This window comes from Triturus cristatus, chromosome 2_2 (genome assembly GCF_964204655.1).
Source record: "Triturus cristatus chromosome 2_2, aTriCri1.1, whole genome shotgun sequence".
NCBI lineage: Eukaryota > Metazoa > Chordata > Amphibia > Caudata > Salamandridae > Triturus > Triturus cristatus.
Window position 1 is genome coordinate 995,633,453 of NC_140582.1, and position 144,179 is coordinate 995,777,631.

The following is a 144,179-nucleotide window of genomic DNA, read 5'->3' on the forward strand; positions in this document are numbered from 1 at the left end:
ATATAAATCAGGCCCCAAAAACGAAATTATCTATTTTTGCAAAAGTAAATAAATTTACAGCATTTTCCTTAGATGCATTGTATTAGATGTTCACAGGCAAACTTTTCAGCTGCAGTATATTTGATAGAAATGTTCATTCAGCCAGCACCTTCCCAGTTGAACACGGGTGGAATTTTGCAGAACCGTCCTTTTAAATGAAAGTGGCGCAAAAATGTGACGCGTTTCAAGTTGGGCTTATGCACTTAGGCGTGTGAGTTAATGTGTCCAAAATGATAGGCAAGGGATGCAGCTTGTTTTTTATACATGGATTTATCACAAAAACGAATAATTGGGATTTAAAAAAAAAAAGAAAATTATTAATCATGGAAAAATTATTTTAAAAAAATAAGTGCTTTTCAAAATCGTTTTTTGATATTTATAAAGCTTAATACTCATACTATGACCTCCTAGCATTAAAATTTGATTTAAGTTGTGTTGCATCACTAAAATGACAAGCATTCGCGTGTACAATTTTCCCTTGGCACAGGCGCAAACAAGCTCATTTCTATAAAGTATAAGTTATTATTTCCAATGCCTGACTCATGGGTTATGTAATAAACATTCTGGTAATGCATATTATGCAAAAAAATTGTAGGATATTCATTTTTTAATGCCAAGAAAATGAAAGTCGAATTTGGGTAGAAAACACTGTTTGAACTGCATTTTCTTCCATTCAGAGTACTTTTTAAAGTGTCTCAGACTTCAGTAAATGCATACGTTTAGGTTTGATATATATTTACAGGTGGTGCCTTCTTATGATTCAATGAGTCAATGTGCCAGTACAAAGGCTTGTTTTAATATCAGGGTTGAAGGTTCTAACTTTAGCTGTGTCTGTCACGATACTACTGAACACGCTATGAAAAACAGGACCTTTTTAAAACTTGGAGAAATTAAATAAAATATGGTATCGCAACCCGCAACTATTTGATGTTAATAAAAAACGGCCTTAATGGAGTTAGCACCCACATAGAGAAAGAGAAATGGAGAATTTTTTTTGGATGAAGGAAAAAGAGGATGTTTGTGAGCAGGTACGTGATGAAGTCAGTAATGATAGAGGGGTGGAGAAATGTAGAATTACGGTTATAGGAACTAGGTAATAAGTAGGAAGGAGAAGAACAATTGGGAAAATAGAATGCCGTGGAGGGAAGAGAGATGATGAAGGGGAGTAATAAAGACATGAAGAGTAGCGTGAGGAAGGTTGTATTGACGAAGGGAATAAAAAGGAATGTGGTATAAAGGCAAGTGACTAAATGATGAAGAAAATATCAAAACTCATTGCAAATGCAATTCGCAGTGCCAGTGGACTGGGGCAGAAAGTGGTCCCAATTGCTGGAGTTCAGCCTAACTTTAGCTGGGCCTACTGAGACGTTCATTCATTTAAGGTTGTTGAAATGTGTACCATTACATAGGATTGTAACAAGGATTTATTCTAAAAAGGGGTATGTGTGTTATTAAGTTTCGTGAATTATTCACAGTAAATGTAGTTTAATAATCTGGGAATAGAGATAATTTTTTTTGACGCCTAAAAAGGAGAAATTATTTTTCAAAATAGAGTGAATTATTGCAAGTTAGGAGGAATTAGGAAGGCCTTCTGGCTTTGACAACTTCAGAGTGGCAGAAGCTGGGGGTTGGAGAGCTGCAGAGGCTGGCTCAAGTTACGCTGTTGAGATGCTATCTTTAGTTCAATGGAGTAGGCTGCCACGTTGACATTTATGCCCTTTTAAATTAGGGCCTTGCCTCTGTGGAATGCAGAATGACCTTGCTACACGGGCCTCTGAAGGTGGGGTTTCTGGTTTCTCCATAAGAACATCAATAAAACTAAAGAACTTAATTCCAAAGGGAAAATATAGCAAAGGGGTTTCTTTGGAAGCCCAAACATCATGTTAAATGCTTTGCAGAACTGATACATTTGCGTCTCGCTCTAAAAAAAAAAAGAAAAAAAAAAGAATGATGCCTGCTATTAGCTCTTATTTAACAGAAAACGGAGTGTTGCATTAAGTCTTAGACAGACAAAAAGATTCAAATTTTTTTTTTTTAAGGCTACATGTTCTTGCTAGTCCTGTATGTTAGAAGAGAGACAGTATATTTGACAGCAGATTTCCATTGCCTGGTGATCTACTGTCAAAAAGGAGGGTAAGGATTTTAAACCTGACAAATTAAACAGGCCCGTATATTGGGTTTTGGGCTGCAGGTTTACAGTGCATAAAAGTACATGACATGGTGTTGTGTGTCACCGCTTATTTACATATGCTATTGTTTTGTCTATGCTTTTTGTGCTTGATATACAGCAAGTATATCTGATGGCTTGACGTTTTGTGCGTTTTTATTATTTTTTGCATGTTTTCGTTGTTTTTGTTGCTGCTTTTTGATACTATTACAAGTTTACCTGTGTTGTGAGGGGATGGTCATGACGATGCCCATCGCTACGCAACAGTTGGTTGAACTTGTCCTGGTTACTAAATTCCACAGCTAATGATATTTCATGCTGTGAACATGAGAGACAACACTTCACCAGTGCATGTCTAAATTGGCTATAATGGTATTACAGAAAACTAAAAGAGATCTACAGGATCAAAGTGTGTCACCTGCAGTTAGTCATGTTACTGCCCCTTTCCTTTAAAGGAACAGGCAGCCCTACGTTTATGTATCCTTGATTGGACCTAAGGATGAAATTATAGATCTGTGACTCAAGGTGGCCTAATTTCTATATTACATTAGTTAATGGTGTCCTGTCTCCTAAGTAGCATATGGCCTTTGCTTCTTAAAAGAAAACTAGGTTTTCATTTTTCCCTGCAGAAGGAACTGGAACATTACCTAAGATTACCGTATATGGTGTAGTCACCAGCGGTAGAGTTAAAATGTATGTAACTTTGGCCTTTTGTGTACCACCCGTACTCTTGGTGTAGTGTCACATGCCTGACTATCACCCAAGTAAATTCTTGTCCTTCCTATAGATTTTTATTTTTAATTGCTTTTGTTGTTTCTCCCCTGACCGATGTCGCATCATGCTTAGTTATTGGGGATTTTAGTTGTGTCCCAGTTCCAATTCCCTTTTCTGTATTCCTTTCACCAGTCAGCCCATTTATTATTGTAGGTGTATTGTTCAGGTACACACTTCCAGACTGCAGTGATGCACCAGGAACCTCCATATTATGTATAATCCCCTCTTGTATGACCAGACTGTTTTTTAAGAATTGTCCCTAGGCCTGCTTCAATGTTTTCCAGCCTGACTGTCAAGTATATTATATTATAGTAAGACAAGTTTTCCATCCCGATAGGAGATAACTTACGTTTACCTTTTTTGAACATGACGAATTTTCAATGTCTATTTTTTAATGTGGTTTTTACCCTTTTTGTTCCTGCTGCTTTAATTTTCGGTGGGATCAGAAGTTTCTAATCATGCAAATATCAGGACCCTCTAGTTCTTGTCTTTTGTTTTTATATCTGACTATTAGCCTGTGTATTGCCTAGTGCACCTGATGTGAAAGGTTTCTACATACCTATGATAATCTGTACCATGTGATTTCTCTATTGAGATGTCCTAGATAAGGAATTTAGAAACACTTATATGTAATCATTGAAAAAAAAAAAAAAAAATGTGTTTGCCCTATTAGACAATGCCACCATATGTGAAGACATCCATTTAGATAGAATTCTCGTGTAGTTATCTTCCCTTAGATGATGGAGGCTCTCACACGGAAACCCAATTGAAAAGCTTAGAGGCACTGTTTTGCCTACTGCCTTTTTATTTGCATTGCTTCCTGAGAAAGACAGTGTATTCTAGACGAAAATTGTCCCATGGTGTGTGGCCACTCCTTTGAAAATCACAGGCCGCCTGTTTACAGTCCCCTTGTTATACAACGAACTGTTTAAAGCATCACACTTGCTTCATCAGAAGGCGTTCAACATCAGAAAAGAAGGAGGAGCTGGTTTTGCCACAGAACCAGAATTCCAGTGCAAAAGAGCGCCAGTCATGTGCTGGTAACCTCTGACAGTGTGCAGTCCCTTGAGCCCCTTGGCCTGAGTTTTTGGCCACACACCCCCCGTCTTTTCCTTTGCTTCAATGGAAGTGCAGTGCACCGGCGGATCCAAGATTGACAGAAGGCACTACATTCCAGTGCCTATTGAAGAGCAGCCTGAGCGTCCTCTGACACTGAATGACGAGTGTTGGAGTCTGAGAATGGTCCCGAATCTGCACGAGATGACCTGTGCCCTTGATCAATGGAGAGCACACTACCTGTAGTGCCTGCCGCAAAGGAAAAATACTGGCGCACTGCCTTGAGACATTGAGACTTTTTTCGAGTGAGCTGTGGGTGTTTGCCAGGAGGGCACTCCAACTAAGCAGTACTTTTCTCATGAAAGGCTTGAATGAAGAGGCCCAGGCAAAAGAAAACAACAGAAGAAGATTTGATGGACAATAGAAGCCTGCCAGAGAGGCTTTTTGAACGGACTCTGGGCATAGGTGGTTTCACAAGAGGTTTCCGTGTGATTGTATAGACTAGGTGTTAGAAGACTGTTTGTTTTGCTGGCATTGTCTAGTATAAGCAGAATAAAATCCATTTTCTGTGGAAGAGTACCCCCTTTTCACCTCAGAGCATTGATGAGGGTCACCACTGTTTCACCTGAACATACAAAATGTATAGGAGCCCTAAAATGTTACTAAATAATTTTAGGATTTGCTTTTTGCTCAGGGTTGTAGACAATTATTATTTCATTTGTAATAGTGGTCGCTACTTTCTCCCGTTGTCTATATATTCTTAATAACGTGTTTTCTAGTGTTTTTTTAAACATGACGTTGTCATTTATGGGTGGGATTGATTTTCTCTACTCAATTGACTTCTGCACCCTCTTCCCAACCTATGTCTTTCCCTACCACTGTTTCTTTGCACTCTTTTCACCCTTTTCCTGAACATGAGCAGGTTAAAAGATCAGAATTCGTAAGCAATTCTTTTGTACAGCTTCTGCATCGACACTAGTTAGTAGTAAACATCACTAATTGTTGGGGGTGTGATCTTATGCCACCTGGATAGAGGTATTCCTTATTTAGTCTTGCCATATGTGGCCTTTGTGCTACTACATGTGTAAGGAGACGTGTCCCGTGAGAGTCGCTAAGTAATAGGATGATGCTACAGCAACATCTCCATGACTTCATGTCTGTAGACCTGGACTCGGATTGATGAGAGTATAGTTATTGCCTATGTAAGGGCAAAAGGAGGGTCTGTCGTACTTTAACCCCTTCGATGCTGCGCAGATTCCGCCGCTGTGCTGACGGAATCTTGCGCGGGCGTGGTCATGACGGAATGGTTCCGTCATGAGCACAGCTCAACCGTGGGTCATGACGGAACCATTCCGTCATGAGCACCGAAGGGGTTAAAATTTGGGACCGGGTAGGAGGCAGGGCCCTACCCCTGTCTATCCTGGTATTAGCGAACCGCGAATGGTCAATGCGGTATGTACAAGTGCTTTGTGTAACGTTTTAGCTATGAATGCACTATGTATACGCTATTATACATTGACCCCGTGGGTTCCATTTTGTAGCGGTGGCCATCTTATGGTTGCCCTCACATAGGCTATATAGCATGAAGCGAAAACGGGCCTTTTAGAGCACATGTGCCTTTCTTTGACTTTTCTGTGACCTGGGCAGCTTGGCTCCGCCACCCCAGGTCAAACTGGTCTCACGAGTTCCCCGTCCTCTGGCCACCTGTGATTAGCATCAGGGCTTGACACACCATAAAGTCTTTTCATCCTACACAAGCCTCCGGCTAATCTCTTTCACACCTGACTGTTCCTGCTTTATGGCTTGTTTCCCAAAACAGGAGATGCTCATGTTTATTGGGGCCTATCGATATCTGATGTGGGATCTGAGCCTTGCTGGGTAAATAATTACGGGCTGGCTTAACTGGAATGTGGGATGGTCATCATGACTTTGCCTTTTCGTTTGCAATGTATACATGTGAATGACCAACTGCAAGAGAAGGGCGGTGTTGCCCAGAGCGTAACATTCTCCATAAAAGAGGAGACTGGTTTCTGTTCTGCAGACTGCCTCATCCAGTTGCTAAGGCTTCTGTGCGACGTAGTCTCACTCATTTGAGTTTAATAAAGATATCTTTTCATATTTCAGCTTCTGTTGCCAAGTTCTTTGTTATATTATCAAGATATGCAGAATTCTATAATACCACATCAGGAAGTACTCGAAGTCATAGGGTGCTACCCCTAGCACCTCTGGGGTCTCAAAAATTGGAGTACTTCACACCTACGAAGTCTCCACTGGCTCCAAGTGGAGAAAAGAGTCACTTTCAAAATCCTCACTCACGCCTACAAATGACTACACAACAACGGATCCAAATACCTTAACGACAAAATCAACTTCCACATACCCAAAAGAAACCTCTGATCTTCCAATCTCACACTGGCCGAAACCCCGCGCATCCATAGAGCCAGAGCCGGCGGAAACTCCTTCTCTCACATTGCAGTCAAGACCTGGAACAAGCTACCGGGAGACATCAGATGCGCCCCCTCCCTGAACACCTTCAGGAAGACCCTCAAGACCTGGCTTTTCAGCTAAAGAGATCTGCGGACCGCCCCCACAGTGCCTTGATATCCTCACGGGTGAGTAGCGCGCTTACAATTCCCTGATTGATTGATTGATTCTTTCTACTGTACCTTTCCAACATATTTTACTATCCAATAAGAAATATGCTTTCAAAAAAAAGTTCAATGCACCCTACTTTGAATGTACAATGTTCTTAAACACCCAATCAAGTCTCTACTTTTTAAAAAACAGCATCATGTCCACCATTTTAGATACCTCTCATTCAACCAACTGAGTACCTCAGCTACAAACATCTTTTCATTACTTCCAGACATCTCTTCAAAATGCTTATGGTGTTGATTGTTGGGCACAACTATGTTTTCTGGTGCAAAAGGTATGCTGAACGCAGAGGTATTGACAAAGACCTAGCTTTGCAAAATGTGGACATTAAATGGATTGCACAGAGAGGATTAAAGTGGCACCAATTGATGTCTTTGTTTATAACCTCTTTGCATCTCCAACACCCTGATCTCATTATTGTGCACTGTGGTTGCAATGACCTAGGCACATTGACTGGGGTAGGTCTGGAAATGCTAATGAAGGACACCTTTGCACAACTGATGTTGCTTTTACCTCAAACTGTCTTTGTCTACTCTAACATATGCCAAAGACAAAAATGGAAGAGGTCAAATCAATTCTGTCTCCACTGACTCCCCCAGATTGAGAATGCTAAAAAAAATGTCAATAAAGCTGTTTCTGCTTATCTTCGAGACCATAGAATGGGCTCCATATATAACAACAATCTACATTTTCATGTGGAGGCCATCTACAGGAGGGAAGGAGTACACTTTACAGATGACGGAAACAGAGTCTTTCTCAACAGTCTAATCCTCTGCATCCACACTTACATGTAGCTACAAGAAACTCAAAATTAATCACAAGAGCCACCCTATAACACATCAGTGAATCTTACATTTTAAAACATACATATTCTTTTTTGTACAACTTTGCTTGGAGTCGTGAATCCATCGCGTTCACACAGGGTGCCGCGCTGGACGCGATGGAATCGCGACTCCATGTACGCAAAATTAAAAAAAAATGCCCTCTATTCTATATTGTTTATTTCTGCCTCAGGGACCCCATCCCCCGAGGCATACCCTTGGGTACCGTGGGGGGAGGCCCAATGCCCCCACGGTCCCAGCCGGCTCCTCGCCTCCTGCGGGAGCCGGCATTGCTTTTGGGCAAGGAGAGCTGCTAACAAGCAGCTCCCCCTGCCCAAAACCAATACTGCTTTGCTTCTTGGGAGCGAGAGCAGTGTTTGCAAAGACAGGGCGGGAGCCACGCGCCTCTTCTTTTCATTTTACTAAAGATGGTGCAGTCCTGACGCGGCCAGACTGCCGCGTTTAACATTTTTATCACCAATTGCCCTGAAGCTTCCAGGACGCACTCGGCTGCAGATCAACCATTAAGAACCAATTAAAAGCGTGCAAAGTAAATTGAATAAAAGAGCAAATCCGACTTCACTTCCAAGCAGCAGCCTATGAGTAAGGGGCGGAAGGCCCTGAAACGCATCAGGCAAGACACCAACACTTACCTTGATGTTGAGACGAGTGATATCCTTGAAAGCCGGATGGTTGATCTGCAGCCGAGTGCGTCCTGGAAGCTTCAGGACAATTGGTGATATAAATGTATATATATATATATATATATTCACTGAAAAAATCATAGGTTTCCAGGACGTTATAGTTAGCTGGACATTTCACTCTAACAAAACCATAGAAATTCCACTGTTATAGTTAGTTCAGCTAACTATAACTTGTGCCCCCGCAATGCACTGCTGATGACATCACATATTACATCATTCATGACATGGTCAGTGACATCACTGATTACATCACTGATGACATCTCAAATGACATCACTGATGACATCATTGATGACATCATCCAGTGAGTGGGTGTATAAGTGTTTGAATGGATGATTTAGTAAGTGCATCACTGTCTGTATAAGTGAGTAATTAAACGTGTCTTAGTGAATGAATGAGTTAGTCACTAAACTATGTAAATGTCTGTATCAGTCTGTCAGTTGGTGTGTAAGCAGTTGCATGGGTTGGTGAGTAGCTAAATGAGTGTCCATATGGGTTATTGATTGGTTGTCTGAGTATCTGTTTGGGTGCCAGAGTGTCTATGTGGGTGGGTGGGGGGTGTGTGACTCTGTGCATGGATATATAAGTGGGTGATTCAGTGGGTGTATGGGTTGAAGAGTACATCTGTGAAGAGCGGTATGGATGGGTGAGTGTGTGTATCGTTGTGTTTGTGAGTGAATGATGTCTCAGTGTTACATGTGTTACTTGTGTGAGTAACTACATATCTAAAAGCAGTATATGTGAGTGACGGAGTATATAAATGAACTATATGTGAGAGTGAGTGATTGTGAGAGTGGCTGTATGGATGAGTGTATGGTTGTATCAGTGATTGTATAAGAGAGTAAGTATGTGTTTGTGTCTGTAACTGAGCTTGTTTTTGAATAACTGTATAGGTGTGTGAATGGAAGTGTGATTGATCTCTTGCATGACTGACTAGGTGTGTGTGTAATGCTAGTGATGAGTGGTGGTGTGTAAGTGTCTGTATAGGTGTATGAGTACATGTGATAGTGCTGTATTAATGAGTAACTGCATGTATGAGTGACTGTATGGTTGAATGAGTGGATGTGTGTGAAGACCTAGGAATCAGTGAGTGGGTATGTAGTAACTGGTATTGGTGTGTCTATGGTTTTGGAAAAGGTAGTCTATATTGAAGAGTAGGTAAATGAAAGGTTATATTAGGGTGTGAGGAGGTGCTTCAGATTATCACGTGAATGATGTCATCAGTGATGTCATTTGAGATGTCATCAGTGATGTCATCAGTGATGTCACTGACCATGTCATGAATGATGTAATATGTGACGTCATCAGCAGTGCATTGCGGGGGCACGAGTTATAGTTAGCTGAACTAACGATAACGGTGGAATTTCTATGGTTTTGTAAGAGTGAAATGTCCAGCTACCTATAGCGTCCCTGAAACCTATGGTTTTTTTCAGTGAATCTCTAAGGTTTTTTAAATGCTAATTTCTAACTATAACGTACCTGAAACCTATGGTTTTTTCAGTGAATTTCAATGGTTTTTTAAAGGCTAATTTCTAACTATGACATCCCTATCAAGTCCCCTTGAATCCTGAAGGTCTCTGGTGGCAAAGTAGCCCACCAGGTACATTGAGTAAGTGCCACAGAGCTGCGTTTCAGAGAGGTGTTCAGAGGCCACGCCCCTTTTCACACCACACTGCAAACGTGGCTTTTGGCACACTGCTGCTCAGAGGATGAAGTCCACTTGTGTCTTGAGGTCCTCAGGACACAAGCAGACCTCATCGCCCCACCAGCAGTGCACCAGAAGCCGCGTTTGCAGAGTGATATAAAAGGGGCGTGGCCTTGGAGCACCTCTCTGCAACGCACCCCTGTGGCATTTACAAGAGGTACCTGGTGGACTAGTTGATCCCCAGGGACCCTCAGGATTGAAGGGGAATTAATCCTTCAACTTAAAATGCACCACAGGGCGCGTTTGCACTGTGGAGCAGGGAGGGGCCTGATGTGACAAGTGTGCAAACACGCCCTGTGGTGCATTTTAAGTTGGTTGATTAAGTTTCCTTGAATCCTGAGGATCCCTGAGGGCCAACTAGCCCACCAGCTACCTCCAGTAAGCACCACAGAGCTGCGCTGCAGAGTGGTGTAAAAAGGGGCCGTGGTCTTGGACCACCACTCTGCAACGCAGCTCCCTGGCACTTACTGGTGGTACCTGGTGGGCTAGATGGCCCCCATGGACCCTCAGTATTGAAGGGGACTTAATCCTCCAACTTAAAGCGCGCCACAGTGCGCGTTTGCACACTTGTCAAATCAGGCCACGCCCCCTCCCAGCACCACTGTGCAAACACACCCCCTGGTGTGTTGTAAATTGGGGGATTAAATCCCCTTGAGTCCTGTGGGTCCCTGGGGTCCAACTAGCCCACCAGGTACCTCCAGTAAGAGCCACAGAGCTGCGTTGCAGAGAGGTGTAAAAAGGGGCGTGGCCTCGGACCACCTCTCTGCAAGGCAGCCCTGCGGTGCATACTGGAGGTACCTGGTGGGCTAGTTGGCCCCAAGGGACCCCCAGTATTGAAGGGGAATTAATTCCCCAACTTAAAACGTGCCACTTGTCACGTTTGCAGAGTGTTGCTGGGAGGGGGCGGGGCCTCCAGCAGGATGCCGGTCTTTTTTTATTTCTTTTTTTTAGAAGCGAGGCTGTATGGCTCCCCTTCTTTTTGCTTTTTTTGGGCCCCCTTTTTTAAAAAGGGGTCAGGCCCTGGGGGATGGGGTATCCCCCAGGGCCTGACCTCTTTTTAAAAAAATGTAAAAAATCTGAACGGGAAGAGGGCCACGTGGGCCCACTCCAATGGGCAATTCCAGCCCCGGGGACCCCATCCCCCGGAGCATGGACACATTTTTTTTATGGAGGGGGGATGTGTGGCCCCTCCTCCTGGGGCCTCTATTGGCCCCTAAGACCCCATCCTCCGGGGCCAGCCTTTATTTTTTAAATATTTTTTTTTGGAGGGGTGTCACGTGGCCCCCGTCCCCCCGGGTCCCTTATGGCCCTAGGGATCCCATCCCCTGGGGCCTGGCCATCTTTTTTTATTTATTTTTCAGAGGGGGGCCGCATGGCTCCCCTCCTCAGGCCAATTAAGGCCCCGGGGACCCCATCCCCCGGGCCGACCTGCCTTTCATTTTGTTTTTGTTAGGAGAGGGGTCCGCGTGGCCCCCCTCCCAGGCCACTTCTGTCCCCGGAGACCCCATCTCTGGGACTGGCCCTATCTGTTGGGGACCGTTGGGGGACCCCAAATCCCCCACGGTCCCGCCGGCTCCCCGCCTCCTGCGGGAGCCTGCATTGCTTTTCCACAAGGGGAGCTGCTAGCATGCAGCTCCCCTTGTGGAAAAGCAATCTGGTTTGGATTTTGTAAGCGAGAGCAGGAAACCTGCTCTCGCTTACAAAATCCAAACCAATGTTTGCTATGACAGTGCGGGAACCACACAGCTCCCGTCCTGCCATAGCAAACAGCAGTGTCCTGGGATGGACACCCCGGGACACTGTTGGAGCCGGCCCTGGGGGTGGCAGTCACAAGGGCTATGGAGGGCTCCAGGAGGGGGGCCGCGCAGCCCCTTCCCAACTAGTGACGATCCCCGGGGCGTGAGGGGTTTGAGCCATCCCACACAGTTTTCTTAGTTTTTAAAAATTGAAGCCCTGGGGGGTGGTGGTCCCCGGGTCAGCGGGGGGCCGTGTGCAAACCACGATTAATTAATAAAAGCCCCAGAGGTGGCGGTCCCCGGGGCTTGGGGGGGCCTTGGTGGACCCCACACATTAAAAAGGTAGCCCTGGGGGAGGCGGTCCCCGGGGCTGCGGGAGGGCCGAGTACCCTCCTACACATAATTTTAAGCAAGCCCCAGGGCTGCGGGGGCCCCCGCGGGCCCCCACATATATTTCTTAGCAATGCCCCGAGACCTGGCCCATCCGGGGGCCTCTATTAAATGAAGCGCGGGAGCCCACGCTTCATTTTATTTTGTTAATTTAGGCACAATTCGCAACCCCAGCACGAATTTTGCTGAAATTTAGGAAAAAATGCTTTTTTTGGCCCTGGGGGTCCTTGTGGGACCCCCGGAGCAGGCCTAGAATGTCAGGGTGTTTCTACCCTGCCCCCTTTTCTTGTTTTTAAACTTTTTTTCACTGTTTTAGAACCGAGTCACAAGATGACTGGCAACACTTCCTGGTTTGGAGTGTTGACAGCCAATTAGAATAAAGCTCGTGGTCAGGAGAGTTCGCGAATCCACCGCGGCCATAGATATCAAAACTTTTATTTTTTTATTTTCTCAGCAACTACTGAATGGATTTACACCATTTAAAAAAAGGTCACTTTCTGACTCAAGCACTACCTTTTTGCCAAATGTGGGGTAATTCTGTTCAGCAGTTCGGGCTGTAGCCTTGCCTAAAGTTTCCTAAGGGACATTGATTTTTGACTCCTATTATTTGAATTTCTCAGCAACTACTGAACGGAATTACACCATTTAAAAAAAAGGTTACTTTCTAAGCCAAGCACTACCTTTTTGCCAAATTTGGGGTAATTCTGTTCAGCAGTTCGGGCTTTAGCCTTTCTCAAAATTTTCTATGGAAATTCACATGGGGAAAATGCGTTATGGGACCCCCTTTTTTCTCAGCCCCCGCTCGACGAATGACCCCCAATCTTTAAGGATAAGAGCTGACCTGGATAGACTTTTGCTTGGGAGAATTTCGCGAAGATTCCTCAAATGATGCCAAAGTTATTAGCAAATCAAAAAACGCTTTTCCTATTGAAACTAGGTTCTAACTATATATATATATATATATACGCTCATTTGCCATGTCCCCAAACTTTGAGCTGCACTCGAAAAACGACCAAGGTGGCAAGTCTTTTGATCATAGGTATAAGCAGGCTGAAGTCGACAGTTCACGATGAAACTGCTACAGACGCAGTAAGCCTGACGCGTTGCAACGGTAAGTCCTTCTTCTTCAGTGGCGATCGCATTTGTAGATACGTGCTCCGGTCACCATCCTGAACGCCATTTATACGACCCCAAATGTGCCGGTTCAATACCCGATGCATTCTGGATACTGCAGTCCCGGTATTACTACCACTGATGGTGCACTAATTTCTGTCCATTATTTTTCAAGCCGTCAGATGGGCCACCGTCAATACAGTCTGCTTTAAATCCCAGGTCAGAGTTCCCGATGAACGGCTCAGCAAGATTGCTGCCGTACGGCCCCCTCTCTTAACGGGGTGGTGCTGCTCGACGGCCGGACTGCCGCCAGAAATGTATGCTTATTTGCCATGTCCCCAAACTTTGAGCTGCACTCTAAAAATTACCAAGGTGGCAACTCTTTTGCTCATGGGTATTAGCAGGCTGAAGTCGACAGTTCACGATCAAACAGCTACAGACGCGGTAAGCCTGCCGCGTTTCAAAGGTAAGTTCTTCTTCTTCAGAGGCGATCGCATTTGTAGATACGTGCTCCGGTCTCCGTCCTGAATGCCATTTATACGCCCCCAAATGGGCCGGTTCAATGCCCAATGCATTCTGGATACTGGAGTCCCGGTATTACTACTGCTGATAGTGTACTAATTTCTGTCCATTATTTTTCAAGCCCTCAGATGGGCCATCATCAACACAGTCTGCTTTAAATCCCAGGTCAGAATTCCCGATATACGGCTCAGCAAGATTGCTGCCGTAGGGCCCCCTCTCTTAACGGGGTGGTGCTGTTCAACGGCCAGACTGCCGCCAGAAATGTACGCTCATTTGCCATGTCCCCAAACTTTGAGCTGCACTCGAAAAACGACCAAGGTGGCAAGTCTTTTGATCATGGGTATAAGCAGGCTGAAGTCGACTCCAGTATCCAGAATGCATGGGGCATATAAATGGCGTTCAGGGTATAGACTGGAGCACGTATCTACAAATGCGATCACCTCTGAAGAAGAAGGACTTACCTTTGAAACGCGTCAGGCTTACCGCGTCTGTAGCTGTTTGATCGTGAACTGTCGACTTCAGCCTGCTTATACCCATGATCAAAATACTTGCCACCTTGGTCGTTTTTCGAGTTCAGCTCAAAATTTGGGGACATGGCAAATGAGCGTACATATATATATAGATTCACTGAAAAAACCATAGGTTTCAGGGGTGTTATAGTTAGCTGGACTTTTCACTTGTACAAAACCATTGAAATTCCCCCGTTATAGTTAGTTCAGCTAACTATAACTCGCGCGCCCGCAATGCACTGCTGATGACGTCACATATTACATCACTCATGACATGGTCAGTGACATCACTCATGATATCACTGATGACATCTCAAATGACATCACTGATGACATCACTGATGACATCATCCAGTGAATGTGTGTTATTCTGAAAATTAAATATGTTTTATATATGTATATCTCAAGGTCGATGGAAGAATAAATGGGTATATAAGTGTCTAAATGGATGATTTGTTTTTGAAAAATTGATTGTGTAACTGACTGATTAAGTGTATCATAGTGAATACATGGCTTAGTGAGTAATGTTTAAATATGTAAATATCTGTATCAGTCTCTCACTTTGTGTATAAGTGGCTGCATGGGTTGGTGAGTAGCTACATGGGTGTCTATATAGGTTATTAGTTGGTTTTTTGAGTATCAGTCTGAGTGTCTGCATGGTTCGGTGGGGGTATTACGTAGTGCATAGGTGCATGAATGAGTGACTCACTGTTTGTATGTGTTGAACACAGTATGTGTGCAGGACTGTATGGGTGGATGAGTGTGTGTATGGGTGTGTTAGTGAGTGAATGACTGTCTCAATAGTGTCTTTATGAGTAACTACATATGTTTTAAACTAGTATATGTGACTATTGGTGTATATATGTGAGTATATGTGAGAGTGAGAGATTGAAAGAGTTCCTGTATGAATAAGTATGTGTTTCTATAAGTGATTGTTTAAAAGACTAAGTATGTGTAAGTTTCCGTAGAAGTAAGTGTGGTGGTGTGTGTATAACTGTATATGCAAGTAAATGTATGTTTGATTCTTTATTAGCATGAGTGACTATGTGTGTGAGTAACTATGGATGAGTGGCATTGTGTAACAGGATGTATAGGTGTATGAGTACATATGATGAGTGAGTACATGTATGAGTGACTGTATTGGACTGTTGGTGAATGAGTGGATGTGTATGTGGATCTTAGAATTACTGAAGAGGTTGTTGTAACTGGTATTGGTATGTCCATTGTTTTGAAAATTTTAGTCTCTATTTTTGAATGTGTGTATCAAAGGTTATATTAGGGTGAGAGGAGGTCTGCCACTCTATCACAAGGATGATGTCATCAGTGATGTCATCAGTGATGTCATTTGAGATGTCATCAGTGATGTCATGAGTGATGTCACTGACCATGTCATGAGTGATGTAATATGTGACGTCATCAGCAGTGCATTGCGGGCGCGCGAGTTATAGTTAGCTGAACTAACTATAACGGGGCAATTTCAATGGTTTTGTACAAGTGAAAAGTCCAGCTAACTATAACACCCCTGAAACCTATGGTTTTTTCAGTGAATTTCTGAGGTTTTTTAAATGCTAATTCCTAACTATAACGTGCCTGAAACCTATGGTTTTTTCTGTTAATTTCAAAGGTTTTTTAAATGCTAATTTCTAACTATGCCTACAGAGATAGGACATGTGAAGAAAGAAGAAACAATGCACAGAAAGAAACAAAAGAAGTGCAGAAAGAAGCAACAGAAGTCCTCAAATACGAAGATAAGTGCAGGAAGAAGGATAACGTGCAGAAAGAACAAAAAGAAGAGCAGAAAGAAGCCTTGTTGCAAAATCATCCTGTACCCTCAACTTTTTCAGACGGATACTGGTGGTAACTGAGTCTGACTAACCAGTCCTAGAGCCAGTGCTATGTTAAAAGACACTTAGAATACAGTGAAAACACCTACATACACTAGGGAACATTATGCGTTGGGGTCCCCCTGTGATTAGCCTTACCTCCTCTATAAGCCCCTAGTATATAATAGGGCATGGGGATTAAAACTACCTCTTAAAACAGGCCACAGGGCGTTTTTGCACACGTTAACTCAGGCCCCGTCCCCTCCTTTCACCATTGTGTAAACACGCCCTGTGTCTGTTTTTAGTTGGGAGATTAAGTTCATTTGAGTCCTGAGGGTCCCTAGGGTCCAACTAGCCCACTAGGTACCTCCAGTAAGTGCCACAGAGCTGCGTTGCAGAGAGGTGTAAAAAGTGGCACGGCCTGGACCACCTCTCTGCAATGCAGCTCAGTGGCGCTTACTGGAAGCACTTGGTGGGCTAGTTAGCCCCCAGGGGCCCTCAGTATTGAAGGGAAATTATATCCCCAATTTAAAACGTGCCATGGTGCGTGTTTGCACACGTCACCTCAGGCCCCGTCCCCTCCCTTCACCACTGTGTAAACGCGCCCTGTGGCTGTTCTAAGTTGAGAGATTAAGTCCCCTTGAATCCTAAGGGTCCCTAGGGTCACACTAGACCACTAGGTACCTCCAGTAAGCGCCACAGAGCTGCGTTGCAGAGAGGTGTAAAAAGGGGCTTGGCCTCAGAACACCTGTCTGCAGCGCAGCTCCCTGGCGCATACTGGAGATGCCTGTTGGGGGCGCGTTTGCAGAGTGCTGCATGGAGGGGGCATGGCCTCCGGCACGATGCCAGTCTTTTATTTATTTTATTTTTTTAAGAAGGGGGGCTGTGTGGTTCCCCTTCTTATTCTAATTTATTGGCCCTGATGACCCCATCCCCCAGGGCCTGTCTCCTAATTATATTTTTTTGACCCCAATCCCCAGGGCCGGCCACTGTTTTTTATTATTTTTAAAAAATATATATTTATAGACACACCTAGGACATGCTGGACAAACCGTACGTACCTATCACCATGACGATTTGCGTGATATTCATTAAAAGGCGACTATGCATGCAATTAATCCACGTGGAATGTATTTACACCACTAGTGAAGCTCTGACATGTCTGATGCTCTACCGTGCCTAATCCCGGTAGACACCCTTGTCGTTTATTTATACAAACATGGGTAGCTATTGACGGGCACATTTAATACACATGCACACCAAGCCATTCAAAGGGGATTCGACAAAAATTCGACCAAAACTATGCAAGAAACCCCCCTCACAGTTAATAAAACACACATCCACTGCCGGATGTGTAATACTTTTTATTTTACTCTCTGGAAAGGGGACGAACATCACTTGCGAGTCACAGCGTGCTCCTGACAGAGCCCAATGCTGTGTTACACCCACCATTGCCTGCCGAGTGCCACACACCTCTGTATTGTATTCCACTAGCTAGTGCATATGCTATGACACTCTCTAGCCCATGTGCACTGTAACACCACCCCGTGAAAATGTCATGCCACACTTGTCTTCGCACGGGTTATATTGCCCCATCTAACGTGCCTTCCTCGATGCCTATGTTATAACGCACAGTGCTATGCCATACATATTACAATTTGGGATCCATATCTTTGTCACAGTGCATATGCAACGTTACACTCCCCAGCACATATTTTATATTACAACTTTAGAGACTAGTTAGGTTACACAACACTGCCCTGTGCATATTACACTCCAAGGCGCATATCGCATAGCACACGCTAGTGCCTGTGCTATCTCGCGCTCTCCAATGAATCTGTCATTGCGCACAATGTATTGCATATTATATTTCACGCCTGGTTCATCTTATATCACACTTTTTGGTGCATAGTTTATACCATACACTATATCTAGTTTTCATTTTCAATCGTGCTCTCAGGACTATGTTCTATATAACACTGTGTTCACCTACCCTTTTCACGGGCATTACATTTTGCGATAGGGGGTGGAGGGTCAGGGGGTGTTTTTGCCAAGTGAGCCCGGAGTCACAGTCACTAACGTCTTCTTCTTCCTGAATAAAAGTGAGATTATGCTGCATACTTGTTCATATTTTAAGTAGTTTGCACAGACAAAATGTTTTAAAAACAATAAAGTTTCTAATACCCGCCTTCTATGAACAGTTAGCTTGCTGCCCCATCCCCCTCCTCCCTATCCTCTGTTGTGTAAATCCATGGACTAGCCTCCTCCCTCCTGCCATGCATGATCTGATGTGCTGCCACTGCCCTCAATTTAGTATGATGTACCAGTCCACTCCTCCTGCCCTCCATTGCCCAATTCTATGCCCCATCATTGACCTCCTGCTTAAACTCTGTGCTTAGCTTGCTGCCCCTATTCTCCTTCCCCCTGCCCTCCGATGTCTTTGTGCATGCCCCTGCTCCATCCTTTTTGCCCACCATGTCCCATGGACCTGCCACTCCTATCTACTCTGAGTGTTCTGTTGAGCTGCCACTCCCCTCCCACCTGCCTAGCATTGTCAGATGACTGTAACCTGTCCCTGCCACCTCCACCCTGCCTGTCCACATGCCATGCCTCTATCCTCTTCCTCCTGTCCTACATGGTCCATTGTACTGCCACACCCTTCTGCCCTCCCTGGTCTGTTGTGCTGCAACTGCTCCTCCTGCCTGCCCCGTGTGGTCTGTTGTGAGGCCCCTTCCCCTGAACTTTCTTGTCTGTGCACAGGTCCTGACCCTCCCTTCTATCCTCCATCGTCCTTTGTGCATGCCCCTGCACCCTCCTTCTTGCCCATCATAGCCATTGTGCTGCCACTAACCCTCCCACTTGCCATGCATGGTCTTCTGTGCTGCCATGGCCCCTCCCACCTTCCCTGTGTGGTCAGTTAGCTGCCCCTGACCCCCTCCCACCTTCCCTCCATGGTCTGTGTGTATGCCATCACAGTCTCACTGTTGCTCTTCATGTTGTGTCTTGCTTCTAGTGCCCATCCTGCCTGACCTCCATGGCCATCTTGCTGCTCCTGCCCTGCCCCCTTGCCCCCAGCCCTCTGTTTACATGTGCAGACCCCTACTCCCTCCCTCCTGGCTTGTCTGTTCCATTGTAATGCCCCTGATCCGTCCCTCCTGCCCTTTATGGTCTGTTATGCTGCAGCCTTCTCTCCTGTCTGTCCATTATGGTCAGCTAGCTACCATTGCCTCTTGCCCCTCTGTTCTCTGTTGTCCATGTGCATGGTCCTGTCCCCTCCCTCTTGCTTTCTATGGATTGTTGTGCTGCACTCCCGTCCTGCATGCCCTGTGTGGTGTATTGTGCTTCTGCAAACCCTGATGCCTGCCCTGCAGGGTCAGTTTGGTGCACCTCTCCATGTCTCTCCTGTCCTCTGTTATCCAAGTCCATGTCCCTATCCCATTTCCTTCCATGACCCAATGTACCATACTTGCGAACATTTTGAACTTGGTGAAGTGATGGTCGGTACGCTTCGTAGTAAGTCACTAGCTCTTTATTAAGAACAATAATGTGAAACAGGTGAGCGCCAGGATACACCTCCACATCCTCAGCCAGACTAACAGCAACTCCCCGAACCCGAATGTCACAGAGACCATGACATTCCATACACGCACACACACTCACCTTAGGAACACTCTAAACCACGAGACACACGACACTAAAGTAGGACACAACACATCCCCCCCCCTTAACACAACAACAAACAACTAACAAACCAAAACACAAACACAATAAAAAAAAACAACATATATTCCCAAACACAGAAAGAACACCAAACACAAACAACAGTACTACACGATATACTCCTTAAGCCAACTAGGCAAAATCTTTTTCCTTTTTCCTACCCCCATGCCACCATCACCAGAAACAACATCCCCCTGTAAAGGTAATGTGACACATTCCTGTGAAGGTACCATGCTTGGCTGACACGACATAGACCCTTCCCCCTCTGTAACAGAAGAAGTGTCCTTGGCACCCCCCAGACATAATTCACCCTCCTGAACCACCTCATGTTCCCATACATCTTCCACACCTAACTGTGACCGTAGGTTACTATTCTCAAAATAATCCTCCACCCATTCGAAATCTTCCCTCAGATCCTCCACAGGGTTACCACCATCCTGACCACCAACCACAGCTATGTCTTTCAGATTCCACACCTTCCCATCACTTAACCTAACCGAATTCCTCAAAACCTCCATAACTTGCTGAGGTGACTCAAATTTACTCTCTCCTTTAACAACTTTGAATGGTTTCCTGACCCGTACCCAATCGCCAACCTCAATATCCACTTCCTTGGCACCATGGACCCTATCATAATAAACTTTAGTTTTTGCATGTACTTCTTCCAATTTACCTCGTACCTCACTAGGAGACCAATGATGTACTCCACTTTGTACTAACCACTTTGGATTATACTTACTCCTTGGCATTCTACCCCTCATCATAACAAAAGGAGGCAACCCAGTTTGAATTTGAGAAGTAATTCTGTATGACCACACCGCTTTTTGCACTTGTATCCTCCAATCCAGATTTTTGTTCATTGACGCTTGGATGACCCCTTTAATCACCCTATTAAAACGTTCCACCGTACCATTCCCACTTGGATTATACAGCGCCGAGGTTTTATGTTTAATCCCACACCTTTTAAAGTACTCTTTAGCCATATTAGAAAGAAATTGCACCCCGTTGTCCGTAAGAATGCAACCTGGTAAGCCTTCCATCACAAAGATATTATCCAAAAACCTTAAAACGGACTGAGTATCTGCCTTCTCTACTATTTCTACAACTGGCCATTTGGTAAACAAATCTATAGCTACCAACCCATACTCTTTTAACTCACCAACCGGTCCAAAAATGTCCACCGCAATAGTATCCCATGGCAAACTCGGAATTAAACCTTCACTCATGGTGGGTCTTAAAGTTTTCAAAGACTTGTCCGCCGAGCAACAAACCGAACAAGTCCTCACAAAACTTTCAATCTCCTTGTCAATTCCTGGCCACCAGAACATCCCCTTCACAATCAACTTCGTTCTGACAATTCCAAAATGCCCCTCATGGCATAATTGTAAAATCCTTCCACGCAATGTCTTTGGAGGAATTATTCTATCACCTCTTAATAACAGATCTCTATCTAGAACCAATTCCATCCGTACCTCCCAATAAGATTGCAAACCCCCTGAAATACTCGCCTTCCTCGGCCACCCTTTAGAAACGTACTCCACAACTCTCTCCAACACCTCGTCCTTAGACTGTTCCTCTAGCCATTCACCTTTACTGATAGCAGCTGCACCAGAATCATGTACTAAAGCTATACTACAGTTCCCCCAAGGGTCATCCACACACTCCTCCAACGGAGTGGGCAATCTTGATAGGCAATCCGCCACAACATTATCTTTGCCCGGAACATGCACCATCCTATAAATGAACTCCTTCATCCTCATTGAAATTCTGGCCAATCTAGCCGAAGCAACTGCTGTACCCTCACTAGATAAAATACGAACCAAAGGTCGGTGATCCGTACGAATCACCACAGGTTTCCCCCACACAAAGGCACGAAAATGTTCAAGTGCCCATGCACACGCCAATGCCTCTCTTTCTATGATCGGATATTTACTTTCTGCAGGTGACAATGCTCTAGAAGCAAATAAGATAATCTCCTCTCTTCCGTCCTTCCCTTTTTGTGACAACACAGCGCCAAGCCCTTTATCGCTAGCGTCCGTAGTCAAGAAACAATCTAAATTCGGATCAAAACTAGCAAGAGCATTCACTGCTTGAAGATCCACCTTGACTTCCCTAAATTCTCTTTCACACTCCTTATTCCAATCAAATTTTGCATTTTTCTTTAAAAGTAAACGAATATTGTACACTTTTGATGCAAAATTCTTTATGAATTTCGCACAATATTCAGCCATACCCAAAAATGACCTTATCTCTTCCTTAGACACAGGAGCTGGTGACCTAATGATGTTTTCGACCAATGTTGGCTTAGGTCTTACCCCTTCCTCACTTATAATGTGCCCCAGATACGAGACACTCCTCTGACCAAATTTACATTTAGTTAGCTCAACAGTTAACCCCACTGACTGTAAAGTTTCCAAAACTTGAACCAATTTTTTATCATGCTCCAGTTTGTCTTTCCCTGCTACCAAAATGTCGTCTTGAAAAAAACGAACTCCATCCACATCACCAAACAATCTGTGCATTAGTCTCTGAAAAACTGCTGCAGCAGATGCCAGCCCAAAAGGCATTCGTGTGAATTGAAAGCACCCAAACGGCGTAATAAAAGCTGTGAGGTTCCTTGAATCTGCTTCCAACACAACCTGATGGTAAGCCGCAGACAGGTCAATGGTAGAAAACCACGTAGCCCCTCTCAAAGATGAAACCATCTCATTGATTTTGGGTAGAGGAAACTTTTCTATGACAATGTTATTGTTTAAGTGGCGCAAGTCTATGCAAAGCCGGATTTTTCCGTTAGGCTTGCGGGCCACGACAACCGGAGAAATCCACGCTGATGTCTCCACTTCTTCAATAACTCCTTTGCTTAACAAATTCTGTATTTCACTCTTTACCTCATCCCTAATCAATATCGGAATGGGTCTTGCTTTGTGAACTTTAGGTTGTGCATCCTTTCTTAGTATTATTTTGTGCTCAAACCCTCTGAGCTCCCCTAGCACTTTCCCGAACACCCTAGGAAATTTCCTGCTCAACATTTCACTCATCTTACTGCACTCATCCATTATCAACACTTTTTCCACACTATTAGGATCAAGAATTACATGCAGATCCTTTTGATCGAACCATCCCAACACTGACGGTCCCCTCTTAGCTATGTACAATTTCCCTCTTGTGGATCTCCCTTTAAATAGGAATGTCAACCATCTGAAACCTAACATGTCAATTTTTTCACCAGTGTAGCTCACAGGATTTACATCTGATTTGTTTAAATGATTCCCAATTTTTCCTACAAATTTTTCTTTCCAAATTTCTTCATTTATAATTGTGTATGGTGATCCTGAATCCGCATACACCATCACTTTAACTCCACCCAAGGATAGCTCACAAATAGGTTTCCCCTCCATAGAATTATCCTCTATGTTCAACATGAAGCTTCCCCTCACGCTCTTCACACATTCTTCCTCGTCTTCACCATCTTCCTCCTCATCATTCCATATGTACTTTACATTGCTGCGCCTACGACACATTTTGCTAAAATGGCCTAACAACCCACAAATACCACACTTTTTCTTCAAAGCCGGGCACATTTTGCTAAAAGCTAAATGTTCTTTGCTGTCGCAACGATAGCATCTTCTCTCCTCAGTCTTAAAATCTCTCGCCTGGCTCCTCATGGGTTGACTTGTCCATCGCCCTTGCGTACGTTGCAAATTCGGTTTAGCTTTACTTTGAATTTTAAATACTCCCTCTGTCGCCTTTTCCGGATCCTTCTCTGCTGCCTTAACCACTGTCGCACATCTCCCAGACATTTCTGACTTCCTCATTATGGCCAGTACATCTTCCAGTGGTGCATCACCATTCACCCATAAGCGATCTTGTAGAGGCGAATTGTTATTATGCATGACCAAATGATCTCTAATTAAGTCATCATGTAGATCACCAAACTTGCAATCTATCGCCAATTTCTTCACATCATCTAACCAGTCATCAACAGCCTCATTTTTGGCTTGCTTCCTCTGGAAAAATCTGTGCCTAATTACACCTATGCATACCTTCGGGGCAAAATACTTGTCCATATCTTTTATTGCGTTTTCAAAAGTATTCAAATTTGCATCTGACACTTTGGACATTCTTGAATAAGTTTTCAGCCCCATGGGTCCTAAGGAATGTAAAAGTATTCTTTTTTTCTGCTCTGGTTTCATTTTCCCCGCTTCATCCACAGCCGAGATATAGTTAATAAAATATTCTTTCCACTCTAACCACTTGATACATGGTTCTGCTCCTGTTGCCCAAAAAGTGTGTGGGTTACTTATTGAATAATTCTGATGTGCCATCTCTATATTTGTGGAATTCCCTTCGTTATCCCCTTCATCCATTTTCAATCTTTCTTCTTTTTTTTTTTTTTTCCTTTATAACAGCAACTTAAATTCTAGTGCTAAATTCTTTTTCTGGGGTATTCTCCCGGCAATCTCACCTGTTTCCGCAGCGCTCCGCAACTTCAAACACCTTGTGGTTGCTTTTATTCGCCGTACGAACGTGTTGCTAGGTAACCACGCTGAAATTGATTAAACCAAAATGGCCGCTACGTTGGGTCACGCAACGTGACCTTGCGTGGCTGCGTAGAAGTATTCCTAAACACTGCGCATGCTCCTGACGTGTCCCGATGTTCCTCTTACGTCAGGAGTGCTTCGCGCGTACAGTTCCGGAATCTCCCAGCGATTTGTATCTCGCCAACAGCGCGGACCCTCCAACCGTCCGAGACTCTTCTGGACAGACAAGTGAGACCCAAATTCCTTTTCCTGCTTTTTTTTTTCTTGTTTCCGTCCACCGTCGTCCGTCCCAATGGCAAATACTTGAGAAGAAAGCTCAGAATAACAAAAAAAAATATCGATTTCTTCCGATTTTTTTTTTTTTTTTTAAATCCTTCGCACGCCGCTGCTCCAATCCCAATCGTCGCCAATTGAAGTGATGGTCGGTACGCTTCGTAGTAAGTCACTAGCTCTTTATTAAGAACAATAATGTGAAACAGGTGAGCGCCAGGATACACCTCCACATCCTCAGCCAGACTAACAGCAACTCCCCGAACCCGAATGTCACAGAGACCATGACATTCCATACACGCACACACACTCACCTTAGGAACACTCTAAACCACGAGACACACGACACTAAAGTAGGACACAACACTTGGTAAGAGGGAGATTTTGAAAAAAAACTGGGGTATTGATTTTCCCCTTTGAGTTACATTGAAAAAGAGGATATTGTAGACAGGAGACAGATCAAATAAAGCCCATTTGAGCTTAAAAACATTGGACGTTTCCTGGCTGAATCGGGTCTGTTGGCATGTATGGTTGTACTACCATTGCCTCTTCCTTCTGCCCACAATGGTCTATTACATTGCCACAGCCTTGAAGGAGGGTAGATTTTGTATCACAGGGGGCCCCTGGCCCGTTCTGTCCACACCTGAAGTATGAGACCCTTGTCCTTGCCCTGCCAGCCGCATTTGTAGGCCGTATTAAATTGACCAGCGGGTCCTGTGTTGCTATATAATTATCCTGAGACATCCTTACCACTCAGCCAGCATAAAACCCCTGTGTAGGCCCTTCTGTTCAATATGTAGGCCTCTTTGTTAAATTGACCATAGCTCTGCAATTTTAGTGTATAGCAGTCTGAAGGCAGGTCTGCGAGGCCTTCTGCTCCAAACTAGTAGCCCCCACCCTACCCGAGTGCTCCGTGCTCGGTATCAAAGTTCAACATCCCCCTGAAGCTGTCGACATACAGTAGGCTGCATCCTGGACTGGTACTTGCTTCCTGGGCAGGTTTCCCGCTTTTAAGGAAGTGGCAACCGCAGAGCGTCAAGTTAGGAGAACTGAGGAGATTTTATACATGAATATATTGAATTCCTGTACAATACCCATTATTTTCTGCTTGCTCTATGGAACTTACGATAAGCGATTGGCCTGAGAGACTGACCTTTTCACCCAGTCCATTGTCAGCATTAAGTGGGTAAATGACGAAATGTCTGGTAAAATCTGCAGACGAAGCTTTTGGGTAGCATACGTAGGTAGATGTAGCGTGCAAAGGAGCCCACAAAATGATATAAAAAGGGAGCACCCACAGATATCGACGGACAACCTCGCCGTCTGTATGTAGGTTAACAGGCTGTGCAGGTTTTCCCCAAGAACTGGGAGCTCTTGTCTTCCTTTGCTTAAAATGTCTTGCTCGGCTTTGCTTGAAGTATCTTATTCTATTTTACCTATATGAAATGTCATGTTATGTTTAACCATTGTTCTCTTTACTTTTGCATTTAAAAGATGTTGTATTGTAATTGCAGGAATGCTTGCTCTAAGAGTAAATGTGAGTGTCCCTAGGTAACATTTTCCTTGGTGTAACTTGTTTCTCATGATGCATTTATAGATGTGTTTTCTCTCTCTCTCTGTCAGTCCATTAATTGAGATACAGAGAATATCATGACAGCTGTATGATTATCTGGATTCTGTATTTTGTACTTTAGGTCTCTATTCTGCGGTTTCTTTGAAGTTGCATCTTCTCATTAAACTGCCATTGTATTCTGCCTCCAATTCCATGTCTCATATGTCTGTTTTCTTCATTTTTGGAGCAAGCGTTCCTAGGCACCCCGGCTCAAATTAAGGTGCCCCTTTTGTCCCTGACTCACTCTCCTGCTCAGTTCTGTGGTGGCTCCCGGGGCTCTGGGGACCGCCCCTAGCTTCCTTGACCCGTAATAGATCTTCCCTCCAACAGCCTCTCTTGCAAGTCCTGTATTGTTGGTTTGTTGCCCCTGCCCCCCTTTCCACTGCCCTCCATAGTCTGTTGTGCCTCCATGGCCCTTCCTGCCTGCTCAGTGTGGTTAAATTGTTGCCTTTGCACCCTCCTACCTGCCTTCAATTTTCAGAGTCCGTGCCCCTGGCCTCTGCCTCTCAACAGTATCCTAATGAACAACTAGATTGCTAACATTCTATATTTATTACAAAAGTGTGGAGCGCCTGACATCATCTTGATGTAATCAAAACTGTAATACCTAGAGCATTCCTTTAGAAATTACATATATGAGAGGGTCTTATTGGCATCAAAATTATGGTTAGTGCTCTAAAAGACTAAAATAAGGACATATTTTCTGAGTTTTCAAATAGCGACAAAGCACTTTTAAATTATTTGTTATCTTTATGTTTTTTTATCTAGTTGACAACTTGATTAAATGTTGCACTTAGGGGAGAGGATGTGGTGTTACTTCCAGAACTGCAGACTTTGCAACTGTGGAACCAGGTTGAAGTTTCTGCTTCAGCTCGACATTCTGTGATTCTGGTCAAATCACTTAGTCTCCCCATGTCTACAACCAAAATGAATTTGTTCTTGTGTGATGTAACCAATGCTCATGTAAAGCACTCCAATACCTGACAAGTCTGCACTATATAACACTGCAAAAACACAAAATAATAAGTGTTTTGCACACTTCTGTCATTGGGCTATATTTGGGCTATATCTGGGTGATTTTGGGCTACATTTGGGCTCTTTTGTCTCCGGTGGCCATCTTGGGAGATTTATTTGTTATGAAGTTTCCTAATTTCCTCATGTACTGCAGTCTCCTCAGTCGGAAATGCTTTCAGTTTTTTACTTTGATTCCATCATGAAGGTATTCAGATATGTCACACATTTGCCATGAATTCTGAATGTTAGCACTCTAGTTGCTCATTAGATCACTGTAGTAAAACTACTGCTCACCATGGAAGTCTGCTCCTGGTATTAAAAGTGCATGTTTCAGTCTGCATGTCAGAATTTTTTAATGAAATAGAAGAGGATTTGAGAAGTCACTCAAAATGTGCCCTCATTTTCTTTCTTCAGCATTAATCATAATTTCTATGGCAAAATGAACCCCCTCATTGTGTTCCTTTTTAAATTAAATGTTTTAAGTGTTACCAGTTTATTCCAATCAAGATGGCTTCAGGTGTGCCATACTTTTGTCATAATGAAGACAGTAAGTGCTCTAGTTGTTTTTAAGAACATTCTTGGACATTCTGTCATTGGGCTATACTTGGGCTACATCTGGGTGATATTTGGGCTACATTTGGGCTCTTTTGTCTCTGGTGGCCATCTTGGGAGACTTATTTGTTATGAAGTTTCCTAATTTGCTCATTTACTACAGTCTCCTCAGTAGGAAATACTTTCAGTTTTTTACTTTGATTCCATCAAGAAGGCATTCAAATGTGTCACACATTTGCCATAAAATCAGAATGTTAGCACTCTTTTTGCTCATTAGATCACTGTAGTAAAGCTACTGCTCACCAGGGAAAACTGCTGCTGGTATTGAAAGTGCATGTTTCAGTCTGCATGCCAGGATTTGAGAAGTCACTCAAAATGTGCCCTAATTTTTCTTTATGCAGCACTAATCATACTTTTTATGGAAAAATGAACCACCTCATTTTGTTCCTTTTTAAATTAAATGTTTTAAGAGTTACCACTTTAATCCAAGCAAGATGGCTTCAGGTGTGCCATACATTTATCATAAGTAGGACGGTTAGCGCTCTAGTAGTTCTTTGGAACACTCTGGAAAGCTGCAGTAGAACACAAAGGAATCAACTGACAGTCTCTGCCCTTGTTGGATGTACATGTTTTACTGAGAATGCCAGACTTCATTCTCACATGACTGAGAAAGATAATGTGAATTTACAGAAAATAAGCTCTCAGTTTAGCTTATAGATCACCTTCAAAACCTCTGTGGTAAAAGCATGAGAAAATATTTTTCTCTCAATCATGATATCCCAGCAGAAGGCTTTTTCACATGGTGAAATCACCTTAGAACATACCACAATTCCTAAAATGAGTATGGTACCATCAACAAATGATTTATAATGTAACTAAAGTCTTAAAATCTTCTATTAACTGCAATGCTTTTTAATGAGGTGCTATCATGTATATTGGTCCCAAGATGGCTGCCAACACTTCTTGGATGAAGTGCTGACAGCCAATCAGATCTCAGGATGAGATGTGTGGTTAGGCTCCGCCCACATATATATATTGATTTAAATGCTATTTTCTCAGGAACTACTGAACAGATTTACACCAGACCTACAAAAGGCACTTCCTTGACCTGAGGACTACCTCTCTGCCAAATTTCAAGTAACTCTGTTCAGCCGTTCGGGCTGTAGCTGTGTCTAAAGGTCCTATGGAAAAATGCATGGGAAAAACGCGTTTTGGGACCCCCCTTTTTTCTCAGCCCCCGCTTGACGAATCCCCCCGAGACTTTCAGGGTAGGAGCGGAGCGTAGCGCCCCACCTATTTTGAAAATTTCGCGAGGATTCATCGACCGGCGCCAAAGTTATTCCAAATAGAATGTTGCGGATTTCCTATGGAAACAGGGTCCTAACTATAACTATCTACTGGCGACCGCCAGTAGATAATATATATATATATATACATATATATATTGCACACACACATATATAGTGGTAAATGTACCAGTAGGTAGTTATAGTTAGGATCTACTTTCCATAGGATAAGCATTTTTTGACTTGCCTATATCTTTGACACTGATTGACGAATCTTCACAAACTTTTCACAAAAAAGTTTGCTGCTGATTCTAGCTGTGCATGGAAAGCATTGGGATGATCCGTCAAGTGGGGATCAAGTAAAAAGGGGCAGTCAAAAAAAGGGTGTTTCCCACGTTTACTCCCATATGGATTTTAAATGCGACTACAGCCCGAACTGCTGGACAGAATTACACTAAATGTGGCAGAACACCAGCTTTTAGTCCAGGAAGTGTGCTCAGTGTTATTTGGTATAAATTCATACAGTAGTTTTAGAGCTATTAAAAGAAAACAAAATTTGAAATTCTAGGGACGCAACCCCTCTGTGAATCCTCACGTTTTTGTGCAGAGATCTGATTGGCTGCCAATACTTCCATCAGGAAGTGTTGACAACCATTTTGGGACTTGGAATCAGGCGAGTCCTAAGAAAAAAGTAAAAAATAAAGAAAAGGGGGCATGATAGGAATACCGTGGCCCCCTAGCCCTGGGGTTCTCCAGGGGCAAAAAGAATTTGAAAAACAATTGCTGTGAATACCACGATGGTTTAGCAAATTTGCAGCAAAAAATGTAAAAACAAAGCAAATGCAGTGTCCAGTGCTTACTTTCACTTTAGCCCCTTGGTGGGCCAGGTCTCAGGGGCATGAGGGTTACCCCCAACTAGGCCTTTTTTTAGCCTGAGGGACCACCACCTCTTTGCAGAGGTGCAGAGTTGCAGCTTATCTCCGCACCCCATGGCAGGCACCTCAAGGTGCCTGCCGCAGAGTGCAGGGATCAACAGGGGGGCAGGCCACCATTCAGTGGCCTTGCACCCATGGGGCCCTGCTGGGGGGCCCCAAAGACAGATTCCCAATGCCTTTCAGTGTCGGAAAGGCCGGCACAGAAAGGCTGTGGGAATCTGCCATTATAATTCCTCGGCCGCAAAGAGCCGGTTGAGGGATTACTCCGAGCCTGTCGGAAGCCATTTGAAAATCCGATTCGGATTCCCTTCCAACCGACTCCATCAAAATGGGTCGTTTGGAAAGGAATCCAACCAGCCAACTACAATTCGGTCGGTGCCATTTCAGCCCCATTTGTGATCAGGCCCTAAGAGTGACACTTTTTTTGCTACCAAAATCATACAATGAAGTTTATGGAAGCGGACAAAAATCAGAAATTACACCCATTTTAACAATGAGAAACTCAAATTCTGCAGCAGGTGCTTTTAAATCTATTATTTCCTAAATAATCATCACCCCCCATCCCAACCGCAGTGCCAGATGCTGCTGAATCACAAGTAACAAAGAGATCTCTATGACAAAGCAGCAACCCACTGACCTAACCACATAAAATGCAGCTCCGTAATATGCTGGTAGGCTTTATGTGCAGCAGGCATATTAACCCTCTATGTTACTTTATAGTGAGAGTCAAAACTGCCAGTATACAAAACTCTGACCTTTCTACAGTAGTAACATTAATCACCAGCCTTATATTTGATGGTCCTTGGGAAATAAAAGGGGAGAGTAGATTGTGCCATATTGAGCGGGCGATTTTACTCAACTGGTTCCCATGGAGGATTAAGTATAATGTTTTTTTATCTGTTTTTCTATTAGCTTTTTGTCTTCATGTTGATAAAACAAGTATAGCAATGTGTCGATAGGTTGTGTTTACAGCACATAGCATGTCTCATAATGCACTTTAGATTTGTAGCCATGCTGGGAACTCTTGAGTTAGTCTTAACTTAACAAAATGAAACTAGTCTGTATTTGATCTTTTTAATTTTGTTTTAGATCAGGAATAATTTACTATAGTTGTGTCTCATTATGTAGGTTTTTATTGGTCATTCCACAAGTTTTTTTTAAATTAAAGAGAGTTAATCGTCTCGTCTTGAGAAAGATGGAGATATAATTTACCCATCGAAACGCGTCGAAGCCCAATCGAGTACACAATCCGTTAACACAGGCGTGGTTTATGAGTACTAACTACAAAATACCAGGTTCCACGCCTCAGGCATTGTTATATGATGGATGTGTAAACTTTAAAGACATATTTTGTTTTTCTGTGTCAGTTTTACTCTCTTTTTATTGTGTTTGCTCTATGTAACAGGACTGTACAAAACATTGTTGTCTTTATACACTGTGAGGGATTACGTCAATTAATTGTTTGTTCTATTTCACTTGTGATTTTTTATGATTAATAAATCAATTTGTAATTTTTATAAATTTGCTCTTATTGTTCATTTCCCGGTTACATATGGTTCAATCTTCCTCAGTGTGGGTGAGTGAGTTAGATAGGTGTGATACCAGGCTTGTATGTAGCGTGCAGACTGAATGATGTGTGAATAATATAATTCCATCCAAAGGACCTTGCTTTTTATTCCCTGGGTAAATAAACCCTGCTGCTTCATACTACTACTGTCGCTGTAGCTGAACTGTAATCAGAGTCATACTCTCTGGCTGCAGGCAGCTTCTATTATAACGGGCACCCTGAGGTTTTTTTTATGACTGTTATCAGTTTCCATTTGCACCGGCACTTCAACTCTCTCAAATGAGGCAGGAGGTATCCATGCGCATGGTCCTTACCTTCCAATTGTCAACGGACCACCTATTAAACCCTTTTACAGTTGCCTTCCTTTTTGCTCCAAAGCTCTTCTAAAGTGAAAGCACGGACACAGCTATTAGACAGGTAGCAGAAGGGATTGACAGACCAAGTTACGATACTACTGGAGGGCTGGCTATAATTCCCCATAAGCTCTGCTATTAGCTAGAGAGAACTAAAATTGTTGACCCGGTGAAACATAACTGATTCACTCCTCTGCTGTGTCAGAAGTGATAGCTCCATCTCCACGGAACTGATTGATGAACTTTAGGTAGTTTTGTACTTTCAGCTGTGCACATTGAATCTGTACAAGTTACAATTTTTATCACTGTGCTCAAGCTCACTGACACAGCACATGGAGAGATGCAGCACAGGTGGGTTTATTGGTATCTCAATGCTCTTTTTGGGTAAAAAATTATGTGCATGCTCCAAACGACTACTTTTTCTTCATATAACAATTGCTTCATTGCGTTGAGCAGTGCCTTAGCCCAGCTTTAAAAAACAACAGACCAAACCATCACCCTGCTTTAAGTCACAGTGCTGAAATACACACAACGTCACTGGAGACATTTCCTCTTGGTCCATTACACAGATGTAGTATCGAATATGCACTAGACATTTATGAAACGAGTAAGCACTTACTAATTAACCAATAGAAAATACTCCAGTTGGGTAGATATTTTGGGCAAAACAGTGGAGTCTTGTTGGATAAAGAGCAGGGGGTTCTGTTTGGGCCCAGTCACTAACACAGCTACTGACACACCCACACAGACACTGAGATAGTCACTCACACACTGATACAGCTACTCACTCACCCAGTCACAGACTCATACAGCCACTGAGACACCCACTCACAAACCCTCAACACTACTCACACACCCACTCATATACCCACAAAGACACTCACACACCCACTCAGAGACCCATTCAGCCACTCACACACTCAGCACCTGACCCATACAACTACCCATACACCCACTCACAGACCCATACAGCCACTCACAAACCTACTCACATACCCATATAGACACTCTCACACCCGAAAAAAAAACATTCACACACCTACAACCACTCAAACACCCACTCACTGACCTATGCAGTCTCTTACACACCCTCTCCCAAAGGTTACAGTTAGCAATTTATTTTATTAAAAGCCTTCCAAATAAACTAAAAAAGCAAAGGTTAAAGGGACGTCATAGTTAGGAAATAAAAACATTTTCAAATGTAGAAATAAACTGAAAAAAACAAAGGCTACACAGACTTTATAGTTAGGAAATAGAGTGAAACAAACTTTAGTAATTTACTGTAACAAACAAAGGTTACTGGGACTTTATAGTTATGCTCAGATTTCACTCAAATATAATCAGTGAAATTCAGCAGTTATAGTTACCTGAGTTAACTGTACATTATGCCCCTGCAATGCCCTGCTTATGACCTCACATATTACATCACTCATGACGTGGCCATTACATCACTCATGACATCTCAAATTACATCACTGATGACATTATCCATAGCACAACTCACACATCCACTCATATGCCCAAATAACCACTCATATACCCATTCACATACCTATATAACCACTTACACACCTACTCACTCACCATAGAGCCACTCACATACCCACTCATTCATCCATATAGCCACTCACACAGCCACTCACTTATTCATACATTTACTCACATCACCACTCACTCATACATGCAGTCACTCACACAGCCACTCACCCACCCATCCAGCGACTCACATAGCCACTCACTCACCAATACAGCCTCTCAACAGTCACTCACTCATTCACACACCCATACAACTACTTACATAGCCATTCACATATCCATACAAGCATTCACATACCCACTCCCCCAGCCACACAGCTACTTATTCAGCCATACAGTTACTCACACATCAAATTATTCATCCAAATAGGCACTCACAGACCCACTCTCGCACCCATTCAGCCACTCAAATGGATACAAACAGTCAAACATCCATTCACATAATATATATTAGAAGTAGCTCATTAGTAGTACACAAATTATACTAATTTATCTTTTCTAGTGCCTTAGTATATATGTTGAACACTCATAAACATGTACAAAACACTCACAATCACTGGTTGATGTCATCAGTGATGTCATTTGAGATGTCATGAGGGTATTTCATCAAAATATCAAGTTTGAAATGGCGACTTACACTAATAGCGAGTTTTAAATATTGTGACACAGAAATATCGACAGCAAAAATGTCATGGTGAAGACTATCGACTGTAAAGTAAGAAATATCTATTTTAAAAATATAGAAGTCATTATTATCGTTTGCAGAAATATAGAGGTTTAAATTTTTTTGGTATATATGCGTTCCAATTTTTAGAAGTTATTCATTTTATTTTAATTAAGTTTTGCGTTTTTTAGTTCCATAGCGAATTGAGAGTTTATAGGGGAATAGGGTGGGAAATAATTTAATTATAATAAATTAATGAATATATTTATTTATTAATATTTTTTATTGATATTTTATAATGTTCATTTTACATTTTTTGGGGATTAAATTTAGGTGCAGGATGTGGGGTTTATAGGGGTAAAGGGTGGGAAGCAATTTTGCTTTAATTAATTAATAATTAGGTGTCAATTAATAATAATTAATTAATTGACAATTAATTATGGCGGCTGTGTAATTAATTTTAGTTGTTGGTTGTGGGGTTTATGGGGTAAAGGGTGGGAAGTAATTTATTTTTAATTATTTATTGATTAGTTGATATTAATATCAATTAAGTAATTGCAAATTTATAAGCATAATTGTTAAAAAAAATGGTGGGTTTGTTTCGGGTTTATAGGGGTAAAGGCTGGGAGCAAATATATTTTACTTACTTCATAATTAGTTGTTAAATGCTCCACTGTCCAACACTTTCCCTACTGTTGCACTCACTGAAGTGGGAAATATAAGTTTAAAGATTTTTAAATAGTTTAATGTCTTAATTTATAATAGAATTATTTTTTCAATGGATTTTATGTTATTGGTATAAATATATATATATATATATATATATATACATATATATATATATATTCACTGAAAAAACCATAGGTTTCACACAATTAATAGTTAGCTGGACATTTTACTGATAAAAAACCAATGAAATTCCCCCGTTATAGTTACTGTAGGCAACTATAACTCACGCGACCGCAATCCTCTGCTGATGCTAATACTGTATTTAGACACTTATTTGCCCATGTCTTCTTCCATTAAATTTTAGCTATACATATATTACAAATATTTTTTTTTCATAAAGACACATATGTCATCAGCAGAGGATTACGGTCGCGTGAGTTATAGTTGCCTACAGTAACTATAACGGGGGAATTTCATTGGTTTTTTATCAGTAAAATGTCCAGCTAACTATAACATGTGTGAAACCTATGGTTTTTTCAGTGAATTTGTACGGTTTTTTAAATGCTAAGTTACTTTACGCCATTTGTGGCGTGCGCGCCCACTTAACGCAGTTCGTTCCATGCGCGCACGGTGCGCTTCGCGCACCGAGCGCGCACAGTGAGCACGCGGTGCGCTTCGCGCACCGCGTGCCCACATAACGCTAGATGGGCCATGAGCGCACGATGCGCTTCGCGCACCGTGCGCACATGGAGGACATATGATGAGCATCGTTGTGACAGGTTAAATATATGTTTTGATTACAGTTTAATAAGCCATGCACAAAAGGTTCCCTGCGGGCACCTTTTGCACACGGGGTGGGGAGAATGTGGATATATATTTTTTTTTTTTTATAATTTCTGACCGTACGCGTACGGTAAGCGTAATCGGCGAAATTTTCGAAAAAATTAAAATTGCGTTTTTTCACTTGGGGGGTCGTTGGGGACTCCCTCGACATGGCAAGGTGCTTGGGAGCTGTGTAAACAGCCCCCTTACGTGTTTTTGCACTTGGTTGATCAAACCCCCTGTCAGAGTGCGAGAGAGAAAATGGCGGCCGTCGCTTCCTGGTTTCGACCGATTCGAATGTTTACTAAGATCTAAGGGCCAATCAGAATCGCGCTCGCGCACGCCACCGTACGCGTACGGTAAGCGCACCGTAAGCGCACCGTAAGCTGGCTCAGATATATATATTGATTTAAAGGCTATTTTCTCAGAATCTACTGAACAGATTTACACCAAACCTACAAAAGGCACTTCCTTGACCTGAGGACTACCTCTCTGCCAAATTTCAAGTAATTCTGTTCAGCCGTTCGGGCTGTAGCTGTGTCTAAGGGTCCTATGGGAAAAACGCGTTTTGGGACCCCCCTTTTATCTCAGCCCCCGCTTGACAAATCCCCCCAAGACTTTCAGGGTAGGAGCGGAGCGTAGCGCCCCACCTATTTTGAAAATTTTTCGAGGATTCGTCAACCGGCGCCAAAGTTATTCAAAATAGAATGTTGCGGATTTCCTATGGAAACGTGGTCCTAACTATAACTACCTACTGGCGACCGCCAGTAGGTAATATATATATATATATATATATATATATATATATATATATATATATATATATATATATATACATATATATATCTATATATATATATATATATATATATATTATCTACTGGTGGTCGCCAGTAGATAGTTATAGTTAGGACCTATTTTCCATAGGAGATCCGCAACATTCTATTCCCAATAAGTCTGGCGCCGGTTGATGAATCCTCGCGAAATTTTCCAAACTTTTGGCCAGCTCCGCTCCGCTCCTACCCTGAAAGTTTTGCGGTGATCCGTCAAGCGGGGGCCGAGAAAAAAGGGGGGTCCCGAAACGCGTTTTCCCCATGCAATTTCCCGTAGGATCTGTTGTCGCAGCTACAGCCCGAACCTCTGAACGGAATGACACCAAATTTGGCAAAGAGGTAGTCCTCAGTTCGGACTCGTGCCTTTTGCATATATGGTGTGAATCTGTTCAGTAGTCCCTGAGAAAATTAGGGTAAAATAGTTAGTGATATCTATGGCAGCGGAGGATCCGCGGACCGTACCCGCACCGTGAGCGCACCCTCCCCGAACCGAGCGCGCACCCTCCCGATCACGCACTGAATGCTAATTGGCATTCGAAACCAGGAACTGTTGGCGGCCATTTTCTGCCTCGGTAGAAGCGAGGTTGAAGAAGCAAGGGGAAAAAGTGTGTAAAACATATAAAGGGGGCAGAGTGGAAATACGTTGACCCTCTAGAGGTGCTTAGGGGTCCCAGAAGGACCCTCTGGGGCCCCCTTTTTAAAAGAAAGAAAAACGGCGAAATGCGCGCACGGTGCGCGCATTCCTATCACGTTGGATGCACGGATCCTCTTGCGGTAGGTTCGTGGATCCAAGGGAAAAAAAAATGACATTGTTGGGAGATTAACCTTAAGTGTTTTGTTCTTGAGTGGCTCTAAAAAGAGCCGTTGTGTTCATTGAGAGTTTTTGGTACTTATAAGTAAGTACCTATACAGAGTCTAAAGTTGTTGAGGAAGACTCTGTTTCCTTCATCAGTAAAGTGTACTCCATCTCTCCTATACATCTCTTGCATATGAAAGCGCAGATTGTTATTGTAAATGGACCCCATTCTATAGTCTCGGAGAAAATCAGAAACAGATTTATTCACATGTTTCCTAGCTTTCTCAATCTGTGGACAAAAATGATTGGACCAGTTCCATTTCTGCCTTTGGCATATGTTAGAGTACACAAAGGCAGTTTTAGGTAAAAGTGAAATCAGTTCTGCAAAGGTGTCCTTCATAAGCATTTCCAGACCTACCCCAGTCAAAGTGCCTAGGTCATTGCCACCACAGTGCACTATTATGAGGTCAGGGTGTTGGATTTGCATGAAGGATTTCACCAATGGCATCAATTGGTGCCACTTTAACCCTCTCTGTCCAATCCATTTAATGTCTACATTTGGCAAACCTAGGTTTTTGTGAATGCCTTTGTTTTCTGCATACCTTTGGCTCCAGAAAATGTAGCTGTGTCCCACAATCCACACTGTAAGCATCTTGTAAGGAGGTCTGGATGCAATCAGATGGTCTCTCTAAATGAAATGGCAGTTTGGAAAGTAAGATGTTTCTAAAATGGTGGCTAAGGTGCAATTTTGAAAAAAGACAAGAAATCATTGGTTGTTTGACAACCTTCTACACTGAAAGGTAGGGTGCATATTTCTGTTTTTTAAACGCATGATTCTTATTGGTTAACAAAAACTGATTGTAAGGAACATTATATATGATAAGCTGATATGTTGAGAAGTCAAGCACACTTGCTGTTTTGATTAGCAACATTGTGTGTGCTGAACTTGTGACCTGTGTCCTCAGTACAGTGTTCTATGACCTGTTTCTATGGTAACGGGCAGAAGGCAGATTGGGGGAAGGGTTGAAGTTTATGTCATTTGGAAAGGGTTGAAATGTTTAACCAATAGAAATGTGTGTTTGCTTTTGAATTTATGTGGGAAGGAATGTGATTTGATGTTTACATGTATATGTGTCGAAAAAGGGAGGGAAACTTTGCCATTCTTTGGTTCTGCTGAGAGGTGCCCAGTGCAGAGATTCTGTATAAGAAAATCTGGTGTGTGAGTGATATCTGGTGTGTGATTGATATACTTCTTAATCTACAAAACATCTTGAAAGGTGAGTTATTTAATTGTGAGGGGATGTATGTAGACTATTTTGATTTTAATCAGACTAATGTATTTCTTCTGCTAAAGTGTAGGGAGTACTTTTTTTCTCTACAATCTTATTGACAGTGTATGTGCATGTAGAAACCATTCTGTGATAAGCATTTTGTGTGTTTCATGTGTTTGCAGACAGATAACTGTGCTGTTTTTATATTTTGGTAGAATTAGAAACCAGACATTGTTTATGAATTTGTGAAAGGAGTTATGTTATGTTTCCATACTAAAATTTAGTACTTCTTCTAGATGAAGAAATGTGTTTTGGTATAGTGCAAGGGATAGAGTTGTTTGTCTAGAATCACACAGAGAGCCTGTGTGCATTTGGGAACCACTGTGAGTGAAGCATTTAGTAATATCTTGTATTTGCTGACAGATAACTCTTTTAAAACCTGTGATGTTGTCAAGGTTTAGTAACATTAGAAGCCAGTCTTTGCTTATGCGTTGATTAAATGAGTCAGGCATTGACACTAAAGTGCAGTTGTGAAATATGTAGATTGTGTGCAGTTCCCCTACCTCTTCCACTGTAGTGAATGAGTTTTGGTAAACTCCTAGGGATAGTGGTGCTTGTCTAGAATCTCACTGTGAGTCTGTGTACATTTGGGAACCACTGTGAGAGAAGCGTTCGGTAATATCGTGTATTTGCTGACAAATAACTGTTTTAAAACATGTCATGTTGTGAAGTTTTAGTAGCATTAGAAGCCAGTCTCTGCTTATGCGTTGATTAAATGAGTCAGGCATTGACACTAAAGTGCAGTTGTGAAATATGTAGATTGTGTGCAGTTCCCTTACCTCTTCTACTGTAGTGAATGAGTTTTGGTAAACTCCTAGGGATAGTGGTGCTTGTCTAGAATCACACTGTGAGTCTGTGTACATTTGGGAACCACTGTGAGAGAAGCATTTGGTAATATCGTGTATTTGCTGACAGATAACTGTTTTAAAACATGTCATGTTGTGAAGTTTTAGTAGCATTAGAAGACAGTTATGGCTTATGCTTTCATTCAATGAGTTAGGTACTGACAGTAAAGTGTAGTCGTGAAATATGTAGATTGTGTGCAGTTCCTTTACCATTTCCAGAGTAGTGAATGAGTATTGGTAAACTCCTAGGGCTAGTGGTGCTTGTCTAGAATCCCACTGTGAGTCTGTGTTCATTTGGGAACCACTGTGACAGAAGTGTTTGGTAACATCGTGTATTTGCTGACAGATAACTGTTTTAAAACCTGTCATGTTGTCAAGTTTTAGTAGCATTAGATGCCAGTCTTTGCTTATGCGTTGATTAAATGAGTCAGGCATTGACACTAAAGTGCAGTCGTGAAACATGTAGATTGTGTGCAGTTCCCTTACCTCTTCCACTGTAGTGAATGAGTTTTGGTAAACTCCTAGGGATAGTGGTGCTTGTCTAGAATCACACTGTGAGTCTGTGTACATTTGGGAACCACTGTGAGAGAAGTGTTTGGTAACATGGTGTATTTGCTGACAGATAACTGTTTTAAAACCTGTCATGTTGTCAAGTTTTAGTAGCATTAGAAGACAGTTATGGCTTATGGCTTCATTAAATGAGTTAGGTATTGACAGTAAAGTGTAGTCGTGAAATATGTAGATTGTGTGCAGTTCCTTTACCACTTCCACTGTAGTAAATGAGTTTTGGTATGTTCCTAGGGATAGTGGTGCTTGTCTAGAATCACACTGTGAGTCTGTGTGCATTTGGGAACCACTGTGAGAGAAGTGTTTGGTAACATCGTGTATTTGCTGACAGATAACTGTTTTAAAACCTGTCATGTTGTCAAGTTTTAGTAGCATTAGAAGCCAGTCTTTGCTTATGCGTTGATTAAATGAGTCAGGCATTGACACTAAAGTGCAGTCGTGAAATATGTAGATTGTGTGCAGTTCCCTTACCTCTTCCACTGTAGTGAATGAGTTTTGGTAAACTCCTAGGGATAGCAGTGCTTGTCTAGAATCACACTGTGAGTCTGTGTGCATTTGGGAACCACTGTGAGAGAAGCGTTTGGTACGTCGTGTATTTGCTGACAGATAACTGTTTTAAAACCTGTCATGTTGTCAAGTTTTAGTAGCATTAGAAGCCAGTCTTTGCTTATGCGTTGATTAAATGACTCAGGCATTGACACTAAAGTGCAGTCGTGAAATATGCAGATTGTGTGCAGTTCCCTTACCTCTTCCACTGTAGTGAATGAGTTTTGGTACACTCCTAGGGATAGTGGTGCTTGTCTAGAATCACACTGTGAGTCTGTGTGCATTTGGGAACCACTGTGAGAGAAGCGTTTGGTAACATCGTGTATTTGCTGACAGATAACTGTTTTAAAACCTGTCATGTTGTCAAGTTTTAGTAGCATTAGAAGGAAGTTATGGCTTATGCTTTCATTAAATGAGTTAGGTATTGACAGTAAAGTGAAGTCGTGAAATATGAAGATTGTGTGCAGTTCCCTTACCACTTCCAGTGTAGTGAATGAGTTTGGGTAAACTCCTAGGGATAGTGGTGCTTGTCTAGAATCACACTGTGAGTCTGTGTACATTTGGGAACCACTGTGAGAGAAGCGTTTGGTAACATCGTGTATTTGCTGACAAATAACTGTTTTAAAACATGTCATGTTGTCAAGTTTTAGTAGCATTAGAAGACAGTTATGGCTTATGCTTTCATTAAATGAGTCAGGCATTGACACTAAAGTGCAGTCGTGAAATATGTAGATTGTGTGCAGTTCCCTTACCTCTTCCACTGTAGTGAATGTGTTTTGGTAAACTTCTAGGGATAGTGGTGCTTGTCTAGAGTCACACTGTGAGTCTGTGTGCATTTGGGAACCACTGTGAGAGAAGCGTTTGGTAACATTGTGTATTTGCTGACAGATAACTGTTTTAAAACCTGTCATGTTGTCAAGTTTTAGTAGCATTAGAAGACAGTTATGGCTTATGCTTTCATTAAATGAGTTAGGTATTGACACTAAAGTGCAGTTGTGAAATATGTAGATTGTGTGCAGTTCCCTTACCTCTTCCACTGTAGTGAATGAGTTTTGGTAAACTCCTAGGGATAGTGGTGCTTGTCTAGAATCACACTGTGAGTCTGTGTACATTTGGGAACCACTGTGAGAGAAGCATTTGGTAATATTGTGTATTTGCTGACAGATAACTGTTTTAAAACATGTCATGTTGTGAAGTTTTAGTAGCATTAGAAGCCAGTCTTTGCTTATACGTTGATTAAATGAGTCAGGCATTGACACTAAAGTGCAGTCGTGAAATATGTAGATTGTGTGCAGTTCCCTTACCTCTTCCACTGTAGTGAATGTGTTTTGGTAAACTTCTAGGGATAGTGGTGCTTGTCTAGAGTCACACTGTGAGTCTGTGTGCATTTGGGAACCACTGTGAGAGAAGCGTTTGGTAACATCGTGTATTTGCTGACAGATAACTGTTTTAAAACCTGTCATGTTGTCAAGTTTTAGTAGCATTAGAAGACAGTTATGGCTTATGCTTTCATTAAATGAGTTAGGTATTGACAGTAAAGTGAAGTCGTGAAATATGAAGATTGTGTGCAGTTCCCTTACCACTTCCAGTGTAGTGAATGAGTTTTGGTAAACTCCTAGGGATAGCAGTGCTTGTCTAGAATCACACTGTGAGTCTGTGTACATTTGGGAACCACTGTGAGAGAAGCGTTTGGTAACATCGTGTATTTGCTGACAAATAACTGTTTTAAAACATGTCATGTTGTGAAGTTTTAGTAGCATTAGAAGACAGTTATGGCTTATGCTTTCATTAAATGAGTCAGGCATTGACACTAAAGTGCAGTCGTGAAATATGTAGATTGTGTGCAGTTCCCTTACCTCTTCCACTGTAGTAAATGAGTTTTGGTAAACTCCTAGGGATAGTGGTGCTTGTCTAGAATCACACTGTGAGTCTGTGTGCATTTGGGAACCACTGTGAGAGAAGCATTTGGTAACATCGTGTATTTGCTGACAGATAACTGTTTTAAAACCTGTCATGTTGTCAAGTTTTAGTAGCATTAGAAGACAGTTATGGCTTATGCTTTCATTAAATGAGTTAGGTATTGACACTAAAGTGCAGTTGTGAAATATGTAGATTGTGTGCAGTTCCCTTACCTCTTCCACTGTAGTGAATGAGTTTTGGTAAACTCCTAGGGATAGTGGTGCTTGTCTAGAATCACACTGTGAGTCTGTGTACATTTGGGAACCACTGTGAGAGAAGCGTTTGGTAATATCGTGTATTTGCTGACAGATAACTGTTTTAAAACATGTCATGTTGTGAAGTTTTAGTAGCATTAGAAGCCAGTCTTTGCTTATGCGTTGATTAAATAAGTCAGGCATTGACACTAAAGTGCAGTTGTGAAATATGTAGATTGTGTGCAGTTCCCTTAACTCTTCCACTGTAGTGAATGCGTTTTGGTAAACTCCTAGGGATAGTGGTGCTTGTCTAGAGTCACACTGTGAGTCTGTGTGCATTTGGGAACCACTGTGAGAGAAGCGTTTGGTAACATCGTGTATTTGCTGACAGATAACTGTTTTAAAACCTGTCATGTTGTCAAGTTTTAGTAGCATCAGAAGACAGTTATGGCTTATGGTTTCATTAAATGAGTTAGGTATTGACAGTAAAGAGTAGTCGTGAAATATGTAGATTGTGTGCAGTTCCTTTACCACTTCCACTGTAGTGAATGAGTTTTGGTATGTTCCTGGGGATAGTGGTGCTTGTCTAGAATCACACTGTGAGTCTGTGTGCATTTGGGAACCACTGTGAGAGAAGCGTTTGGTAACAGTGTGTATTTGCTGACACATAACTGTTTTAAAACCTGTCATGTTGTCAAGTTTTAGTAGCATTAGAAGCCAGTCTTTGCTTATGCATTGATTAAATGAGTCAGGCATTGACACTAAAGTGCAGTCATGAAATATGTAGATTGTGTGCAGTTCCCTTACCTCTTCCACTGTAGTGAATGAGTTTTGGTAAACTCCTAGGGATAGTGGTGCTTGTCTAGAATCACACTGTGAGTCTGTGTGCATTTGGGAACAACTGTGAGAAAAGCGTTTGGTAACATTGTGTATTTGCTGACAGATAACTGTTTTAAAACCTGTCATGTTGTCAAGTTTTAGTAGCATTAGAAGACAGTTATGGCTTATGTTTTCATTAAATGAGTTAGGTATTGACAGTAAAGTCTAGTCGTGAAATATGTAGATTTTGTGCAGTTCCTTTACCACTTCCACTGTAGTGAATGAGTTTTGGTATGTTCCTAGGGATAGTGGTGCTTGTCTAGAATCACACTGTGACTCTGTGTGCATTTGGGAACCACTGTGAGAGAAGCGTTTGGTAACATCGTGTATTTGCTGACAGATAACTGTTTTAAAACCTGTCATGTTGTCAAGTTTTAGTAGCATTAGAAGCCAGTCTTTGCTTATGCGTTGATTAAATGAGTCAGGCATTGACACTAAAGTGCAGTCGTGAAATATGTAGATTGTGTGCAGTTCCCTTACCTCTTCCACTGTAGTGAATGAGTTTTGGTAAACTCCTAGGGATAGTGGTGCTTGTCTAGAATCACACTGTGACTCTGTGTGCATTTGGGAACCACTGTGAGAGAAGCGTTTGGTAACATCGTGTATTTGCTGACAGATAACTGTTTTAAAACCTGTCATGTTGTCAAGTTTTAGTAGCATTAGAAGCCAGTCTTTGCTTATGCGTTGATTAAATGAGTCAGGCATTGACACTAAAGTGCAGTCGTGAAACATGTAGATTGTGTGCAGTTCCCTTACCTCTTCCACTGTAGTGAATGAGTTTTGGTAAACTCCTAGGGATAGCAGTGCTTGTCTAGAATCACACTGTGAGTCTGTGTGCATTTGGGAACCACTGTGAGAGAAGCGTTTGGTACGTTGTGTATTTGCTGACATATAACTGTTTTAAAACCTGTCATGTTGTCAAGGTTTAGTAGCATTAGAAGCCAGTCTTTGCTTATGCGTTGATTAAATGACTCAGGCATTGACACTAAAGTGCAGTCGTGAAATATGCAGATTGTGTGCAGTTCCCTTACCTCTTCCACTGTAGTGAATGAGTTTTGGTACACTCCTAGGGATAGTGGTGCTTGTCTAGAATCACACTGTGAGTCTGTGTGCATTTGGGAACCACTGTGAGAGAAGCGTTTGGTAACATCGTGTATTTGCTGACAGATAACTGTTTTAAAACCTGTCATGTTGTCAAGTTTTAGTAGCATTAGAAGACAGTTATGGCTTATGCTTTCATTAAATGAGTTAGGTATTGACAGTAAAGTGTAGTCGTGAAAAATGAAGATTGTGTGCAGTTCCCTTACCACGTCCAGTGTAGTGAATGAGTTTTGGTAAACTCCTAGGGATAGTGGTGCTTGTCTAGAATCACACTATGAGTCTGTGTACATTTGGGAACCACTGTGAGAGAAGCGTTTGGTAACATCGTGTATTTGCTGACAAATAACTGTTTTAAAACATTTCATGTTGTCAAATTTTAGTAGCATTAGAAGACAGTTATGGCTTATGCTTTCATTAAATGAGTCAGGCATTGACACTAAAGTGCAGTCGTGAAATATGTAGATTGTGTGCAGTTCCCTTACCTCTTCCACTGTAGTGAATGTGTTTTGGTAAACTCCTAGGGATAGTGGTGCTTGTCTAGAGTCACACTGTGAGTCTGTGTGTATTTGGGAACCACTGTGAGAGAAGCGTTTGGTAACATCGTGTATTTGCTGACAGATAACTGTTTTAAAACCTGTCATGTTGTCAAGTTTTAGTAGCATTAGAAGACAGTTATGGCTTATGCTTTCATTAAATGAGTTAGGTATTGACACTAAAGTGCAGTTGTGAAATATGTAGATTGTGTGCAGTTCCCTTACCTCTTCCACTGTAGTGAATGAGTTTTGGTAAACTCCTAGGGATAGTGGTGCTTGTCCAGAATCACACTGTGAGTCTGTGTACATTTGGGAACCACTGTGAGAGAAGCGTTTGGTAATATCGTGTATTTGCTGACAGATAACTGTTTTAAAACATGTCATGTTGTGAAGTTTTAGTAGCATTAGAAGCCAGTCTTTGCTTATGCGTTGATTAAATGAGTCAGGCATTGACACTAAAGTGCAGTTGTGAAATATGTAGATTGTGTGCAGTTCCCTTAACTCTTCCACTGTAGTGAATGAGTTTTGGTAAACTCCTAGGGATAGTGGTGCTTGTCTAGAATCACACTGTGAGTCTGTGTGCATTTGGGAACCACTGTGAGAGAAGCGTTTGGTAACATCGTGTATTTGCTGACAGATAACTGTTTTAAAACCTGTCATGTTGTCAAGTTTTAGTAGCATTAGAAGACAGTTATGGCTTATGCTTTCATTAAATGAGTTAGGTATTGACAGTAAAGTGTAGTCGTGAAATATGTAGATTTTGTGCAGTTCCTTTACCACTTCCACTGTAGTGAATGAGTTTTGGTATGTTCCTAGGGATAGTGGTGCTTGTCTAGAATCACACTGTGAGTCTGTGTACATTTGGGAACCACTGTGAGAGAAGTGTTTGGTAATATCGTGTATTTGCTGACAGATAACTGTTTTAAAACATGTCATGTTGTGAAGTTTTAGTAGCATTAGAAGCCAGTCTTTGCTTATGCGTTGAATAAATGAGTCAGGCATTGACACTAAAGTGCAGTTGTGAAATATGTAGATTGTGTGCAGTTCCCTTAACTCTTCCACTGTAGTGAATGAGTTTTGGTAAACTCCTAGGGATAGTGGTGCTTGTCTAGAATCACACTATGAGTCTGTGTACATTTGGGAACCACTGTGAGAGAAGCGTTTGGTAACATCGTGTATTTGCTGACAGATAACTGTTTTAAAACCTGTCATGTTGTCAAGTTTTAGTAGCATTAGAAGACAGTTATGGCTTAAGCTTTCATTAAATGAGTTAGGTATTGACAGTAAAGTGTAGTCGTGAAATATGTAGATTTTGTGCAGTTCCTTTACCACTTCCACTGTAGTGAATGAGTTTTGGTATGTTCCTAGGGATAGTGGTGCTTGTCTAGAATCACACTGTGAGTCTGTGTACATTTGGGAACCACTGTGAGAGAAGCGTTTGGTAATATCGTGTATTTGCTGACAGATAACTGTTTTAAAACATGTCATGTTGTGAAGTTTTAGTAGCATTAGAAGCCAGTCTTTGCTTATGCGTTGAATAAATGAGTCAGGCATTGACACTAAAGTGCAGTTGTGAAATATGTAGATTGTGTGCAGTTCCCTTAACTCTTCCACTGTAGTGAATGAGTTTTGGTAAACTCCTAGGGATAGTGGTGCTTGTCTAGAATCACACTGTGAGTCTGTGTACATTTGGGAACCACTGTGAGAGAAGCGTTTGGTAATATCGTGTATTTGCTGACAGATAACTGTTTTAAAACATGTCATGTTGTGAAGTTTTAGTAGCATTAGAAGACAGTTATGGCTTATGCTTTCATTAAATGAGTTAGGTGTTGACAGTAAAGTGTAGTCGTGAAATATGTAGATTGTGTGCAGTTCCTTTACCACTTCCAGAGTAGTGAATGAGTATTGGTAAACTCCTAGGGATAGTGGTGCTTGTCGAGAATCACACTGTGACTCTGTGTGCATTTGGGAACCACTGTGAGAGAAGTGTTTGGTAACATCGTGTATTTGCTGACAGATAACTGTTTTAAAACCTGTCATGTTGTCAAGTTTTAGTAGCATTAGAAGCCAGTCTTTGCTTATGCGTTGATTTAATGAGTCAGGCATTGACACTAAAGTGCAGTCGTGAAACATGTAGATTGTGTGCCGTTCCCTTACCTCTTCCACTGTAGTGAATGAGTTTTGGTAAACTCCTAGGGATAGCGGTGCTTGTCTAGAATCACACTGTGAGTCTGTGTACATTTGGGAACCACTGTGAGAGAAGCGTTTGGTAACATTGTGTATTTGCTGACAAATAACTGTTTTAAAACATGTCATGTTGTGAAGTTTTAGTAGCATTAGAAGGCAGTTATGGCTTATGCTTTCATTAAATGAGTCAGGCATTGACACTAAAGTGCAGTCGTGAAATATGTAGATTGTGTGCAGTTCCCTTACCTCTTCCACTGTAGTGAGTGCATTTTGGTAAACTCCTAGGGATAGTGGTGCTTGTCTAGAGTCACACTGTGAGTCTGTGTGCATTTGGGAACCACTGTGAGAGAAGCGTTTGGTAACATCGTGTATTTGCTGACAGATAACTGTTTTAAAACCTGTCATGTTGTCACGTTTTAGTAGCATTAGAAGACAGTTATGGCTTATGCTTTCATTAAATGAGTTAGGTATTGACAGTAAAGTGTAGTCGTGAAATATGTAGATTGTGTGCAGTTCCCTTACCACTTCCAGTGTAGTGAATGAGTTTTGGTAAACTCCTAGGGATAGTGGTGCTTGTCTAGAATCACACTGTGAGTCTGTGTGCATTTGGGAACCACTGTGAGAGAAGCGTTTGGTAACATGGTGTTTTTGCTGACAGATAACTGTTCTAGCCCCTTGAGTGCCCTGCCCTTTCCACGCCCTTTGCCGGGCGTTTCATTAGCGGGCGGGGCTCATGACGAGATAGTCTCGTCATGGGCACAGCGCAACCGCGGCCCATGACGAGACCATCTCGTCATGGGCACTCAAGAGGCTAAAACTTGTCATGTTGTCAAGTTTTAGTAGCATCAGAAGACAGTTATGGCTTATGGTTTCATTAAATGAGTTAGGTATTGACACTAAAGTGTAGTCGTGAAATATGTAGATTGTGTGCAGTTCCTGTACCACTTCCACTGTAGTGAATGAGTTTTGGTATGTTCCTAGGGATAGTGGTGCTTGTCTAGAATCACACTGTGAGTCTGTGTGCATTTGGGAACAACTGTGAGAAAAGCGTTTGGTAACATTGTGTATTTGCTGACAGATAACTGTTTTAAAACCTGTCATGTTGTCAAGTTTTAGTAGCATTAGAAGACAGTTATGGCTTATGTTTTCATTAAATGAGTTAGGTATTGACAGTAAAGTGTAGTCGTGAAATATGTAGATTTTGTGCAGTTCCTTTACCACTTCCACTGTAGTGAATGAGTTTTGGTATGTTCCTAGGGATAGTGCTGCTTGTCTAGAATCAAACTGTGAGTCTGTGTGCATTTGGGAACCACTGTGAGAGAAGCGTTTGGTAACATCGTGTATTTGCTGACAGATAACTGTTTTAAAACCTGTCATGTTGTCAAGTTTTAGTAGCATTAGAAGCCAGTCTTTGCTTATGCGTTGATTAAATGAGTCAGGCATTGACACTAAAGTGCAGTCGTGAAATATGTAGATTGTGTGCAGTTCCCTTACCTCTTCCACTGTAGTGAATGAGTTTTGGTAAACTCCTAGGGATAGTGGTGCTTGTCTAGAATCACACTGTGAGTCTGTGTGCATTTGGGAACCACTGTGAGAGAAGCGTTTGGTAACATCGTGTATTTGCTGACAGATAACTGTTTTAAAACCTGTCATGTTGTCAAGTTTTAGTAGCATTAGAAGCCAGTCTTTGCTTATGCGTTGATTAAATGAGTCAGGCATTGACACTAAAGTGCAGTCGTGAAACATGTAGATTGTGTGCAGTTCCCTTACCTCTTCCACTGTAGTGAATGAGTTTTGGTAAACTCATAGGGATAGCAGTGCTTGTCTAGAATCACACTGTGAGTCTGTGTGCATTTGGGAACCACTGTGAGAGAAGCGTTTGGTACGTTGTGTATTTGCTGACATATAACTGTTTTAAAACCTGTCATGTTGTCAAGGTTTAGTAGCATTAGAAGCCAGTCTTTGCTTATGCGTTGATTAAATGACTCAGGCATTGACACTAAAGTGCAGTCGTGAAATATGCAGATTGTGTGCAGTTCCCTTACCTCTTCCACTGTAGTGAATGAGTTTTGGTACACTCCTAGGGATAGTGGTGCTTGTCTAGAATCACACTGTGAGTCTGTGTGCATTTGGGAACCACTGTGAGAGAAGCGTTTGGTAACATCGTGTATTTGCTGACAGATAACTGTTTTAAAACCTGTCATGTTGTCAAGTTTTAGTAGCATTAGAAGACAGTTATGGCTTATGCTTTCATTAAATGAGTTAGGTATTGACAGTAAAGTGTAGTCGTGAAAAATGAAGATTGTGTGCAGTTCCCTTACCACGTCCAGTGTAGTGAATGAGTTTTGGTAAACTCCTAGGGATAGTGGTGCTTGTCTAGAATCACACTATGAGTCTGTGTACATTTGGGAACCACTGTGAGAGAAGCGTTTGGTAACATCGTGTATTTGCTGACAAATAACTGTTTTAAAACATTTCATGTTGTCAAATTTTAGTAGCATTAGAAGACAGTTATGGCTTATGCTTTCATTAAATGAGTCAGGCATTGACACTAAAGTGCAGTCGTGAAATATGTAGATTGTGTGCAGTTCCCTTACCTCTTCCACTGTAGTGAATGTGTTTTGGTAAACTCCTAGGGATAGTGGTGCTTGTCTAGAGTCACACTGTGAGTCTGTGTGTATTTGGGAACCACTGTGAGAGAAGCGTTTGGTAACATCGTGTATTTGCTGACAGATAACTGTTTTAAAACCTGTCATGTTGTCAAGTTTTAGTAGCATTAGAAGACAGTTATGGCTTATGCTTTCATTAAATGAGTTAGGTATTGACACTAAAGTGCAGTTGTGAAATATGTAGATTGTGTGCAGTTCCCTTACCTCTTCCACTGTAGTGAATGAGTTTTGGTAAACTCCTAGGGATAGTGGTGCTTGTCCAGAATCACACTGTGAGTCTGTGTACATTTGGGAACCACTGTGAGAGAAGCGTTTGGTAATATCGTGTATTTGCTGACAGATAACTGTTTTAAAACATGTCATGTTGTGAAGTTTTAGTAGCATTAGAAGCCAGTCTTTGCTTATGCGTTGATTAAATGAGTCAGGCATTGACACTAAAGTGCAGTTGTGAAATATGTAGATTGTGTGCAGTTCCCTTAACTCTTCCACTGTAGTGAATGAGTTTTGGTAAACTCCTAGGGATAGTGGTGCTTGTCTAGAATCACACTGTGAGTCTGTGTGCATTTGGGAACCACTGTGAGAGAAGCGTTTGGTAACATTGTGTATTTGCTGACAGATAACTGTTTTAAAACCTGTCATGTTGTCAAGTTTTAGTAGCATTAGAAGACAGTTATGGCTTATGCTTTCATTAAATGAGTTAGGTATTGACAGTAAAGTGTAGTCGTGAAATATGTAGATTTTGTGCAGTTCCTTTACCACTTCCACTGTAGTGAATGAGTTTTGGTATGTTCCTAGGGATAGTGGTGCTTGTCTAGAATCACACTGTGAGTCTGTGTACATTTGGGAACCACTGTGAGAGAAGTGTTTGGTAATATCGTGTATTTGCTGACAGATAACTGTTTTAAAACATGTCATGTTGTGAAGTTTTAGTAGCATTAGAAGCCAGTCTTTGCTTATGCGTTGAATAAATGAGTCAGGCATTGACACTAAAGTGCAGTTGTGAAATATGTAGATTGTGTGCAGTTCCCTTAACTCTTCCACTGTAGTGAATGAGTTTTGGTAAACTCCTAGGGATAGTGGTGCTTGTCTATAATCACACTGTGAGTCTGTGTACATTTGGGAACCACTGTGAGAGAAGCGTTTGGTAACATCGTGTATTTGCTGACAGATAACTGTTTTAAAACCTGTCATGTTGTCAAGTTTTAGTAGCATTAGAAGACAGTTATGGCTTATGCTTTCATTAAATGAGTTAGGTATTGACAGTAAAGTGTAGTCGTGAAATATGTAGATTTTGTGCAGTTCCTTTACCACTTCCACTGTAGTGAATGAGTTTTGGTATGTTCCTAGGGATAGTGGTGCTTGTCTAGAATCACACTGTGAGTCTGTGTACATTTGGGAACCACTGTGAGAGAAGCGTTTGGTAATATCGTGTATTTGCTGACAGATAACTGTTTTAAAACATGTCATGTTGTGAAGTTTTAGTAGCATTAGAAGCCAGTCTTTGCTTATGCGTTGAATAAATGAGTCAGGCATTGACACTAAAGTGCAGTTGTGAAATATGTAGATTGTGTGCAGTTCCCTTAACTCTTCCACTGTAGTGAATGAGTTTTGGTAAACTCCTAGGGATAGTGGTGCTTGTCTAGAATCACACTGTGAGTCTGTGTACATTTGGGAACCACTGTGAGAGAAGCGTTTGGTAATATCGTGTATTTGCTGACAGATAACTGTTTTAAAACATGTCATGTTGTGAAGTTTTAGTAGCATTAGAAGACAGTTATGGCTTATGCTTTCATTAAATGAGTTAGGTGTTGACAGTAAAGTGTAGTCGTGAAATATGTAGATTGTGTGCAGTTCCTTTACCACTTCCAGAGTAGTGAATGAGTATTGGTAAACTCCTAGGGATAGTGGTGCTTGTCGAGAATCACACTGTGACTCTGTGTGCATTTGGGAACCACTGTGAGAGAAGTGTTTGGTAACATCGTGTATTTGCTGACAGATAACTGTTTTAAAACCTGTCATGTTGTCAAGTTTTAGTAGCATTAGAAGCCAGTCTTTGCTTATGCGTTGATTAAATGAGTCAGGCATTGACACTAAAGTGCAGTCGTGAAACATGTAGATTGTGTGCCGTTCCCTTACCTCTTCCACTGTAGTGAATGAGTTTTGGTAAACTCCTAGGGATAGCGGTGCTTGTCTAGAATCACACTGTGAGTCTGTGTACATTTGGGAACCACTGTGAGAGAAGCGTTTGGTAACATCGTGTATTTGCTGACAAATAACTGTTTTAAAACATGTCATGTTGTGAAGTTTTAGTAGCATTAGAAGACAGTTATGGCTTATGCTTTCATTAAATGAGTCAGGCATTGACACTAAAGTGCAGTCGTGAAATATGTAGATTGTGTGCAGTTCCCTTACCTCTTCCACTGTAGTGAGTGCATTTTGGTAAACTCCTAGGGATAGTGGTGCTTGTCTAGAGTCACACTGTGAGTCTGTGTGCATTTGGGAACCACTGTGAGAGAAGCGTTTGGTAACATCGTGTATTTGCTGACAGATAACTGTTTTAAAACCTGTCATGTTGTCAAGTTTTAGTAGCATTAGAAGCCAGTCTTTGCTTATGCGTTGATAAAATGACTCAGGCATTGACACTAAAGTGCAGTTGTGAAATATGCAGATTGTGTGCAGTTCCCTTACCTCTTCCACTGTAGTGAATGAGTTTTGGTAAACTCCTAGGGATAGTGGTGCTATCACACTGTGAGTCTGTGTGCATTTGGGAACCACTGTGAGAGAAGCGTTTGGTAACATCGTGTATTTGCTGACAGATAACTGTTTTAAAACCTGTCATGTTGTCACGTTTTAGTAGCATTAGAAGACAGTTATGGCTTATGCTTTCATTAAATGAGTTAGGTATTGACAGTAAAGTGTAGTCGTGAAATATGTAGATTGTGTGCAGTTCCCTTACCACTTCCAGTGTAGTGAATGAGTTTTGGTAAACTCCTAGGGATAGTGGTGCTTGTCTAGAATCACACTGTGAGTCTGTGTGCATTTGGGAACCACTGTGAGAGAAGCGTTTGGTAACATGGTGTTTTTGCTGACAGATAACTGTTCTAGCCCCTTGAGTGCCCCGCCCTTTCCACGCCCTTTGCCGGGCGTTTCATTAGCGGGCGGGGCTCATGACGAGATAGTCTCGTCATGGGCACAGCGCAACCGCGGCCCATGACGAGACCATCTCGTCATGGGCACTCAAGAGGCTAAAACTTGTCATGTTGTCAAGTTTTAGTAGCATCAGAAGACAGTTATGGCTTATGGTTTCATTAAATGAGTTAGGTATTGACACTAAAGTGTAGTCGTGAAATATGTAGATTGTGTGCAGTTCCTGTACCACTTCAACTGTAGTGAATGAGTTTTGGTATGTTCCTAGGGATAGTGGTGCTTGTCTAGAATCACACTGTGAGTCTGTGTGCATTTGGGAACAACTGTGAGAAAAGCGTTTGGTAACATTGTGTATTTGCTGACAGATAACTGTTTTAAAACCTGTCATGTTGTCAAGTTTTAGTAGCATTAGAAGACAGTTATGGCTTATGTTTTCATTAAATGAGTTAGGTATTGACAGTAAAGTGTAGTCGTGAAATATGTAGATTTTGTGCAGTTCCTTTACCACTTCCACTGTAGTGAATGAGTTTTGGTATGTTCCTAGGGATAGTGCTGCTTGTCTAGAATCAAACTGTGAGTCTGTGTGCATTTGGGAACCACTGTGAGAGAAGCGTTTGGTAACATCGTGTATTTGCTGACAGATAACTGTTTTAAAACCTGTCATGTTGTCAAGTTTTAGTAGCATTAGAAGCCAGTCTTTGCTTATGCGTTGATTAAATGAGTCAGGCATTGACACTAAAGTGCAGTCGTGAAATATGTAGATTGTGTGCAGTTCCCTTACCTCTTCCACTGTAGTGAATGAGTTTTGGTAAACTCCTAGGGATAGTGGTGCTTGTCTAGAATCACACTGTGAGTCTCTGTGCATTTGGGAACCACTGTAAGAGAAGCGTTTGGTAACATCGTGTATTTGCTGACAGATAACTGTTTTAAAACCTGTCATGTTGTCAAGTTTTAGTAGCATTAGAAGCCAGTCTTTGCTTATGCGTTGATTAAATGAGTCAGGCATTGACACTAAAGTGCAGTCGTGAAACATGTAGATTGTGTGCAGTTCCCTTACCTCTTCCACTGTAGTGAATGAGTTTTGGTAAACTCCTAGGGATAGCAGTGCTTGTCTAGAATCACACTGTGAGTCTGTGTGCATTTGGGAACCACTGTGAGAGAAGCGTTTGGTACGTCGTGTATTTGCTGACAGATAACTGTTTTAAAACCTGTCATGTTGTCAAGGTTTAGTAGCATTAGAAGCCAGTCTTTGCTTATGCGTTGATTAAATGACTTAGGCATTGACACTAAAGTGCAGTCGTGAAATATGCAGATTGTGTGCAGTTCCCTTACCTCTTCCACTGTAGTGAATGAGTTTTGGTACACTCCTAGGGATAGTGGTGCTTGTCTAGAATCACACTGTGAGTCTGTGTGCATTTGGGAACCACTGTGAGAGAAGCGTTTGGTAACATCGTGTATTTGCTGACAGATAACTGTTTTAAAACCTGTCATGTTGTCAAGTTTTAGTAGCATTAGAAGACAGTTATGGCTTATGCTTTCATTAAATGAGTTAGGTATTGACAGTAAAGTGTAGTTGTGAAAAATGAAGATTGTGTGCAGTTCCCTTACCACGTCCAGTGTAGTGAATGAGTTTTGGTAAACTCCTAGGGATAGTGGTGCTTGTCTAGAATCACACTGTGAGTCTGTGTACATTTGGGAACCACTGTGAGAGAAGTGTTTGGTAACATGGTGTATTTGCTGACAGATAACTGTTTTAAAACCTGTCATGTTGTCAAGTTTTAGTAGCATTAGAAGGAAGTTATGGCTTATGCTTTCATTAAATGAGTTAGGTATTGACAGTAAAGTGAAGTCGTGAAATATGAAGATTGTGTGCAGTTCCCTTACCACTTCCAGTGTAGTGAATGAGTTTGGGTAAACTCCTAGGGATAGTGGTGCTTGTCTAGAATCACACTGTGAGTCTGTGTACATTTGGGAACCACTGTGAGAGAAGCGTTTGGTAACATCGTGTATTTGCTGACAAATAACTGTTTTAAAACATGTCATGTTGTCAAGTTTTAGTAGCATTAGAAGACAGTTATGGCTTATGCTTTCATTAAATGAGTCAGGCATTGACACTAAAGTGCAGTCGTGAAATATGTAGATTGTGTGCAGTTCCCTTACCTCTTCCACTGTAGTGAATGTGTTTTGGTAAACTTCTAGGGATAGTGGTGCTTGTCTAGAGTCACACTGTGAGTCTGTGTGCATTTGGGAACCACTGTGAGAGAAGCGTTTGGTAACATTGTGTATTTGCTGACAGATAACTGTTTTAAAACCTGTCATGTTGTCAAGTTTTAGTAGCATTAGAAGACAGTTATGGCTTATGCTTTCATTAAATGAGTTAGGTATTGACACTAAAGTGCAGTTGTGAAATATGTAGATTGTGTGCAGTTCCCTTACCTCTTCCACTGTAGTGAATGAGTTTTGGTAAACTCCTAGGGATAGTGGTGCTTGTCTAGAATCACACTGTGAGTCTGTGTACATTTGGGAACCACTGTGAGAGAAGCATTTGGTAATATTGTGTATTTGCTGACAGATAACTGTTTTAAAACATGTCATGTTGTGAAGTTTTAGTAGCATTAGAAGCCAGTCTTTGCTTATACGTTGATTAAATGAGTCAGGCATTGACACTAAAGTGCAGTCGTGAAATATGTAGATTGTGTGCAGTTCCCTTACCTCTTCCACTGTAGTGAATGTGTTTTGGTAAACTTCTAGGGATAGTGGTGCTTGTCTAGAGTCACACTGTGAGTCTGTGTGCATTTGGGAACCACTGTGAGAGAAGCGTTTGGTAACATCGTGTATTTGCTGACAGATAACTGTTTTAAAACCTGTCATGTTGTCAAGTTTTAGTAGCATTAGAAGACAGTTATGGCTTATGCTTTCATTAAATGAGTTAGGTATTGACAGTAAAGTGAAGTCGTGAAATATGAAGATTGTGTGCAGTTCCCTTACCACTTCCAGTGTAGTGAATGAGTTTTGGTAAACTCCTAGGGATAGCAGTGCTTGTCTAGAATCACACTGTGAGTCTGTGTACATTTGGGAACCACTGTGAGAGAAGCGTTTGGTAACATCGTGTATTTGCTGACAAATAACTGTTTTAAAACATGTCATGTTGTGAAGTTTTAGTAGCATTAGAAGACAGTTATGGCTTATGCTTTCATTAAATGAGTCAGGCATTGACACTAAAGTGCAGTCGTGAAATATGTAGATTGTGTGCAGTTCCCTTACCTCTTCCACTGTAGTAAATGAGTTTTGGTAAACTCCTAGGGATAGTGGTGCTTGTCTAGAATCACACTGTGAGTCTGTGTGCATTTGGGAACCACTGTGAGAGAAGCATTTGGTAACATCGTGTATTTGCTGACAGATAACTGTTTTAAAACCTGTCATGTTGTCAAGTTTTAGTAGCATTAGAAGACAGTTATGGCTTATGCTTTCATTAAATGAGTTAGGTATTGACACTAAAGTGCAGTTGTGAAATATGTAGATTGTGTGCAGTTCCCTTACCTCTTCCACTGTAGTGAATGAGTTTTGGTAAACTCCTAGGGATAGTGGTGCTTGTCTAGAATCACACTGTGAGTCTGTGTACATTTGGGAACCACTGTGAGAGAAGCGTTTGGTAATATCGTGTATTTGCTGACAGATAACTGTTTTAAAACATGTCATGTTGTGAAGTTTTAGTAGCATTAGAAGCCAGTCTTTGCTTATGCGTTGATTAAATAAGTCAGGCATTGACACTAAAGTGCAGTTGTGAAATATGTAGATTGTGTGCAGTTCCCTTAACTCTTCCACTGTAGTGAATGCGTTTTGGTAAACTCCTAGGGATAGTGGTGCTTGTCTAGAGTCACACTGTGAGTCTGTGTGCATTTGGGAACCACTGTGAGAGAAGCGTTTGGTAACATCGTGTATTTGCTGACAGATAACTGTTTTAAAACCTGTCATGTTGTCAAGTTTTAGTAGCATCAGAAGACAGTTATGGCTTATGGTTTCATTAAATGAGTTAGGTATTGACAGTAAAGAGTAGTCGTGAAATATGTAGATTGTGTGCAGTTCCTTTACCACTTCCACTGTAGTGAATGAGTTTTGGTATGTTCCTGGGGATAGTGGTGCTTGTCTAGAATCACACTGTGAGTCTGTGTGCATTTGGGAACCACTGTGAGAGAAGCGTTTGGTAACAGTGTGTATTTGCTGACACATAACTGTTTTAAAACCTGTCATGTTGTCAAGTTTTAGTAGCATTAGAAGCCAGTCTTTGCTTATGCATTGATTAAATGAGTCAGGCATTGACACTAAAGTGCAGTCATGAAATATGTAGATTGTGTGCAGTTCCCTTACCTCTTCCACTGTAGTGAATGAGTTTTGGTAAACTCCTAGGGATAGTGGTGCTTGTCTAGAATCACACTGTGAGTCTGTGTGCATTTGGGAACAACTGTGAGAAAAGCGTTTGGTAACATTGTGTATTTGCTGACAGATAACTGTTTTAAAACCTGTCATGTTGTCAAGTTTTAGTAGCATTAGAAGACAGTTATGGCTTATGTTTTCATTAAATGAGTTAGGTATTGACAGTAAAGTCTAGTCGTGAAATATGTAGATTTTGTGCAGTTCCTTTACCACTTCCACTGTAGTGAATGAGTTTTGGTATGTTCCTAGGGATAGTGGTGCTTGTCTAGAATCACACTGTGACTCTGTGTGCATTTGGGAACCACTGTGAGAGAAGCGTTTGGTAACATCGTGTATTTGCTGACAGATAACTGTTTTAAAACCTGTCATGTTGTCAAGTTTTAGTAGCATTAGAAGCCAGTCTTTGCTTATGCGTTGATTAAATGAGTCAGGCATTGACACTAAAGTGCAGTCGTGAAATATGTAGATTGTGTGCAGTTCCCTTACCTCTTCCACTGTAGTGAATGAGTTTTGGTAAACTCCTAGGGATAGTGGTGCTTGTCTAGAATCACACTGTGACTCTGTGTGCATTTGGGAACCACTGTGAGAGAAGCGTTTGGTAACATCGTGTATTTGCTGACAGATAACTGTTTTAAAACCTGTCATGTTGTCAAGTTTTAGTAGCATTAGAAGCCAGTCTTTGCTTATGCGTTGATTAAATGAGTCAGGCATTGACACTAAAGTGCAGTCGTGAAACATGTAGATTGTGTGCAGTTCCCTTACCTCTTCCACTGTAGTGAATGAGTTTTGGTAAACTCCTAGGGATAGCAGTGCTTGTCTAGAATCACACTGTGAGTCTGTGTGCATTTGGGAACCACTGTGAGAGAAGCGTTTGGTACGTTGTGTATTTGCTGACATATAACTGTTTTAAAACCTGTCATGTTGTCAAGGTTTAGTAGCATTAGAAGCCAGTCTTTGCTTATGCGTTGATTAAATGACTCAGGCATTGACACTAAAGTGCAGTCGTGAAATATGCAGATTGTGTGCAGTTCCCTTACCTCTTCCACTGTAGTGAATGAGTTTTGGTACACTCCTAGGGATAGTGGTGCTTGTCTAGAATCACACTGTGAGTCTGTGTGCATTTGGGAACCACTGTGAGAGAAGCGTTTGGTAACATCGTGTATTTGCTGACAGATAACTGTTTTAAAACCTGTCATGTTGTCAAGTTTTAGTAGCATTAGAAGACAGTTATGGCTTATGCTTTCATTAAATGAGTTAGGTATTGACAGTAAAGTGTAGTCGTGAAAAATGAAGATTGTGTGCAGTTCCCTTACCACGTCCAGTGTAGTGAATGAGTTTTGGTAAACTCCTAGGGATAGTGGTGCTTGTCTAGAATCACACTATGAGTCTGTGTACATTTGGGAACCACTGTGAGAGAAGCGTTTGGTAACATCGTGTATTTGCTGACAAATAACTGTTTTAAAACATTTCATGTTGTCAAATTTTAGTAGCATTAGAAGACAGTTATGGCTTATGCTTTCATTAAATGAGTCAGGCATTGACACTAAAGTGCAGTCGTGAAATATGTAGATTGTGTGCAGTTCCCTTACCTCTTCCACTGTAGTGAATGTGTTTTGGTAAACTCCTAGGGATAGTGGTGCTTGTCTAGAGTCACACTGTGAGTCTGTGTGTATTTGGGAACCACTGTGAGAGAAGCGTTTGGTAACATCGTGTATTTGCTGACAGATAACTGTTTTAAAACCTGTCATGTTGTCAAGTTTTAGTAGCATTAGAAGACAGTTATGGCTTATGCTTTCATTAAATGAGTTAGGTATTGACACTAAAGTGCAGTTGTGAAATATGTAGATTGTGTGCAGTTCCCTTACCTCTTCCACTGTAGTGAATGAGTTTTGGTAAACTCCTAGGGATAGTGGTGCTTGTCCAGAATCACACTGTGAGTCTGTGTACATTTGGGAACCACTGTGAGAGAAGCGTTTGGTAATATCGTGTATTTGCTGACAGATAACTGTTTTAAAACATGTCATGTTGTGAAGTTTTAGTAGCATTAGAAGCCAGTCTTTGCTTATGCGTTGATTAAATGAGTCAGGCATTGACACTAAAGTGCAGTTGTGAAATATGTAGATTGTGTGCAGTTCCCTTAACTCTTCCACTGTAGTGAATGAGTTTTGGTAAACTCCTAGGGATAGTGGTGCTTGTCTAGAATCACACTGTGAGTCTGTGTGCATTTGGGAACCACTGTGAGAGAAGCGTTTGGTAACATCGTGTATTTGCTGACAGATAACTGTTTTAAAACCTGTCATGTTGTCAAGTTTTAGTAGCATTAGAAGACAGTTATGGCTTATGCTTTCATTAAATGAGTTAGGTATTGACAGTAAAGTGTAGTCGTGAAATATGTAGATTTTGTGCAGTTCCTTTACCACTTCCACTGTAGTGAATGAGTTTTGGTATGTTCCTAGGGATAGTGGTGCTTGTCTAGAATCACACTGTGAGTCTGTGTACATTTGGGAACCACTGTGAGAGAAGTGTTTGGTAATATCGTGTATTTGCTGACAGATAACTGTTTTAAAACATGTCATGTTGTGAAGTTTTAGTAGCATTAGAAGCCAGTCTTTGCTTATGCGTTGAATAAATGAGTCAGGCATTGACACTAAAGTGCAGTTGTGAAATATGTAGATTGTGTGCAGTTCCCTTAACTCTTCCACTGTAGTGAATGAGTTTTGGTAAACTCCTAGGGATAGTGGTGCTTGTCTAGAATCACACTGTGAGTCTGTGTACATTTGGGAACCACTGTGAGAGAAGCGTTTGGTAACATCGTGTATTTGCTGACAGATAACTGTTTTAAAACCTGTCATGTTGTCAAGTTTTAGTAGCATTAGAAGACAGTTATGGCTTAAGCTTTCATTAAATGAGTTAGGTATTGACAGTAAAGTGTAGTCGTGAAATATGTAGATTTTGTGCAGTTCCTTTACCACTTCCACTGTAGTGAATGAGTTTTGGTATGTTCCTAGGGATAGTGGTGCTTGTCTAGAATCACACTGTGAGTCTGTGTACATTTGGGAACCACTGTGAGAGAAGCGTTTGGTAATATCGTGTATTTGCTGACAGATAACTGTTTTAAAACATGTCATGTTGTGAAGTTTTAGTAGCATTAGAAGCCAGTCTTTGCTTATGCGTTGAATAAATGAGTCAGGCATTGACACTAAAGTGCAGTTGTGAAATATGTAGATTGTGTGCAGTTCCCTTAACTCTTCCACTGTAGTGAATGAGTTTTGGTAAACTCCTAGGGATAGTGGTGCTTGTCTAGAATCACACTGTGAGTCTGTGTACATTTGGGAACCACTGTGAGAGAAGCGTTTGGTAATATCGTGTATTTGCTGACAGATAACTGTTTTAAAACATGTCATGTTGTGAAGTTTTAGTAGCATTAGAAGACAGTTATGGCTTATGCTTTCATTAAATGAGTTAGGTGTTGACAGTAAAGTGTAGTCGTGAAATATGTAGATTGTGTGCAGTTCCTTTACCACTTCCAGAGTAGTGAATGAGTATTGGTAAACTCCTAGGGATAGTGGTGCTTGTCGAGAATCACACTGTGACTCTGTGTGCATTTGGGAACCACTGTGAGAGAAGTGTTTGGTAACATCGTGTATTTGCTGACAGATAACTGTTTTAAAACCTGTCATGTTGTCAAGTTTTAGTAGCATTAGAAGCCAGTCTTTGCTTATGCGTTGATTTAATGAGTCAGGCATTGACACTAAAGTGCAGTCGTGAAACATGTAGATTGTGTGCCGTTCCCTTACCTCTTCCACTGTAGTGAATGAGTTTTGGTAAACTCCTAGGGATAGCGGTGCTTGTCTAGAATCACACTGTGAGTCTGTGTACATTTGGGAACCACTGTGAGAGAAGCGTTTGGTAACATTGTGTATTTGCTGACAAATAACTGTTTTAAAACATGTCATGTTGTGAAGTTTTAGTAGCATTAGAAGGCAGTTATGGCTTATGCTTTCATTAAATGAGTCAGGCATTGACACTAAAGTGCAGTCGTGAAATATGTAGATTGTGTGCAGTTCCCTTACCTCTTCCACTGTAGTGAGTGCATTTTGGTAAACTCCTAGGGATAGTGGTGCTTGTCTAGAGTCACACTGTGAGTCTGTGTGCATTTGGGAACCACTGTGAGAGAAGCGTTTGGTAACATCGTGTATTTGCTGACAGATAACTGTTTTAAAACCTGTCATGTTGTCACGTTTTAGTAGCATTAGAAGACAGTTATGGCTTATGCTTTCATTAAATGAGTTAGGTATTGACAGTAAAGTGTAGTCGTGAAATATGTAGATTGTGTGCAGTTCCCTTACCACTTCCAGTGTAGTGAATGAGTTTTGGTAAACTCCTAGGGATAGTGGTGCTTGTCTAGAATCACACTGTGAGTCTGTGTGCATTTGGGAACCACTGTGAGAGAAGCGTTTGGTAACATGGTGTTTTTGCTGACAGATAACTGTTCTAGCCCCTTGAGTGCCCTGCCCTTTCCACGCCCTTTGCCGGGCGTTTCATTAGCGGGCGGGGCTCATGACGAGATAGTCTCGTCATGGGCACAGCGCAACCGCGGCCCATGACGAGACCATCTCGTCATGGGCACTCAAGAGGCTAAAACTTGTCATGTTGTCAAGTTTTAGTAGCATCAGAAGACAGTTATGGCTTATGGTTTCATTAAATGAGTTAGGTATTGACACTAAAGTGTAGTCGTGAAATATGTAGATTGTGTGCAGTTCCTGTACCACTTCCACTGTAGTGAATGAGTTTTGGTATGTTCCTAGGGATAGTGGTGCTTGTCTAGAATCACACTGTGAGTCTGTGTGCATTTGGGAACAACTGTGAGAAAAGCGTTTGGTAACATTGTGTATTTGCTGACAGATAACTGTTTTAAAACCTGTCATGTTGTCAAGTTTTAGTAGCATTAGAAGACAGTTATGGCTTATGTTTTCATTAAATGAGTTAGGTATTGACAGTAAAGTGTAGTCGTGAAATATGTAGATTTTGTGCAGTTCCTTTACCACTTCCACTGTAGTGAATGAGTTTTGGTATGTTCCTAGGGATAGTGCTGCTTGTCTAGAATCAAACTGTGAGTCTGTGTGCATTTGGGAACCACTGTGAGAGAAGCGTTTGGTAACATCGTGTATTTGCTGACAGATAACTGTTTTAAAACCTGTCATGTTGTCAAGTTTTAGTAGCATTAGAAGCCAGTCTTTGCTTATGCGTTGATTAAATGAGTCAGGCATTGACACTAAAGTGCAGTCGTGAAATATGTAGATTGTGTGCAGTTCCCTTACCTCTTCCACTGTAGTGAATGAGTTTTGGTAAACTCCTAGGGATAGTGGTGCTTGTCTAGAATCACACTGTGAGTCTGTGTGCATTTGGGAACCACTGTGAGAGAAGCGTTTGGTAACATCGTGTATTTGCTGACAGATAACTGTTTTAAAACCTGTCATGTTGTCAAGTTTTAGTAGCATTAGAAGCCAGTCTTTGCTTATGCGTTGATTAAATGAGTCAGGCATTGACACTAAAGTGCAGTCGTGAAACATGTAGATTGTGTGCAGTTCCCTTACCTCTTCCACTGTAGTGAATGAGTTTTGGTAAACTCATAGGGATAGCAGTGCTTGTCTAGAATCACACTGTGAGTCTGTGTGCATTTGGGAACCACTGTGAGAGAAGCGTTTGGTACGTTGTGTATTTGCTGACATATAACTGTTTTAAAACCTGTCATGTTGTCAAGGTTTAGTAGCATTAGAAGCCAGTCTTTGCTTATGCGTTGATTAAATGACTCAGGCATTGACACTAAAGTGCAGTCGTGAAATATGCAGATTGTGTGCAGTTCCCTTACCTCTTCCACTGTAGTGAATGAGTTTTGGTACACTCCTAGGGATAGTGGTGCTTGTCTAGAATCACACTGTGAGTCTGTGTGCATTTGGGAACCACTGTGAGAGAAGCGTTTGGTAACATCGTGTATTTGCTGACAGATAACTGTTTTAAAACCTGTCATGTTGTCAAGTTTTAGTAGCATTAGAAGACAGTTATGGCTTATGCTTTCATTAAATGAGTTAGGTATTGACAGTAAAGTGTAGTCGTGAAAAATGAAGATTGTGTGCAGTTCCCTTACCACGTCCTGTGTAGTGAATGAGTTTTGGTAAACTCCTAGGGATAGTGGTGCTTGTCTAGAATCACACTATGAGTCTGTGTACATTTGGGAACCACTGTGAGAGAAGCGTTTGGTAACATCGTGTATTTGCTGACAAATAACTGTTTTAAAACATTTCATGTTGTCAAATTTTAGTAGCATTAGAAGACAGTTATGGCTTATGCTTTCATTAAATGAGTCAGGCATTGACACTAAAGTGCAGTCGTGAAATATGTAGATTGTGTGCAGTTCCCTTACCTCTTCCACTGTAGTGAATGTGTTTTGGTAAACTCCTAGGGATAGTGGTGCTTGTCTAGAGTCACACTGTGAGTCTGTGTGTATTTGGGAACCACTGTGAGAGAAGCGTTTGGTAACATCGTGTATTTGCTGACAGATAACTGTTTTAAAACCTGTCATGTTGTCAAGTTTTAGTAGCATTAGAAGACAGTTATGGCTTATGCTTTCATTAAATGAGTTAGGTATTGACACTAAAGTGCAGTTGTGAAATATGTAGATTGTGTGCAGTTCCCTTACCTCTTCCACTGTAGTGAATGAGTTTTGGTAAACTCCTAGGGATAGTGGTGCTTGTCCAGAATCACACTGTGAGTCTGTGTACATTTGGGAACCACTGTGAGAGAAGCGTTTGGTAATATCGTGTATTTGCTGACAGATAACTGTTTTAAAACATGTCATGTTGTGAAGTTTTAGTAGCATTAGAAGCCAGTCTTTGCTTATGCGTTGATTAAATGAGTCAGGCATTGACACTAAAGTGCAGTTGTGAAATATGTAGATTGTGTGCAGTTCCCTTAACTCTTCCACTGTAGTGAATGAGTTTTGGTAAACTCCTAGGGATAGTGGTGCTTGTCTAGAATCACACTGTGAGTCTGTGTGCATTTGGGAACCACTGTGAGAGAAGCGTTTGGTAACATTGTGTATTTGCTGACAGATAACTGTTTTAAAACCTGTCATGTTGTCAAGTTTTAGTAGCATTAGAAGACAGTTATGGCTTATGCTTTCATTAAATGAGTTAGGTATTGACAGTAAAGTGTAGTCGTGAAATATGTAGATTTTGTGCAGTTCCTTTACCACTTCCACTGTAGTGAATGAGTTTTGGTATGTTCCTAGGGATAGTGGTGCTTGTCTAGAATCACACTGTGAGTCTGTGTACATTTGGGAACCACTGTGAGAGAAGTGTTTGGTAATATCGTGTATTTGCTGACAGATAACTGTTTTAAAACATGTCATGTTGTGAAGTTTTAGTAGCATTAGAAGCCAGTCTTTGCTTATGCGTTGAATAAATGAGTCAGGCATTGACACTAAAGTGCAGTTGTGAAATATGTAGATTGTGTGCAGTTCCCTTAACTCTTCCACTGTAGTGAATGAGTTTTGGTAAACTCCTAGGGATAGTGGTGCTTGTCTATAATCACACTGTGAGTCTGTGTACATTTGGGAACCACTGTGAGAGAAGCGTTTGGTAACATCGTGTATTTGCTGACAGATAACTGTTTTAAAACCTGTCATGTTGTCAAGTTTTAGTAGCATTAGAAGACAGTTATGGCTTATGCTTTCATTAAATGAGTTAGGTATTGACAGTAAAGTGTAGTCGTGAAATATGTAGATTTTGTGCAGTTCCTTTACCACTTCCACTGTAGTGAATGAGTTTTGGTATGTTCCTAGGGATAGTGGTGCTTGTCTAGAATCACACTGTGAGTCTGTGTACATTTGGGAACCACTGTGAGAGAAGCGTTTGGTAATATCGTGTATTTGCTGACAGATAACTGTTTTAAAACATGTCATGTTGTGAAGTTTTAGTAGCATTAGAAGCCAGTCTTTGCTTATGCGTTGAATAAATGAGTCAGGCATTGACACTAAAGTGCAGTTGTGAAATATGTAGATTGTGTGCAGTTCCCTTAACTCTTCCACTGTAGTGAATGAGTTTTGGTAAACTCCTAGGGATAGTGGTGCTTGTCTAGAATCACACTGTGAGTCTGTGTACATTTGGGAACCACTGTGAGAGAAGCGTTTGGTAATATCGTGTATTTGCTGACAGATAACTGTTTTAAAACATGTCATGTTGTGAAGTTTTAGTAGCATTAGAAGACAGTTATGGCTTATGCTTTCATTAAATGAGTTAGGTGTTGACAGTAAAGTGTAGTCGTGAAATATGTAGATTGTGTGCAGTTCCTTTACCACTTCCAGAGTAGTGAATGAGTATTGGTAAACTCCTAGGGATAGTGGTGCTTGTCGAGAATCACACTGTGACTCTGTGTGCATTTGGGAACCACTGTGAGAGAAGTGTTTGGTAACATCGTGTATTTGCTGACAGATAACTGTTTTAAAACCTGTCATGTTGTCAAGTTTTAGTAGCATTAGAAGCCAGTCTTTGCTTATGCGTTGATTAAATGAGTCAGGCATTGACACTAAAGTGCAGTCGTGAAACATGTAGATTGTGTGCCGTTCCCTTACCTCTTCCACTGTAGTGAATGAGTTTTGGTAAACTCCTAGGGATAGCGGTGCTTGTCTAGAATCACACTGTGAGTCTGTGTACATTTGGGAACCACTGTGAGAGAAGCGTTTGGTAACATCGTGTATTTGCTGACAAATAACTGTTTTAAAACATGTCATGTTGTGAAGTTTTAGTAGCATTAGAAGACAGTTATGGCTTATGCTTTCATTAAATGAGTCAGGCATTGACACTAAAGTGCAGTCGTGAAATATGTAGATTGTGTGCAGTTCCCTTACCTCTTCCACTGTAGTGAGTGCATTTTGGTAAACTCCTAGGGATAGTGGTGCTTGTCTAGAGTCACACTGTGAGTCTGTGTGCATTTGGGAACCACTGTGAGAGAAGCGTTTGGTAACATCGTGTATTTGCTGACAGATAACTGTTTTAAAACCTGTCATGTTGTCAAGTTTTAGTAGCATTAGAAGCCAGTCTTTGCTTATGCGTTGATAAAATGACTCAGGCATTGACACTAAAGTGCAGTTGTGAAATATGCAGATTGTGTGCAGTTCCCTTACCTCTTCCACTGTAGTGAATGAGTTTTGGTAAACTCCTAGGGATAGTGGTGCTATCACACTGTGAGTCTGTGTGCATTTGGGAACCACTGTGAGAGAAGCGTTTGGTAACATCGTGTATTTGCTGACAGATAACTGTTTTAAAACCTGTCATGTTGTCACGTTTTAGTAGCATTAGAAGACAGTTATGGCTTATGCTTTCATTAAATGAGTTAGGTATTGACAGTAAAGTGTAGTCGTGAAATATGTAGATTGTGTGCAGTTCCCTTACCACTTCCAGTGTAGTGAATGAGTTTTGGTAAACTCCTAGGGATAGTGGTGCTTGTCTAGAATCACACTGTGAGTCTGTGTGCATTTGGGAACCACTGTGAGAGAAGCGTTTGGTAACATGGTGTTTTTGCTGACAGATAACTGTTCTAGCCCCTTGAGTGCCCCGCCCTTTCCACGCCCTTTGCCGGGCGTTTCATTAGCGGGCGGGGCTCATGACGAGATAGTCTCGTCATGGGCACAGCGCAACCGCGGCCCATGACGAGACCATCTCGTCATGGGCACTCAAGAGGCTAAAACTTGTCATGTTGTCAAGTTTTAGTAGCATCAGAAGACAGTTATGGCTTATGGTTTCATTAAATGAGTTAGGTATTGACACTAAAGTGTAGTCGTGAAATATGTAGATTGTGTGCAGTTCCTGTACCACTTCAACTGTAGTGAATGAGTTTTGGTATGTTCCTAGGGATAGTGGTGCTTGTCTAGAATCACACTGTGAGTCTGTGTGCATTTGGGAACAACTGTGAGAAAAGCGTTTGGTAACATTGTGTATTTGCTGACAGATAACTGTTTTAAAACCTGTCATGTTGTCAAGTTTTAGTAGCATTAGAAGACAGTTATGGCTTATGTTTTCATTAAATGAGTTAGGTATTGACAGTAAAGTGTAGTCGTGAAATATGTAGATTTTGTGCAGTTCCTTTACCACTTCCACTGTAGTGAATGAGTTTTGGTATGTTCCTAGGGATAGTGCTGCTTGTCTAGAATCAAACTGTGAGTCTGTGTGCATTTGGGAACCACTGTGAGAGAAGCGTTTGGTAACATCGTGTATTTGCTGACAGATAACTGTTTTAAAACCTGTCATGTTGTCAAGTTTTAGTAGCATTAGAAGCCAGTCTTTGCTTATGCGTTGATTAAATGAGTCAGGCATTGACACTAAAGTGCAGTCGTGAAATATGTAGATTGTGTGCAGTTCCCTTACCTCTTCCACTGTAGTGAATGAGTTTTGGTAAACTCCTAGGGATAGTGGTGCTTGTCTAGAATCACACTGTGAGTCTCTGTGCATTTGGGAACCACTGTAAGAGAAGCGTTTGGTAACATCGTGTATTTGCTGACAGATAACTGTTTTAAAACCTGTCATGTTGTCAAGTTTTAGTAGCATTAGAAGCCAGTCTTTGCTTATGCGTTGATTAAATGAGTCAGGCATTGACACTAAAGTGCAGTCGTGAAACATGTAGATTGTGTGCAGTTCCCTTACCTCTTCCACTGTAGTGAATGAGTTTTGGTAAACTCCTAGGGATAGCAGTGCTTGTCTAGAATCACACTGTGAGTCTGTGTGCATTTGGGAACCACTGTGAGAGAAGCGTTTGGTACGTCGTGTATTTGCTGACAGATAACTGTTTTAAAACCTGTCATGTTGTCAAGGTTTAGTAGCATTAGAAGCCAGTCTTTGCTTATGCGTTGATTAAATGACTTAGGCATTGACACTAAAGTGCAGTCGTGAAATATGCAGATTGTGTGCAGTTCCCTTACCTCTTCCACTGTAGTGAATGAGTTTTGGTACACTCCTAGGGATAGTGGTGCTTGTCTAGAATCACACTGTGAGTCTGTGTGCATTTGGGAACCACTGTGAGAGAAGCGTTTGGTAACATCGTGTATTTGCTGACAGATAACTGTTTTAAAACCTGTCATGTTGTCAAGTTTTAGTAGCATTAGAAGACAGTTATGGCTTATGCTTTCATTAAATGAGTTAGGTATTGACAGTAAAGTGTAGTTGTGAAAAATGAAGATTGTGTGCAGTTCCCTTACCACGTCCAGTGTAGTGAATGAGTTTTGGTAAACTCCTAGGGATAGTGGTGCTTGTCTAGAATCACACTATGAGTCTGTGTACATTTGGGAACCACTGTGAGAGAAGCGTTTGGTAACATCGTGTATTTGCTGACAAATAACAGTTTTAAAACATGTCATGTTGTCAAATTTTAGTAGCATTAGAAGACAGTTATGGCTTATGCTTTCATTAAATGAGTCAGGCATTGACACTAAAGTGCAGTTGTGAAATATGTAGATTGTGTGCAGTCTCCTTACCTCTTCCACTGTAGTGAATGTGTTTTGGTAAACTCCTAGGGATAGTGGTGCTTGTCTAGAGTCACACTGTGAGTCTGTGTGCATTTGGGAACCACTGTGAGAGAAGCGTTTGGTAACATCGTGTATTTGCTGACAGATAACTGTTTTAAAACCTGTCATGTTGTCAAGTTTTAGTAGCATTAGAAGACAGTTATGGCTTATGCTTTCATTAAATGAGTTAGGTATTGACACTAAAGTGCAGTTGTGAAATATGTAGATTGTGTGCAGTTCCCTTACCTCTTCCACTGTAGTGAATGAGTTTTGGCAAACTCCTAGGGATAGTGGTGCTTGTCCAGAATCACACTGTGAGTCTGTGTACATTTGGGAACCACTGTGAGAGAAGCATTTGGTAATATCGTGTATTTGCTGACAGATAACTGTTTTAAAACATGTCATGTTGTGAAGTTTTAGTAGCATTAGAAGCCAGTCTTTGCTTATGCGTTGATTAAATGAGTCAGGCATTGACACTAAAGTGCAGTTGTGAAATATGTAGATTGTGTGCAGTTCCCTTAACTCTTCCACTGTAGTGAATGAGTTTTGGTAAACTCCTAGGGATAGTGGTGCTTGTCTAGAATCACACTGTGAGTCTGTGTGCATTTGGGAACCACTGTGAGAGAAGCGTTTGGTAACATCGTGTATTTGCTGACAGATAACTGTTTTAAAACCTGTCATGTTGTCAAGTTTTAGTAGCATTAGAAGACAGTTATGGCTTATGCTTTCATTAAATGAGTTAGGTATTGACAGTAAAGTGTAGTTGTGAAATATGTAGATTTTGTGCAGTTCCTTTACCACTTCCACTGTAGTGAATGAGTTTTGGTATGTTCCTAGGGATAGTGGTGCTTGTCTAGAATCACACTGTGAGTCTGTGTACATTTGGGAACCACTGTGAGAGAAGCGTTTGGTAATATCGTGTATTTGCTGACAGATAACTGTTTTAAAACATGTCATGTTGTGAAGTTTTAGTAGCATTAGAAGCCAGTCTTTGCTTATGCGTTGAATAAATGAGTCAGGCATTGACACTAAAGTGCAGTTGTGAAATATGTAGATTGTGTGCAGTTCCCTTAACTCTTCCACTGTAGTGAATGAGTTTTGGTAAACTCCTAGGCATAGTGGTGCTTGTCTAGAATCACACTGTGAGTCTGTGTACATTTGGGAACCACTGTGAGAGAAGCGTTTGGTAATATCGTGTATTTGCTGACAGATAACTGTTTTAAAACATGTCATGTTGTGAAGTTTTAGTAGCATTAGAAGACAGTTATGGCTTATGCTTTCCTTAAATGAGTTAGGTGTTGACAGTAAAGTGTAGTCGTGAAATATGTAGATTGTGTGCAGTTCCTTTACCACTTCCAGAGTAGTGAATGAGTATTGGTAAACTCCTAGGGATAGTGGTGCTTGTCGAGAATCACACTGTGACTCTGTGTGCATTTGGGAACCACTGTGAGAGAAGTGTTTGGTAACATCGTGTATTTGCTGACAGATAACTGTTTTAAAACCTGTCATGTTGTCAAGTTTTAGTAGCATTAGAAGCCAGTCTTTGCTTATGCGTTGATTAAATGAGTCAGGCATTGACACTAAAGTGCAGTCGTGAAACATGTAGATTGTGTGCCGTTCCCTTACCTCTTCCACTGTAGTGAATGAGTTTTGGTAAACTCCTAGGGATAGCGGTGCTTGTCTAGAATCACACTGTGAGTCTGTGTACATTTGGGAACCACTGTGAGAGAAGCGTTTGGTAACATCGTGTATTTGCTGACAAATAACTGTTTTAAAACATGTCATGTTGTGAAGTTTTAGTAGCATTAGAAGACAGTTATGGCTTATGCTTTCATTAAATGAGTCAGGCATTGACACTAAAGTGCAGTCGTGAAATATGTAGATTGTGTGCAGTTCCCTTACCTCTTCCACTGTAGTGAGTGCATTTTGGTAAACTCCTAGGGATAGTGGTGCTTGTCTAGAGTCACACTGTGAGTCTGTGTGCATTTGGGAACCACTGTGAGAGAAGCGTTTGGTAACATCGTGTATTTGCTGACAGATAACTGTTTTAAAACCTGTCATGTTGTCAAGTTTTAGTAGCATTAGAAGCCAGTCTTTGCTTATGCGTTGATAAAATGACTCAGGCATTGACACTAAAGTGCAGTTGTGAAATATGCAGATTGTGTGCAGTTCCCTTACCTCTTCCACTGTAGTGAATGAGTTTTGGTAAACATCGTGTATTTGCTGACAGATAACTGTTTTAAAACCTGTCATGTTGTCAAGTTTTAGTAGCATTAGAAGACAGTTATGGCTTATGCTTTCATTAAATGAGTTAGGTATTGACAGTAAAGTGTAGTCGTGAAATATGTAGATTTTGTGCAGTTCCTTTACCACTTCCACTGTAGTGAATGAGTTTTGGTATGTTCCTAGGGATAGTGGTGCTTGTCTAGAATCACACTGTGAGTCTGTGTACATTTGGGAACCACTGTGAGAGAAGTGTTTGGTAATATCGTGTATTTGCTGACAGATAACTGTTTTAAAACATGTCATGTTGTGAAGTTTTAGTAGCATTAGAAGCCAGTCTTTGCTTATGCGTTGAATAAATGAGTCAGGCATTGACACTAAAGTGCAGTTGTGAAATATGTAGATTGTGTGCAGTTCCCTTAACTCTTCCACTGTAGTGAATGAGTTTTGGTAAACTCCTAGGGATAGTGGTGCTTGTCTAGAATCACACTGTGAGTCTGTGTACATTTGGGAACCACTGTGAGAGAAGCGTTTGGTAACATCGTGTATTTGCTGACAGATAACTGTTTTAAAACCTGTCATGTTGTCAAGTTTTAGTAGCATTAGAAGACAGTTATGGCTTATGCTTTCATTAAATGAGTTAGGTATTGACAGTAAAGTGTAGTCGTGAAATATGTAGATTTTGTGCAGTTCCTTTACCACTTCCACTGTAGTGAATGAGTTTTGGTATGTTCCTAGGGATAGTGGTGCTTGTCTAGAATCACACTGTGAGTCTGTGTACATTTGGGAACCACTGTGAGAGAAGCGTTTGGTAATATCGTGTATTTGCTGACAGATAACTGTTTTAAAACATGTCATGTTGTGAAGTTTTAGTAGCATTAGAAGCCAGTCTTTGCTTATGCGTTGAATAAATGAGTCAGGCATTGACACTAAAGTGCAGTTGTGAAATATGTAGATTGTGTGCAGTTCCCTTAACTCTTCCACTGTAGTGAATGAGTTTTGGTAAACTCCTAGGGATAGTGGTGCTTGTCTAGAATCACACTGTGAGTCTGTGTACATTTGGGAACCACTGTGAGAGAAGCGTTTGGTAATATTGTGTATTTGCTGACAGATAACTGTTTTAAAACATGTCATGTTGTGAAGTTTTAGTAGCATTAGAAGACAGTTATGGCTTATGCTTTCATTAAATGAGTTAGGTGTTGACAGTAAAGTGTAGTCGTGAAATATGTAGATTGTGTGCAGTTCCTTTACCACTTCCAGAGTAGTGAATGAGTATTGGTAAACTCCTAGGGATAGTGGTGCTTGTCTAGAGTCACACTGTGAGTCTGTGTGCATTTGGGAACCACTGTGAGAGAAGCGTTTGGTAACATCGTGTATTTGCTGACAGATAACTGTTTTAAAACCTGTCATGTTGTCAAGTTTTAGTAGCATTAGAAGCCAGTCTTTGCTTATGCGTTGATAAAATGACTCAGGCATTGACACTAAAGTGCAGTTGTGAAATATGCAGATTGTGTGCAGTTCCCTTACCTCTTCCACTGTAGTGAATGAGTTTTGGTAAACTCCTAGGGATAGTGGTGCTATCACACTGTGAGTCTGTGTGCATTTGGGAACCACTGTGAGAGAAGTGTTTGGTAACATCGTGTATTTGCTGACAGATAACTGTTTTAAAACCTGTCATGTTGTCACGTTTTAGTAGCATTAGAAGACAGTTATGGCTTATGCTTTCATTAAATGAGTTAGGTATTGACAGTAAAGTGTAGTCGTGAAATATGTAGATTGTGTGCAGTTCCCTTACCACTTCCAGTGTAGTGAATGAGTTTTGGTAAACTCCTAGGGATAGTGGTGCTTGTCTAGAATCACACTGTGAGTCTGTGTGCATTTGGGAACCACTGTGAGAGAAGCGTTTGGTAACATGGTGTTTTTGCTGACAGATAACTGTTCTAGCCCCTTGAGTGCCCCGCCCTTTCCACGCCCTTTGCCGGGCGTTTCATTAGCGGGCGGGGCTCATGACGAGATAGTCTCGTCATGGGCACAGCGCAACCGCGGCCCATGACGAGACCATCTCATCATGGGCACTCAAGAGGCTAAAACTTGTCATGTTGTCAAGTTTTAGTAGCATTAGAAGACAGTTATGGCTTATGTTTTCATTAAATGAGTTAGGTATTGACAGTAAAGTGTAGTCGTGAAATATGTAGATTTTGTGCAGTTCCTTTACCACTTCCACTGTAGTGAATGAGTTTTGGTATGTTCCTAGGGATAGTGCTGCTTGTCTAGAATCAAACTGTGAGTCTGTGTGCATTTGGGAACCACTGTGAGAGAAGCGTTTGGTAACATCGTGTATTTGCTGACAGATAACTGTTTTAAAACCTGTCATGTTGTCAAGTTTTAGTAGCATTAGAAGCCAGTCTTTGCTTATGCGTTGATTAAATGAGTCAGGCATTGACACTAAAGTGCAGTCGTGAAATATGTAGATTGTGTGCAGTTCCCTTACCTCTTCCACTGTAGTGAATGAGTTTTGGTAAACTCCTAGGGATAGTGGTGCTTGTCTAGAATCACACTGTGAGTCTCTGTGCATTTGGGAACCACTGTAAGAGAAGCGTTTGGTAACATCGTGTATTTGCTGACAGATAACTGTTTTAAAACCTGTCATGTTGTCAAGTTTTAGTAGCATTAGAAGCCAGTCTTTGCTTATGCGTTGATTAAATGAGTCAGGCATTGACACTAAAGTGCAGTCGTGAAACATGTAGATTGTGTGCAGTTCCCTTACCTCTTCCACTGTAGTGAATGAGTTTTGGTAAACTCCTAGGGATAGCAGTGCTTGTCTAGAATCACACTGTGAGTCTGTGTGCATTTGGGAACCACTGTGAGAGAAGCGTTTGGTACGTCGTGTATTTGCTGACAGATAACTGTTTTAAAACCTGTCATGTTGTCAAGGTTTAGTAGCATTAGAAGCCAGTCTTTGCTTATGCGTTGATTAAATGACTTAGGCATTGACACTAAAGTGCAGTCGTGAAATATGCAGATTGTGTGCAGTTCCCTTACCTCTTCCACTGTAGTGAATGAGTTTTGGTACACTCCTAGGGATAGTGGTGCTTGTCTAGAATCACACTGTGAGTCTGTGTGCATTTGGGAACCACTGTGAGAGAAGCGTTTGGTAACATCGTGTATTTGCTGACAGATAACTGTTTTAAAACCTGTCATGTTGTCAAGTTTTAGTAGCATTAGAAGACAGTTATGGCTTATGCTTTCATTAAATGAGTTAGGTATTGACAGTAAAGTGTAGTCGTGAAAAATGAAGATTGTGTGCAGTTCCCTTACCACGTCCAGTGTAGTGAATGAGTTTTGGTAAACTCCTAGGGATAGTGGTGCTTGTCTAGAATCACACTATGAGTCTGTGTACATTTGGGAACCACTGTGAGAGAAGCGTTTGGTAACATCGTGTATTTGCTGACAAATAACTGTTTTAAAACATGTCATGTTGTCAAATTTTAGTAGCATTAGAAGACAGTTATGGCTTATGCTTTCATTAAATGAGTCAGGCATTGACACTAAAGTGCAGTCGTGAAATATGTAGATTGTGTGCAGTCTCCTTACCTCTTCCACTGTAGTGAATGTGTTTTGGTAAACTCCTAGGGATAGTGGTGCTTGTCTAGAGTCACACTGTGAGTCTGTGTGCATTTGGGAACCACTGTGAGAGAAGCGTTTGGTAACATCGTGTATTTGCTGACAGATAACTGTTTTAAAACCTGTCATGTTGTCAAGTTTTAGTAGCATTAGAAGACAGTTATGGCTTATGCTTTCATTAAATGAGTTAGGTATTGACACTAAAGTGCAGTTGTGAAATATGTAGATTGTGTGCAGTTCCCTTACCTCTTCCACTGTAGTGAATGAGTTTTGGCAAACTCCTAGGGATAGTGGTGCTTGTCCAGAATCACACTGTTAGTCTGTGTACATTTGGGAACCACTGTGAGAGAAGCGTTTGGTAATATCGTGTATTTGCTGACAGATAACTGTTTTAAAACATGTCATGTTGTGAAGTTTTAGTAGCATTAGAAGCCAGTCTTTGCTTATGCGTTGATTAAATGAGTCAGGCATTGACACTAAAGTGCAGTTGTGAAATATGTAGATTGTGTGCAGTTCCCTTAACTCTTCCACTGTAGTGAATGAGTTTTGGTAAACTCCTAGGGATAGTGGTGCTTGTCTAGAATCACACTGTGAGTCTGTGTGCATTTGGGAACCACTGTGAGAGAAGCGTTTGGTAACATCGTGTATTTGCTGACAGATAACTGTTTTAAAACCTGTCATGTTGTCAAGTTTTAGTAGCATTAGAAGACAGTTATCTCTTATGCTTTCATTAAATCAGTTAGGTATTGACAGTAAAGTGTAGTCGTGAAATATGTAGATTTTGTGCAGTTCCTTTACCACTTCCACTGTAGTGAATGAGTTTTGGTATGTTCCTAGGGATAGTGGTGCTTTTCTAGAATCACACTGTGAGTCTGTGTAAATTTGGGAACCACTGTGAGAGAAGCGTTTGGTAATATCGTGTATTTGCTGACAGATAACTGTTTTAAAACATGTCATGTTGTGAAGTTTTAGTAGCATTAGAAGCCAGTCTTTGCTTATGCGTTGAATAAATGAGTCAGGCATTGACACTAAAGTGCAGTTGTGAAATATGTAGATTGTGTGCAGTTCCCTTAACTCTTCCACTGTAGTGAATGAGTTTTGGTAAACTCCTAGGGATAGTGGTGCTTGTCTAGAATCACACTGTGAGTCTGCGTGCATTTGGGAACCACTGTGAGAGAAGCGTTTGGTAATATCGTGTATTTGCTGACAGATAACTGTTTTAAAACATGTCATGTTGTGAAGTTTTAGTAGCATTAGAAGACAGTTATGGCTTATGCTTTCATTAAATGAGTTAGGTGTTGACAGTAAAGTGTAGTCGTGAAATATGTAGATTGTGTGCAGTTCCTTTACCACTTCCAGAGTAGTGAATGAGTATTGGTAAACTCCTAGGGATAGTGGTGCTTGTCGAGAATCACACTGTGACTCTGTGTGCATTTGGGAACCACTGTGAGAGAAGTGTTTGGTAACATCGTGTATTTGCTGACAGATAACTGTTTTAAAACCTGTCATGTTGTCAAGTTTTAGTAGCATTAGAAGCCAGTCTTTGCTTATGCGTTGATTAAATGAGTCAGGCATTGACACTAAAGTGCAGTCGTGAAACATGTAGATTGTGTGCCGTTCCCTTACCTCTTCCACTGTAGTGAATGAGTTTTGGTAAACTCCTAGGGATAGCGGTGCTTGTCTAGAATCACACTGTGAGTCTGTGTACATTTGGGAACCACTGTGAGAGAAGCGTTTGGTAACATCGTGTATTTGCTGACAAATAACTGTTTTAAAACATGTCATGTTGTGAAGTTTTAGTAGCATTAGAAGACAGTTATGGATTATGCTTTCATTAAATGAGTCAGGCATTGACACTAAAGTGCAGTCGTGAAATATGTAGATTGTGTGCAGTTCCCTTACCTCTTCCACTGTAGTGAGTGCATTTTGGTAAACTCCTAGGGATAGTGGTGCTTGTCTAGAGTCACACTGTGAGTCTGTGTGCATTTGGGAACCACTGTGAGAGAAGCGTTTGGTAACATCGTGTATTTGCTGACAGATAACTGTTTTAAAACCTGTCATGTTGTCAAGTTTTAGAAGCATTAGAAGCCAGTCTTTGCTTATGCGTTGATAAAATGACTCAGGCATTGACACTAAAGTGCAGTTGTGAAATATGCAGATTGTGTGCAGTTCCCTTACCTCTTCCACTGTAGTGAATGAGTTTTGGTAAACTCCTAGGGATAGTGGTGCTATCACACTGTGAGTCTGTGTGCATTTGGGAACCACTGTGAGAGAAGCGTTTGGTAACATTGTGTATTTGCTGACAGATAACTGTTTTAAAACCTGTCATGTTGTCAAGTTTTAGTAGCATTAGAAGACAGTTATGGCTTATGCTTTCATTAAATGAGTTAGGTATTGACAGTAAAGTGTAGTCGTGAAATATGTAGATTGTGTGCAGTTCCCTTACCACTTCCAGTGTAGTGAATGAGTTTTGGTAAACTCCTAGGGATAGTGGTGCTTGTCTAGAATCACACTGTGAGTCTGTGTGCATTTGGGAACCACTGTGAGAGAAGCGTTTGGTAACATGGTGTTTTTGCTGACAGATAACTGTTTTAAAACCTGTCATGTTGTCAAGTTTTAGTAGCATTAGAAGACAGTTATGGCTTATGTTTTCATTAAATGAGTTAGGTATTGACAGTAAAGTGTAGTCGTGAAATATGTAGATTTTGTGCAGTTCCTTTACCACTTCCACTGTAGTGAATGAGTTTTGGTATGTTCCTAGGGATAGTGGTGCTTGTCTAGAATCAAACTGTGAGTCTGTGTGCATTTGGGAACCACTGTGAGAGAAGCGTTTGGTAACATCGTGTATTTGCTGACAGATAACTGTTTTAAAACCTGTCATGTTGTCAAGTTTTAGTAGCATTAGAAGCCAGTCTTTGCTTATGCGTTGATTAAATGAGTCAGGCATTGACACTAAAGTGCAGTCGTGAAATATGTAGATTGTGTGCAGTTCCCTTACCTCTTCCACTGTAGTGAATGAGTTTTGGTAAACTCCTAGGGATAGTGGTGCTTGTCTAGAATCACACTGTGAGTCTGTGTGCATTTGGGAACCACTGTGAGAGAAGCGTTTGGTAACATCGTGTATTTGCTGACAGATAACTGTTTTAAAACCTGTCATGTTGTCAAGTTTTAGTAGCATTAGAGGCCAGTCTTTGCTTATGCGTTGCTTAAATGAGTCAGGCATTGACACTAAAGTGCAGTCGTGAAACATGTAGATTGTGTGCAGTTCCCTTACCTCTTCCACTGTAGTGAATGAGTTTTGGTAAACTCCTAGGGATAGCAGTGCTTGTCTAGAATCACACTGTGAGTCTGTGTGCATTTGGGAACCACTGTGAGAGAAGCGTTTGGTAACATCGTGTATTTGCTGACAGATAACTGTTTTAAAACCTGTCATGTTGTCAAGTTTTAGTAGCATTAGAAGCCAGTCTTTGCTTATGCGTTGATTAAATGAGTCAGGCATTGACACTAAATTGCAGTCGTGAAATATGTAGATTGTGTGCAGTTCCCTTACCTCTTCCACTGTAGTGAATGAGTTTTGGTACACTCCTAGGGATAGTGGTGCTTGTCTGGAATCACACTGTGAGTCTGTGTACATTTGGGAACCACTGTGAGAGAAGCGTTTGGTAATATCGTGTATTTGCTGACAGATAACTGTTTTAAAACATGTCATGTTGTGAAGTTTTAGTAGCATTAGAAGCCAGTCTTTGCTTATGCGTTGATTAAATGAGTCAGGCATTGACACTAAAGTGCAGTTGTGAAATATGTAGATTGTGTGCAGTTCCCTTAACTCTTCCACTGTAGTGAATGCGTTTTGGTAAACTCCTAGGGATAGTGGTGCTTGTCTAGAGTCAAACTGTGAGTCTCTGTGCATTTGGGAACCACTGTGAGAGAAGCGTTTGGTAACATCGTGTATTTGCTGACAGATAACTGTTTTAAAACCTGTCATGTTGTCAAGTTTTAGTAACATCAGAAGACAGTTATGGCTTATGGTTTCATTAAATGAGTTAGGTATTGACAGTAAAGTGTAGTCGTGAAATATGTAGATTGTGTGCAGTTCCTTTACCACTTCCACTGTAGTGAATGAGTTTTGGTATGTTCCTGGGGATAGTGGTGCTTGTCTAGAATCACACTGTGAGTCTGCGTGCATTTGGGAACCACTGTGAGAGAAGCGTTTGGTAACATCGTGTATTTGCTGACAGATAACTGTTTTAAAACCTGTCATGTTGTCAAGTTTTAGTAGCATTAGAAGCCAGTCTTTGCTTATGCGTTGATTAAATGAGTCAGACATTGACACTAAAGTGCAGTCGTGAAATATGTAGATTGTGTGCAGTTCCCTTACCTCTTCCACTGTAGTGAATGAGTTTTGGTAAACTCCTAGGGATAGTGGTGCTTGTCTAGAATCACACTGTGAGTCTGTGTGCATTTGGGAACCACTGTGAGAGAAGCGTTTGGTAACATCGTGTATTTGCTGACAGATAACTGTTTTAAAACCTGTCATGTTGTCAAGTTTTAGTAGCATTAGAAACCAGTCTTTGCTTATGCGTTGCTTAAATGAGTCAGGCATTGACACTAAAGTGCAGTCATGAAACATGTAGATTGTGTGCAGTTCCCTTACCTCTTCCACTGTAGTGAATGAGTTTTGGTAAACTCCTAGGGATAGCAGTGCTTGTCTAGAATCACACTGTGAGTCTCTGTGCATTTGGGAATCACTGTGAGAGAAGCGTTTGGTACGTCGTGTATTTGCTGACAGATAACTGTTTTAAAACCTGTCATGTTGTCAAGGTTTAGTAGCATTAGAAGCCAGTCTTTGCTTATGCGTTGATTAAATGACTCAGGCATTGACAGGCATTGACACTAAAGTGCAGTCGTGAAATATGCAGATTGTGTGCAGTTCCCTTACCTCTTCCACTGTAGTGAATGAGTTTTGGTACACTCCTAGGGAAAGTGGTGCTTGTCTAGAATCACACTGTGAGTCTGTGTGCATTTGGGAACCACTGTGAGAGAAGCGTTTGGTAACATCGTGTATTTGCTGACAGATAACTGTTTTAAAACCTGTCATGTTGTCAAGTTTTAGTAGCATTAGAAGCCAGTCTTTGCTTATGCATTGATTAAATGAGTCAGGCATTGACACTAAAGTGCAGTCGTGAAATATGTAGATTGTCTGCAGTTCCCTTACCTCTTCCACTGTAGTGAATGAGTTTTGGTAAACTCCTAGGGATAGTGGTGCTTGTCTAGAATCACACTGTGAGTCTGTGTACATTTGGGAACCACTGTGAGAGAAGCGTTTGGTAATATCGTGTATTTGCTGACAGATAACTGTTTTAAAACATGTCATGTTGTGAAGTTTTAGTAGCATTAGAAGCCAGTCTTTGCTTATGCGTTGATTAAATGAGTCAGGCATTGACACTAAAGTGCAGTTGTGAAATATGTAGATTGTGTGCAGTTCCCTTAACTCTTCCACTGTAGTGAATGTGTTTTGGTAAACTCCTAGGGATAGTGGTGCTTGTCCAGAGTCACACTGTGAGTCTGTGTGCATTTGGGAACCACTGTGAGTGAAGCGTTTGGTAACATCGTGTATTTGCTGACAGATAACTGTTTTAAAACCTGTCATGTTGTCAAGTTTTAGTAGCATCAGAAGACAGTTATGGCTTATGGTTTCATTAAATGAGTTAGGTATTGACAGTAAAGTGTAGTCGTGAAATATGTAGATTGTGTGCAGTTCCTTTACCACTTCCACTGTAGTGAATGAGTTTTGGTATGTTCCTGGGGATAGTGGTGCTTGTCTAGAATCACACTGTGAGTCTGCGTGCATTTGGGAACCACTGTGAGAGAAGCGATTGGTAACATTGTGTATTTGCTGACACATAACTGTTTTAAAACCTGTCATGTTGTCAAGTTTTAGTAGCATTAGAAGCCAGTCTTTGCTTATGCGTTGATTAAATGAGTCAGGCATTGACACTAAAGTGCAGTCATGAAATATGTAGATTGTGTGCAGTTCCCTTACCTCTTCCACTGTAGTGAATGAGTTTTGGTAAACTCCTAGGGATAGTGGTGCTTGTCTAGAATCACACTGTGAGTCTGTGTGCATTTGGGAACAACTGTGAGAAAAGCGTTTGGTAACATTGTGTATTTGCTGACAGATAACTGTTTTAAAACCTGTCATGTTGTCAAGTTTTAGTAGCATTAGAAGACAGTTATGGCTTATGTTTTCATTAAATGAGTTAGGTATTGACAGTAAAGTGTAGTTGTGAAATATATAGATTTTGTGCAGTTCCTTTACCACTTCCACTGTAGTGAATGAGTTTTGGTATGTTCCTAGGGATAGTGGTGCTTGTCTAGAATCAAACTGTGAGTCTGTGTGCATTTGGGAACCACTGTGAGAGAAGCGTTTGGTAACATCGTGTATTTGCTGACAGATAACTGTTTTAAAACCTGTCATGTTGTCAAGTTTTAGTAGCATTAGAAGCCAGTCTTTGCTTATGCGTTGATTAAATGAGTCAGGCATTGACACTAAAGTGCAGTCGTGAAATATGCAGATTGTGTGCAGTTCCCTTACCTCTTCCACTGTAGTGAATGAGTTTTGGTACACTCCTAGGGATAGTGGTGCTTGTCTAGAATCACACTGTGAGTCTGTGTGCATTTGGGAACCACTGTGAGAGAAGCGTTTGGTAACATCGTGTATTTGCTGACAGATAACTGTTTTAAAACCTGTCATGTTGTCAAGTTTTAGTAGCATTAGAAGACAGTTATGGCTTATGCTTTCATTAAATGAGTTAGGTATTGACAGTAAAGTGTAGTCGTGAAAAATGAAGATTGTGTGCAGTTCCCTTACCACGTCCAGTGTAGTGAATGAGTTTTGGTAAACTCCTAGGGATAGTGGTGCTTGTCTAGAATCACACTATGAGTCTGTGTACATTTGGGAACCACTGTGAGAGAAGCGTTTGGTAACATCGTGTATTTGCTGACAAATAACTGTTTTAAAACATGTCATGTTGTCAAATTTTAGTAGCATTAGAAGACAGTTATGGCTTATGCTTTCATTAAATGAGTCAGGCATTGACACTAAAGTGCAGTCGTGAAATATGTAGATTGTGTGCAGTTCCCTTACCTCTTCCACTGTAGTGAATGTGTTTTGGTAAACTCCTAGGGATAGTGGTGCTTGTCTAGAGTCACACTGTGAGTCTGTGTGCATTTGGGAACCACTGTGAGAGAAGCGTTTGGTAACATCGTGTATTTGCTGACAGATAACTGTTTTAAAACCTGTCTTGTTGTCAAGTTTTAGTAGCATTAGAAGACAGTTATGGCTTATGCTTTCATTAAATGAGTTAGGTATTGACAGTAAAGTGTAGTCGTGAAATATGTAGATTGTGTGCAGTTCCCTTACCACTTCCAGTGTAGTGAATGAGTTTTGGTAAACTCCTAGGGATAGTGGTGCTTGTCTAGAATCACACTGTGAGTCTGTGTGCATTTGGGAACCACTGTGAGAGAAGCGTTTGGTAACATGGTGTTTTTGCTGACAGATAACTGTTTTAAAACCTGTCATGTTGTCAAGTTTTAGTAGCATTAGAAGACAGTTATGGCTTATGTTTTCATTAAATGAGTTAGGTATTGACAGTAAAGTGTAGTCGTGAAATATGTAGATTTTGTGCAGTTCCTTTACCACTTCCACTGTAGTGAATGAGTTTTGGTATGTTCCTAGGGATAGTGGTGCTTGTCTAGAATCAAACTGTGAGTCTGTGTGCATTTGGGAACCACTGTGAGAGAAGCGTTTGGTAACATTGTGTATTTGCTGACAGATAACTGTTTTAAAACCTGTCATGTTGTCAAGTTTTAGTAGCATTAGAAGCCAGTCTTTGCTTATGCGTTGATTAAATGAGTCAGGCATTGACACTAAAGTGCAGTCGTGAAATATGTAGATTGTGTGCAGTTCCCTTACCTCTTCCACTGTAGTGAATGAGTTTTGGTAAACTCCTAGGGATAGTGGTGCTTGTCTAGAATCACACTGTGAGTCTGTGTGCATTTGGGAACCACTGTGAGAGAAGCGTTTGGTAACATCGTGTATTTGCTGACAGATAACTGTTTTAAAACCTGTCATGTTGTCAAGTTTTAGTAGCATTAGAAGACAGTTATGGCTTATGCTTTCATTAAATGAGTTAGGTATTGACAGTAAAGTGTAGTCGTGAAAAATGAAGATTGTGTGCAGTTCCCTTACCACGTCCAGTGTAGTGAATGAGTTTTGGTAAACTCCTAGGGATAGTGGTGCTTGTCTAGAATCACACTATGAGTCTGTGTACATTTGGGAACCACTGTGAGAGAAGCGTTTGGTAACATCGTGTATTTGCTGACAAATAACTGTTTTAAAACATGTCATGTTGTCAAATTTTAGTAGCATTAGAAGACAGTTATGGCTTATGCTTTCATTAAATGAGTCAGGCATTGACACTAAAGTGCAGTCGTGAAATATGTAGATTGTGTGCAGTTCCCTTACCTCTTCCACTGTAGTAAATGTGTTTTGGTAAACTCCTAGGGATAGTGGTGCTTGTCTAGAGTCACACTGTGAGTCTGTGTGCATTTGGGAACCACTGTGAGAGAAGCGTTTGGTAACATCGTGTATTTGCTGACAGATAACTGTTTTAAAACCTGTCTTGTTGTCAAGTTTTAGTAGCATTAGAAGACAGTTATGGCTTATGCTTTCATTAAATGAGTTAGGTATTGACAGTAAAGTGTAGTCGTGAAATATGTAGATTGTGTGCAGTTCCCTTACCACTTCCAGTGTAGTGAATGAGTTTTGGTAAACTCCTAGGGATAGTGGTGCTTGTCTAGAATCACACTGTGAGTCTGTGTGCATTTGGGAACCACTGTGAGAGAAGCGTTTGGTAACATGGTGTTTTTGCTGACAGATAACTGTTTTAAAACCTGTCATGTTGTCAAGTTTTAGTAGCATTAGAAGACAGTTATGGCTTATGTTTTCATTAAATGAGTTAGGTATTGACAGTAAAGTGTAGTCGTGAAATATGTAGATTTTGTGCAGTTCCTTTACCACTTCCACTGTAGTGAATGAGTTTTGGTATGTTCCTAGGGATAGTGGTGCTTGTCTAGAATCAAACTGTGAGTCTGTGTGCATTTGGGAACCACTGTGAGAGAAGCGTTTGGTAACATCGTGTATTTGCTGACAGATAACTGTTTTAAAACCTGTCATGTTGTCAAGTTTTAGTAGCATTAGAAGCCAGTCTTTGCTTATGCGTTGATTAAATGAGTCAGGCATTGACACTAAAGTGCAGTCGTGAAATATGTAGATTGTGTGCAGTTCCCTTACCTCTTCCACTGTAGTGAATGAGTTTTGGTAAACTCCTAGGGATAGTGGTGCTTGTCTAGAATCACACTGTGAGTCTGTGTGCATTTGGGAACCACTGTGAGAGAAGCGTTTGGTAACATCGTGTATTTGCTGACAGATAACTGTTTTAAAACCTGTCATGTTGTCAAGTTTTAGTAGCATTAGAAGCCAGTCTTTGCTTATGCGTTGATTAAATGAGTCAGGCATTGACACTAAATTGCAGTCGTGAAATATGTAGATTGTGTGCAGTTCCCTTACCTCTTCCACTGTAGTGAATGAGTTTTGGTACACTCCTAGGGATAGTGGTGCTTGTCTGGAATCACACTGTGAGTCTGTGTACATTTGGGAACCACTGTGAGAGAAGCGTTTGGTAATATCGTGTATTTGCTGACAGATAACTGTTTTAAAACATGTCATGTTGTGAAGTTTTAGTAGCATTAGAAGCCAGTCTTTGCTTATGCGTTGATTAAATGAGTCAGGCATTGACACTAAAGTGCAGTTGTGAAATATGTAGATTGTGTGCAGTTCCCTTAACTCTTCCACTGTAGTGAATGCGTTTTGGTAAACTCCTAGGGATAGTGGTGCTTGTCTAGAGTCACACTGTGAGTCTGTGTGCATTTGGGAACCACTGTGAGAGAAGCGTTTGGTAACATCGTGTATTTGCTGACAGATAACTGTTTTAAAACCTGTCATGTTGTCAAGTTTTAGTAACATCAGAAGACAGTTATGGCTTATGGTTTCATTAAATGAGTTAGGTATTGACAGTAAAGTGTAGTCGTGAAATATGTAGATTGTGTGCAGTTCCTTTACCACTTCCACTGTAGTGAATGAGTTTTGGTATGTTCCTGGGGATAGTGGTGCTTGTCTAGAATCACACTGTGAGTCTGCGTGCATTTGGGAACCACTGTGAGAGAAGCGTTTGGTAACATCGTGTATTTGCTGACAGATAACTGTTTTAAAACCTGTCATGTTGTCAAGTTTTAGTAGCATTAGAAGCCAGTCTTTGCTTATGCGTTGATTAAATGAGTCAGACATTGACACTAAAGTGCAGTCGTGAAATATGTAGATTGTGTGCAGTTCCCTTACCTCTTCCACTGTAGTGAATGAGTTTTGGTAAACTCCTAGGGATAGTGGTGCTTGTCTAGAATCACACAGTGAGTCTGTGTGCATTTGGGAACCACTGTGAGAGAAGCGTTTGGTAACATCGTGTATTTGCTGACAGATAACTGTTTTAAAACCTGTCATGTTGTCAAGTTTTAGTAGCATTAGAAGCCAGTCTTTGCTTATGCGTTGCTTAAATGAGTCAGGCATTGACACTAAAGTGCAGTCATGAAACATGTAGATTGTGTGCAGTTCCCTTACCTCTTCCACTGTAGTGAATGAGTTTTGGTAAACTCCTAGGGATAGCAGTGCTTGTCTAGAATCACACTGTGAGTCTCTGTGCATTTGGGAATCACTGTGAGAGAAGCGTTTGGTACGTCGTGTATTTGCTGACAGATAACTGTTTTAAAACCTGTCATGTTGTCAAGGTTTAGTAGCATTAGAAGCCAGTCTTTGCTTATGCGTTGATTAAATGACTCAGGCATTGACACTAAAGTGCAGTCGTGAAATATGCAGATTGTGTGCAGTTCCCTTACCTCTTCCACTGTAGTGAATGAGTTTTGGTACACTCCTAGGGAAAGTGGTGCTTGTCTAGAATCACACTGTGAGTCTGTGTGCATTTGGGAACCACTGTGAGAGAAGCGTTTGGTAACATCGTGTATTTGCTGACAGATAACTGTTTTAAAACCTGTCATGTTGTCAAGTTTTAGTAGCATTAGAAGCCAGTCTTTGCTTATGCATTGATTAAATGAGTCAGGCATTGACACTAAAGTGCAGTCGTGAAATATGTAGATTGTCTGCAGTTCCCTTACCTCTTCCACTGTAGTGAATGAGTTTTGGTAAACTCCTAGGGATAGTGGTGCTTGTCTAGAATCACACTGTGAGTCTGTGTACATTTGGGAACCACTGTGAGAGAAGCGTTTGGTAATATCGTGTATTTGCTGACAGATAACTGTTTTAAAACATGTCATGTTGTGAAGTTTTAGTAGCATTAGAAGCCAGTCTTTGCTTATGCGTTGATTAAATGAGTCAGGCATTGACACTAAAGTGCAGTTGTGAAATATGTAGATTGTGTGCAGTTCCCTTAACTCTTCCACTGTAGTGAATGTGTTTTGGTAAACTCCTAGGGATAGTGGTGCTTGTCCAGAGTCACACTGTGAGTCTGTGTGCATTTGGGAACCACTGTGAGTGAAGCGTTTGGTAACATCGTGTATTTGCTGACAGATAACTGTTTTAAAACCTGTCATGTTGTCAAGTTTTAGTAGCATCAGAAGACAGTTATGGCTTATGGTTTCATTAAATGAGTTAGGTATTGACAGTAAAGTGTAGTCGTGAAATATGTAGATTGTGTGCAGTTCCTTTACCACTTCCACTGTAGTGAATGAGTTTTGGTATGTTCCTGGGGATAGTGGTGCTTGTCTAGAATCACACTGTGAGTCTGCGTGCATTTGGGAACCACTGTGAGAGAAGCGATTGGTAACATTGTGTATTTGCTGACACATAACTGTTTTAAAACCTGTCATGTTGTCAAGTTTTAGTAGCATTAGAAGCCAGTCTTTGCTTATGCGTTGATTAAATGAGTCAGGCATTGACACTAAAGTGCAGTCATGAAATATGTAGATTGTGTGCAGTTCCCTTACCTCTTCCACTGTAGTGAATGAGTTTTGGTAAACTCCTAGGGATAGTGGTGCTTGTCTAGAATCACACTGTGAGTCTGTGTGCATTTGGGAACAACTGTGAGAAAAGCGTTTGGTAACATTGTGTATTTGCTGACAGATAACTGTTTTAAAACCTGTCATGTTGTCAAGTTTTAGTAGCATTAGAAGACAGTTATGGCTTATGTTTTCATTAAATGAGTTAGGTATTGACAGTAAAGTGTAGTTGTGAAATATATAGATTTTGTGCAGTTCCTTTACCACTTCCACTGTAGTGAATGAGTTTTGGTATGTTCCTAGGGATAGTGGTGCTTGTCTAGAATCAAACTGTGAGTCTGTGTGCATTTGGGAACCACTGTGAGAGAAGCGTTTGGTAACATCGTGTATTTGCTGACAGATAACTGTTTTAAAACCTGTCATGTTGTCAAGTTTTAGTAGCATTAGAAGCCAGTCTTTGCTTATGCGTTGATTAAATGAGTCAGGCATTGACACTAAAGTGCAGTCGTGAAATATGTAGATTGTGTGCAGTTCCCTTACCTCTTCCACTGTAGTTAATGAGTTTTGGTAAACTCCTAGGGATAGTGGTGCTTGTCTAGAATCACACTGTGAGTCTGTGTGCATTTGGGAACCACTGTGAGAGAAGCGTTTGGTAACATCGTGTATTTGCTGACAGATAACTGTTTTAAAACCTGTCATGTTGTCAAGTTTAGTAGCATTAGAAGCCAGTCTTTGCTTATGCGTTGATTAAATGACTCAGGCATTGACACTAAAGTGCAGTCGTGAAATATGCAGATTGTGTGCAGTTCCCTTACCTCTTCCACTGTAGTGAATGAGTTTTGGTACACTCCTAGGGATAGTGGTGCTTGTCTAGAATCACACTGTGAGTCTGTGTGCATTTGGGAACCACTGTGAGAGAAGCGTTTGGTAACATCGTGTATTTGCTGACAGATAACTGTTTTAAAACCTGTCATGTTGTCAAGTTTTAGTAGCATTAGAAGACAGTTATGGCTTATGCTTTCATTAAATGAGTTAGGTATTGACAGTAAAGTGTAGTCGTGAAAAATGAAGATTGTGTGCAGTTCCCTTACCACGTCCAGTGTAGTGAATGAGTTTTGGTAAACTCCTAGGGATAGTGGTGCTTGTGTAGAATCACACTATGAGTCTGTGTACATTTGGGAACCACTGTGAGAGAAGCGTTTGGTAACATCGTGTATTTGCTGACAAATAACTGTTTTAAAACATGTCATGTTGTCAAATTTTAGTAGCATTAGAAGACAGTTATGGCTTATGCTTTCATTAAATGAGTCAGGCATTGACACTAAAGTGCAGTCGTGAAATATGTAGATTGTGTGCAGTTCCCTTACCTCTTCCACTGTAGTGAATGTGTTTTGGTAAACTCCTAGGGATAGTGGTGCTTGTCTAGAGTCACACTGTGAGTCTGTGTGCATTTGGGAACCACTGTGAGAGAAGCGTTTGGTAACATCGTGTATTTGCTGACAGATAACTGTTTTAAAACCTGTCTTGTTGTCAAGTTTTAGTAGCATTAGAAGACAGTTATGGCTTATGCTTTCATTAAATGAGTTAGGTATTGACAGTAAAGTGTAGTCGTGAAATATGTAGATTGTGTGCAGTTCCCTTACCACTTCCAGTGTAGTGAATGAGTTTTGGTAAACTCCTAGGGATAGTGGTGCTTGTCTAGAATCACACTGTGAGTCTGTGTGCATTTGGGAACCACTGTGAGAGAAGCGTTTGGTAACATGGTGTTTTTGCTGACAGATAACTGTTTTAAAACCTGTCATGTTGTCAAGTTTTAGTAGCATTAGAAGACAGTTATGGCTTATGTTTTCATTAAATGAGTTAGGTATTGACAGTAAAGTGTAGTCATGAAATATGTAGATTTTGTGCAGTTCCTTTACCACTTCCACTGTAGTGAATGAGTTTTGGTATGTTCCTAGGGATAGTGGTGCTTGTCTAGAATCAAACTGTGAGTCTGTGTGCATTTGGGAACCACTGTGAGAGAAGCGTTTGGTAACATCGTGTATTTGCTGACAGATAACTGTTTTAAAACCTGTCATGTTGTCAAGTTTTAGTAGCATTAGAAGCCAGTCTTTGCTTATGCGTTGATTAAATGAGTCAGGCATTGACACTAAAGTGCAGTCGTGAAATATGTAGATTGTGTGCAGTTCCCTTACCTCTTCCACTGTAGTGAATGAGTTTTGGTAAACTCCTAGGGATAGTGGTGCTTGTCTAGAATCACACTGTGAGTCTGTGTGCATTTGGGAACCACTGTGAGAGAAGCGTTTGGTAACATCGTGTATTTGCTGACAGATAACTGTTTTAAAACCTGTCATGTTGTCAAGTTTTAGTAGCATTAGAAGACAGTTATGGCTTATGCTTTCATTAAATGAGTTAGGTATTGACAGTAAAGTGTAGTCGTGAAAAATGAAGATTGTGTGCAGTTCCCTTACCACGTCCAGTGTAGTGAATGAGTTTTGGTAAACTCCTAGGGATAGTGGTGCTTGTCTAGAATCACACTATGAGTCTGTGTACATTTGGGAACCACTGTGAGAGAAGCGTTTGGTAACATCGTGTATTTGCTGACAAATAACTGTTTTAAAACATGTCATGTTGTCAAATTTTAGTAGCATTAGAAGACAGTTATGGCTTATGCTTTCATTAAATGAGTCAGGCATTGACACTAAAGTGCAGTCGTGAAATATGTAGATTGTGTGCAGTTCCCTTACCTCTTCCACTGTAGTAAATGTGTTTTGGTAAACTCCTAGGGATAGTGGTGCTTGTCTAGAGTCACACTGTGAGTCTGTGTGCATTTGGGAACCACTGTGAGAGAAGCGTTTGGTAACATCGTGTATTTGCTGACAGATAACTGTTTTAAAACCTGTCTTGTTGTCAAGTTTTAGTAGCATTAGAAGACAGTTATGGCTTATGCTTTCATTAAATGAGTTAGGTATTGACAGTAAAGTGTAGTCGTGAAATATGTAGATTGTGTGCAGTTCCCTTACCACTTCCAGTGTAGTGAATGAGTTTTGGTAAACTCCTAGGGATAGTGGTGCTTGTCTAGAATCACACTGTGAGTCTGTGTGCATTTGGGAACCACTGTGAGAGAAGCGTTTGGTAACATGGTGTTTTTGCTGACAGATAACTGTTTTAAAACCTGTCATGTTGTCAAGTTTTAGTAGCATTAGAAGACAGTTATGGCTTATGTTTTCATTAAATGAGTTAGGTATTGACAGTAAAGTGTAGTCGTGAAATATGTAGATTTTGTGCAGTTCCTTTACCACTTCCACTGTAGTGAATGAGTTTTGGTATGTTCCTAGGGATAGTGGTGCTTGTCTAGAATCAAACTGTGAGTCTGTGTGCATTTGGGAACCACTGTGAGAGAAGCGTTTGGTAACATCGTGTATTTGCTGACAGATAACTGTTTTAAAACCTGTCATGTTGTCAAGTTTTAGTAGCATTAGAAGCCAGTCTTTGCTTATGCGTTGATTAAATGAGTCAGGCATTGACACTAAAGTGCAGTCGTGAAATATGTAGATTGTGTGCAGTTCCCTTACCTCTTCCACTGTAGTGAATGAGTTTTGGTAAACTCCTAGGGATAGTGGTGCTTGTCTAGAATCACACTGTGAGTCTGTGTGCATTTGGGAACCACTGTGAGAGAAGCGTTTGGTAACATCGTGTATTTGCTGACAGATAACTGTTTTAAAACCTGTCATGTTGTCAAGTTTTAGTAGCATTAGAAGCCAGTCTTTGCTTATGCGTTGCTTAAATGAGTCAGGCATTGACACTAAAGTGCAGTCGTGAAACATGTAGATTGTGTGCAGTTCCCTTACCTCTTCCACTGTAGTGAATGAGTTTTGGTAAACTCCTAGGGATAGCAGTGCTTGTCTAGAATCACACTGTGAGTCTGTGTGCATTTGGGAACCACTGTGAGAGAAGCGTTTGGTAACATCGTGTATTTGCTGACAGATAACTGTTTTAAAACCTGTCATGTTGTCAAGTTTTAGTAGCATTAGAAGCCAGTCTTTGCTTATGCGTTGATTAAATGAGTCAGGCATTGACACTAAATTGCAGTCGTGAAATATGTAGATTGTGTGCAGTTCCCTTACCTCTTCCACTGTAGTGAATGAGTTTTGGTACACTCCTAGGGATAGTGGTGCTCTTTCTGGAATCACACTGTGAGTCTGTGTACATTTGGGAACCACTGTGAGAGAAGCGTTTGGTAATATCGTGTATTTGCTGACAGATAACTGTTTTAAAACATGTCATGTTGTGAAGTTTTAGTAGCATTAGAAGCCAGTCTTTGCTTATGCGTTGATTAAATGAGTCAGGCATTGACACTAAAGTGCAGTTGTGAAATATGTAGATTGTGTGCAGTTCCCTTAACTCTTCCACTGTAGTGAATGCGTTTTGGTAAACTCCTAGGGATAGTGGTGCTTGTCTAGAGTCACACTGTGAGTCTGTGTGCATTTGGGAACCACTGTGAGAGAAGCGTTTGGTAACATCGTGTATTTGCTGACAGATAACTGTTTTAAAACCTGTCATGTTGTCAAGTTTTAGTAACATCAGAAGACAGTTATGGCTTATGGTTTCATTAAATGAGTTAGGTATTGACAGTAAAGTGTAGTCGTGAAATATGTAGATTGTGTGCAGTTCCTTTACCACTTCCACTGTAGTGAATGAGTTTTGGTATGTTCCTGGGGATAGTGGTGCTTGTCTAGAATCACACTGTGAGTCTGCGTGCATTTGGGAACCACTGTGAGAGAAGCGTTTGGTAACATCGTGTATTTGCTGACAGATAACTGTTTTAAAACCTGTCATGTTGTCAAGTTTTAGTAGCATTAGAAGCCAGTCTTTGCTTATGCGTTGATTAAATGAGTCAGACATTGACACTAAAGTGCAGTCGTGAAATATGTAGATTGTGTGCAGTTCCCTTACCTCTTCCACTGTAGTGAATGAGTTTTGGTAAACTCCTAGGGATAGTGGTGCTTGTCTAGAATCACACTGTGAGTCTGTGTGCATTTGGGAACCACTGTGAGAGAAGCGTTTGGTAACATCGTGTATTTGCTGACAGATAACTGTTTTAAAACCTGTCATGTTGTCAAGTTTTAGTAGCATTAGAAGCCAGTCTTTGCTTATGCGTTGCTTAAATGAGTCAGGCATTGACACTAAAGTGCAGTCATGAAACATGTAGATTGTGTGCAGTTCCCTTACCTCTTCCACTGTAGTGAATGAGTTTTGGTAAACTCCTAGGGATAGCAGTGCTTGTCTAGAATCACACTGTGAGTCTCTGTGCATTTGGGAACCACTGTGAGAGAAGCGTTTGGTACGTCGTGTATTTGCTGACAGATAACTGTTTTAAAACCTGTCATGTTGTCAAGGTTTAGTAGCATTAGAAGCCAGTCTTTGCTTATGCGTTGATTAAATGACTCAGGCATTGACACTAAAGTGCAGTCGTGAAATATGCAGATTGTGTGCAGTTCCCTTACCTCTTCCACTGTAGTGAATGAGTTTTGGTACACTCCTAGGGAAAGTGGTGCTTGTCTAGAATCACACTGTGAGTCTGTGTGCATTTGGGAACCACTGTGAGAGAAGCGTTTGGTAACATCGTGTATTTGCTGACAGATAACTGTTTTAAAACCTGTCATGTTGTCAAGTTTTAGTAGCATTAGAAGCCAGTCTTTGCTTATGCGTTGATTAAATGAGTCAGGCATTGACACTAAAGTGCAGTCGTGAAATATGTAGATTGTCTGCAGTTCCCTTACCTCTTCCACTGTAGTGAATGAGTTTTGGTAAACTCCTAGGGATAGTGGTGCTTGTCTAGAATCACACTGTGAGTCTGTGTACATTTGGGAACCACTGTGAGAGAAGCGTTTGGTAATATCGTGTATTTGATGACAGATAACTGTTTTAAAACATGTCATGTTGTGAAGTTTTAGTAGCATTAGAAGCCAGTCTTTGCTTATGCGTTGATTAAATGAGTCAGGCATTGACACTAAAGTGCAGTTGTGAAATATGTAGATTGTGTGCAGTTCCCTTAACTCTTCCACTGTAGTGAATGTGTTTTGGTAAACTCCTAGGGATAGTGGTGCTTGTCCAGAGTCACACTGTGAGTCTGTGTGCATTTGGGAACCACTGTGAGTGAAGCGTTTGGTAACATCTTGTATTTGCTGACAGATAACTGTTTTAAAACCTGTCATGTTGTCAAGTTTTAGTAGCATCAGAAGACAGTTATGGCTTATGGTTTCATTAAATGAGTTAGGTATTGACAGTAAAGTGTAGTCGTGAAATATGTAGATTGTGTGCAGTTCCTTTACCACTTCCACTGTAGTGAATGTGTTTTGGTATGTTCCTGGGGATAGTGGTGCTTGTCTAGAATCACACTGTGAGTCTGCGTGCATTTGGGAACCACTGTGAGAGAAGCGTTTGGTAACATTGTGTATTTGCTGACACATAACTGTTTTAAAACCTGTCATGTTGTCAAGTTTTAGTAGCATTAGAAGCCAGTCTTTGCTTATGCGTTGATTAAATGAGTCAGGCATTGACACTAAAGTGCAGTCATGAAATATGTAGATTGTGTGCAGTTCCCTTACCTCTTCCACTGTAGTGAATGAGTTTTGGTAAACTCCTAGGGATAGTGGTGCTTGTCTAGAATCACACTGTGAGTCTGTGTGCATTTGGGAACAACTGTGAGAAAAGCGTTTGGTAACATTGTGTATTTGCTGACAGATAACTGTTTTAAAACCTGTCATGTTGTCAAGTTTTAGTAGCATTAGAAGACAGTTATGGCTTATGTTTTCATTAAATGAGTTAGGTATTGACAGTAAAGTGTAGTCGTGAAATATATAGATTTTGTGCAGTTCCTTTACCACTTCCACTGTAGTGAATGAGTTTTGGTATGTTCCTAGGGATAGTGGTGCTTGTCTAGAATCAAACTGTGAGTCTGTGTGCATTTGGGAACCACTGTGAGAGAAGCGTTTGGTAACATCGTGTATTTGCTGACAGATAACTGTTTTAAAACCTGTCATGTTATCAAGTTTTAGTAGCATTAGAAGCCAGTCTTTGCTTATGCGTTGATTAAATGAGTCAGGCATTGACACTAAAGTGCAGTCGTGAAATATGTAGATTGAGTGCAGTTCCCTTACCTCTTCCACTGTAGTTAATGAGTTTTGGTAAACTCCTAGGGATAGTGGTGCTTGTCTAGAATCACACTGTGAGTCTGTGTGCATTTGGGAACCACTGTGAGAGAAGCGTTTGGTAACATCGTGTATTTGCTGACAGATAACTGTTTTAAAACCTGTCATGTTGTCAAGTTTAGTAGCATTAGAAGCCAGTCTTTGCTTATGCGTTGATTAAATGACTCAGGCATTGACACTAAAGTGCAGTCGTGAAATATGCAGATTGTGTGCAGTTCCCTTACCTCTTCCACTGTAGTGAATGAGTTTTGGTACACTCCTAGGGATAGTGGTGCTTGTCTAGAATCACACTGTGAGTCTGTGTGCATTTGGGAACCACTGTGAGAGAAGCGTTTGGTAACATCGTGTATTTGCTGACAGATAACTGTTTTAAAACCTGTCATGTTGTCAAGTTTTAGTAGCATTAGAAGACAGTTATGGCTTATGCTTTCATTAAATGAGTTAGGTATTGACAGTAAAGTGTAGTCGTGAAAAATGAAGATTGTGTGCAGTTCCCTTACCACGTCCAGTGTAGTGAATGAGTTTTGGTAAACTCCTAGGGATAGTGGTGCTTGTCTAGAATCACACTATGAGTCTGTGTACATTTGGGAACCACTGTGAGAGAAGCGTTTGGTAACATCGTGTATTTGCTGACAAATGACTGTTTTAAAACATGTCATGTTGTCAAATTTTAGTAGCATTGGAAGACAGTTATGGCTTATGCTTTCATTAAATGAGTCAGGCATTGACACTAAAGTGCAGTCGTGAAATATGTAGATTGTGTGCAGTTCCCTTACCTCTTCCACTGTAGTGAATGTGTTTTGGTAAACTCCTAGGGATAGTGGTGCTTGTCTAGAGTCACACTGTGAGTCTGTGTGCATTTGGGAACCACTGTGAGAGAAGCGTTTGGTAACATCGTGTATTTGCTGACAGATAACTGTTTTAAAACCTGTCATGTTGTCAAGTTTTAGTAGCATTAGAAGACAGTTATGGCTTATGCTTTCATTAAATGAGTTAGGTATTGACACTAAAGTGCAGTTGTGAAATATGTAGATTGTGTGCAGTTCCCTTACCTCTTCCACTGTAGTGAATGAGTTTTGGTAAACTCCTAGGGATAGTGGTGCTTGTCCAGAATCACACTGTGAGTCTGTGTACATTTGGGAACCACTGTGAGAGAAGCGTTTGGTAATATCGTGTATTTGCTGACAGATTACTTTTTTAAAACATGTCATGTTGTGAAGTTTTAGTAGCATTAGAAGCCAGTCTTTGCTTATGCGTTGATTAAATGAGTCAGGCATTGACACTAAAGTGCAGTTGTGAAATATGTAGATTGTGTGCAGTTCCCTTAACTCTTCCACTGTAGTGAATGAGTTTTGGTAAACTCCTAGGGATAGTGGTGCTTCTCTAGAATCACACTGTGAGTCTGTGTGCATTTGGGAACCACTGTGAGAGAAGCGTTTGGTAACATCGTGTATTTGCTGACAGATAACTGTTTTAAAACCTGTCATGTTGTCAAGTTTTAGTAGCATTAGAAGACAGTTATGGCTTATGCTTTCATTAAATCAGTTAGGTATTGACAGTAAAGTGTAGTCGTGAAATATGTAGATTTTGTGCAGTTCCTTTACCACTTCCACTGTAGTGAATGAGTTTTGGTATGTTCCTAGGGATAGTGGTGCTTGTCTAGAATCACACTGTGAGTCTGTGTAAATTTGGGAACCACTGTGAGAGAAGCGTTTCGTAATATCGTGTATTTGCTGACAGATAACTGTTTTAAAACATGTCATGTTGTGAAGTTTTAGTAGCATTAGAAGCCAGTCTTTGCTTATGCGTTGAATAAATGAGTCAGGCATTGACACTAAAGTGCAGTTGTGAAATATGTAGATTGTGTGCAGTTCCCTTAACTCTAGCACTGTAGTGAATGAGTTTTGGTAAACTCCTAGGGATAGTGGTGCTTGTCTAGAATCACACTGTGAGTCTGTGTACATTTGGGAACCACTGTGAGAGAAGCGTTTGGTAATATCGTGTATTTGCTGACAGATAACTGTTTTAAAACATGTCATGTTGTGAAGTTTTAGTAGCATTAGAAGACAGTTATGGCTTATGCTTTCATTAAATGAGTTAGGTGTTGACAGTAAAGTGTAGTCGTGAAATATGTAGATTGTGTGCAGTTCCTTTACCACTTCCAGAGAAGTGAATGAGTATTGGTAAACTCCTAGGGATAGTGGTGCTTGTCTAGAGTCACACTGTGAGTCTGTGTGCATTTGGGAACCACTGTGAGAGAAGCGTTTGGTAACATCGTGTATTTGCTGACAGATAACTGTTTTAAAACCTGTCATGTTGTCAAGTTTTAGTAGCATTAGAAGACAGTTATGGCTTATGCTTTCATTAAATGAGTTAGGTATTGACACTAAAGTGCAGTTGTGAAATATGTAGATTGTGTGCAGTTCCCTTACCTCTTCCACTGTAGTGAATGAGTTTTGGTAAACTCCTAGGGATAGTGGTGCTTGTCCAGAATCACACTGTGAGTCTGTGTACATTTGGGAACCACTGTGAGAGAAGCGTTTGGTAATATCGTGTATTTGCTGACAGATTACTTTTTTAAAACATGTCATGTTGTGAAGTTTTAGTAGCATTAGAAGCCAGTCTTTGCTTATGCGTTGATTAAATGAGTCAGGCATTGACACTAAAGTGCAGTTGTGAAATATGTAGATTGTGTGCAGTTCCCTTAACTCTTCCACTGTAGTGAATGAGTTTTGGTAAACTCCTAGGGATAGTGGTGCTTCTCTAGAATCACACTGTGAGTCTGTGTGCATTTGGGAACCACTGTGAGAGAAGCGTTTGGTAACATCGTGTATTTGCTGACAGATAACTGTTTTAAAACCTGTCATGTTGTCAAGTTTTAGTAGCATTAGAAGACAGTTATGGCTTATGCTTTCATTAAATCAGTTAGGTATTGACAGTAAAGTGTAGTCGTGAAATATGTAGATTTTGTGCAGTTCCTTTACCACTTCCACTGTAGTGAATGAGTTTTGGTATGTTCCTAGGGATAGTGGTGCTTGTCTAGAATCACACTGTGAGTCTGTGTAAATTTGGGAACCACTGTGAGAGAAGCGTTTCGTAATATCGTGTATTTGCTGACAGATAACTGTTTTAAAACATGTCATGTTGTGAAGTTTTAGTAGCATTAGAAGCCAGTCTTTGCTTATGCGTTGAATAAATGAGTCAGGCATTGACACTAAAGTGCAGTTGTGAAATATGTAGATTGTGTGCAGTTCCCTTAACTCTAGCACTGTAGTGAATGAGTTTTGGTAAACTCCTAGGGATAGTGGTGCTTGTCTAGAATCACACTGTGAGTCTGTGTACATTTGGGAACCACTGTGAGAGAAGCGTTTGGTAATATCGTGTATTTGCTGACAGATAACTGTTTTAAAACATGTCATGTTGTGAAGTTTTAGTAGCATTAGAAGACAGTTATGGCTTATGCTTTCATTAAATGAGTTAGGTGTTGACAGTAAAGTGTAGTCGTGAAATATGTAGATTGTGTGCAGTTCCTTTACCACTTCCAGAGAAGTGAATGAGTATTGGTAAACTCCTAGGGATAGTGGTGCTTGTCGAGAATCACACTGTGACTCTGTGTGCATTTGGGAACCACTGTGAGAGAAGTGTTTGGTAACATCGTGTATTTGCTGACAGATAACTGTTTTAAAACCTGTCATGTTGTCAAGTTTTAGTAGCATTAGAAGCCAGTCTTTGCTTATGCGTTGATTAAATGAGTCAGGCATTGACACTAAAGTGCAGTCGTGAAACATGTAGATTGTGTGCCGTTCCCTTACCTCTTCCACTGTAGTAAATGAGTTTTGGTAAACTCCTAGGGATAGCGGTGCTTGTCTAGAATCACACTGTGAGTCTGTGTACATTTGGGAACCACTGTGAGAGAAGCGTTTGGTAATATCGTGTATTTGCTGACAAATAACTGTTTTAAAACATGTCATGTTGTGAAGTTTTAGTAGCATTAGAAGACAGTTATGGCTTATGCTTTCATTAAATGAGTCAGGCATTGACACTAAAGTGCAGTCGTGAAATATGTAGATTGTGTGCAGTTCCCTTACCTCTTCCACTGTAGTGAGTGCATTTTGGTAAACTCCTAGGGATAGTGGTGCTTGTCTAGAGTCACACTGTGACTCTGTGTGCATTTGAGAACCACTGTGAGAGAAGTGTTTGGTAACATCGTGTATTTGCTGACAGATAACTGTTTTAAAACCTGTCATGTTGTCAAGTTTTAGTAGCATTAGAAGCCAGTCTTTGCTTATGCGTTGATTAAATGAGTCAGGCATTGACACTAAAGTGCAGTTGTGAAATATGCAGATTGTGTGCAGTTCCCTTACCTCTTCCACTGTAGTGAATGAGTTTTGGTAAACTCCTAGGGATAGTGGTGCTATCACACTGTGAGTCTGTGTGCATTTGGGAACCACTGTGAGAGAAGCGTTTGGTAACATCGTGTATTTGCTGACAGATAACTGTTTTAAAACCTGTCATGTTGTCAAGTTTTAGTAGCATTAGAAAACAGTTATGGCTTATGTTTTCATTAAATGAGTTAGGTATTGACAGTAAAGTGTAGTCGTGAAATATGTAGATTTTGTGCAGTTCCTTTACCACTTCCACTGTAGTGAATGAGTTTTGGTATGTTCCTAGGGATAGTGGTGCTTGTCTAGAATCACACTGTGAGTCTGTGTGCATTTGGGAACCACTGTGAGAGAAGTGTTTGGTAACATCGTGTATTTGCTGACAGATAACTGTTTTAAAACCTGTCATGTTGTCAAGTTTTAGTAGCATTAGAAGCCAGTCTTTGCTTATGCGTTGATTAAATGAGTCAGGCATTGACACTAAAGTGCACTCGTGAAATATGTAGATTGTGTGCAGTTTCCTTACCTCTTCCACTGTAGTGAATGAGTTTTGGTACACTCCTAGGGATAGTGGTGCTTGTCTAGAATCACACTGTGAGTCTGTGTGCATTTGGGAACCACTGTGAGAAAAGCGTTTGGTAACATTGTGTATTTGCTGACAGATAACTGTTTTAAAACCTGTCATGTTGTCAAGTTTTAGTAGCATTAGAAGCCAGTCTTTGCTTATGCGTTGATAAAATGACTCAGGCATTGACACTAAAGTGCAGTTGTGAAATATGCATATTGTGTGCAGTTCCCTTACCTCTTCCACTGTAGTGAATGAGTTTTGGTAAACTCCTAGAGATAGTGGTGCTATCACACTGTGAGTCTGTGTGCATTTGGGAACCACTGTGAGAGAAGCGTTTGGTAACATCGTGTATTTGCTGACAGATAACTGTTTTAAAACCTGTCATGTTGTCAAGTTTTAGTAGCATTAGAAGACAGTTATGGCTTATGCTTTCATTAAATGAGTTAGGTATTGACAGTAAAGTGTAGTCGTGAAATATGTAGATTGCGTGCAGTTCCCTTACCACTTCCAGTGTAGTGAATGAGTTTTGGTAAACTCCTAGGGATAGTGGTGCTTGTCTAGAATCACACTGTGAGTCTGTGTGCATTTGGGATCCACTGTGAGAGAAGCGTTTGGTAACATGGTGTTTTGCTGACAGATAACTGTTCTAGCCCCTTGAGTGCCCCGCCCTTTCCACGCCCTGTGCCGGGCGTTTCATTAGCGGGCGGGGCTCATGACGAGATAGTCTCGTCATGGGCACAGCGCAACCGCGGCCCATGACGAGACCATCTCGTCATGGGCACTCAAGAGGCTAAAACCTGTCATGTTGTCAAGTTTTAGTAGCATCAGAAGACAGTTATGGCTTATGGTTTCATTAAATGAGTTAGGTATTGACAGTAAAGTGTAGTCGTGAAATATGTAGATTGTGTGCAGTTCCTTTACCACTTCCACTGTAGTGAATGAGTTTTGGTATGTTCCTAGGGATAGTGGTGCGTGTCTAGAATCACACTGTGAGTCTGTGTGCATTTGGGAACCACTGTGAGAGAAGCGTTTGGTAATATTGTGTATTTGCTGACAGATAACTGTTTTAAAACCTGCCATGTTGTCAAGTTTTAGTAGCATTAGAAGCCAGTCTTTGCTTATGCGTTGATTAAATGAGTCAGGCATTGACACTAAAGTGCAGTCATGAAATATGTAGATTGTGTGCAGTTCCCTTACCTCTTCCACTGTAGTGAATGAGTTTTGGTAAACTCCTAGGGATAGTGGTGCTTGTCTAGAATCACACTGTGAGTCTGTGTGCATTTGGGAACCACTGTGAGAGAAGCGTTTGGTAACATTGTGTATTTGCTGACAGATAACTGTTTTAAAACCTGGAAGGTTGTCAAGTTTTAGTAGCATTAGAAGCCAGTCTTTGCTTATGCGTTGATTAAATGACTCAGGCATTGACACTAAAGTGCAGTCGTGAAATATGCAGATTGTGTGCAGTTCCCTTACCTCTTCCACTGTAGTGAATGAGTTTTGGTAAACTCCTAGGGAAAGTGGTGCTTGTCTAGAATCACACTGTGAGTCTTTGTGCATTTGGGAACAACTGTGAGAAAAGCGTTTGGTAACATTGTGTATTTGCTGACAGATAACTGTTTTAAAACCTGTCATGTTGTCAAGTTTTAGTAGCATTAGAAGACAGTTATGGCTTATGTTTTCATTAAATGAGTTAGGTATTGACAGTAAAGTGTAGTCGTGAAATATGTAGATTTTGTGCAGTTCCTTTACCACTTCCACTGTAGTGAATGAGTTTTGGTATGTTCCTAGGGATAGTGGTGCTTGTCTAGAATCACACTGTGAGTCTGTGTGCATTTGGGAACCACTGTGAGAGAAGTGTTTGGTAACATCGTGTATTTGCTGACAGATAACTGTTTTAAAACATGTCATGTTGTGAAGTTTTAGTAGCATTAGAAGCCAGTCTTTGCTTATGCGTTGATTAAATGAGTCAGGCATTGACACTAAAGTGCAGTTGTGAAATATGTAGATTGTGTGCAGTTCCCTTAACTCTTCCACTGTAGTGAATGTGTTTTGGTAAACTCCTAGGGATAGTGGTGCTTGTCCAGAGTCACACTGTGAGTCTGTGTGCATTTGGGAACCACTGTGAGTGAAGCGTTTGGTAACATCGTGTATTTGCTGACAGATAACTGTTTTAAAACCTGTCATGTTGTCAAGTTTTAGTAGCATCAGAAGACAGTTATGGCTTATGGTTTCATTAAATGAGTTAGGTATTGACAGTAAAGTGTAGTCCTGAAATATGTAGATTGTGTGCAGTTCCTTTACCACTTCCACTGTAGTGAATGAGTTTTGGTATGTTCCTGGGGATAGTGGTGCTTGTCTAGAATCACACTGTGAGTCTGCGTGCATTTGGGAACCACTGTGAGAGAAGCGTTTGGTAACATTGTGTATTTGCTGACACATAACTGTTTTAAAACCTGTCATGCTGTCAAGTTTTAGTAGCATTAGAAGCCAGTCTTTGCTTATGCGTTGATTAAATGAGTCAGGCATTGACACTAAAGTGCAGTCATGAAATATGTAGATTGTGTGCAGTTCCCTTACCTCTTCCACTGTAGTGAATGAGTTTTGGTAAACTCCTAGGGATAGTGGTGCTTGTCTAGAATCACACTGTGAGTCTGTGTGCATTTGGGAACAACTGTGAGAAAAGCGTTTGGTAACATTGTGTATTTGCTGACAGATAACTGTTTTAAAACCTGTCATGTTGTCAAGTTTTAGTAGCATTAGAAGACAGTTATGGCTTATGTTTTCATTAAATGAGTTAGGTATTGACAGTAAAGTGTAGTCGTGAAATATATAGATTTTGTGCAGTTCCTTTACCACTTCCACTGTAGTGAATGAGTTTTGGTATGTTCCTAGGGATAGTGGTGCTTGTCTAGAATCAAACTGTGAGTCTGTGTGCATTTGGGAACCACTGTGAGAGAAGCGTTTGGTAACATCGTGTATTTGCTGACAGATAACTGTTTTAAAACCTGTCATGTTGTCAAGTTTTAGTAGCATTAGAAGCCAGTCTTTGCTTATGCGTTGATTAAATGAGTCAGGCATTGACACTAAAGTGCAGTCGTGAAATATGTAGATTGTGTGCAGTTCCCTTACCTCTTCCACTGTAGTTAATGAGTTTTGGTAAACTCCTAGGGATAGTGGTGCTTGTCTAGAATCACACTGTGAGTCTGTGTGCATTTGGGAACCACTGTGAGAGAAGCGTTTGGTAACATCGTGTATTTGCTGACAGATAACTGTTTTAAAACCTGTCATGTTGTCAAGTTTAGTAGCATTAGAAGCCAGTCTTTGCTTATGCGTTGATTAAATGACTCAGGCATTGACACTAAAGTGCAGTCGTGAAATATGCAGATTGTGTGCAGTTCCCTTACCTCTTCCACTGTAGTGAATGAGTTTTGGTACACTCCTAGGGATAGTGGTGCTTGTCTAGAATCACACTGTGAGTCTGTGTGCATTTGGGAACCACTGTGAGAGAAGCGTTTGGTAACATCGTGTATTTGCTGACAGATAACTGTTTTAAAACCTGTCATGTTGTCAAGTTTTAGTAGCATTAGAAGACAGTTATGGCTTATGCTTTCATTAAATGAGTTAGGTATTGACAGTAAAGTGTAGTCGTGAAAAATGAAGATTGTGTGCAGTTCCCTTACCACGTCCAGTGTAGTGAATGAGTTTTGGTAAACTCCTATGGATAGTGGTGCTTGTCTAGAATCACACTATGAGTCTGTGTACATTTGGGAACCACTGTGAGAGAAGCGTTTGGTAACATCGTGTATTTGCTGACAAATGACTGTTTTAAAACATGTCATGTTGTCAAATTTTAGCAGCATTGGAAGACAGTTATGGCTTATGCTTTCATTAAATGAGTCAGGCATTGACACTAAAGTGCAGTCGTGAAATATGTAGATTGTGTGCAGTTCCCTTACCTCTTCCACTGTAGTGAATGTGTTTTGGTAAACTCCTAGGGATAGTGGTGCTTGTCTAGAGTCACACTGTGAGTCTGTGTGCATTTGGGAACCACTGTGAGAGAAACGTTTGGTAACATTGTGTATTTGCTGACAGATAACTGTTTTAAAACCTGTCATGTTGTCAAGTTTTAGTAGCATTAGAAGACAGTTATGGCTTATGCTTTCATTAAATGAGTTAGGTATTGACACTAAAGTGCAGTTGTGAAATATGTAGATTGTGTGCAGTTCCCTTACCTCTTCCACTGTAGTGAATGAGTTTTGGTAAACTGCTAGGGATAGTGGTGCTTGTCCAGAATCACACTGTGAGTCTGTGTACATTTGGGAACCACTGTGAGAGAAGCGTTTGGTAATATCGTGTATTTGCTGACAGATTACTTTTTTAAAACATGTCATGTTGTGAAGTTTTAGTAGCATTAGAAGCCAGTCTTTGCTTATGCGTTGATTAAATGAGTCAGGCATTGACACTAAAGTGCAGTTGTGAAATATGTAGATTGTGTGCAGTTCCCTTAACTCTTCCACTGTAGTGAATGAGTTTTGGTAAACTCCTAGGGATAGTGGTGCTTCTCTAGAATCACACTGTGAGTCTGTGTGCATTTGGGAACCACTGTGAGAGAAGCGTTTGGTAACATCGTGTATTTGCTGACAGATAACTGTTTTAAAACCTGTCATGTTGTCAAGTTTTAGTAGCATTAGAAGACAGTTATGGCTTATGCTTTCATTAAATCAGTTAGGTATTGACAGTAAAGTGTAGTCGTGAAATATGTAGATTTTGTGCAGTTCCTTTACCACTTCCACTGTAGTGAATGAGTTTTGGTATGTTCCTAGGGATAGTGGTGCTTGTCTAGAATCACACTGTGAGTCTGTGTAAATTTGGGAACCACTGTGAGAGAAGCGTTTCGTAATATCGTGTATTTGCTGACAGATAACTGTTTTAAAACATGTCATGTTGTGAAGTTTTAGTAGCATTAGAAGCCAGTCTTTGCTTATGCGTTGAATAAAAGAGTCAGGCATTGACACTAAAGTGCAGTTGTGAAATATGTAGATTGTGTGCAGTTCCCTTAACTCTAGCACTGTAGTGAATGAGTTTTGGTAAACTCCTAGGGATAGTGGTGCTTGTCTAGAATCACACTGTGAGTCTGTGTACATTTGGGAACCACTGTGAGAGAAGCGTTTGGTAACATCGTGTATTTGCTGACAGATAACTGTTTTAAAACATGTCATGTTGTGAAGTTTTAGTAGCATTAGAAGACAGTTATGGCTTATGCTTTCATTAAATGAGTTAGGTGTTGACAGTAAAGTGTAGTCGTGAAATATGTAGATTGTGTGCAGTTCCTTTACCACTTCCAGAGAAGTGAATGAGTATTGGTAAACTCCTAGGGATAGTGGTGCTTGTCGAGAATCACACTGTGACTCTGTGTGCATTTGGGAACCACTGTGAGAGAAGTGTTTGGTAACATCGTGTATTTGCTGACAGATAACTGTTTTAAAACCTGTCATGTTGTCAAGTTTTAGTAGCATTAGAAGCCAGTCTTTGCTTATGCGTTGATTAAATGAGTCAGGCATTGACACTAAAGTGCAGTTGTGAAATATGCAGATTGTGTGCAGTTCCCTTACCTCTTCCACTGTAGTGAATGAGTTTTGGTAAACTCCTAGGGATAGTGGTGCTATCACACTGTGAGTCTGTGTGCATTTGGGAACCACTGTGAGAGAAGCGTTTGGTAACATCGTGTATTTGCTGACAGATAACTGTTTTAAAACCTGTCATGTTGTCAAGTTTTAGTAGCATTAGAAGACAGTTATGGCTTATGCTTTCATTAAATGAGTTAGGTATTGACAGTAAAGTGTAGTCGTGAAATATGTAGATTGTGTGCAGTTCCCTTACCACTTCCAGTGTAGTGAATGAGTTTTGGTAAACTCCTAGGGATAGTGGTGCTTGTCTAGAATCACACTGTGAGTCTGTGTGCATTTGGGAACCACTGTGAGAGAAGCGTTTGGTAACATGGTGTTTTTGCTGACAGATAACTGTTCTAGCCCCTTGAGTGCCCCGCCCTTTCCACACCCTGTGCTGGGCGTTTCATTAGTGGGCGGGGCTCATGACGAGATAGTCTCGTCATGGGCACAGCGCAACCGCGGCCCATGACGAGACCATCTCGTCATGGGCACTCAAGAGGCTAAAACCTGTCATGTTGTCAAGTTTTAGTAGCATCAGAAGACAGTTATGGCTTATGGTTTCATTAAATGAGTTAGGTATTGACAGTAAAGTGTAGTCGTGAAATATGTAGATTGTGTGCAGTTCCTTTACCACTTCCACTGTAGTGAATGAGTTTTGGTATGTTCCTAGGGATAGTGGTGCGTGTCTAGAATCACACTGTGAGTCTGTGTGCATTTGGGAACAACTGTGAGAAAAGCGTTTGGTAACATTGTGTATTTACTGACAGATAACTGTTTTAAAACCTGTCATGTTGTCAAGTTTTAGTAGCATTAGAAAACAATTATGGCTTATGTTTTCATTAAATGAGTTAGGTATTGACAGTAAAGTGTAGTCGTGAAATATGTAGATTTTGTGCAGTTCCTTTACCACTTCCACTGTAGTGAATGAGTTTTGGTATGTTCCTAGGGATAGTGGTGCTTGTCTAGAATCACACTGTGAGTCTGTGTGCATTTGGGAACCACTGTGAGAGAAGTGTTTGGTAACATCGTGTATTTGCTGACAGATAACTGTTTTAAAACCTGTCATGTTGTCAAGTTTTAGTAGCATTAGAAGCCAGTCTTTGCTTATGCGTTGATTAAATGAGTCAGGCATTGACACTAAAGTGCACTCGTGAAATATGTAGATTGTGTGCAGTTCCCTTACCTCTTCCACTGTAGTGAATGAGTTTTGGTACACTCCTAGGGATAGTGGTGCTTGTCTAGAATCACACTGTGAGTCTGTGTGCATTTGGGAACCACTGTGAGAGAAGCGTTTGGTAACATTGTGTATTTGCTGACAGATAACTGTTTTAAAACCTGTCATGTTGTCAAGTTTTAGTAGCATTAGAAGCCAGTCTTTGCTTATGCGTTGATAAAATGACTCAGGCATTGAAACTAAAGTGCAGTTGTGAAATATGCAGATTGTGTGCAGTTCCCTTACCTCTTCCACTGTAGTGAATGAGTTTTGGTAAACTCCTAGAGATAGTGGTGCTATCACACTGTGAGTCTGTGTGCATTTGGGAACCACTGTGAGAGAAGCGTTTGGTAACATCGTGTATTTGCTGACAGATAACTGTTTTAAAACCTGTCATGTTGTCAAGTTTTAGTAGCATTAGAAGACAGTTATGGCTTATGCTTTCATTAAATGAGTTAGGTATTGACAGTAAAGTGTAGTCGTGAAATATGTAGATTGCGTGCAGTTCCCTTACCACTTCCAGTGTAGTGAATGAGTTTTGGTAAACTCCTAGGGATAGTGGTGCTTGTCTAGAATCACACTGTGAGTCTGTGTGCATTTGGGAACCACTGTGAGAGAAGCGTTTGGTAACATGGTGTTTTGCTGACAGATAACTGTTCTAGCCCCTTGAGTGCCCCGCCCTTTCCACGCCCTGTGCCGGGCGTTTCATTAGCGGGCGGGGCTCATGACGAGATAGTCTCGTCATGGGCACAGCGCAACCGCGGCCCATGACGAGACCATCTCGTCATGGGCACTCAAGAGGCTAAAACCTGTCATGTTGTCAAGTTTTAGTAACATCAGAAGACAGTTATGGCTTATGGTTTCATTAAATGAGTTAGGTATTGACAGTAAAGTGTAGTCGTGAAATATGTAGATTGTGTGCAGTTCCTTTACCACTTCCACTGTAGTGAATGAGTTTTGGTAAACTCCTAGGGATAGTGGTGCTTGTCTAGAATCACACTGTGAGTCTGTGTGCATTTGGGAACCACTGTGAGAGAAGCGTTTGGTAACATTGTGTATTTGCTGACAGATAACTGTTTTAAAACCTGGAAGGTTGTCAAGTTTTAGTAGCATTAGAAGCCAGTCTTTGCTTATGCGTTGATTAAATGACTCAGGCATTGACACTAAAGTGCAGTCGTGAAATATGCAGATTGTGTGCAGTTCCCTTACCTCTTCCACTGTAGTGAATGAGTTTTGGTAAACTCCTAGGGAAAGTGGTGCTTGTCTAGAATCACACTGTGAGTCTTTGTGCATTTGGGAACAACTGTGAGAAAAGCGTTTGGTAACATTGTGTATTTGCTGATAGATAACTGTTTTAAAACCTGTCATGTTGTCAAGTTTTAGTAGCATTAGAAGACAGTTATGGCTTATGTTTTCATTAAATGAGTTAGGTATTGACAGTAAAGTGTAGTCGTGAAATATGTAGATTTTGTGCAGTTCCTTTACCACTTCCACTGTAGTGAATGAGTTTTGGTATGTTCCTAGGGATAGTGGTGCTTGTCTAGAATCACACTGTAAGTCTGTGTGCATTTGGGAACCACTGTGAGAGAAGTGTTTGGTAACATCGTGTATTTGCTGACAGATAACTGTTTTAAAACCTGTCATGTTGTCAAGTTTTAGTAGCATTAGAAGCCAGTCTTTGCTTATGCGTTGATTAAATGAGTCAGGCATTAACACTAAAGTGCAGTCGTGAAATATGTAGATTGTGTGCAGTTCCCTTACCTCTTCCACTGTAGTGAATGAGTTTTGGTACACTCCTAGGGATAGTGGTGCTTGTCTAGAATCACACTGTGAGTCTGTGTGCATTTGGGAACCACTGTGAGAGAAGCGTTTGGTAACATTGTGTATTTGCTGACAGATAACTGTTTTAAAACCTGTAAGGTTGTCAAGTTTTAGTAGCATTAGAAGCCAGTCTTTGCTTATGCGTTGATTAAATGACTCAGGCATTGACACTAAAGTGCAGTCGTGAAATATGCAGATTGTGTGCAGTTCCCTTACCTCTTCCACTGTAGTGAATGAGTTTTGGTAAACTCCTAGGGAAAGTGGTGCTTGTCTAGAATCACACTGTGAGTCTGTGTGCATTTGGGAACAACTGTGAGAAAAGCGTTTGGTAACATTGTGTATTTGCTGACAGATAACTGTTTTAAAACCTGTCATGTTGTCAAGTTTTAGTAGCATTAGAAGACCGTTATGGCTTATGTTTTCATTAAATGAGTTAGGTATTGACAGTAAAGTGTAGTCGTGAAATATGTAGATTTTGTGCAGTTCCTTTACCACTTCCACTGTAGTGAATGAGTTTTGGTATGTTCCTAGGGATAGTGGTGCTTGTCTAGAATCACACTGTGAGTCTGTGTGCATTTAGGAACCACTGTGAGAGAAGTGTTTGGTAACATCGTGTATTTGCTGACAGATAACTGTTTTAAAACCTGTCATGTTGTCAAGTTTTAGTAGCATTAGAAGCCAGTCTTTGCTTATGCGTTGATTAAATGACTCAGGCATTGACACTAAAGTGCAGTCGTGAAATATGCAGATTGTGTGCAGTTCCCTTACCTCTTCCACTGTAGTGAATGAGTTTTGGTAAACTCCTAGGGAAAGTGGTGCTTGTCTAGAATCACACTGTGAGTCTGTGTGCATTTGGGAACAACTGTGAGAAAAGCGTTTGGTAACATTGTGTATTTGCTGACAGATAACTGTTTTAAAACCTGTCATGTTGTCAAGTTTTAGTAGCATTAGAAAACAATTATGGCTTATGTTTTCATTAAATGAGTTAGGTATTGACAGTAAAGTGTAGTCGTGAAATATGTAGATTTTGTGCAGTTCCTTTACCACTTCCACTGTAGTGAATGAGTTTTGGTATGTTCCTAGGGATAGTGGTGCTTGTCTAGAATCACACTGTGAGTCTGTGTGCATTTAGGAACCACTGTGAGAGAAGTGTTTGGTAACATCGTGTATTTGCTGACAGATAACTGTTTTAAAACCTGTCATGTTGTCAAGTTTTAGTAGCATTAGAAGCCAGTCTTTGCTTATGCGTTGATTAAATGAGTCAGGCATTGACACTAAAGTGCAGTCGTGAAATATGTAGATTGTGTGCAGTTCCCTTACCTCTTCCACTGTAGTGAATGAGTTTTGGTACACTCCTAGCGATAGTGGTGCTTGTCTAGAATCACACTGTGAGTCTGTGTGCATTTGGGAACCACTGTGAGAGAAGCGTTTGGTAACATTGTGTATTTGCTGACAGATAACTGTTTTAAAACCTGTATGGTTGTCAAGTTTTAGTAGCATTAGAAGCCAGTCTTTGCTTATGCGTTGATTAAATGACTCAGGCATTGACACTAAAGTGCAGTTGTGAAATATGTAGATTGTGTGCAGTTCCCCTACCTCTTCCACTGTAGTGAATGAGTTTTGGTAAACTCCTAGGGATAGTGGTGCTTGTCTAGAATCTCACTGTGAGTCTGTGTACATTTGGGAACCACTGTGAGAGAAGCGTTCGGTAATATCGTGTATTTGCTGACAAATAACTGTTTTAAAACATGTCATGTTGTGAAGTTTTAGTAGCATTAGAAGCCAGTCTCTGCTTATGCGTTGATTAAATGAGTCAGGCATTGACACTAAAGTGCAGTTGTGAAATATGTAGATTGTGTGCAGTTCCCTTACCTCTTCTACTGTAGTGAATGAGTTTTGGTAAACTCCTAGGGATAGTGGTGCTTGTCTAGAATCACACTGTGAGTCTGTGTACATTTGGGAACCACTGTGAGAGAAGCATTTGGTAATATCGTGTATTTGCTGACAGATAACTGTTTTAAAACATGTCATGTTGTGAAGTTTTAGTAGCATTAGAAGACAGTTATGGCTTATGCTTTCATTCAATGAGTTAGGTACTGACAGTAAAGTGTAGTCGTGAAATATGTAGATTGTGTGCAGTTCCTTTACCATTTCCAGAGTAGTGAATGAGTATTGGTAAACTCCTAGGGCTAGTGGTGCTTGTCTAGAATCCCACTGTGAGTCTGTGTTCATTTGGGAACCACTGTAAGAGAAGTGTTTGGTAACATCGTGTATTTGCTGACAGATAACTGTTTTAAAACCTGTCATGTTGTCAAGTTTTAGTAGCATTAGATGCCAGTCTTTGCTTATGCGTTGATTAAATGAGTCAGGCATTGACACTAAAGTGCAGTCGTGAAACATGTAGATTGTGTGCAGTTCCCTTACCTCTTCCACTGTAGTGAATGAGTTTTGGTAAACTCCTAGGGATAGTGGTGCTTGTCTAGAATCACACTGTGAGTCTGTGTACATTTGGGAACCACTGTGAGAGAAGTGTTTGGTAACATGGTGTATTTGCTGACAGATAACTGTTTTAAAACCTGTCATGTTGTCAAGTTTTAGTAGCATTAGAAGACAGTTATGGCTTATGGCTTCATTAAATGAGTTAGGTATTGACAGTAAAGTGTAGTCGTGAAATATGTAGATTGTGTGCAGTTCCTTTACCACTTCCACTGTAGTAAATGAGTTTTGGTATGTTCCTAGGGATAGTGGTGCTTGTCTAGAATCACACTGTGAGTCTGTGTGCATTTGGGAACCACTGTGAGAGAAGTGTTTGGTAACATCGTGTATTTGCTGACAGATAACTGTTTTAAAACCTGTCATGTTGTCAAGTTTTAGTAGCATTAGAAGCCAGTCTTTGCTTATGCGTTGATTAAATGAGTCAGGCATTGACACTAAAGTGCAGTCGTGAAATATGTAGATTGTGTGCAGTTCCCTTACCTCTTCCACTGTAGTGAATGAGTTTTGGTAAACTCCTAGGGATAGCAGTGCTTGTCTAGAATCACACTGTGAGTCTGTGTGCATTTGGGAACCACTGTGAGAGAAGCGTTTGGTACGTCGTTTATTTGCTGACAGATAACTGTTTTAAAACCTGTCATGTTGTCAAGTTTTAGTAGCATTAGAAGCCAGTCTTTGCTTATGCGTTGATTAAATGACTCAGGCATTGACACTAAAGTGCAGTCGTGAAATATGCAGATTGTGTGCAGTTCCCTTACCTCTTCCACTGTAGTGAATGAGTTTTGGTACACTCCTAGGGATAGTGGTGCTTGTCTGGAATCACACTGTGAGTCTGTGTGCATTTGGGAACCACTGTGAGAGAAGCGTTTGGTAACATCGTGTATTTGCTGACAGATAACTGTTTTAAAACCTGTCATGTTGTCAAGTTTTAGTAGCATTAGAAGGAAGTTATGGCTTATGCTTTCATTAAATGAGTTAGGTATTGACAGTAAAGTGAAGTCGTGAAATATAAGGATTGTGTGCAGTTCCCTTACCACTTCCAGTGTAGTGAATGAGTTTTGGTAAACTCCTAGGGATAGTGGTGCTTGTCTAGAATCACACTGTGAGTCTGTGTACATTTGGGAACCACTGTGAGAGAAGTGTTTGGTAACATCGTGTATTTGCTGACAGATAACTGTTTTAAAACCTGTCATGTTGTCAAGTTTTAGTAGCATTAGATGCCAGTCTTTGCTTATGCGTTGATTAAATGAGTCAGGCATTGACACTAAAGTGCAGTCGTGAAACATGTAGATTGTGTGCAGTTCCCTTACCTCTTCCACTGTAGTGAATGAGTTTTGGTAAACTCCTAGGGATAGTGGTGCTTGTCTAGAATCACACTGTGAGTCTGTGTACATTTGGGAACCACTGTGAGAGAAGTGTTTGGTAACATGGTGTATTTGCTGACAGATAACTGTTTTAAAACCTGTCATGTTGTCAAGTTTTAGTAGCATTAGAAGACAGTTATGGCTTATGGCTTCATTAAATGAGTTAGGTATTGACAGTAAAGTGTAGTCGTGAAATATGTAGATTGTGTGCAGTTCCCTTACCTCTTCCACTGTAGTGAATGAGTTTTGGTAAACTCCTAGAGATAGTGGTGCTATCACACTGTGAGTCTGTGTGCATTTGGGAACAACTGTGAGAAAAGCGTTTGGTAACATTGTGTATTTGCTGACAGATAACTGTTTTAAAACCTGTCATGTTGTCAAGTTTTAGTAGCATTAGAAGACCGTTATGGCTTATGTTTTCATTAAATGAGTTAGGTATTGACAGTAAAGTGTAGTCGTGAAATATGTAGATTTTGTGCAGTTCCTTTACCACTTCCACTGTAGTGAATGAGTTTTGGTATGTTCCTAGGGATAGTGGTGCTTGTCTAGAATCACACTGTGAGTCTGTGTGCATTTAGGAACCACTGTGAGAGAAGTGTTTGGTAACATCGTTTATTTGCTGACAGATAACTGTTTTAAAACCTGTCATGTTGTCAAGTTTTAGTAGCATTAGAAGCCAGTCTTTGCTTATGCGTTGATTAAATGACTCAGGCATTGACACTAAAGTGCAGTCGTGAAATATGCAGATTGTGTGCAGTTCCCTTACCTCTTCCACTGTAGTGAATGAGTTTTGGTAAACTCCTAGGGAAAGTGGTGCTTGTCTAGAATCACACTGTGAGTCTGTGTGCATTTGGGAACAACTGTGAGAAAAGCGTTTGGTAACATTGTGTATTTGCTGACAGATAACTGTTTTAAAACCTGTCATGTTGTCAAGTTTTAGTAGCATTAGAAAACAATTATGGCTTATGTTTTCATTAAATGAGTTAGGTATTGACAGTAAAGTGTAGTCGTGAAATATGTAGATTTTGTGCAGTTCCTTTACCACTTCCACTGTAGTGAATGAGTTTTGGTATGTTCCTAGGGATAGTGGTGCTTGTCTAGAATCACACTGTGAGTCTGTGTGCATTTAGGAACCACTGTGAGAGAAGTGTTTGGTAACATCGTGTATTTGCTGACAGATAACTGTTTTAAAACCTGTCATGTTGTCAAGTTTTAGTAGCATTAGAAGCCAGTCTTTGCTTATGCGTTGATTAAATGAGTCAGGCATTGACACTAAAGTGCAGTCGTGAAATATGTAGATTGTGTGCAGTTCCCTTACCTCTTCCACTGTAGTGAATGAGTTTTGGTACACTCCTAGGGATAGTGGTGCTTGTCTAGAATCACACTGTGAGTCTGTGTGCATTTGGGAACCACTGTGAGAGAAGCGTTTGGTAACATTGTGTATTTGCTGACAGATAACTGTTTTAAAACCTGTATGGTTGTCAAGTTTTAGTAGCATTAGAAGCCAGTCTTTGCTTATGCGTTGATTAAATGACTCAGGCATTGACACTAAAGTGCAGTTGTGAAATATGTAGATTGTGTGCAGTTCCCCTACCTCTTCCACTGTAGTGAATGAGTTTTGGTAAACTCCTAGGGATAGTGGTGCTTGTCTAGAATCTCACTGTGAGTCTGTGTACATTTGGGAACCACTGTGAGAGAAGCGTTCGGTAATATCGTGTATTTGCTGACAAATAACTGTTTTAAAACATGTCATGTTGTGAAGTTTTAGTAGCATTAGAAGCCAGTCTCTGCTTATGCGTTGATTAAATGAGTCAGGCATTGACACTAAAGTGCAGTTGTGAAATATGTAGATTGTGTGCAGTTCCCTTACCTCTTCTACTGTAGTGAATGAGTTTTGGTAAACTCCTAGGGATAGTGGTGCTTGTCTAGAGTCACACTGTGAGTCTGTGTGCATTTGGGAACCACTGTGAGAGAAGCGTTTGGTAACATCGTGTATTTGCTGACAGATAACTGTTTTAAAACCTGTCATGTTGTCAAGTTTTAGTAGCATTAGAAGACAGTTATGGCTTATGCTTTCATTAAATGAGTTAGGTATTGACACTAAAGTGCAGTTGTGAAATATGTAGATTGTGTGCAGTTCCCTTACCTCTTCCACTGTAGTGAATGAGTTTTGGTAAACTCCTAGGGATAGTGGTGCTTGTCCAGAATCACACTGTGAGTCTGTGTACATTTGGGAACCACTGTGAGAGAAGCGTTTGGTAATATCGTGTATTTGCTGACAGATTACTTTTTTAAAACATGTCATGTTGTGAAGTTTTAGTAGCATTAGAAGCCAGTCTTTGCTTATGCGTTGATTAAATGAGTCAGGCATTGACACTAAAGTGCAGTTGTGAAATATGTAGATTGTGTGCAGTTCCCTTAACTCTTCCACTGTAGTGAATGAGTTTTGGTAAACTCCTAGGGATAGTGGTGCTTCTCTAGAATCACACTGTGAGTCTGTGTGCATTTGGGAACCACTGTGAGAGAAGCGTTTGGTAACATCGTGTATTTGCTGACAGATAACTGTTTTAAAACCTGTCATGTTGTCAAGTTTTAGTAGCATTAGAAGACAGTTATGGCTTATGCTTTCATTAAATCAGTTAGGTATTGACAGTAAAGTGTAGTCGTGAAATATGTAGATTTTGTGCAGTTCCTTTACCACTTCCACTGTAGTGAATGAGTTTTGGTATGTTCCTAGGGATAGTGGTGCTTGTCTAGAATCACACTGTGAGTCTGTGTAAATTTGGGAACCACTGTGAGAGAAGCGTTTCGTAATATCGTGTATTTGCTGACAGATAACTGTTTTAAAACATGTCATGTTGTGAAGTTTTAGTAGCATTAGAAGCCAGTCTTTGCTTATGCGTTGAATAAATGAGTCAGGCATTGACACTAAAGTGCAGTTGTGAAATATGTAGATTGTGTGCAGTTCCCTTAACTCTAGCACTGTAGTGAATGAGTTTTGGTAAACTCCTAGGGATAGTGGTGCTTGTCTAGAATCACACTGTGAGTCTGTGTACATTTGGGAACCACTGTGAGAGAAGCGTTTGGTAATATCGTGTATTTGCTGACAGATAACTGTTTTAAAACATGTCATGTTGTGAAGTTTTAGTAGCATTAGAAGACAGTTATGGCTTATGCTTTCATTAAATGAGTTAGGTGTTGACAGTAAAGTGTAGTCGTGAAATATGTAGATTGTGTGCAGTTCCTTTACCACTTCCAGAGAAGTGAATGAGTATTGGTAAACTCCTAGGGATAGTGGTGCTTGTCGAGAATCACACTGTGACTCTGTGTGCATTTGGGAACCACTGTGAGAGAAGTGTTTGGTAACATCGTGTATTTGCTGACAGATAACTGTTTTAAAACCTGTCATGTTGTCAAGTTTTAGTAGCATTAGAAGCCAGTCTTTGCTTATGCGTTGATTAAATGAGTCAGGCATTGACACTAAAGTGCAGTCGTGAAACATGTAGATTGTGTGCCGTTCCCTTACCTCTTCCACTGTAGTAAATGAGTTTTGGTAAACTCCTAGGGATAGCGGTGCTTGTCTAGAATCACACTGTGAGTCTGTGTACATTTGGGAACCACTGTGAGAGAAGCGTTTGGTAATATCGTGTATTTGCTGACAAATAACTGTTTTAAAACATGTCATGTTGTGAAGTTTTAGTAGCATTAGAAGACAGTTATGGCTTATGCTTTCATTAAATGAGTCAGGCATTGACACTAAAGTGCAGTCGTGAAATATGTAGATTGTGTGCAGTTCCCTTACCTCTTCCACTGTAGTGAGTGCATTTTGGTAAACTCCTAGGGATAGTGGTGCTTGTCTAGAGTCACACTGTGACTCTGTGTGCATTTGGGAACCACTCTGAGAGAAGTGTTTGGTAACATCGTGTATTTGCTGACAGATAACTGTTTTAAAACCTGTCATGTTGTCAAGTTTTAGTAGCATTAGAAGCCAGTCTTTGCTTATGCGTTGATTAAATGAGTCAGGCATTGACACTAAAGTGCAGTTGTGAAATATGCAGATTGTGTGCAGTTCCCTTACCTCTTCCACTGTAGTGAATGAGTTTTGGTAAACTCCTAGGGATAGTGGTGCTATCACACTGTGAGTCTGTGTGCATTTGGGAACCACTGTGAGAGAAGCGTTTGGTAACATCGTGTATTTGCTGACAGATAACTGTTTTAAAACCTGTCATGTTGTCAAGTTTTAGTAGCATTAGAAAACAGTTATGGCTTATGTTTTCATTAAATGAGTTAGGTATTGACAGTAAAGTGTAGTCGTGAAATATGTAGATTTTGTGCAGTTCCTTTACCACTTCCACTGTAGTGAATGAGTTTTGGTATGTTCCTAGGGATAGTGGTGCTTGTCTAGAATCACACTGTGAGTCTGTGTGCATTTGGGAACCACTGTGAGAGAAGTGTTTGGTAACATCGTGTATTTGCTGACAGATAACTGTTTTAAAACCTGTCATGTTGTCAAGTTTTAGTAGCATTAGAAGCCAGTCTTTGCTTATGCGTTGATTAAATGAGTCAGGCATTGACACTAAAGTGCACTCGTGAAATATGTAGATTGTGTGCAGTTTCCTTACCTCTTCCACTGTAGTGAATGAGTTTTGGTACACTCCTAGGGATAGTGGTGCTTGTCTAGAATCACACTGTGAGTCTGTGTGCATTTGGGAACCACTGTGAGAGAAGCGTTTGGTAACATTGTGTATTTGCTGACAGATAACTGTTTTAAAACCTGTCATGTTGTCAAGTTTTAGTAGCATTAGAAGCCAGTCTTTGCTTATGCGTTGATAAAATGACTCAGGCATTGACACTAAAGTGCAGTTGTGAAATATGCATATTGTGTGCAGTTCCCTTACCTCTTCCACTGTAGTGAATGAGTTTTGGTAAACTCCTAGAGATAGTGGTGCTATCACACTGTGAGTCTGTGTGCATTTGGGAACCACTGTGAGAGAAGCGTTTGGTAACATCGTGTATTTGCTGACAGATAACTGTTTTAAAACCTGTCATGTTGTCAAGTTTTAGTAGCATTAGAAGACAGTTATGGCTTATGCTTTCATTAAATGAGTTAGGTATTGACAGTAAAGTGTAGTCGTGAAATATGTAGATTGCGTGCAGTTCCCTTACCACTTCCAGTGTAGTGAATGAGTTTTGGTAAACTCCTAGGGATAGTGGTGCTTGTCTAGAATCACACTGTGAGTCTGTGTGCATTTGGGATCCACTGTGAGAGAAGCGTTTGGTAACATGGTGTTTTGCTGACAGATAACTGTTCTAGCCCCTTGAGTGCCCCGCCCTTTCCACGCCCTGTGCCGGGCGTTTCATTAGCGGGCGGGGCTCATGACGAGATAGTCTCGTCATGGGCACAGCGCAACCGCGGCCCATGACGAGACCATCTCGTCATGGGCACTCAAGAGGCTAAAACCTGTCATGTTGTCAAGTTTTAGTAGCATCAGAAGACAGTTATGGCTTATGGTTTCATTAAATGAGTTAGGTATTGACAGTAAAGTGTAGTCGTGAAATATGTAGATTGTGTGCAGTTCCTTTACCACTTCCACTGTAGTGAATGAGTTTTGGTATGTTCCTAGGGATAGTGGTGCGTGTCTAGAATCACACTGTGAGTCTGTGTGCATTTGGGAACCACTGTGAGAGAAGCGTTTGGTAATATTGTGTATTTGCTGACAGATAACTGTTTTAAAACCTGCCATGTTGTCAAGTTTTAGTAGCATTAGAAGCCAGTCTTTGCTTATGCGTTGATTAAATGAGTCAGGCATTGACACTAAAGTGCAGTCATGAAATATGTAGATTGTGTGCAGTTCCCTTACCTCTTCCACTGTAGTGAATGAGTTTTGGTAAACTCCTAGGGATAGTGGTGCTTGTCTAGAATCACACTGTGAGTCTGTGTGCATTTGGGAACCACTGTGAGAGAAGCGTTTGGTAACATTGTGTATTTGCTGACAGATAACTGTTTTAAAACCTGGAAGGTTGTCAAGTTTTAGTAGCATTAGAAGCCAGTCTTTGCTTATGCGTTGATTAAATGACTCAGGCATTGACACTAAAGTGCAGTCGTGAAATATGCAGATTGTGTGCAGTTCCCTTACCTCTTCCACTGTAGTGAATGAGTTTTGGTAAACTCCTAGGGAAAGTGGTGCTTGTCTAGAATCACACTGTGAGTCTTTGTGCATTTGGGAACAACTGTGAGAAAAGCGTTTGGTAACATTGTGTATTTGCTGACAGATAACTGTTTTAAAACCTGTCATGTTGTCAAGTTTTAGTAGCATTAGAAGACAGTTATGGCTTATGTTTTCATTAAATGAGTTAGGTATTGACAGTAAAGTGTAGTCGTGAAATATGTAGATTTTGTGCAGTTCCTTTACCACTTCCACTGTAGTGAATGAGTTTTGGTATGTTCCTAGGGATAGTGGTGCTTGTCTAGAATCACACTGTGAGTCTGTGTGCATTTGGGAACCACTGTGAGAGAAGTGTTTGGTAACATCGTGTATTTGCTGACAGATAACTGTTTTAAAACATGTCATGTTGTGAAGTTTTAGTAGCATTAGAAGCCAGTCTTTGCTTATGCGTTGATTAAATGAGTCAGGCATTGACACTAAAGTGCAGTTGTGAAATATGTAGATTGTGTGCAGTTCCCTTAACTCTTCCACTGTAGTGAATGTGTTTTGGTAAACTCCTAGGGATAGTGGTGCTTGTCCAGAGTCACACTGTGAGTCTGTGTGCATTTGGGAACCACTGTGAGTGAAGCGTTTGGTAACATCGTGTATTTGCTGACAGATAACTGTTTTAAAACCTGTCATGTTGTCAAGTTTTAGTAGCATCAGAAGACAGTTATGGCTTATGGTTTCATTAAATGAGTTAGGTATTGACAGTAAAGTGTAGTCCTGAAATATGTAGATTGTGTGCAGTTCCTTTACCACTTCCACTGTAGTGAATGAGTTTTGGTATGTTCCTGGGGATAGTGGTGCTTGTCTAGAATCACACTGTGAGTCTGCGTGCATTTGGGAACCACTGTGAGAGAAGCGTTTGGTAACATTGTGTATTTGCTGACACATAACTGTTTTAAAACCTGTCATGCTGTCAAGTTTTAGTAGCATTAGAAGCCAGTCTTTGCTTATGCGTTGATTAAATGAGTCAGGCATTGACACTAAAGTGCAGTCATGAAATATGTAGATTGTGTGCAGTTCCCTTACCTCTTCCACTGTAGTGAATGAGTTTTGGTAAACTCCTAGGGATAGTGGTGCTTGTCTAGAATCACACTGTGAGTCTGTGTGCATTTGGGAACAACTGTGAGAAAAGCGTTTGGTAACATTGTGTATTTGCTGACAGATAACTGTTTTAAAACCTGTCATGTTGTCAAGTTTTAGTAGCATTAGAAGACAGTTATGGCTTATGTTTTCATTAAATGAGTTAGGTATTGACAGTAAAGTGTAGTCGTGAAATATATAGATTTTGTGCAGTTCCTTTACCACTTCCACTGTAGTTAATGAGTTTTGGTATGTTCCTAGGGATAGTGGTGCTTGTCTAGAATCAAACTGTGAGTCTGTGTGCATTTGGGAACCACTGTGAGAGAAGCGTTTGGTAACATCGTGTATTTGCTGACAGATAACTGTTTTAAAACCTGTCATGTTGTCAAGTTTTAGTAGCATTAGAAGCCAGTCTTTGCTTATGCGTTGATTAAATGAGTCAGGCATTGACACTAAAGTGCAGTCGTGAAATATGTAGATTGTGTGCAGTTCCCTTACCTCTTCCACTGTAGTTAATGAGTTTTGGTAAACTCCTAGGGATAGTGGTGCTTGTCTAGAATCACACTGTGAGTCTGTGTGCATTTGGGAACCACTGTGAGAGAAGCGTTTGGTAACATCGTGTATTTGCTGACAGATAACTGTTTTAAAACCTGTCATGTTGTCAAGTTTAGTAGCATTAGAAGCCAGTCTTTGCTTATGCGTTGATTAAATGACTCAGGCATTGACACTAAAGTGCAGTCGTGAAATATGCAGATTGTGTGCAGTTCCCTTACCTCTTCCACTGTAGTGAATGAGTTTTGGTACACTCCTAGGGATAGTGGTGCTTGTCTAGAATCACACTGTGAGTCTGTGTGCATTTGGGAACCACTGTGAGAGAAGCGTTTGGTAACATCGTGTATTTGCTGACAGATAACTGTTTTAAAACCTGTCATGTTGTCAAGTTTTAGTAGCATTAGAAGACAGTTATGGCTTATGCTTTCATTAAATGAGTTAGGTATTGACAGTAAAGTGTAGTCGTGAAAAATGAAGATTGTGTGCAGTTCCCTTACCACGTCCAGTGTAGTGAATGAGTTTTGGTAAACTCCTATGGATAGTGGTGCTTGTCTAGAATCACACTATGAGTCTGTGTACATTTGGGAACCACTGTGAGAGAAGCGTTTGGTAACATCGTGTATTTGCTGACAAATGACTGTTTTAAAACATGTCATGTTGTCAAATTTTAGCAGCATTGGAAGACAGTTATGGCTTATGCTTTCATTAAATGAGTCAGGCATTGACACTAAAGTGCAGTCGTGAAATATGTAGATTGTGTGCAGTTCCCTTACCTCTTCCACTGTAGTGAATGTGTTTTGGTAAACTCCTAGGGATAGTGGTGCTTGTCTAGAGTCACACTGTGAGTCTGTGTGCATTTGGGAACCACTGTGAGAGAAACGTTTGGTAACATTGTGTATTTGCTGACAGATAACTGTTTTAAAACCTGTCATGTTGTCAAGTTTTAGTAGCATTAGAAGACAGTTATGGCTTATGCTTTCATTAAATGAGTTAGGTATTGACACTAAAGTGCAGTTGTGAAATATGTAGATTGTGTGCAGTTCCCTTACCTCTTCCACTGTAGTGAATGAGTTTTGGTAAACTGCTAGGGATAGTGGTGCTTGTCCAGAATCACACTGTGAGTCTGTGTACATTTGGGAACCACTGTGAGAGAAGCGTTTGGTAATATCGTGTATTTGCTGACAGATTACTTTTTTAAAACATGTCATGTTGTGAAGTTTTAGTAGCATTAGAAGCCAGTCTTTGCTTATGCGTTGATTAAATGAGTCAGGCATTGACACTAAAGTGCAGTTGTGAAATATGTAGATTGTGTGCAGTTCCCTTAACTCTTCCACTGTAGTGAATGAGTTTTGGTAAACTCCTAGGGATAGTGGTGCTTCTCTAGAATCACACTGTGAGTCTGTGTGCATTTGGGAACCACTGTGAGAGAAGCGTTTGGTAACATCGTGTATTTGCTGACAGATAACTGTTTTAAAACCTGTCATGTTGTCAAGTTTTAGTAGCATTAGAAGACAGTTATGGCTTATGCTTTCATTAAATCAGTTAGGTATTGACAGTAAAGTGTAGTCGTGAAATATGTAGATTTTGTGCAGTTCCTTTACCACTTCCACTGTAGTGAATGAGTTTTGGTATGTTCCTAGGGATAGTGGTGCTTGTCTAGAATCACACTGTGAGTCTGTGTAAATTTGGGAACCACTGTGAGAGAAGCGTTTCGTAATATCGTGTATTTGCTGACAGATAACTGTTTTAAAACATGTCATGTTGTGAAGTTTTAGTAGCATTAGAAGCCAGTCTTTGCTTATGCGTTGAATAAAAGAGTCAGGCATTGACACTAAAGTGCAGTTGTGAAATATGTAGATTGTGTGCAGTTCCCTTAACTCTAGCACTGTAGTGAATGAGTTTTGGTAAACTCCTAGGGATAGTGGTGCTTGTCTAGAATCACACTGTGAGTCTGTGTACATTTGGGAACCACTGTGAGAGAAGCGTTTGGTAACATCGTGTATTTGCTGACAGATAACTGTTTTAAAACATGTCATGTTGTGAAGTTTTAGTAGCATTAGAAGACAGTTATGGCTTATGCTTTCATTAAATGAGTTAGGTGTTGACAGTAAAGTGTAGTCGTGAAATATGTAGATTGTGTGCAGTTCCTTTACCACTTCCAGAGAAGTGAATGAGTATTGGTAAACTCCTAGGGATAGTGGTGCTTGTCGAGAATCACACTGTGACTCTGTGTGCATTTGGGAACCACTGTGAGAGAAGTGTTTGGTAACATCGTGTATTTGCTGACAGATAACTGTTTTAAAACCTGTCATGTTGTCAAGTTTTAGTAGCATTAGAAGCCAGTCTTTGCTTATGCGTTGATTAAATGAGTCAGGCATTGACACTAAAGTGCAGTTGTGAAATATGCAGATTGTGTGCAGTTCCCTTACCTCTTCCACTGTAGTGAATGAGTTTTGGTAAACTCCTAGGGATAGTGGTGCTATCACACTGTGAGTCTGTGTGCATTTGGGAACCACTGTGAGAGAAGCGTTTGGTAACATCGTGTATTTGCTGACAGATAACTGTTTTAAAACCTGTCATGTTGTCAAGTTTTAGTAGCATTAGAAGACAGTTATGGCTTATGCTTTCATTAAATGAGTTAGGTATTGACAGTAAAGTGTAGTCGTGAAATATGTAGATTGTGTGCAGTTCCCTTACCACTTCCAGTGTAGTGAATGAGTTTTGGTAAACTCCTAGGGATAGTGGTGCTTGTCTAGAATCACACTGTGAGTCTGTGTGCATTTGGGAACCACTGTGAGAGAAGCGTTTGGTAACATGGTGTTTTTGCTGACAGATAACTGTTCTAGCCCCTTGAGTGCCCCGCCCTTTCCACACCCTGTGCTGGGCGTTTCATTAGTGGGCGGGGCTCATGACGAGATAGTCTCGTCATGGGCACAGCGCAACCGCGGCCCATGACGAGACCATCTCGTCATGGGCACTCAAGAGGCTAAAACCTGTCATGTTGTCAAGTTTTAGTAGCATCAGAAGACAGTTATGGCTTATGGTTTCATTAAATGAGTTAGGTATTGACAGTAAAGTGTAGTCGTGAAATATGTAGATTGTGTGCAGTTCCTTTACCACTTCCACTGTAGTGAATGAGTTTTGGTATGTTCCTAGGGATAGTGGTGCGTGTCTAGAATCACACTGTGAGTCTGTGTGCATTTGGGAACAACTGTGAGAAAAGCGTTTGGTAACATTGTGTATTTACTGACAGATAACTGTTTTAAAACCTGTCATGTTGTCAAGTTTTAGTAGCATTAGAAAACAATTATGGCTTATGTTTTCATTAAATGAGTTAGGTATTGACAGTAAAGTGTAGTCGTGAAATATGTAGATTTTGTGCAGTTCCTTTACCACTTCCACTGTAGTGAATGAGTTTTGGTATGTTCCTAGGGATAGTGGTGCTTGTCTAGAATCACACTGTGAGTCTGTGTGCATTTGGGAACCACTGTGAGAGAAGTGTTTGGTAACATCGTGTATTTGCTGACAGATAACTGTTTTAAAACCTGTCATGTTGTCAAGTTTTAGTAGCATTAGAAGCCAGTCTTTGCTTATGCGTTGATTAAATGAGTCAGGCATTGACACTAAAGTGCACTCGTGAAATATGTAGATTGTGTGCAGTTCCCTTACCTCTTCCACTGTAGTGAATGAGTTTTGGTACACTCCTAGGGATAGTGGTGCTTGTCTAGAATCACACTGTGAGTCTGTGTGCATTTGGGAACCACTGTGAGAGAAGCGTTTGGTAACATTGTGTATTTGCTGACAGATAACTGTTTTAAAACCTGTCATGTTGTCAAGTTTTAGTAGCATTAGAAGCCAGTCTTTGCTTATGCGTTGATAAAATGACTCAGGCATTGAAACTAAAGTGCAGTTGTGAAATATGCAGATTGTGTGCAGTTCCCTTACCTCTTCCACTGTAGTGAATGAGTTTTGGTAAACTCCTAGAGATAGTGGTGCTATCACACTGTGAGTCTGTGTGCATTTGGGAACCACTGTGAGAGAAGCGTTTGGTAACATCGTGTATTTGCTGACAGATAACTGTTTTAAAACCTGTCATGTTGTCAAGTTTTAGTAGCATTAGAAGACAGTTATGGCTTATGCTTTCATTAAATGAGTTAGGTATTGACAGTAAAGTATAGTCGTGAAATATGTAGATTGCGTGCAGTTCCCTTACCACTTCCAGTGTAGTGAATGAGTTTTGGTAAACTCCTAGGGATAGTGGTGCTTGTCTAGAATCACACTGTGAGTCTGTGTGCATTTGGGAACCACTGTGAGAGAAGCGTTTGGTAACATGGTGTTTTGCTGACAGATAACTGTTCTAGCCCCTTGAGTGCCCCGCCCTTTCCACGCCCTGTGCCGGGCGTTTCATTAGCGGGCGGGGCTCATGACGAGATAGTCTCGTCATGGGCACAGCGCAACCGCGGCCCATGACGAGACCATCTCGTCATGGGCACTCAAGAGGCTAAAACCTGTCATGTTGTCAAGTTTTAGTAACATCAGAAGACAGTTATGGCTTATGGTTTCATTAAATGAGTTAGGTATTGACAGTAAAGTGTAGTCGTGAAATATGTAGATTGTGTGCAGTTCCTTTACCACTTCCACTGTAGTGAATGAGTTTTGGTAAACTCCTAGGGATAGTGGTGCTTGTCTAGAATCACACTGTGAGTCTGTGTGCATTTGGGAACCACTGTGAGAGAAGCGTTTGGTAACATTGTGTATTTGCTGACAGATAACTGTTTTAAAACCTGGAAGGTTGTCAAGTTTTAGTAGCATTAGAAGCCAGTCTTTGCTTATGCGTTGATTAAATGACTCAGGCATTGACACTAAAGTGCAGTCGTGAAATATGCAGATTGTGTGCAGTTCCCTTACCTCTTCCACTGTAGTGAATGAGTTTTGGTAAACTCCTAGGGAAAGTGGTGCTTGTCTAGAATCACACTGTGAGTCTTTGTGCATTTGGGAACAACTGTGAGAAAAGCGTTTGGTAACATTGTGTATTTGCTGATAGATAACTGTTTTAAAACCTGTCATGTTGTCAAGTTTTAGTAGCATTAGAAGACAGTTATGGCTTATGTTTTCATTAAATGAGTTAGGTATTGACAGTAAAGTGTAGTCGTGAAATATGTAGATTTTGTGCAGTTCCTTTACCACTTCCACTGTAGTGAATGAGTTTTGGTATGTTCCTAGGGATAGTGGTGCTTGTCTAGAATCACACTGTAAGTCTGTGTGCATTTGGGAACCACTGTGAGAGAAGTGTTTGGTAACATCGTGTATTTGCTGACAGATAACTGTTTTAAAACCTGTCATGTTGTCAAGTTTTAGTAGCATTAGAAGCCAGTCTTTGCTTATGCGTTGATTAAATGAGTCAGGCATTAACACTAAAGTGCAGTCGTGAAATATGTAGATTGTGTGCAGTTCCCTTACCTCTTCCACTGTAGTGAATGAGTTTTGGTACACTCCTAGGGATAGTGGTGCTTGTCTAGAATCACACTGTGAGTCTGTGTGCATTTGGGAACCACTGTGAGAGAAGCGTTTGGTAACATTGTGTATTTGCTGACAGATAACTGTTTTAAAACCTGTAAGGTTGTCAAGTTTTAGTAGCATTAGAAGCCAGTCTTTGCTTATGCGTTGATTAAATGACTCAGGCATTGACACTAAAGTGCAGTCGTGAAATATGCAGATTGTGTGCAGTTCCCTTACCTCTTCCACTGTAGTGAATGAGTTTTGGTAAACTCCTAGGGAAAGTGGTGCTTGTCTAGAATCACACTGTGAGTCTGTGTGCATTTGGGAACAACTGTGAGAAAAGCGTTTGGTAACATTGTGTATTTGCTGACAGATAACTGTTTTAAAACCTGTCATGTTGTCAAGTTTTAGTAGCATTAGAAGACCGTTATGGCTTATGTTTTCATTAAATGAGTTAGGTATTGACAGTAAAGTGTAGTCGTGAAATATGTAGATTTTGTGCAGTTCCTTTACCACTTCCACTGTAGTGAATGAGTTTTGGTATGTTCCTAGGGATAGTGGTGCTTGTCTAGAATCACACTGTGAGTCTGTGTGCATTTAGGAACCACTGTGAGAGAAGTGTTTGGTAACATCGTGTATTTGCTGACAGATAACTGTTTTAAAACCTGTCATGTTGTCAAGTTTTAGTAGCATTAGAAGCCAGTCTTTGCTTATGCGTTGATTAAATGACTCAGGCATTGACACTAAAGTGCAGTCGTGAAATATGCAGATTGTGTGCAGTTCCCTTACCTCTTCCACTGTAGTGAATGAGTTTTGGTAAACTCCTAGGGAAAGTGGTGCTTGTCTAGAATCACACTGTGAGTCTGTGTGCATTTGGGAACAACTGTGAGAAAAGCGTTTGGTAACATTGTGTATTTGCTGACAGATAACTGTTTTAAAACCTGTCATGTTGTCAAGTTTTAGTAGCATTAGAAAACAATTATGGCTTATGTTTTCATTAAATGAGTTAGGTATTGACAGTAAAGTGTAGTCGTGAAATATGTAGATTTTGTGCAGTTCCTTTACCACTTCCACTGTAGTGAATGAGTTTTGGTATGTTCCTAGGGATAGTGGTGCTTGTCTAGAATCACACTGTGAGTCTGTGTGCATTTAGGAACCACTGTGAGAGAAGTGTTTGGTAACATCGTGTATTTGCTGACAGATAACTGTTTTAAAACCTGTCATGTTGTCAAGTTTTAGTAGCATTAGAAGCCAGTCTTTGCTTATGCGTTGATTAAATGAGTCAGGCATTGACACTAAAGTGCAGTCGTGAAATATGTAGATTGTGTGCAGTTCCCTTACCTCTTCCACTGTAGTGAATGAGTTTTGGTACACTCCTAGCGATAGTGGTGCTTGTCTAGAATCACACTGTGAGTCTGTGTGCATTTGGGAACCACTGTGAGAGAAGCGTTTGGTAACATTGTGTATTTGCTGACAGATAACTGTTTTAAAACCTGTATGGTTGTCAAGTTTTAGTAGCATTAGAAGCCAGTCTTTGCTTATGCGTTGATTAAATGACTCAGGCATTGACACTAAAGTGCAGTTGTGAAATATGTAGATTGTGTGCAGTTCCCCTACCTCTTCCACTGTAGTGAATGAGTTTTGGTAAACTCCTAGGGATAGTGGTGCTTGTCTAGAATCTCACTGTGAGTCTGTGTACATTTGGGAACCACTGTGAGAGAAGCGTTCGGTAATATCGTGTATTTGCTGACAAATAACTGTTTTAAAACATGTCATGTTGTGAAGTTTTAGTAGCATTAGAAGCCAGTCTCTGCTTATGCGTTGATTAAATGAGTCAGGCATTGACACTAAAGTGCAGTTGTGAAATATGTAGATTGTGTGCAGTTCCCTTACCTCTTCTACTGTAGTGAATGAGTTTTGGTAAACTCCTAGGGATAGTGGTGCTTGTCTAGAATCACACTGTGAGTCTGTGTACATTTGGGAACCACTGTGAGAGAAGCATTTGGTAATATCGTGTATTTGCTGACAGATAACTGTTTTAAAACATGTCATGTTGTGAAGTTTTAGTAGCATTAGAAGACAGTTATGGCTTATGCTTTCATTCAATGAGTTAGGTACTGACAGTAAAGTGTAGTCGTGAAATATGTAGATTGTGTGCAGTTCCTTTACCATTTCCAGAGTAGTGAATGAGTATTGGTAAACTCCTAGGGCTAGTGGTGCTTGTCTAGAATCCCACTGTGAGTCTGTGTTCATTTGGGAACCACTGTAAGAGAAGTGTTTGGTAACATCGTGTATTTGCTGACAGATAACTGTTTTAAAACCTGTCATGTTGTCAAGTTTTAGTAGCATTAGATGCCAGTCTTTGCTTATGCGTTGATTAAATGAGTCAGGCATTGACACTAAAGTGCAGTCGTGAAACATGTAGATTGTGTGCAGTTCCCTTACCTCTTCCACTGTAGTGAATGAGTTTTGGTAAACTCCTAGGGATAGTGGTGCTTGTCTAGAATCACACTGTGAGTCTGTGTACATTTGGGAACCACTGTGAGAGAAGTGTTTGGTAACATGGTGTATTTGCTGACAGATAACTGTTTTAAAACCTGTCATGTTGTCAAGTTTTAGTAGCATTAGAAGACAGTTATGGCTTATGGCTTCATTAAATGAGTTAGGTATTGACAGTAAAGTGTAGTCGTGAAATATGTAGATTGTGTGCAGTTCCTTTACCACTTCCACTGTAGTAAATGAGTTTTGGTATGTTCCTAGGGATAGTGGTGCTTGTCTAGAATCACACTGTGAGTCTGTGTGCATTTGGGAACCACTGTGAGAGAAGTGTTTGGTAACATCGTGTATTTGCTGACAGATAACTGTTTTAAAACCTGTCATGTTGTCAAGTTTTAGTAGCATTAGAAGCCAGTCTTTGCTTATGCGTTGATTAAATGAGTCAGGCATTGACACTAAAGTGCAGTCGTGAAATATGTAGATTGTGTGCAGTTCCCTTACCTCTTCCACTGTAGTGAATGAGTTTTGGTAAACTCCTAGGGATAGCAGTGCTTGTCTAGAATCACACTGTGAGTCTGTGTGCATTTGGGAACCACTGTGAGAGAAGCGTTTGGTACGTCGTTTATTTGCTGACAGATAACTGTTTTAAAACCTGTCATGTTGTCAAGTTTTAGTAGCATTAGAAGCCAGTCTTTGCTTATGCGTTGATTAAATGACTCAGGCATTGACACTAAAGTGCAGTCGTGAAATATGCAGATTGTGTGCAGTTCCCTTACCTCTTCCACTGTAGTGAATGAGTTTTGGTACACTCCTAGGGATAGTGGTGCTTGTCTGGAATCACACTGTGAGTCTGTGTGCATTTGGGAACCACTGTGAGAGAAGCGTTTGGTAACATCGTGTATTTGCTGACAGATAACTGTTTTAAAACCTGTCATGTTGTCAAGTTTTAGTAGCATTAGAAGGAAGTTATGGCTTATGCTTTCATTAAATGAGTTAGGTATTGACAGTAAAGTGAAGTCGTGAAATATAAGGATTGTGTGCAGTTCCCTTACCACTTCCAGTGTAGTGAATGAGTTTTGGTAAACTCCTAGGGATAGTGGTGCTTGTCTAGAATCACACTGTGAGTCTGTGTACATTTGGGAACCACTGTGAGAGAAGTGTTTGGTAACATCGTGTATTTGCTGACAGATAACTGTTTTAAAACCTGTCATGTTGTCAAGTTTTAGTAGCATTAGATGCCAGTCTTTGCTTATGCGTTGATTAAATGAGTCAGGCATTGACACTAAAGTGCAGTCGTGAAACATGTAGATTGTGTGCAGTTCCCTTACCTCTTCCACTGTAGTGAATGAGTTTTGGTAAACTCCTAGGGATAGTGGTGCTTGTCTAGAATCACACTGTGAGTCTGTGTACATTTGGGAACCACTGTGAGAGAAGTGTTTGGTAACATGGTGTATTTGCTGACAGATAACTGTTTTAAAACCTGTCATGTTGTCAAGTTTTAGTAGCATTAGAAGACAGTTATGGCTTATGGCTTCATTAAATGAGTTAGGTATTGACAGTAAAGTGTAGTCGTGAAATATGTAGATTGTGTGCAGTTCCCTTACCTCTTCCACTGTAGTGAATGAGTTTTGGTAAACTCCTAGAGATAGTGGTGCTATCACACTGTGAGTCTGTGTGCATTTGGGAACAACTGTGAGAAAAGCGTTTGGTAACATTGTGTATTTGCTGACAGATAACTGTTTTAAAACCTGTCATGTTGTCAAGTTTTAGTAGCATTAGAAGACCGTTATGGCTTATGTTTTCATTAAATGAGTTAGGTATTGACAGTAAAGTGTAGTCGTGAAATATGTAGATTTTGTGCAGTTCCTTTACCACTTCCACTGTAGTGAATGAGTTTTGGTATGTTCCTAGGGATAGTGGTGCTTGTCTAGAATCACACTGTGAGTCTGTGTGCATTTAGGAACCACTGTGAGAGAAGTGTTTGGTAACATCGTGTATTTGCTGACAGATAACTGTTTTAAAACCTGTCATGTTGTCAAGTTTTAGTAGCATTAGAAGCCAGTCTTTGCTTATGCGTTGATTAAATGACTCAGGCATTGACACTAAAGTGCAGTCGTGAAATATGCAGATTGTGTGCAGTTCCCTTACCTCTTCCACTGTAGTGAATGAGTTTTGGTAAACTCCTAGGGAAAGTGGTGCTTGTCTAGAATCACACTGTGAGTCTGTGTGCATTTGGGAACAACTGTGAGAAAAGCGTTTGGTAACATTGTGTATTTGCTGACAGATAACTGTTTTAAAACCTGTCATGTTGTCAAGTTTTAGTAGCATTAGAAAACAATTATGGCTTATGTTTTCATTAAATGAGTTAGGTATTGACAGTAAAGTGTAGTCGTGAAATATGTAGATTTTGTGCAGTTCCTTTACCACTTCCACTGTAGTGAATGAGTTTTGGTATGTTCCTAGGGATAGTGGTGCTTGTCTAGAATCACACTGTGAGTCTGTGTGCATTTAGGAACCACTGTGAGAGAAGTGTTTGGTAACATCGTGTATTTGCTGACAGATAACTGTTTTAAAACCTGTCATGTTGTCAAGTTTTAGTAGCATTAGAAGCCAGTCTTTGCTTATGCGTTGATTAAATGAGTCAGGCATTGACACTAAAGTGCAGTCGTGAAATATGTAGATTGTGTGCAGTTCCCTTACCTCTTCCACTGTAGTGAATGAGTTTTGGTACACTCCTAGGGATAGTGGTGCTTGTCTAGAATCACACTGTGAGTCTGTGTGCATTTGGGAACCACTGTGAGAGAAGCGTTTGGTAACATTGTGTATTTGCTGACAGATAACTGTTTTAAAACCTGTATGGTTGTCAAGTTTTAGTAGCATTAGAAGCCAGTCTTTGCTTATGCGTTGATTAAATGACTCAGGCATTGACACTAAAGTGCAGTTGTGAAATATGTAGATTGTGTGCAGTTCCCCTACCTCTTCCACTGTAGTGAATGAGTTTTGGTAAACTCCTAGGGATAGTGGTGCTTGTCTAGAATCTCACTGTGAGTCTGTGTACATTTGGGAACCACTGTGAGAGAAGCGTTCGGTAATATCGTGTATTTGCTGACAAATAACTGTTTTAAAACATGTCATGTTGTGAAGTTTTAGTAGCATTAGAAGCCAGTCTCTGCTTATGCGTTGATTAAATGAGTCAGGCACTGACACTAAAGTGCAGTTGTGAAATATGTAGATTGTGTGCAGTTCCCTTACCTCTTCTACTGTAGTGAATGAGTTTTGGTAAACTCCTAGGGATAGTGGTGCTTGTCTAGAATCACACTGTGAGTCTGTGTACATTTGGGAACCACTGTGAGAGAAGCATTTGGTAATATCGTGTATTTGCTGACAGATAACTGTTTTAAAACATGTCATGTTGTGAAGTTTTAGTAGCATTAGAAGACAGTTATGGCTTATGCTTTCATTCAATGAGTTAGGTACTGACAGTAAAGTGTAGTCGTGAAATATGTAGATTGTGTGCAGTTCCTTTACCATTTCCAGAGTAGTGAATGAGTATTGGTAAACTCCTAGGGCTAGTGGTGCTTGTCTAGAATCCCACTGTGAGTCTGTGTTCATTTGGGAACCACTGTAAGAGAAGTGTTTGGTAACATCGTGTATTTGCTGACAGATAACTGTTTTAAAACCTGTCATGTTGTCAAGTTTTAGTAGCATTAGATGCCAGTCTTTGCTTATGCGTTGATTAAATGAGTCAGGCATTGACACTAAAGTGCAGTCGTGAAACATGTAGATTGTGTGCAGTTCCCTTACCTCTTCCACTGTAGTGAATGAGTTTTGGTAAACTCCTAGGGATAGTGGTGCTTGTCTAGAATCACACTGTGAGTCTGTGTACATTTGGGAACCACTGTGAGAGAAGTGTTTGGTAACATGGTGTATTTGCTGACAGATAACTGTTTTAAAACCTGTCATGTTGTCAAGTTTTAGTAGCATTAGAAGACAGTTATGGCTTATGGCTTCATTAAATGAGTTAGGTATTGACAGTAAAGTGTAGTCGTGAAATATGTAGATTGTGTGCAGTTCCTTTACCACTTCCACTGTAGTAAATGAGTTTTGGTATGTTCCTAGGGATAGTGGTGCTTGTCTAGAATCACACTGTGAGTCTGTGTGCATTTGGGAACCACTGTGAGAGAAGTGTTTGGTAACATCGTGTATTTGCTGACAGATAACTGTTTTAAAACCTGTCATGTTGTCAAGTTTTAGTAGCATTAGAAGCCAGTCTTTGCTTATGCGTTGATTAAATGAGTCAGGCATTGACACTAAAGTGCAGTCGTGAAATATGTAGATTGTGTGCAGTTCCCTTACCTCTTCCACTGTAGTGAATGAGTTTTGGTAAACTCCTAGGGATAGCAGTGCTTGTCTAGAATCACACTGTGAGTCTGTGTGCATTTGGGAACCACTGTGAGAGAAGCGTTTGGTACGTCGTTTATTTGCTGACAGATAACTGTTTTAAAACCTGTCATGTTGTCAAGTTTTAGTAGCATTAGAAGCCAGTCTTTGCTTATGCGTTGATTAAATGACTCAGGCATTGACACTAAAGTGCAGTCGTGAAATATGCAGATTGTGTGCAGTTCCCTTACCTCTTCCACTGTAGTGAATGAGTTTTGGTACACTCCTAGGGATAGTGGTGCTTGTCTGGAATCACACTGTGAGTCTGTGTGCATTTGGGAACCACTGTGAGAGAAGCGTTTGGTAACATCGTGTATTTGCTGACAGATAACTGTTTTAAAACCTGTCATGTTGTCAAGTTTTAGTAGCATTAGAAGGAAGTTATGGCTTATGCTTTCATTAAATGAGTTAGGTATTGACAGTAAAGTGAAGTCGTGAAATATAAGGATTGTGTGCAGTTCCCTTACCACTTCCAGTGTAGTGAATGAGTTTTGGTAAACTCCTAGGGATAGTGGTGCTTGTCTAGAATCACACTGTGAGTCTGTGTACATTTGGGAACCACTGTGAGAGAAGCGTTTGGTAACATCGTGTATTTGCTGACAAATAACTGTTTTAAAACATGTCATGTTGTCAAGTTTTAGTAGCATTAGAAGACAGTTATGGCTTATGCTTTCATTAAATGAGTCAGGCATTGACACTAAAGTGCAGTCGTGAAATATGTAGATTGTGTGCAGTTCCCTTACCTCTTCCACTGTAGTGAATGTGTTTTGGTAAACTTCTAGGGATAGTGGTGCTTGTCTAGAGTCACACTGTGAGTCTGTGTGCATTTGGGAACCACTGTGAGAGAAGCGTTTGGTAACATTGTGTATTTGCTGACAGATAACTGTTTTAAAACCTGTCATGTTGTCAAGTTTTAGTAGCATTAGAAGACAGTTATGGCTTATGCTTTCATTAAATGAGTTAGGTATTGACACTAAAGTGCAGTTGTGAAATATGTAGATTGTGTGCAGTTCCCTTACCTCTTCCACTGTAGTGAATGAGTTTTGGTAAACTCCTAGGGATAGTGGTGCTTGTCTAGAATCACACTGTGAGTCTGTGTACATTTGGGAACCACTGTGAGAGAAGCATTTGGTAATATTGTGTATTTGCTGACAGATAACTGTTTTAAAACATGTTATGTTGTGAAGTTTTAGTAGCATTAGAAGCCAGTCTTTGCTTATACGTTGATTAAATGAGTCAGGCATTGACACTAAAGTGCAGTTGTGAAATATGTAGATTGTGTGCAGTTCCCTTAACTCTTCCACTGTAGTGAATGAGTTTTGGTAAACTCCTAGGGATAGTGGTGCTTGTCTAGAATCACACTGTGAGTCTGTGTGCATTTGGGAACCACTGTGAGAGAAGCGTTTGGTAACATCGTGTATTTGCTGCCAGATAACTGTTTTAAAACCTGACATGTTGTCAAGTTTTAGTAGCATTAGAAGACAGTTATGGCTTATGCTTTCATTAAATGAGTTAGGTATTGACACTAAAGTGCAGTTGTGAAATATGTAGATTGTGTGCAGTTCCCTTACCTCTTCCACTGTAGTGAATGAGTTTTGGTAAACTCCTAGAGATAGTGGTGCTTGTCTAGAATCACACTGTGAGTCTGTGTACATTTGGGAACCACTGTGAGAGAAGCGTTTGGTAATATCGTGTATTTGCTGACAGATAACTGTTTTAAAACATGTCATGTTGTGAAGTTTTAGTAGCATTAGAAGACAGTTATGGCTTATGCTTTCATTAAATGAGTTAGGTATTGACAGTAAAGTGTAGTCGTGAAATATGTAGATTGTGTGCAGTTCCCTTACCACTTCCAGTGTAGTGAATGAGTTTTGGTAAACTCCTAGGGATAGTGGTGCTTGTCTAGAATCACACTGTGAGTCTGTGTGCATTTGGGAACCACTGTTAGAGAAGCGTTTGGTAACATGGTGTTTTTGCTGACAGATAACTGTTCTAGCCCCTTGAGTGCCCCGCCCTTTCCACACCCTGTGCTGGGCGTTTCATTAGCGGGCGGGGCTCATGACGAGATAGTCTCGTCATGGGCACAGCGCAACCGCGGCCCATGACGAGACCATCTCGTCATGGGCACTCAAGAGGCTAAAACCTGTCATGTTGTCAAGTTTTAGTAGCATCAGAAGACAGTTATGGCTTATGGTTTCATTAAATGAGTTAGGTATTGACAGTAAAGTGTAGTCGTGAAATATGTAGATTGTGTGCAGTTCCTTTACCACTTCCACTGTAGTGAATGAGTTTTGGTATGTTCCTAGGGATAGTGGTGCGTGTCTAGAATCACACTGTGAGTCTGTGTGCATTTGGGAACAACTGTGAGAAAAGCGTTTGGTAACATTGTGTATTTACTGACAGATAACTGTTTTAAAACCTGTCATGTTGTCAAGTTTTAGTAGCATTAGAAAACAATTATGGCTTATGTTTTCATTAAATGAGTTAGGTATTGACAGTAAAGTGTAGTCGTGAAATATGTAGATTTTGTGCAGTTCCTTTACCACTTCCACTGTAGTGAATGAGTTTTGGTATGTTCCTAGGGATAGTGGTGCTTGTCTAGAATCACACTGTGAGTCTGTATGCATTTGGGAACCACTGTGAGAGAAGTGTTTGGTAACATCGTGTATTTGCTGACAGATAACTGTTTTAAAACCTGTCATGTTGTCAAGTTTTAGTAGCATTAGAAGCCAGTCTTTGCTTATGCGTTGATTAAATGAGTCAGGCATTGACACTAAAGTGCACTCGTGAAATATGTAGATTGTGTGCAGTTCCCTTACCTCTTCCACTGTAGTGAATGAGTTTTGGTACACTCCTAGGGATAGTGGTGCTTGTCTAGAATCACACTGTGAGTCTGTGTGCATTTGGGAACCACTGTGAGAGAAGCGTTTGGTAACATTGTGTATTTGCTGACAGATAACTGTTTTAAAACCTGTCATGTTGTCAAGTTTTAGTAGCATTAGAAGCCAGTCTTTGCTTATGCGTTGATAAAATGACTCAGGCATTGAAACTAAAGTGCAGTTGTGAAATATGCAGATTGTGTGCAGTTCCCTTACCTCTTCCACTGTAGTGAATGAGTTTTGGTAAACTCCTAGAGATAGTGGTGCTATCACACTGTGAGTCTGTGTGCATTTGGGAACCACTGTGAGAGAAGCGTTTGGTAACATCGTGTATTTGCTGACAGATAACTGTTTTAAAACCTGTCATGTTGTCAAGTTTTAGTAGCATTAGAAGACAGTTATGGCTTATGCTTTCATTAAATGAGTTAGGTATTGACAGTAAAGTGTAGTCGTGAAATATGTAGATTGCGTGCAGTTCCCTTACCACTTCCAGTGTAGTGAATGAGTTTTGGTAAACTCCTAGGGATAGTGGTGCTTGTCTAGAATCACACTGTGAGTCTGTGTGCATTTGGGAACCACTGTGAGAGAAGCGTTTGGTAACATGGTGTTTTGCTGACAGATAACTGTTCTAGCCCCTTGAGTGCCCCGCCCTTTCCACGCCCTGTGCCGGGCGTTTCATTAGCGGGCGGGGCTCATGACGAGATAGTCTCGTCATGGGCACAGCGCAACCGCGGCCCATGACGAGACCATCTCGTCATGGGCACTCAAGAGGCTAAAACCTGTCATGTTGTCAAGTTTTAGTAGCATCAGAAGACAGTTATGGCTTATGGTTTCATTAAATGAGTTAGGTATTGACAGTAAAGTGTAGTCGTGAAATATGTAGATTGTGTGCAGTTCCTTTACCACTTCCACTGTAGTGAATGAGTTTTGGTATGTTCCTAGGGATAGTGGTGCGTGTCTAGAATCACACTGTTAGTCTGTGTGCATTTGGGAACCACTGTGAGAGAAGCGTTTGGTAATATTGTGTATTTGCTGACAGATAACTGTTTTAAAACCTGCCATGTTGTCAAGTTTTAGTAGCATTAGAAGCCAGTCTTTGCTTATGCGTTGATTAAATGAGTCAGGCATTGACACTAAAGTGCAGTCGTGAAATATGTAGATTGTGTGCAGTTCCCTTACCTCTTCCACTGTAGTGAATGAGTTTTGGTAAACTCCTAGGGATAGTGGTGCTTGTCTAGAATCACACTGTGAGTCTGTGTGCATTTGGGAACCACTGTGAGAGAAGCGTTTGGTAACATTGTGTATTTGCTGACAGATAACTGTTTTAAAACCTGGAAGGTTGTCAAGTTTTAGTAGCATTAGAAGCCAGTCTTTGCTTATGCGTTGATTAAATGACTCAGGCATTGACACTAAAGTGCAGTCGTGAAATATGCAGATTGTGTGCAGTTCCCTTACCTCTTCCACTGTAGTGAATGAGTTTTGGTAAACTCCTAGGGAAAGTGGTGCTTGTCTAGAATCACACTGTGAGTCTTTGTGCATTTGGGAACAACTGTGAGAAAAGCGTTTGGTAACATTGTGTATTTGCTGACAGATAACTGTTTTAAAACCTGTCATGTTGTCAAGTTTTAGTAGCATTAGAAGACAGTTATGGCTTATGTTTTCATTAAATGAGTTAGGTATTGACAGTAAAGTGTAGTCGTGAAATATGTAGATTTTGTGCAGTTCCTTTACCACTTCCACTGTAGTGAATGAGTTTTGGTATGTTCCTAGGGATAGTGGTGCTTGTCTAGAATCACACTGTGAGTCTGTGTGCATTTGGGAACCACTGTGAGAGAAGTGTTTGGTAACATCGTGTATTTGCTGACAGATAACTGTTTTAAAACCTGTCATGTTGTCAAGTTTTAGTAGCATTAGAAGCCAGTCTTTGCTTATGCGTTGATTAAATGACTCAGGCATTGACACTAAAGTGCAGTCGTGAAATATGCAGATTGTGTGCAGTTCCCTTACCTCTTCCACTGTAGTGAATGAGTTTTGGTAAACTCCTAGGGAAAGTGGTGCTTGTCTAGAATCACACTGTGAGTCTGTGTGCATTTGGGAACAACTGTGAGAAAAGCGTTTGGTAACATTGTGTATTTGCTGACAGATAACTGTTTTAAAACCTGTCATGTTGTCAAGTTTTAGTAGCATTAGAAGACCGTTATGGCTTATGTTTTCATTAAATGAGTTAGGTATTGACAGTAAAGTGTAGTCGTGAAATATGTAGATTTTGTGCAGTTCCTTTACCACTTCCACTGTAGTGAATGAGTTTTGGTATGTTCCTAGGGATAGTGGTGCTTGTCTAGAACCACACTGTGAGTCTGTGTGCATTTAGGAACCACTGTGAGAGAAGTGTTAGGTAACATCGTGTATTTGCTGACAGATAACTGTTTTAAAACCTGTCATGTTGTCAAGTTTTAGTAGCATTAGAAGCCAGTCTTTGCTTATGCGTTGATTAAATGAGTCAGGCATTGACACTAAAGTGCAGTCGTGAAATATGTAGATTGTGTGCAGTTCCCTTACCTCTTCCACTGTAGTGAATGAGTTTTGGTACACTCCTAGGGATAGTGGTGCTTGTCTAGAATCACACTGTGAGTCTGTGTGCATTTGGGAACCACTGTGAGAGAAGCGTTTTGTAACATTGTGTATTTGCTGACAGATAACTGTTTTAAAACCTGTAAGGTTGTCAAGTTTTAGTAGCATTAGAAGCCAGTCTTTGCTTATGCGTTGATTAAATGACTCAGGCATTGACACTAAAGTGCAGTCGTGAAATATGCAGATTGTGTGCAGTTCCCTTACCTCTTCCACTGTAGTGAATGAGTTTTGGTAAACTCCTAGGGAAAGTGGTGCTTGTCTAGAATCACACTGTGAGTCTGTGTGCATTTGGGAACAACTGTGAGAAAAGCGTTTGGTAACATTGTGTATTTGCTGACAGATAACTGTTTTAAAACCTGTCATGTTGTCAAGTTTTAGTAGCATTAGAAGACCGTTATGGCTTATGTTTTCATTAAATGAGTTAGGTATTGACAGTAAAGTGTAGTCGTGAAATATGTAGATTTTGTGCAGTTCCTTTACCACTTCCACTGTAGTGAATGAGTTTTGGTATGTTCCTAGGGATAGTGGTGCTTGTCTAGAATCACACTGTGAGTCTGTGTGCATTTAGGAACCACTGTGAGAGAAGTGTTTGGTAACATCGTGTATTTGCTGACAGATAACTGTTTTAAAACCTGTCATGTTGTCAAGTTTTAGTAGCATTAGAAGCCGGTCTTTGCTTATGCGTTGATTAAATGAGTCAGGCATTGACACTAAAGTGCAGTCGTGAAATATGTAGATTGTGTGCAGTTCCCTTACCTCTTCCACTGTAGTGAATGAGTTTTGGTACACTCCTAGGGATAGTGGTGCTTGTCTAGAATCACACTGTGAGTCTGTGTGCATTTGGGAACCACTGTGAGAGAAGCGTTTGGTAACATTGTGTATTTGCTGACAGATAACTGTTTTAAAACCTGTATGGTTGTCAAGTTTTAGTAGCATTAGAAGCCAGTCTTTGCTTATGCGTTGATTAAATGACTCAGGCATTGACACTAAAGTGCAGTTGTGAAATATGTAGATTGTGTGCAGTTCCCCTACCTCTTCCACTGTAGTGAATGAGTTTTGGTAAACTCCTAGGGATAGTGGTGCTTGTCTAGAATCTCACTGTGAGTCTGTGTACATTTGGGAACCACTGTGAGAGAAGCGTTCGGTAATATCGTGTATTTGCTGACAAATAACTGTTTTAAAACATGTCATGTTGTGAAGTTTTAGTAGCATTAGAAGCCAGTCTCTGCTTATGCGTTGATTAAATGAGTCAGGCATTGACACTAAAGTGCAGTTGTGAAATATGTAGATTGTGTGCAGTTCCCTTACCTCTTCTACTGTAGTGAATGAGTTTTGGTAAACTCCTAGGGATAGTGGTGCTTGTCTAGAATCACACTGTGAGTCTGTGTACATTTGGGAACCACTGTGAGAGAAGCATTTGGTAATATCGTGTATTTGCTGACAGATAACTGTTTTAAAACATGTCATGTTGTGAAGTTTTAGTAGCATTAGAAGACAGTTATGGCTTATGCTTTCATTCAATGAGTTAGGTACTGACAGTAAAGTGTAGTCGTGAAATATGTAGATTGATTGCAGTTCCTTTACCATTTCCAGAGTAGTGAATGAGTATTGGTAAACTCCTAGGGCTAGTGGTGCTTGTCTAGAATCCCACTGTGAGTCTGTGTTCATTTGGGAACCACTGTAAGAGAAGTGTTTGGTAACATCGTGTATTTGCTGACAGATAACTGTTTTAAAACCTGTCATGTTGTCAAGTTTTAGTAGCATTAGATGCCAGTCTTTGCTTATGCGTTGATTAAATGAGTCAGGCATTGACACTAAAGTGCAGTCGTGAAACATGTAGATTGTGTGCAGTTCCCTTACCTCTTCCACTGTAGTGAATGAGTTTTGGTAAACTCCTAGGGATAGTGGTGCTTGTCTAGAATCACACTGTGAGTCTGTGTACATTTGGGAACCACTGTGAGAGAAGTGTTTGGTAACATGGTGTATTTGCTGACAGATAACTGTTTTAAAACCTGTCATGTTGTCAAGTTTTAGTAGCATTAGAAGACAGTTATGGCTTATGGCTTCATTAAATGAGTTAGGTATTGACAGTAAAGTGTAGTCGTGAAATATGTAGATTGTGTGCAGTTCCTTTACCACTTCCACTGTAGTAAATGAGTTTTGGTATGTTCCTAGGGATAGTGGTGCTTGTCTAGAATCACACTGTGAGTCTGTGTGCATTTGGGAACCACTGTGAGAGAAGTGTTTGGTAACATCGTGTATTTGCTGACAGATAACTGTTTTAAAACCTGTCATGTTGTCAAGTTTTAGTAGCATTAGAAGCCAGTCTTTGCTTATGCGTTGATTAAATGAGTCAGGCATTGACACTAAAGTGCAGTCGTGAAATATGTAGATTGTGTGCAGTTCCCTTACCTCTTCCACTGTAGTGAATGAGTTTTGGTAAACTCCTAGGGATAGCAGTGCTTGTCTAGAATCACACTGTGAGTCTGTGTGCATTTGGGAACCACTGTGAGAGAAGCGTTTGGTACGTCGTTTATTTGCTGACAGATAACTGTTTTAAAACCTGTCATGTTGTCAAGTTTTAGTAGCATTAGAAGCCAGTCTTTGCTTATGCGTTGATTAAATGACTCAGGCATTGACACTAAAGTGCAGTCGTGAAATATGCAGATTGTGTGCAGTTCCCTTACCTCTTCCACTGTAGTGAATGAGTTTTGGTACACTCCTAGGGATAGTGGTGCTTGTCTAGAATCAAACTGTGAGTCTGTGTGCATTTGGGAACCACTGTGAGAGAAGCGTTTGGTAACATCGTGTATTTGCTGACAGATAACTGTTTTAAAACCTGTCATGTTGTCAAGTTTTAGTAGCATTAGAAGGAAGTTATGGCTTATGCTTTCATTAAATGAGTTAGGTATTGACAGTAAAGTGAAGTCGTGAAATATAAGGATTGTGTGCAGTTCCCTTACCACTTCCAGTGTAGTGAATGAGTTTTGGTAAACTCCTAGGGATAGTGGTGCTTGTCTAGAATCACACTGTGAGTCTGTGTACATTTGGGAACCACTGTGAGAGAAGCGTTTGGTAACATCGTGTATTTGCTGACAAATAACTGTTTTAAAACATGTCATGTTGTCAAGTTTTAGTAGCATTAGAAGACAGTTATGGCTTATGCTTTCATTAAATGAGTCAGGCATTGACACTAAAGTGCAGTCGTGAAATATGTAGATTGTGTGCAGTTCCCTTACCTCTTCCACTGTAGTGAATGTGTTTTGGTAAACTTCTAGGGATAGTGGTGCTTGTCTAGAGTCACACTGTGAGTCTGTGTGCATTTGGGAACCACTGTGAGAGAAGCGTTTGGTAACATTGTGTATTTGCTGACAGATAACTGTTTTAAAACCTGTCATGTTGTCAAGTTTTAGTAGCATTAGAAGACAGTTATGGCTTATGCTTTCATTAAATGAGTTAGGTATTGACACTAAAGTGCAGTTGTGAAATATGTAGATTGCGTGCAGTTCCCTTACCTCTTCCACTGTAGTGAATGAGTTTTGGTAAACTCCTAGGGATAGTGGTGCTTGTCTAGAATCACACTGTGAGTCTGTGTACATTTGGGAACCACTGTGAGAGAAGCATTTGGTAATATTGTGTATTTGCTGACAGATAACTGTTTTAAAACATGTCATGTTGTGAAGTTTTAGTAGCATTAGAAGCCAGTCTTTGCTTATACGTTGATTAAATGAGTCAGGCATTGACACTAAAGTGCAGTTGTGAAATATGTAGATTGTGTGCAGTTCCCTTAACTCTTCCACTGTAGTGAATGAGTTTTGGTAAACTCCTAGGGATAGTGGTGCTTGTCTAGAATCACACTGTGAGTCTGTGTGCATTTGGGAACCACTGTGAGAGAAGCGTTTGGTAACATCGTGTATTTGCTGCCAGATAACTGTTTTAAAACCTGACATGTTGTCAAGTTTTAGTAGCATTAGAAGACAGTTATGGCTTATGCTTTCATTAAATGAGTTAGGTATTGACACTAAAGTGCAGTTGTGAAATATGTAGATTGTGTGCAGTTCCCTTACCTCTTCCACTGTAGTGAATGAGTTTTGGTAAACTCCTAGAGATAGTGGTGCTTGTCTAGAATCACACTGTGAGTCTGTGTACATTTGGGAACCACTGTGAGAGAAGCGTTTGGTAATATCGTGTATTTGCTGACAGATAACTGTTTTAAAACATGTCATGTTGTGAAGTTTTAGTAGCATTAGAAGACAGTTATGGCTTATGCTTTCATTAAATGAGTTAGGTGTTGACAGTAAAGTGTAGTCGTGAAATATGTAGATTGTGTGCAGTTCCTTTACCACTTCCAGAGTAGTGAATGAGTATTGGTAAACTCCTAGGGATAGTGGTGCTTGTCGAGAATCACACTGTGACTCTGTGTGCATTTGGGAACCACTGTGAGAGAAGTGTTTGGTAACATCGTGTATTTGCTGACAGATAACTGTTTTAAAACCTGTCATGTTGTCAAGTTTTAGTAGCATTAGAAGCCAGTCTTTGCTTATGCGTTGATTAAATGAGTCAGGCATTGACACTAAAGTGCAGTCGTGAAACATGTAGATTGTGTGCCGTTCCCTTACCTCTTCCACTGTAGTGAATGAGTTTTGGTAAACTCCTAGGGATAGCAGTGCTTGTCTAGAATCACACTGTGAGTCTGTGTACATTTGGGAACCACTGTGAGAGAAGCGTTTGGTAACATCGTGTATTTGCTGACAAATAACTGTTTTAAAACATGTCATGTTGTGAAGTTTTAGTAGCATTAGAAGACAGTTATGGCTTATGCTTTCATTAAATGAGTTAGGCATTGACACTAAAGTGCAGTTGTGAAATATGTAGATTTTGTGCAGTTCCCTTACCTCTTCCACTGTAGTGAATGAGTTTTGGTAAACTCCTAGGGATAGTGGTGCTTGTCTAGAATCACACTGTGAGTCTGTGTGCATTTGGGAACCACTGTGAGAGAAGCATTTGGTAACATTGTGTATTTGCTGACAGATAACTGTTTTAAAACCTGTCATGTTGTCAAGTTTTAGTAGCATTAGAAGACAGTTATGGCTTATGCTTTCATTAAATGAGTTAGGTATTGACACTAAAGTGCAGTTGTGAAATATGTAGATTGTGTGCAGTTCCCTTACCTCTTCCACTGTAGTGAATGAGTTTTGGTAAACTCCTAGGGATAGTGGTGCTTGTCTAGAATCACACTGTGAGTCTGTGTACATTTGGGAACCACTGTGAGAGAAGCGTTTGGTAATATCGTGTATTTGCTGACAGATAACTGTTTTAAAACATGTCATGTTGTGAAGTTTTAGTAGCATTAGAAGCCAGTCTTTGCTTATGCGTTGATTAAATGAGTCAGGCATTGACACTAAAGTGCAGTTGTGAAATATGTAGATTGTGTGCAGTTCCCTTAACTCTTCCACTGTAGTGAATGCGTTTTGGTAAACTCCTAGGGATAGTGGTGCTTGTCTAGAGTCACACTGTGAGTCTGTGTGCATTTGGGAACCACTGTGAGAGAAGCGTTTGGTAACATCGTGTATTTGCTGACAGATAACTGTTTTAAAACCTGTCATGTTGTCAAGTTTTAGTAGCATCAGAAGACAGTTATGGCTTATGGTTTCATTAAATGAGTTAGGTATTGACAGTAAAGTGTAGTCGTGAAATATGTAGATTGTGTGCAGTTCCTTTACCACTTCCACTGTAGTGAATGAGTTTTGGTATGTTCCTGGGGATAGTGGTGCTTGTCTAGAATCACACTGTGAGTCTGTGTGCATTTGGGAACCACTGTGAGAGAAGCGTTTGGTAACAGTGTGTATTTGCTGACACATAACTGTTTTAAAACCTGTCATGTTGTCAAGTTTTAGTAGCATTAGAAGCCAGTCTTTGCTTATGCGTTGATTAAATGAGTCAGGCATTTACACTAAAGTGCAGTCATGAAATATGTAGATTGTGTGCAGTTCCCTTACCTCTTCCACTGTAGTGAATGAGTTTTGGTAAACTCCTAGGGATAGTGGTGCTTGTCTAGAATCACACTGTGAGTCTGTGTGCATTTGGGAACAACTGTGAGAAAAGCGTTTGGTAACATTGTGTATTTGCTGACAGATAACTGTTTTAAAACCTGTCATGTTGTCAAGTTTTAGTAGCATTAGAAGACAGTTATGGCTTATGTTTTCATTAAATGAGTTAGGTATTGACAGTAAAGTCTAGTCGTGAAATATGTAGATTTTGTGCAGTTCCTTTACAACTTCCACTGTAGTGAATGAGTTTTGGTATGTTCCTAGGGATAGTGGTGCTTGTCTAGAATCACACTGTGACTCTGTGTGCATTTGGGAACCACTGTGAGAGAAGCGTTTGGTAACATCGTGTATTTGCTGACAGATAACTGTTTTAAAACCTGTCATGTTGTCAAGTTTTAGTAGCATTAGAAGCCAGTCTTTGCTTATGCGTTGATTAAATGAGTCAGGCATTGACACTAAAGTGCAGTCGTGAAATATGTAGATTGTGTGCAGTTCCCTTACCTCTTC